The following is a 123,717-nucleotide window of genomic DNA, read 5'->3' on the forward strand; positions in this document are numbered from 1 at the left end:
TTGTTTGCTTTAGATCCTAATTCAGCAGAGTACTTAAACATGCATTTAATACTCAATGGGTTATTAGTAGAACGGTGTGTAAACACTTTCAGGATGGAAGAATATGTCTGTGTTAAAGCTATCTCTTCCTATAGCGAAAGAAAACAAACAATAGTGTGGAACCTCTTCAATTTTTTGCTGTTGCTAGCTTTTCTCTAAGTGGAAAGCTGGACTTTGCAGCAGCAAATCTTGTATCATGAGGAATCAGAGAACTCTCACCCAGCTTCATAGTTTAAAGTACAAACGTTTACATCTAAGCCCATTACTGTGGTTTCCTTTGTAGCCAAGGAAACAGGTACTCATTGGGTGCTGCTGCTGGTCCCCTGTGAGGGCAGTGGTGAGATGAGACCTCCTGCACCGGCACTGGAGACATTCGCAGCAGCCATGATGGGTCTCCCCACAGCCTTCCTCAAGGGCAAGCCTACTTTTTCTTAAAACCTGAATCCCGCACGTTTTCAGCTTCGACCTCAAGACATTGATTTCTGTGGGAGGACATTTATGAAATAAGGGACATGTGAACAATCCAGCCTTTCCAGAGAGCCTGGGCTGGGACGTACCGGAACTGCGGAAAGCATAAACAACTTCCAGTGCAGAGGGCATCAACATCTCGCAGGTGCAGGAGAAGAGACAGCCGCCATTAATGACGCAGTTTTAATTCTTGAAGAAGATGGGTGTGAACATCTGTGAACGTGACTTGAACATGACTCGCAATGTAGCCAATCGAGTTGGACTGTGGGCCGATTATTTGTGATGAGGCCAATCAGTATTTATTGGGTGTGGTCGAGCGTTATAAATTGCACTGGAAACACAGAAATAAAGGTTCACTTGTTAGATCACATTGATTGTGCCAGTGTCCTCACGCAGCTCCCGCAGATTTCTTTATTCAGTTAAAAACTGAAGCCAGTTGCTGATAATGGTGGCACTTCTTCCTTCGTAATCTGTTTGGAAGAGTCAGGTAGTGCTACCAAGATGTTCAGCTCATGAGATTTATTTGTATTTTCAGCACACTTTGAAGCTTCAAAGTGCCGTGTAAGTATTATTGGGACCGTGTTTTCAAGACTGTGCATCACCAGCCTTATTGCTGCATACTTGAGCTTATTGCTACCCTTTGCAAGCATCCACAGATCGCATCTTGCTAAAGGTCATTATATGTTCGTTCCCAGACAACTTTAAAGGATCTGGAAATTAATTATAATGAAACTCATATATATGTATGTGTCTGTGTGTATGTGCATGTGTGTGTACATATGCATGTGTATATATGACTTAAATATTTTATATGTACGTATATAAATATATGGAATAACTTGGAATTATGTTAGAAAAAAGTGATCCAGAAAAAGAATTAACCAGGCATGAATTGTGCCTCTTCACCCTCATTTTACCTCTGATAAGTATATTTGCATGAGAGCCTGTTTTCACCATCAGTGCCTGTGTTAGTGACACCTCAGGCTGTTGCAACATGGAAGTGGGATGGTGAAGTCATGGTGCTGATGGAGAAAGAAGGTTCCTGTCTCCTCGAGTGACTGGGACACCTCCCACCACAGTGTTTCCCGGGGTTTTTACTGGGCATGCCTACTGGTTAGCTTAATAGCAGGAGGACAAGTAGAAAGGAAAGCCATAGCTGGAGATGAATAATCTGCCAGTAAACAAGGACAACCCAGAGCGATGCTCAAGCTCTGAATGAGGCTTCAGTGATGTTGTAGCCCAAGTCCCAAGACTCATTCCTCCAAGGCTGGGCACAGCAGGCAGTTAAGTAATTTTCTGCAGACCAAGAAGCAGTTGTCAGGGAGCCTGGACCACTTCCAGGGTATGTCAAGCCCTAAGGTAAGATGGACAGGTCTTCAGATTGTTTTGCATGTGTTTAAATCACTTTCCTGGAAACTCTGTGACTGGGAGTACCTTTTATTAAACCACTGTAAAAAAATTACCAGGCAGCTGCCTTTTGGTCTCTGCCTTCACCTCACCTCTCCCAGAGCAAGGTGCTGCTTCCTGTCCCTCTGTCACAGCCACCAGGCTGGCAGCAAGTCCTGAGGATGGCCTACATCTCCCTCCCCGCCCCTCTCCCTTCCTTTGCCTCCTCTCTCTATTGAAAACTGTGTGTTCCCCTCCAGAACAGAAAGAGAGTAGCACAGAGTTGTTACTGGGTACTGTTACGGTGGGAGGGGGTCTCAAAGGAGGGAGTGGATGAGGTAAAGGATTGAGGACTGATGTTTGACATCCCAGGAGGGTGCAAGCCCTAGGAAAGGGACATGTCATCAGGTCCTTCACCTAAATCCCTGCCCCCTCACACACCCTGCAAACTGCTTCTTGCAGGGCCAGAACTAGTATGCCTTTTGCCTTCAGGAGGAAAGACTCCTTGCAATCCATACAGGATCTCAGTACACAAACTTTTCTAGCGCAATGTCTCTCTTTTAATGGAGATCTCAGCTGGGTACGGACAACCACAAGGGACTTCAGCCATACCTGGCTCTCCTAAACATCTATTCAGAGAAATTAGTACATTACATCTGAGCAAGTCTGTCCTGCTGAGACATAAGAAAGGGGTTTAAAAGGAGAAAGCAGGACTTACTAGCATAGCACAGCCCTCTACCAGTACGCATTCCTGAACCACAGCTACATCAAGTTCCACCGTGTTGGAGCAACAGCCCTGTGGCTACACCCATTCTACAGATTCACTCCAAGTTGCAGTGGGAGACACCTCAAAGCTAAATTATTAAGTGGAAACATTTTAAACAGGGCAAGGCCTGGCCCTCCCTTTTGCCTAATGATATTTTTCACCGGTAGAAGTTGCACCTCCATGTTTGCACTTGCAGAACACCTCCCAGTGTGCTTGCATCTCTCCCCACTCCCCTTTACCCCAGCAAATAGCTCAAGGTGGCATCAGTTTTAACTGAGCTTGCTTTTCGATCCCAGGTGGAAAGAGTCCATGCAAATGGCAAGGCTGACCTTGTGAAAATGAGGCCTTGAATTACTCCTCTCTTGTATTTAACTTCCGATTTACCATATGGTGGGAAGATAAAATAGATAGGTTAATCAGGAAGCCCTGGAATTCTGTTCATCATTGTGCTGTGCAATCATAGATGCATCTCGCCTTCAGAACCCTGAATATGCTGACATGTAGTCTTTTCTGCATGCCAGCCTCACGGCATCTCCATCACAATAAAGGAGAGGGAGGGGGAGATGGTTGGAGTAGCCAAGCAAATCAGGAAAAACAACCAGCTAAATTGAGTGCTTTCTAATCTAATGCATTTAAGTCATACTCAATAAAGCTTGCCAACAATCTCTGGCATCTCTGCTGCAAAGATCACAGAGGCATCTGATTAGAATAATGCGTGTCTTCTAAAAATCCTCTTTTAAAAAGATTTTCATTCTGGATAGGCAACATGTAATGAGTCGGAAACATTCCTTTGAGAGCGTGGGGTGAACGGGGCATTCACCAAGCCCACCCAGCCCCGGGATTCCTACGGCTGTCTGCCTGACGCAAGATGCAAAACCCATCAGCTATGGCAAGTTTTTTCTTCCCTGCCAAAAGTAAATAAGTGAAACAGAAATAGCTCTAATCAGTCCTACATTCAAGTCATTTCCTGAAATCAGTTTTGGACTTGAAATCCAAGCCCAGTTTTAGATATTAGCAAAAGCAGTCACACATACAAGGGTCACCAGGAACCTCAACCCTCAGAAAAGTATAGATTTCAACATGTGCATTATATGACTTAGAGTAACTTGTCCCAGGTAAGGCTCTTGGGGTTTGGGAGATGAGAAGTGGGCAAGGACTTGAGGAGAAGGAGAGGAAATGGATAACCATGGTGTCACACCGTGGGCAGAGGGGCAGAGCAAAGCTCTTACATGGGCTGTCAAGAGGAGAGAAACACAAATATTTTCTGAAGACTAATTTAAGTTTTGCCTGTGAATCCTCTGAAAAACAGACCAGATGAAACCTTGATTACATGTTGTAAAAGAGTACAAATCGTGCAACACATGCTTTTTATGTGTCTCTTCTTTTGCCTGGAGAAGAACAACTCCATGGACTGTGTGCAAGCACGCTCTATCTGTGCTTATTCCCAGAAGGAGTGTGAGCATTCCGCTTACAGAATAGCTGGCATCCGTGACAGAAAATAGGACTTTCTTGGGCAATCTTGGACAATCCAATGCTCCAGCTTTAGAGATGTTCTCTAGCACTTGCCACTTCCCCCTGCCCCACCTTGGTATAACACATCAGCCTGAATAATGCTGTGAGTGAGGTGTCCAACCTCTTTGAGGAGGGTTGCATTTGTGTGTTAGATTTCACACATGGTATTAGAACCAAGAAATCCCTCAGGGTCTCTCAGACTGGACGTGAGAAAAGCTTTGCTTGCAGCAGCAACATTCAACGCACCTTCCTCTATTGAAGTCCAGCTTCCCCAGACTGCTGGTACCTCTGCAGCCTGGGAGGACTGGAGGACACGTAATGAAGGTGGTGTTTCTGTCCAAGACATGCTTATAGGTGTGGTGGCAGAAGAACCAATTCACACGTGAGAGAAGGAGAGGGCTGAGTGGATATTCAAGGAGAGAGCCACACTGGCCTTCCTAGCCTCACTCAGCAATGGGCAGGGAGGCAATGCTGAATACAGCAAAGCTCAGGGCCCCTTCCTACCTTGTCTTCTGCAGAGGCCACTCTTGCTGATCAGAGCTCTGGCTCTGGCGTGGTAGGGTGGGATAACCTCTGTTTTCTAATCTGACTATCTATAACAGCTGGGGACGTGGGAGGTGATCAAAGCTGCATGGTCCTCGTTGCCTTACGCTCATGCTGCCGGAAAAATCCAGCTGAAAATGAAAGCCTAGTATCTTAGCTGAGAAAATGTACAGTCAAAACAGACTTACTGCATAATGATAGTTGGGGAGAGCCTGTAATATCAGCCATATTCTTCATCTGTATCTACAGTCCCCACGACCTCTTTCTTTCTTTGGAAAATTGGACAGGAATGAGGACATGGCTTGTCGTATGTGTTGTTTGGAGAACCACTGAGCTCTCAGATTTGCAAACACATTTAAATTGAGCAGTAAACCATTCTTGAAACCTGGTGCCAGAATCTGCTTTTATTTGCTGTGGTAAAAAGCTTTCAGTGCAGCATTAATTGCACACTGGTTTTACTGGGAATTAGATTCTCAGCTTTAGCGTGGCATATGGTATTTTGTTGCACCAACAATTAGGTATTTACAGGCATGAAAATTTGTGCCTAAGGCTAGCTTCCACCAAGCAGTAAGGGTTTGCGCATATGGTGTAGATTTCCTATAAACAAGGATCCTACGTGGAATAGCAGAGCACTAGAAAGGTTGCATTCAAGTCTGACAGTACCTTGAATTCAAATTTCTCCCTTGCTTGTTCCATCTTGATGGTGTACAGCAATGCATTACCTCTAACCATTCCCTACATTGTGTTCCACAGAAAATAACTTTACCATTCTCTTTATGGAATTAAATTAGCACTGTTACAATCCTTCCTTTAGGATGTTAAAGAATATACAAGGAAGAGGTTTCTGATCTCCAGCTGACAGACACATGCAGTTTTATACTTCTAGTATAAGTGAAATCTCCAATCCCCCACCTGCTTCCTTGTCGAGTGCTCTTTTGCAGTGCCCATGAAATCTCTGATTATTTAAAATAGTTAAAAATAGCTACGGGTTAAGAGCACTTGAACCTTTTCGTACTCTTTGAAGAGTAATTTAGAAAACCTGACACGGTTCATCATTCTGCTCCTGATCAGTATAATCTTTTACAACTTTGGTGGTGGAGTACCAGCTAGACCAAGGGAAGATGACTACTCACAAAGTAAGCTGCTGAAATAAAGACATACTAAGTAAAAGTTGTGGGTGTCATTCAGTAATGACCTTCATCAGCTGAAATGTTTTTATATTTTAAACAAATTAATGAGCTATAATTATTAGTTATCTCTGAGGCAGCAATCAGAGAAAGCATTTTGTATGATGCAAATAGTTCAACTGCAAATGGAAACACTGTCTGTCTCAAAAAATCAGACAATGCCCCCTTTGTTATAATAAATGTTATTACCTTCCTTGCTTCTTAAAATGGGTTTCACACTTTATATTTTATGTGCTCATGCCACCACCCCATCACTATTTATGGTACAGTCACATCTGCCATAGCAATGGAGGTTTTGAAAATGTTTTACCTGACTTTTAACAGATGGATGTTAATGGGATATTTATTTACAGAATAAAATTAAATCGAAGCAGAATCTTAATACACGATTTACATAATCAGCTTTGTTCTGAGCTGGTGAGCTGTTTTTTCCAACACTTGGGACCCTTCAGTCACAGCTGCATCAAAGAAACAGCCACTGAGAGTAGAGATTAAACAATTTCCTAAAGCTAGAAGTCTTGATGAGAATCTATTATTCCATATTAGAATCCCATAATTTCTCCAGACTGCCATAAGATCAAAGATGTATGTTAGAGCTTTGGCATAGCCCACGATCAAAAGGAAGATGTTCAATTTGCATTTAGAAAACATTTCTGTCAATTATATTTTTCTGAAAAATTGAAAGTCCTGTGATTTTACCTTTTGCACCCCAAATAAGAACAAAACCTATTAACCCAGAGGCATGGAAAGTCTGAAAAGCTAAAATGTATATATATCTACAATGAGTTTAGTGAGATTTGGCTGTGGTATTTGTGCAGCCTAACTACGATCCTCCGTCCTGCTGAAGCTCAGCTCAGCTGGAGTTTTGCCGTGGGCTTCAAGGAGTGCAAGACCCAGATGCAATGCTGAAAACATGCTCGGTAGCTAAATCCCTAACTCTGAGGCTGGATGATCATCTGTGTGCAATGGGGATTGGGCTGGGGAGCTGATTTTGGGTTCAGGAAATTAGCTTTTTCTTTTTGCTTACAAGGAGAGCAAGACAAGTGACCTCTGTCAAGTCACTTACCACTCCCCCACCTCCATTTCTTTTGGTATCCTTCAGGGTGCTGCCTGAGCAAATGCATTAAGGGATGTGACCACCACTCAGGACCAGGCTCTTCCCACCTACTTTTGGCCACTCCAGGCTTTTCACAGCCTGTGAGGAAAGACCTGTAGCCCTGGAGAGGGTCTCATTCCCTCTTGGCGTTGAAGATCTCTCCTGAAAGCCTGTCTCTCTCCATTAGCTGCAGAAGCCACCTCAGTTGGCCATTGGTCTCAATTACTGGTTTCATTTAAGTGCCTCCACCTAGGTGGGATGAATACCACTTTGGAAACTGTGACAGTGTTTTAAAGCTGTCTGCTTTAAAACCAGTGACTTGCCTCTGTAGGTAACAATTGCTTCTTGCAGCTTATCTGAAGCTCCCCCACCACCTTCTTTGCATCTCACTGCATGAATATCATGAGTAGTCTGCATTCAAATCTGAATGTCAAAAAAAGAATATGACTAGCCCTCTTTCAGCACAAAGGTAGAGTGAATGACTTCCACTATATTTTACATTTAAAAGTACACACATAGCTAACTCTGCGCTGAACTGGGACCTACACTGGGAAGTTCAGACCAGGCTGCTGAGAACCCCAACAAGCATCCTACACCACCATGGAAAGCAAGGGGTTTGGCCAGTGCCATATTTTCTGAAGCACATCCCCAACTTCATGAAATTGCAGGCAAAACTCTGGGAAAACTGTCTTCAGCAGTTAACAGGAGAAAGCCAGGGCTCGAGGAAGCTCAAAACACTTTGAAAAAATTCTTAACTTGCAATTTAGGGATGGGAGGATGTGGTGGGGCTGCTACAACAAGGACAAAAGGCCAGGGTGGGTGTTCTATGAAGACACTACAAAACCAGCTGTGTTAAACTGCCTAATAAGAAGCGAGAACAGGAAAGTCAGCACTTGCAGAGAGTCCAGCTACAGGCAATAATCCAATTTACAGGAAAGCAAGAGGTTGATGGTGTCCTTGCCAAAAACCCAGCTTTCCAAAAATAGTACTGACAAATGAGTAGTGCAAAAATAAGGAGCTAATCAGCAACAATAAAGAGAGAGAGAGAGAAAGTTTGTCTCTGCAAAAGGTAGATTATGCAGCGTAAGAATTACATCCATTCATCTCAAACCAGAATAGCTATCAGTTTCTAGGGACTTGTACATCAGTGAACAGGCTAGGAAAAAAAATTAAGCTTACCCCATTTTTTCCCAAACCTGCCTAAATGTTATAATAATTAACAAGTGGTTCCTGTAAATACCTACTGATGCATTTTTCCTCTATTTCTACTTTAAGTAAGCTCCAACAGCTGTGGGCCCAACTCTCCTCATCAGCACTCACCATGGATGGAGACCTGTAGGATATTGTGATGGCCCCACAGAAGTGGTTAATGCCACTCACTGGGGGCATGGAGAAAAACAGAGAATGGCAGGACTGCCCCCGTGCAGTCCTGTGACATTGCAGGCAACTCAACCAAGTCTCACCATCTGTGCTCTTGACATTGAGTAACAGATCGAGTAGTGCTCATGTAGACCAAGCAATACTCACGATCACCTGCTTTTCTCCCGTCATCCAGAAGTGATCTTGCACCACTGTCAGCAACTCTGTCCAGTTTCTGACCAAATAAGCACAGATTGGAAATTCACTACCTTCTGGGATTTTGAGAGTTTGCTTACAACACAATCCTCTGCAAGATTAGGCACTGGGCAGTCATTATGGGCATTGTTATGTCAGCAATGCCAAAGATGCCAAAAAACATACATCAGGTATAGACTCTTTATAACCAGGAAGATCAAAGATCCAAAGGAGCAATCAAAGCGCGAAGGGCTCACAAAACCTAATTCCCTCCAGGAACAGCATTAGCATTCAGGAGAAGCAGCGTTTTCCCCTGAGGATCCTACATGTGTTCCTGACAGCTAAGCTCTGCCCAAACTGACTCAATTTTTTTCACAATGTCATAATTTACCCTCACAGTGGAGAGATCTGTGTCAGCTGCTTACTGAAGGCATCTCACATAAAGCAAAGCCAGGGACTGGGACCTGTAGCACACACTCCTGAGCTTGTGCCACTTCACCACCTGGTGAAGGAGCTCCTCCGCTTGAGACTGCCAAGCTCCTCAGTCAGAGAGCAGAATATATCCCCTGTAATACATAGAACTCCAAACTGAACATGTAAGTTGGAGCTAATTGCTGGTCGTGGTTTGACCTGGCTGGATGCCAGGTGCCCACCAAAGCTGCTCTATCACTCTTGCCCCCCTCAGCTGGACAGGGGAGAAAAAATATAACAACAGGCTCATGGGCCAAGATAAGGACAGGGAGATCACTCAGCATTTACTGTTACAAATTTTCTCCCGTCATCCAGAAGTGATCTTGCACCACTGTCAGCAACTCTGTCCAGTTTCTGACCAAATAAGCACAGATTGGAAATTCACTACCTTCTGGGATTTTGAGAGTTTGCTTACAACACAATCCTCTGCAAGATTAGGCACTGTTGTTTCTGCTGCTCCTTCCTCCTCAGGGGGAGGACTCCTCACACTCTTCCCCTGCTCCAATGTGGGGTCCCTCTCACGGGAGAAAGTCCTCCATGACTTCTCCAATGTGAGTCCTTCCCACGGGCTACATTTCTTCACGAACTGCTCCAACGTGTGTTTCCTTCATGGGGTGCAGGCTTCCCACGGGTGTAGGTGCTCCAGCGCAGGCTTCCCACGGGTTCACAGCTTCCTTCAGGCATCCACCTACACTGGTGTGGGGTCCTCCACGGGGTGTAGGCAGTCATCTGCTCCACCACCCATGGGTTGCAGTGGGACAGCTTACTTCACCATTGTCTTCACCACAGGGCACAGGGGATTCGCTGTGCCTGGAGCACCTCCTCCCCTTCCTTCTTCACTGACCTTGGTGTCTGCAGAATATTTCTCTCACATATTCTCACTCCTCTCTCTTGCTACAATTACTGCTGCGCAATTACTTTTTTCCTTTCTTAAGTATATTATCACAAAGGTGCTACCACCATCACTGATGGGCTCGGCCTTGGCCAGTAGCGGGTCTGTCTTAGAGCCGGCTGTCGTTGGCTGTATCGGACATAGGGGAAACTTCTAGCAGGTTCTCACAGAAGCCACCCCTGTAACCCCCCTGCTACCAAAGCCTTGCCACGCAAACCCATTACATTGCCCCCAAAGCAAATATAGAAGAAACAAACAGGTGACTCCAGCTAAACCAGATGGCTAAGAGAGGTCAGACAAATCACAGCCCGAGGGTGCCCATCTCTTTCTACAAGCTAGAAAGGAAGCCCGAGGTGACTAGCTGAGATCTGGATGTCCTTTCCTGGACACCTGACGTCAGGTGAGATGACTCCTCCCAAACACCTGGTGGAAGGTTACACATCCATGTGTCTTTCCTGTCCATGTACACGGACATGGAAGGAGTCAGTTCCCTGACCACTGGCAAAGGAGCGGTTTATTTCTTATAACAGGACAAAAATCATTTTGTTAAAACACAAACACATGACCAAAGCTTGTCACCACTGCTACTCCCCTCTAGAGCTTGGCATTAGGGTGTCCATAGATCCTCTCCTGCATCTTAACAACAAACCACAGTGGGGGAGATGGCTAGGAGAAAAGGAGTCCGTCTGAAGGTGCAAAAGCATGAACATGTTCCCCATAACAGTGCTGAGATGTTTATCTATATATAATCGTAATCCCATCATTAAGCAGGAGCAACTTGCCGTCTGCACATCCTATTAATGGTCATTGCTCCAGGCCCTCTTCTTCTCCCCTGATCCTTACACACACAGTCCTCCCTCCCCTGCATCACTGCAAACCAGCCCTTTACCTTCAACCATGAGAGATTTGCCTCAACATCTTGAAGCCCTAACAGCAGAAGAAAATGCCCCTTACTTTAAGCCTCTGAAGTAAATAATCATCACTGGTATTTGACCTGGTGTTGTCTGAGTGAAATACAAGGTGAAAGATAATTCATCCTTTAGGTAATTTGGTGCCAAATCACTCAGAGACCTATAAACTAGAGTGACAAGCTGCTTCATGGGTCCTGTTGCAAAGAGGTAGACCTCACCATAACCTTCCCTTTGCTTTACAATAATGCTTCTACAATGGCTCTGCAGAAGTCTCCTTGTGCCTGTGTTGTTAAATTACCTAAAGATTTTCCTGTATTCTGCGTGAAAGATTCTGACAAATTGCACTGCAGCGGGGGTGTCCCAGACAGAGAGGAAAATGCATTTCCAGACACTCTGGCCACACAACTGACACCAGACTTTTTAAACATCAGCATATCAACAGGCTTTCCATTTCCTGTGTCAGCAGGTCACTTGAGACTGGCATGTCCATTCACAGTATGAGCCGATACACATCTAAGCACCAGATTAAGCTGTGGAAGAGCCATCAAAATGCCACTTTTGGCAACTTGCTTGCTACACAGCAGCTGAAAACCTGCCTTATCTGACTGTTCAAGATATCAAGAGAGACCTCACTGCTCTGTGCAGGAGGTGTGGACCTGCTGCCCACTCCATTCATCCTTGTGGCCCCACCATGATATCTGGGAGGAGGGATCCTCCTTTATTCATCAGCACTGTGTAGCAGAGGGCTATGACTATGCCTTTGGACTATGAGCTGGGACTCACATTTCTCACTGTAGTCTTCTTGTCTACCCTTGTAGGCTATGATTGCGTATGACAGTTCAGCAATGGTGCAAAACCAGGCAGTTCTCCCCAAAAGTAGTGATCCCACAGCCTAAGCATCACACAAGTGAGACAACTCTTTCCTTTCTCTCCCCCTCCATCACAAGTAATGGCATACCCCTGGCCTCCCTTCATTTTCTCTGGGGCTGTATCCCTGAGGCAGGGCCTGAATTTTTGAGCTGTCAGTCAATGGGCCAGTTCTGCTGAAAGCAGCTTAATGGCGAACTGCAGGTGTCCCATCAGCTGGACTGTATGCAAGACAGTATGGTGGCTGCTAAGCTGTGCAACACATAAAAGCAAAGCTGAAGAAAGCCCATGGCGAGGGGACTACTGAGTTGATACGTTATCAACCGTTTAAAACAAAGGAGGGAAACCATCAGACATTCAAACAGAAGGGCACTGTAAAGACAAGATGTAAAAATCCTAAGAGAATCAGCAGCAGGACCAAGACTCAGAGGTCAGCCCTTCCCCACCTGCCTGCTGTGATCTGGCAGGCAGACACCCACTGGGTGGTGGAGCAGGGCTAGTGAGGGTTTCTGAGCTTAGCCTTGCAGCATGCTTACCCCAGCCCAGCCCTCAGCACGTGACAGTGAGTTATTGTGGTACATGTCATCCTGCTTTCAAGTCTCCAAGTCCAATGGAAGATTTCAGAAAGACAGCTCAGTCTCACAAAGATGCCCAGGGGCTTCTGATGCACAGGGGCGGGGCATTGCCCTTTCCCTTGCCCTGTGATACCACCAGATATATCTTCCGGGCTAGAAAGCTCTTAGCTCCATAACTACATGTGATTGTTTGCAGACAAAGACATGTTTAATTCCTGGCCACAAAAAAGAGCTAGTCCAAAAAGACCACCAACGTCTACAGGTATTTTCCTTTTAGCAGTGAGCTATAAATAAGACACTAAGCAGTCTTTCCTTATACACACTGCATCCTAAAAGTGCCATTTATCAGCAAGAAATATTCTCACTTGAAATCAGTAGGATTACTCAAGTGTACCAAAACAAGGCCATTTAAGAAGAATTAAGCCTAATTAAGGTACAAAACAATGAAGTAATTTACAAATAACCAAGGTGGAAGGGGGCATGCTGTTCTGGTGGGCAATGTTTTCTTTACGGTTCTGCTGTACTTTGAAGCAAGAGAGGGATTCTCTTCTGAGGAAGTGCTTTAAACAAAGGAAAATACAACAATTTAAGCGGGTATGTGTGACTGGGAAAAGGAAAAAACAAACAAACAAACAAATATATATGGCATATATAGTGTGTTTTTCTGTGTCCCATTGTCTTTCATGGGTCTGTCTCCTCTGAGAGGCTACATTTTCCATGATCCACTGCCTATCCTATGTGAGAGAGGGAAGGCTAGTGTGTGGCAGAAGACACAGTTCAGCCGTTGAACTTGGCCAGCCATAAGAAAGAAAGGGACTACCAGGGATCGAAATTCAGCTCACAGTTGGGATCCTCATTTTCAGGAAGCGCCCATCCCTCTGAAAAGTATGGCCAGATAAGGTACCTCAAATTAAGTGTGAAAAGCACAAATTATCTTTTGAAAATTTAGGCCTTATTACGAGAAACTTTGAAAAAAAAAATGCTGAAAAACATTTTTCCTGGCACTAAGCAAATTCACAACAATCACTCACACTGTGTGATCAGAAAGTAATATATATCTAAGTAATGTAAGAAAGTTTAAGAGTAACACAATGCTCCCCAGATTCTTCAGCTCTACTGGGATTTTATTACGTTCCCCAAAACAAGGAGAGGAACTTTCCAGGAAATTAAACTAGCAGGTCTTAGCACCAAGCTTCACATCTCTCCAAGCTGATGCTCAGTTGCCAGCTTCTGTCCTGGTTCTTCATACATTGGGGACGTTATGGCAATTAGCTCCTTTTCCAACATTTCCATTTGAGCCCTAATGTCTGACACAGTGTTTTTCACAGCATTCAGCTGCAGCTTCAGTGTATTGTAATCTTCTTGGAAGGATCTGTTCACATCACAGAGAATGTGACAGTCCTGTTTCTTCCCAAGGAGCCGGTTCACTTTCAGGAAGATGTGGAGGAGTTCGTCTAAGTCCTGGAGAGCCTGGAGGATTTCATACTCACCCTGTGTGTTTAGGGCAGACTTGATCTTATTCTGGGCTGGAGTGGTGCTCTTCTTTATAGCTTTATGTCCCTGCTGGGGGCCTGGGCCAAGGTTACCTCCTTCCACAGCTGTGATGGTGTCAGTGTCCTTCTGAAGATCTGAGCTGGCATCTTCGCTCTCTTCACAGACTGTGATGGCTTTTTGGTCTTTCCAGATGATGGGGAGTGTTTTATCCTGCTGCTGGAAATCCTCTAAGACTCTATTGTTTTCCTGGACCGCCTGGAGATCTTTGTTGCCTCGGCTGACCTGAAAGCCTATGTTCCTCTCTTGGAAGAATGGGAACAGCTTGTTTTCCTTCTGGAGGCTTTGCTGAATGGCATCAGTATAAATAACCCAGAGAGCTTCACTCTGTGACTGGAGACATTGTAGAGCCTTATTTTCTTCCCAGAGCATCCTGTTTTCAATCCGAAGGACTTGGTTTTCCTCTCAAAGCGCTCTGTTCTCCTCCAGGATGCTCCACTCGCTCTGTGCCTTCTTGCTAAAGACTTTCTGGTGGGGAGCAAAGGGTGGCTGGCAGCAGATCTCATTTACCCATTCACCATCAATAAATACAAACATCTCATCCCCCAGTTTCATCCATGGGGCATTATAGTCCATCTCAGCCTCTGTACACTGCATGCTCTGGTTCCTCAGATCGAAAGCAAACATGGCCTTTCTTTAGGAAATTGAAGAGGACTGTGTAAAGGACTTCTTCCAGGAGTTCTGCAAGAGGCCACTGTCCACTGGCAAGGAGTAGGTGACACAGCGGAGCTGCACAAGCTTGATCAGGACTGAAAGAACAGGGAAGACATGTACAGTTACTGCCCAAATTCAAGGTCAGAATTAAAGTACATTGGATGACAAAGAACAAGCAAATTAGTCAGTTCCCAAAGTCGACCATGTTGCCCCTTTGGCTCTGAAAGGTAAGAAATACACCAGAAACATAGTTTATAGAAGCTGAGAAAATTGGCACTGGTAGGTAAAGCAGCTGTATGGCAGCACCACAAGCTTTGGTATAAAAACCTGGACTCTCCTTTTACCTCCCTACTTCATTTTTACAGACATGTAAGGGAGTAGAATGTAAGAATATCTTGTGCCTCAGAATAACCTGTTCCCAAATGACTGACAGAAAAATTAATTAAAATTATTATGGGGCTGAACACAACTTTCCAAAATAAAACATTTTTAAAGGATCACAGTAAAAAACTGGCTTCGAGAGCAGCTTTTTCTTGTTGATGCTCAGTAGCCTGTGTTAACAGGACACCACACAAATGCAGTGGCAGCTGTGCGTTTTGATCTTGAAATCCACAGAAGAGCACAGGAAGAGCACCAAGTGATACAATATGCACAAATAATTAAAACTCCAAAGCACAGCCCTGGGACATCATGACTAGGAGAGGTCTGTTGCTCTTTGCATGTTTTTCTGAAAAGTTCCCATCACCAGGGTCCAAAAACTGTCACAACCCAGAGATGATTCTCCATCTTTCCTTCTCATTTCTCCCATTACTATTTTCTTCCTACCCTTTGATAGATCCACTATTTTTCTTGCTTTCTAGCCTTCCAATAGTGATTGCTCATCTCTTTCCTACAGTCCGTCTGCCTCTTTTTCACATTATCACAAAACCTATCCCCTTAAAATCCATACTGCAGGGCTGTACCTCCAGTACTTCTCATTTCAGTCACAGAAACCTCAGATTTATCTGCTCAACCCTCTTCCCTCCTTCCCTCCACCTGAGATGTTGCAGCTTAAATTGCCTTCTAGTCATCAAACCTGGGCAAATGAAGGATTTTAGTCTTTTTTACATGGAAAAAAAAATGTTTTGTACCAAAGAAAATCTTATTTTCTGCAGTTCTTACCAAAAATTGTATTTATGTCATTTTCATGATTAAGTCACTTGAACTGAGACTGAACTATTTTTTATAACCAAATAGTTGGAATTCTTAGAGTTTCTGTGTAGAGTTTCTAACAGCACAAATGTGCCTTTGCCTAGTTAAAAAAGAAAAATAAAGGAGATTCGTTGTCAAATTTCACCCAGGTCTACCCATCTCCCCCGCTGAGGTCCCCCAGCTGCCCTTCTGTCCCTTGGGAAACCCAGTTCTGCCTTTCCGTCGGTGAGAAGAATTTTACCTTCATGAATTTTGCCTTCATGTCTCTGCCCTGAGCATTAGGCACGGGGTGAGCTCTGTCATCACATTGTGCACCCCCGTCCTAGTTTTGCCCTCTCCTTTCCAAAATCTGCTGCTCCCCCCTTTCTCCACTACCTCCACTACACAGCACTGTGTCTCTGGGCTCCTCCAGGTTACTTCTGACACGGAACATCCATAAGTGCTTCCTTCACCCCCTTCCCAAGCTTGTCCAAAAGCTCAGAGAATTTAAAATCCAAAATCCCTTAATGCAGGAGAGGGCAATGGCAATATAGGTCTGTTTGCAGTAACACTTGATTTTATTGCAATAGGGTCTCCATCTGACTTTCAATGTTATCTTCCACATCACCAGCTGGTTTATCTTACATCAGACTTGTGTTTTCATAATATCATTCCTCTGTTAAAAGGGATTTCCCCCAAAACTCCCAGTTTTGGAGGTTTTTGTTTCCACTTATGCCATGTTCAGAGCCATACATCACTCCTTCTCTTGCATCCTCTCCCCCACAGCCTTCCCAACCCATCCTGTTCCCTCAGGGTGCCCAGTCCGATTGTTTCCACTAGCAGCCACAAAATGGGGAGATAAATCAGCCACAGGGGGAATGGACCCCTAATCATCCAGAGGAGAAGCAGAAAACATCCAGTATCATAAGCCCAGACCCACCTGCCACTGCGCATTGTGGGCAAGCAGCTAGAGTTGTTAAAGTCATTTATATTTAAAGTGTTTAGATGGTATGTTTTCAGGATAAACAGAAATGTATAATATATAAGGCATTGAAGGACATTATCATGGGAACAACTTAAGTTTGACAGCAGCTCTGTCAGCTCTTTTGCACTACAGGGGAGACATTGACACAGGCTTCAGAGAGATGTTTCAAGTCCTCCCACCTCCCGTACCATTTTCCCCCCATCTCTGAACTAAATAGTCCCAGGAAATGCTGGGCAGCTGGGGTGAGCGGGCAGGGCAGCCGGCTGGGGGGAAGATGCATGAAATCGAGCCAGGCTGGGTAGTTCAGCAGCGCTAAATATCACGCTCAGCACATGCTCACCTGCTCATCGGTGCTGGTGGTCTTTCCTCTCCCTATCACTGCCAAGCAGCCTGGTCTGAGGTCTTGATGCTGCCGGGGTGTCCAGGGGTGGTGGAGGTGTGCAGCGGGGGACAGAGGGGACCGATTGTGATGCTGTGAGATCTGGCAGGGACTTCGCCCCAGAGCCAAGACCCTGTCTCCCAATACTGGGGGCTGGCAGGTCCTGAGCACCCTCCTTGCACAGCCCACTTCTGAGCTCCCTCCCTGCTGACAGGGGGATTGTCTTTGATTTTTCCCAGCATTGCACTTTTGAGTTATTTCTCATGGAAATGACCTTTCTGGTAGCTCAGCTCTCATGCCCTTTCCTGATCCCAGACTTCCCGAACTGCCTTTGATGCTCATAACTGAGAGCAGTTTGGGTGGATTCTTTCTCCATCACACCCTCTTAAAACAAATTTTGTTTTTATTCCAAATCTTCAAATTATCTTTGTGGCTGAACTGATATTGATACATTCAAAAATCACTTGCTTGTATGCACTATGAGACCCAAAGTTATTTTCCAAGGACAACATGGGTTTGGAGTTTTTCTTTGGCTGTAAGTTTAAGAGCAGACTATCACTGAACCCTGTTAAGAAAAAAATAGAATATGCAAGGCATTCATGCATTGCAAGTTTAGATATTATTTGTAGCAGCTATTCCCACTTGCATGTCTTTACATTTCTAATAATCTCATTCTCTTTCTTATTTGCTACATCTTTCAGATGTGGAAATTTTTTTTTCTAATCAGGGTTCTTGTATAATAAATACAGCAGTTTTAATTTCTTTTCCAGTGAAAATTACCAACTTGACATCAGCCTCAAGGCGACTGTTATTGCTTCAGGAAGTTGGAGGCACAGTTCAGCCTTGTGTTATACAAAGATGACAAACTCAGGTATAAAATTCTTCCCTGTAATTTCTCCCTTGCTTATATTTAATCTTAGACAACAAGAAACATCACAGGTTACTATGGCAACTCTCCAGGGAGCATTCTCCTTTATTTGAGCTCTAGGATCCTGCACAGGAAAATGTCCTCAAAAGAGAAAGGAAAAGATTTTACCAGGGGAGTACTTGTGTTTGGCCTGCCGTCAGATGGGGATTTAAGGGTGCTACCCAGGTGCAGCCAGTTTTCAGGAGAGGTGACTGGAACAGCCAATCTGAACTTCTGAAGAAATGAGGCTGAAACAGACCTATGATGAACATTTTAAGGTCTAAGAGCCGACTGGGAACTGAGTTAATAGAGACAAGTGCAGCACACAACTTATCAGCAGATAAATTCTGCTTAGTGCAGAGCTGTTGAGAACTAAGTTAGCAGTGTACCTTTCCCTTTGCTTATGCAATAGTTCCCTTAAAGTTGAATAAAGTTCTTCTGGCAAGTTGTTTAATTGCTGAAAATTATGACTTCAAATACCAATGTATTTGGATAAAATTTAGCAAATATCATCAGATGTGCGTACATCACAATTAGAAATGCTGCAACAGCTCACCACAGAATTTTTTATAGCAGCTACATTGATTTCTGAGCTGGAGTCTCAAAATGACTGCGATGTCATTCACAAGATTACAGAGGCAGAAATAATGCTGAGTGTGTTCCCCTCCTTGCCAAGAGACCAGTAACGCCTACTCTGCAAGCAGGGTTTGAACTAAATTCCCAGCTGAGTGCTTTGTCCACAGCTTTGGACTACTCAATTTCTCCAGGTGAAGCTGTTTCACTATAAAAAGAATTAAACATTAATTGGAACCAAAGCCATATTCCCCATCCTACCTGCACACCTTACACCAGGCTGTTCAGCTGACTTTGCTGTCCTTCTTCTCAGGGATTATCTGGTTCTGGAAAGGATCCAGTGGGAGAGAGTGGGTGATCCCCCACGCACTCATATAATATTCTGCAGATTGGAAACTCACCTCCATGCTGGGCTGCAAGAGGTCACCATCCAGTGATGGGTTGGAAGCAGAGGAAAGAGCAAGGTCTGAACTGCTGCTATGAAGATCTTGCAGGGAGAACCCTGGAGACCCCATCCCAGCCTCCTTCCCATTGGGAATGGTGGTATGTACCTACTGTAATGTTCAGCTCTTTCCTCCCTTTGCTTTTGGGTTTAGAAGACCTGTTAAAGTGCTTGCAATCAAAATAATTTGGGGCAGGGGGTGTTGGTGTTAGTAAAAGCATAATGTTTCCTTCAATTTGGAACATCTTCTCTCCTTTTCTCTTTTTGTAAGTGTGTTGTATTCCCAGATCTTTATTTGACAAAACCAAAGGTGTCCACTGCCACTTTCTACCACCCCAAACACATTTGTGCTTCTGAAATTACAACCTCTGTTCACATCAGTGCAGCCTGGTCTCACCACACACTCATCCACTGTTCACCAGGACGTTAAAACTCTATGCAAATCCCACTAAGTCACTAAAAAGATTCTTGCATATTTGAATGGTCTTGAATCATCTCCTGACCTCAACAACTGGATATGGAGTAAAAAGGATGTTTTCTCAGTTTTTGAGGCAGTGGAGTGTCTGGAGGGAGAAGTGGTGATATCTCAGCGTTGTATTCTGCCCAGGAAGAAGTAAGTGCACTTACTCAGAAGTGAGAATGTCAGTAATGAAAACCTCCAGAACAGGTTTTTTTCACACAGATAAATGGCTTAAGTGACACACCTATGTCACCATCTGTTTGGAGTAATTGTCTACCAGTGTACCTCAGGGAAACCCTCACACATACAATGTTGCGCAAAACACCAAACTCTGCATACCCATGTCAAGACCAGCCAGGAGGGCTCGGTAGGCCAAGAGCTGAAACAAGAGATGAAAATACCCACTTTTATACCTTGCCTCTGGTCCTAATTTCATTTTAGACATTGGGCAAGTCATCTGTTCCACACTTCCATTTCCTCAGGTTCAAAGTGAGTTTGGGATACTGACTTTCTGACACAAGCTGTCAAGAGAAATTAATTCTTACTTGTAAAGCACTTTGAACATGAAAAGCACTACGGTAAAGAAGCCCTACATGCCACTCTTATTTATGCCCATGATTGTAATACGCTATTTACAAGCTGAAGCAAAACATTTGACTTTTGCTAGTAAGTGACATCTTACAGAGATGTCAGGATTTTGCATTATTCCACCTTAGATCTAATTCCCACCTTGCTTTCATTCTACTTCATATATGAATATCTTAAAAAACATATCAAAACCGTGTGCAGTCTCTTGGTCAACTCTAAACCATTGCCTGTCAACTCTATTCCTTTGTGTTGTGCCTCTGTGATATACTGCTTGGAAGCCTTGCCAACAAAATACTCACAGCCTAATTACCGTATCACTCTCCTGCTCCTGTCTGATCGAACTTTACAGAGCACTCTGTGTTGCTGAAACCGCCCATTAGCTATTTATTGTGGAGTAAATACTAGAAGTACTGACCATAGGTGCACTTGTTTTTGTTGTGAGGGCAGAGGCATACTCACCAAGGGTGATGGAGGGGCAGGCTGATACTGTGCCCAAAGGAGCTCTTTGGTCTTCCCTTATACTGGGACAATTCAAATGGGTACAGTTGCCTCAACGTGCCATGCGTGACCTTGGAGTATCCAGCATGGCCTCCAGGGGCCACTCCGAGAGGCAGGCCTGCCACCAGGCTGTGCTGAACCCACTGGTCCTTGTCTCTGATACCCACAAACTCCAAAGAGCAATAGACACTGGTATTCAGGCAACAGAATTGAGCTCTTGGTGGCTTGTCAGTCAAGTGATGCTTTGGCCCTCATTACTGCAGTGATCAAGTCTCTGCTGACTGCAGGAGAGCTTAAACACTTTGGTACCCTGTGGGTGTTGTGTGTAGACCTTTCAAAGCAGTGGTCTACAGTTTGCAGGTGAATTTTCCCTGGCCTGCAGTGTTGTCTGACATGATGTGCCACCTCCTAAAGACATAGCTGTCTCTCCTTGCACTGGCCACTGAGGATTCTGCAGTTGTTAGCCTCTTCAATTAGGGGGTTAAAGCAGAGCCTCACACCCTAGCAGAGCACTCCAGTTCTGCTTGACTCGCACATATACGCTGCAAGTGAAGGTTCTGCTGAGACAACGACTGCTGCATGGCCTGGGACGCCTAAATAGGGTCAGATTGGCAGAACTGAAAGACTCATGCTAAAAATAAGCACCCTCTTCCCAGGAGTTACAAAAAGCGATGTGCAAAATCCCTGACCCCCATGGGCATCAAGCAAGAGACTGAAAAAGGTGTGGGGACAGGGGTATCACTAAGGAACATCCCATTTCATTGTGCAAAGGCAGCAGCTGAGAGTCCTGAAAAGTGGAGCAGACCACAAGAGCACAGACTCAAGTTGTGGTGGCCTGCGAATGGGTGCAAGGTTTGGGAGTCGAGGGTGTTCCGTCTCACTTTGAACCCAGCCTTTCTACAAAACGAGTCTCACTGGGTGAGAGGAAAAATCAGCAGCTACATTCCTGATTGACAGGGAGAAAATTGAGGGTTCAGGCTTATTAAACAATCTGTAATAGTGATTTATGGGGTCCTGTACATTTTAATTTAACTAAAAAAAAAAAAAAAAAAGTCATCCAATTAGCTAAGTGTGTAATCCTGTATATTAATTGTCTATTATCCACTTCTTAATTATAATGGAATGCTTATCAAATAGCATGTGATGGCCACGTAGCACCAATTTAAGTCATTATCAGACTAGCTCCTGCTTTAATAAGGATCTGTTTAACTGAAATCTAACCATTTCATTTTATTTTAAAAGCTGTAACAAAGAGGAAGATCATCAAAAATTAGTATCCCATTAGGATTTACTAGATAGTATACTATAAACAATACACAAAGAATCATGAAAGCAACATAAAAAGTCCATTCAGACACTAACCTGATGGTTAAACAGCAGAGCATGGTGGAAACCTACCAGGGAAGAAAGGCGTGTCTCACTTATAAATACGGGCAAGCTCAGGTTATTTCCTGACTCTTGACTGTTTGACTTTACAGCCTTAATGTTCAACCAACCTGTGTTTGTGCATGTGCATTTTCTGATGTTTTTAAAGAAATTAACTGAGAAAAATTGATTATATACAACTGATTGAGCTCTATACGTGTCACCAGCAGAACTGGTAACATCCCCACAATTTTAATTATACAGGCTGTATTTGCAATAGCGATAATAACAGGTTATTATTTTATACACAAAGCCATGCTTCAGGGAGACATGTAGAATCGTAGAATCATGGAATCATTTAGGTTGAAAAAGACCTCTAAGATCATTGAGTCTGACTGTTAACCCAACACTGCCAAGTCCACCACCAAACCATGTCCCTAAGTGCTGCATCTACATGTCTGTTAAATACCTCCATGGATAGTGACGCAAGGAGATAGCTGTACTGCCAATTGGTTTCACAGGTATACGCTGACTACCAAGGAACCTGGAGACCCCAAAACACTAGGTTTGTATCTGTGCAATGGACAGGGTTTCTTAGTAGCTCTTCACCACAGCCCAGCTCCACCAGCTACTCTGTATCTCTTCCCTGTCTTCCCCAGCCACTACTGGTCCTGGTTTCTTTTGCCTATTTCTTTTGCTCACGAAAGAGCGTTGCATCCTAGAGATGCCATTTCTGAAAAAGCTATGTAGGGTCCCACTCCCCCTGCTATGATTTTATACAGCCTCTTCCCTCCCTTCGTCTTTATTCGTGTTTCATCCTTCAAGAAATTATGAAATAGCTTATTTGGAGTAGCACCTGTGCTCTAACGGGCAAATGCTGCTGCATCCAACCCTCTCGGTCTTTACAGGCATGCAAGATTTGTTCTCCCGTTTTGTTAACACTAGGTCTGCAGGTGCAGACTTCAAACAGGGCATAGGACCCATCTGGTTATCTTATTAAAAATCAGATTTGGCTTTCAGAAATACTATGCCATGGATTTCTCTAATGGTAGCTTTGAGTTTTGCAAAGAGCTCCACACCCAGCTCCAAGGATTGTCCTTCCACAGCATTTTTGCCTGCTATGATTGCACCCAGATTTTGACTGGACCTGACAGGCTTATGCAGAACAAGCTTCTTATGAAAAATATAAACAGCTTGAAGGTTGTCTGAAGCTTATTGCTTCAGTGTAGGTTTGCCAAACCAGATATGCAAAAAACACAGGGAAAAAAAAAAAAAAAAGAGAATATAGAAACTTCAAATGTGGAGAGGTGCTGAAACGAGACTATTTTAAGCTCTGTGGAGCCACTGGTTTACCTTTTCTAGTGTGTGTCATGCTTTGATGGCCCACAGCACGCTTTGCACAGAGGAACATAATTTTAACACCTGTTCATCTCAGCATTTAAATTGCTGCCAGAGTACTTTTTTAACAGTATGCCAGAAGAGGAGAGGTTTCAGTGATAAAAGAGAATAAACAGTTAGATCCCAGGTACTATTGTTAAGCACATCTAGGAACAGTTAAATGGGCAATTTTAGAAATGTTATGCAACCCATAGGAATTATTTTATGCCAGAGAAGTAGCCCCTTTTACCCATTTCCCTCAACTTTTATTCTGCAAGGTCTGTCCTTAGGTGAATGGAGTTTACAAAAGTTACCTGGTATTATAAAAGTACCTGCAAACATCAGTGCAAATTTAGGGTCACTGTGTGTGCAAGTGCTCTGTGGTGGCACTTGAAAAATAACTGGGACACACATCTACCCAGAGAAATGCAATGAGAAAGAAATAGGTTAAACTGTCTTCATATGTGTCCGGGGGATATCATTAACATTAATGTAGTCATAAAGCAGCACCTGCTGGCTCAACACAGCAAATCTTTGCCTGCTACCAATTAACTCTTAAAAAAATAATAGAGAACAGTTTTTGCCCTTCTCGCCCCAAGCACAATAACTTGTTTCTTGCTAAGCATTATTAATTATAATGTCCCTGCTGCTTTGCCTTGCTCAAATGAACAGTCCCATCAGTGGCATAAGCTTCATAGTAAGGTGTATCTCAGCAGGAGCAAGAATGTATGGAGTTATCGGGCTTTAAAAAGTATTACACTACTTTTTATTACTGTTGTTGCTCCTCACTTGCTGTAGCGCTTTCACTCTTAACCATCCAGAAGTTAAAAAAAGCACAAATCTCAGTCAAAACACAGATCTCAGCTAGGTGAAGGGACAAATTCCCTGAAGATGTTCACATTACTGTAATGTCAATGATTCAGTGAGTAAAGTCCAAGAAAAAGGCACAAGTGGGGTGAGGTGTGTGATGGGATGGGGAGAGACACTCCTCAAACACAGATGTAACCTTGTCCTGCATTGCTCAATGTGAATTGCAGTTGGATTGCTACCACAACTAATGGGAAGAGTATTGCAGGTGACTCTTCTTCTGGGGCCAAATGGCAGGCTCTGTGACCATGCTGTGTGGTACTAGCTTGCATGTGTCCTTGGTTCCCCTCCAGTGGTCTTTTCACATCAGCCCTTCTCCAGTGCACTCAAGCGATGGCAACCACCCCTTGTGCAAAGTTTCTGATATGGTGGCCCTGGGGTTCAGAACACCGTAACAAGTGTAGTGTCCAACAGGCTCACTTATGTATACATAAGCCTTGGATCTCTGATTTACAGTGTAAGGGACACTGCCTCTTCTGCAAGGTGTCTGCTAGAACACAAGTCATGTTAGGTGACTGAGCTGCCAGCCATCTCAGACACCACCAGGCATCATTCCTGGTCTGAGCTGCGCTGGCTGAGCAAGAAGCAAAGCTAAACATTTTCTGCTTGGGGAAAAAACAGCTCATCTCTTTCCAACTGTAAGCAGGAATCAGATGGCAGAAATACACGATGCCCTTTAAAATATTTTGCATGCTATTCAACCTAAGCATTGCAGCAGAAACCATAAGCCACCTGGACGTTCAGCACAAGACAAACATACAGTATGTGGCAGTCAGCCCATTAACTGAAGCAACATTTTGCACAATACAAACACTGATGTTATTCCTCCTATCTTACCAAAGTCTTTTTCTGCATAGAGAATCAGGAATATGATTTATTGTTTATACTTGTCAGTGCACTGCAGGTTATCATGGACGAAGTACCATGGTGCCCACTGCTGAATGAACAAACACCAAGGACACTGGTTCCTGTACTTATAATAGAAAAACAGTAACGGGTCAATAGTTCCTGTCTAAAGCCTAGTTGTCATTAGTCCGTAGCTTGTGGAAAGCTGCACAATCACTCCTCTAAATGTGTGCCTGCTTGCATGTTTATTCACAAGTTTGCATTGCACAGAAAAGAAGAGTTGCTCTGGCTGCAGAATCTCTGCAAACCCTTTTTTTATGAGACTGCAAGTCTTTCCTGAGCCATGAAATGCTTTGTATTTTTTGCTGCTGTGATTGTCATGTCTTCTGTATCTAACAAGGTACCTGGAGACTGTCCTCCCATTTCTAGCGAAGATTTCTACCTGACACTAATAAGATGACAGTGGCCTGACACTGCCTTTTCGAGGCAGAAAGGGGCACTCCAGTGACCTGGGAAGCCTCATCTGAAATGACTGAACCAAAGCTGTCATAAGCTTATAGACAAGGTACATGTCATCAGCCCATATCTCACTCACCTTCTACCCCAATGCTGATTAATTTCTACAAGTCTCATCCCAAGAACTGATGAATGACAGAAAAAAAGATATTTCTGTGGCTTGTGGGCCAATTTTTTGCAGTACATCTTTATCTGCTTTGCCTGATTGATCAAAGATACCATTATCTGCTGTACTCTACACTGTCATTGACAAAGTTCAGCCTTGCTACCCCCAAGCCTTCAACAATCATAAAATGCGCTAAAAATAAAGACAGTTTAAAAAAATAAAAAAGTGGGTTTCTTTTCATTTGACATCTGGATCTTTATGGAGGTCAATTTTACTTCATGGGAGTTAGAAAGCTACTTTCTTTCTGATGACAGTGCATGCTCTCTTACAAATAATGAAACATCTGCCTAATTATTTGTCTTTTGTTTGTCATATTTACTTTTGATCTGATTTTCTTGCCAGAATGTGTTTCCTTTTTGTATAGGGAGTAAAAGACTGCAGTATGAGCATCTACTTCATGCAACTCTGCCTCAGAAGAGAAAAGCAGATAGACAACTAGACAGCTAGCTACTTATAGCTCCTCTGTCCAGTGTGATTTTTAGCAGCTCTTACAGTCCTATCAGTTCTGTTACCTGCCTCTATTTGCATTTCTTTCTCCTTGTGTCAACTCCACCCCAACAAACATTGAGCCCTTAGAAACTGTCTCCAACCATTTCCATTTACACCTACACATAACCCTCACATTTCCTCTTTCGAGGGAGACCTTAAAGGCAAAAATTCAGATGCAATAAACATGCTTGAGCGAATGAAACCAGAAATTTCTTACCTTATTGTCGAAACACATCATCTTCGATGCACAACTGCCACCAAAGCATAGACATACCTGGATGATGGCTAGGGCTGAGCTGCAGATCTCCTCGGAAGCCTGTTTAAGAAACTGCTCCTGAAATTTAGGTGGATGTTATTATTGAGTGAAACTGTATCCTTCTGCAGGATAGCTGTGTTCTTAGGGAGGAAAAATACATAGCACTGAGAGTACAGACACTCACAGAAATCTGAAGCGGCATTTCCTCCAAAGTATGCATATAAACCACCTGAGGAGTAACATCACAAAACCTTTTTTTTTTTTTTTTTTTCAAATGACAGGATCACTGAAAAACTTCCTAAGCAAAAAACGGTGGATGTGGGTAACAAGAGTTGAACTAAAATCTAGTTGGACGATGAAGTTTATTAAAAAGATCCTTGTTTTAAATGCCTTGTCACTTGCATATACATATAAAATAAATGATAGAGATAGTGGCTCTTCATTATACTGACACACCAGTCTGAGAAACCACAGGTACAAGTTCACATACATGTCACCGCGCAAAATGCTTGTGGTAATCATTTTCATGGGGAAAAATAAGCACTCGCAGGATCATATATTTTATGTTGTAACTTCAGTTAATGCCCACATCAATCAGATTGTCAAAGCTGTTTACAGCCCATGCCTGGATATTTCCAGCTTTTGACATGTTATGTCAAGGAGAGCCAGAATCCTTGAAACGTAATTTTGTCACTCTCTCTCTACTTACTGCTTTCTTCCCATCTTCGATTTCCCTAATAAACTCTTTATATCATTTACAGCTGCCTCAGAATCCCACAGCTGGCAGCTCATTAGCAACATCAAGATCATACTGTTCCGCTTCTGAGAGACTGTGCTGGGTTTCCCCATAAAACTTACAAGGACTAAGATTGCCAATGTTTAGGTGGGTTTGGCTGCCACATCCTTCTAACCTAAGTTGCTCTGTTACTCCTTTGCATATTACATTACAATCTAATGCCTTTCATCCAATTCCAAGAACATACTGTTCTCCTTTCTTCTTCTTTTTCTTCATCTTTTTTTTCCATTGCATTTAATACCTCTATGTCTAGCAAGTTGTGGTTTGCTGATTATTGAGGGGTTGAACTAGATGATTTCCAGAAGTCCCTTCCAACCCCTAGCATTCTGTGATTCTGTGATTCTGTGATTCTGTGATTCTGTGATTCTGAGTTGTGTCTCTTCTGGAGTTTGGCTGAAGTTTAGAACTAGTCTAAGATATAATAGCCCCGAAAGAGGGTGTGAGAAGGAAGAAGGGCTGGAGGATCTATATTTTTTCTTGTGAAAATTGAAAAGTCTGAAGTTAGAAATTACTTTTTCCTCTATATTTTTGCCCTGATTAGAATAGTGGAGAAATCTGAAGTTTTATCTCCATGCATACCATGTGTCACGTAACACAGACTCTGGAGTCAGGCATTTCAGGCCATAAAGACACAGTGCTCATTAGCTGAGTGTGTACGAGTGCAGAAAACTTCTAGGAACATCCACCGAAAAGAGGCAAGCCCAGATGTGCTTTACACCATCACCAAATGAGGTTAACTCAGCCTGATGGACTGTCCTTAAGAGACAGGCACTGGACTTAACAACAAGCCCATGAGAAATTAATAGGTGCAATTCATTTGAAGGACTGAATATCTCACATAAATGGGTGGGGGAAAGGGAGGAAAATACAGGAGGGGAGGAGAGGGGTCAAAAGCAGTCCAAAATTTGTGCACGCATCTGCAGCATAAAAAAACTCAAACTAGTACTATCCTGAGACCCTGCTCATAAAGTTTAATGACTCGTTATCTTTACGAAGCCTTCAGGAACAGAGAAAGAAGTGCCTGTTTCCCCTCACTTCACAACTTTACTGTTAGACACTTTCTTTTCTCTCTCTCTCCCCAACCCCTCCATATACACCATTTTAGTCTAAACAATATATCTGATTTGAGTGCAACTATAAAGCAGACTGTTAGCAGGAACAGAGGTGTGTGCTGACTGGAAACAGCCACACTCTCGTCCCTTGCCAAGGTCGTTCCCTGTTAGCCACACCTGAGGACAACAAGCCTCCGATGCTGTGATCAGCCATGACCCTGCACCAAGGGTAGTAACAGAACAATGTGACCCCGAAACTTGCTGGGATGTGCCTGAGTGCAGCAGGATCTCAAGCCTTTGAGGTGTTGTCAAACATTGTTTTCCTTCAAGATGTCTATTAAACACTGAGTTATAGAATGCCCTGATAGGTTTGCATGAAGGGCATTGTGAGCCTGACTGACAGACCGATGGGATAAAGACATCAGCAAAACATTCAAAGTTTAGTTTCAGCAAAAGTCAAGAAAAAGATTTGCAAAACCTTCCAAATCTTGCTACAAATAGGCTTTCCTGCCATTTTGATGAGGGAGAAATGTTCAAATTCCAATAGACAATTTTAAGTCACATCAACGATTTGAGGTGCTTCATGCTTCTCTACCCTATATGAACTGCAGACTTTTTATTTCCCAGACTCTACTAATAACAAGCCCTATAATTAGGTATCTGTCCTTTGCAATCAGCACTACAGCTTTCTGTTCATAGGAGAAAAATTGTGGGGCGGGAGAACCACTCAAGAGCACAGGAAAGAGCTGTCACCAGAGTAGTGTGACTGGTTAATGGTTTCAAAAACATTATTAGGAGAGAACAGTTCCTTAATTTCGGTGTGTAGCATGCTCTTGTTCATTTGTCTGTCTGATCGAACCTGACACAAGTTTTGGGTTCAAACTCATTCTCTCAGCCTGCAGTAGTTGAGTAACACATTTCTTCTGATTTCCCCCTCCCCCATATCCATCAGCAGTTTGCCTGGATGACTGGCCACAGACTGCTCTTACTCATTAGCGCTGGTTAAGATTTGCTTTTGAAGTTTGATATAGTAAGGCAATGTGGAAAGACACGCTGCAGAGATGCTCTCTGGGTTTTTAACCTCCTGTTTTGCCCTGTTTTAGGAGTGAGAATCAGACCAATACCCATCCAGTTTGCTGATTTCTGTTCTCTGACTTGCAATTAAGAGCCCAGTTGTTGGCAGGCAAGAGCCAGGCTGTTATTTTTACTATCTTGGAAAGCTTTGAGTAGCAGCAGCAGGAGGCTTCAGTGTGAAATCTTGGCCCATTGAAGTCACAACACCAAGTCAGAGATTTTACATCTAAAGTAGACACATTTTGCCAGTCTTATTACAGCCATTAGAAGAAAAAGAGCAAAAAATTACGTTGACCCCCATATGGCAAAAGTCTGCTCTTCACTGCGTTGCACTGTTGAGCCCACAAAAACTCCATGAGCCATTCTGGTGGAGTTCCTCTGGACCCTCCTTTGTGTCTGGAGAAGTAAATTTCCCCACCATGTTGCCTTTGACTACATTTTTAAAATTAATTTCACTCCAATGCAGTGTCCCATTCTTCACTCCAGCAAAGCTGCCTCCGGAGGAAGGAATGACTGCTCTCAGAGATAATCTTCTGCCCAGCACTTACCCTATAGTCTTTTCATCTCCAAGGTTTCCAAAGCCAGGAGGGTTATTTTCAGGGCCACACATATTAAAATTAACGCTAAATCAAAAGGACTGCCTGCTGTGGGTCTTGATTGGATTTGGACAAAGAATGTCGCTTTCTGAAGTCAATCCACGTGTAGATCATTTTTTTTCACCACCTAATCATGATTGTAAGAACGTAAATCATGCGAATTACAATGAGCGGGTTGATGAATGTGCACCACAGGAACTCCAGCTTCCATCCCCTTCGAGGTCATCACTGGAGAAAGTCCTTTCCTAGGGCTGGGTTTCTACTGCCTGGCACATCCACCCCTTAGCCACGCTCTTTTGGGGGAGATAAGTACACCACCTTTGCTTCTGTTTTGCCTATAACCTGTCTCTCCTTTTAACTGTAAAATGAAGCCTGCCAAGTGTCTTTGCTACAAAGGCTTCCTGTAATTTTTTTCATTCACTTACAACCAGGCTCTTAATAATTGGATGTAAAGCAAAAATCCTCAGGAGCACAAGAGTGAAGTCTGCAAGTGCATGGGAATTCAGTCTTCTCAATATTTATGTTTAGCGTTAAATACTTCATGCAAAAATAATGACTTTGACTCCCAAGGCCTTCCCTCTCTTATCTCAAAAACTGTTCATACACATGCTCCGGGATCTCTATGCAAATATAAAAAGGGGATTAAGTTGTATGTGTAGTAAATCCTGCTTTTACATTAAATAGGTAAGAACTAACTGAGGGCCTTTGGATTAAAAATAGGTCCGTTTGCTGAGCAGATTAAAGCATTCTTTCCTCTGGCTGCCCTGCCATGCAGGAATTGACCTTTTCCTAGCAAGAAATTCAAGTTAATTATAAAATCTATAGTATATTAGAGGTATGTACTGTACAATACATGATTTTGATTTAAATTACTGTATATTAGGGAATGCCCCCTGCCTCCACAAAACCACTCATTGTTTTGCAATGGGAAGGCAACCCCAGCCCCAGTCTGACAGCACCATTGCGTGAAAAAGTTCCACGTCCAGAACCCCTTGAGGAAATTCTGGGGACACAAGGTGAAAATCAAAATCACAGCTGTCCAGAAGAGAAGCAGAGCACTGTTCCTGGCCCCAGACATTGTATTTGACCATCATCTGGTGCTTTCTCCCCAACCTTTGCAGCAGGAGCGGGGAGGAGGAAAGCTTCTCCAGCCCCACCAGTCCTCCAGCTGCCAACATATGAATTGTAACTTCTTGGATCACATACAAAGGTCAAACCCATGGACATTTTGTTTCAACTTTTACCACTGGTCCCACAAAAGAGGAAAACCAGGCTACAGCATTGAGCTGAAGGGCACATAACGTAGAGGACTCTGCAGGCAGCGTGGCCACTGACCTGGTCATGGGTTTTTTTTTGTTTCACCTGTTGTCATTTATTCCCTTAAAACAAAATAGAACCACCAAGACACCACTAAGCACAAGGTGAACTCCTCTCCGTGTATTTCTGTCCTAGGTTACAGTGTAAAATGTGCCAAAACGAAAAAAAAGTATTCTATTACCATCTTCAGGAGCTGTTGAGACCAGGTGGGGCGGTGCTCCCTGCCTCCCCCCTCTGGACTATCTCCTGTTAATGGGCACAACAATGCCCTATCGCCTGACCCATCGATAACTCGCTCCTGGACTATCTCCTGTTAATGGCCCATCAAGGAACTGCCTCACGACTCCCCATCCCATTGTGAGACGCTCTGCCCGGGGGGGAAGGAGCCAAGCAGTCCATGCCAAATAAAAACTGAGATCTCGAACACCCTAGCAGCCTTTCTTCCACTGGATTCCCAGAGGAGCTTTTCCCCCCACTGGAGTTCCAGAGGACAAGAGCTACCTACCTACCACTGGACCTTCGGAGGAAGACCAGACCCTTTTACCTGATCACTGCTTCAACAGAACTACATCCATTGCTTCAGGAGGACTGCAGCCACCATCTTATCGGACTGCTACTGCCACCCTAACAGGGTGTCAGGTTGTATTTCTGACTCTGTCAGTGTAAACCAGTGGGTTGTTTGTTTTTTCCCTGCCTTGTGTTATATATATATTAGTAAAGAACTGTTATTCCTATTCCCCATATCTTTGCCTGAAGGCCCGTTAATTTCAAAATTATAATAATTTGGAGGGAAGGGGGTTGCACTTTCCATTTCAAGGGAGGCTCCTGCCTTCCTCCGCAGACACCTGTCTTTCAAACCAAGACAATTTCGTAAGGTCATCCCCCGGGGCCCACCACAAGCACAGTCTCCAGAGTGGAAAATATCCCACAGAGTCTGATGGTGGACTTCAAAGGCACTGGCTACAAAGGGTAAAACACAGCTGGAGGCAGCAGAGATGGGACCACAACTTCCTGATGACACCAGTACATTTCACAGCTGGACTTAAGCAAGTGCTCCCTTTAAACTTGGCTTTCCTTTCAAGAAATCTCTGAATGAAATGAAGAAGCAGTTTTTTGCCTGAGTCATCGGCCTTTGCAACTTCCCCAGGACCACAAGCCCTTTCAGCTCAGACAGCTGCCAGAATAAAAAGCAACCTTATTTCACCTCTGAATGGGGGGAAAAAATGCGTCTATATACAACACCCACACCCACCAAGCTTGAAAGCCCTTTCTGAGGACAGCAAGGATTACTACTTCACTCTGGGCCCCAGCACCTGTTGGATGGGGTGAGGATGATGGCATGCTAAGGATCGCAGAGACATTTCATGCCAGAGAAAGCTCAGGATGCAGCATATGGGAAAAAAAAAACAACAGCAAGGGAGCCCTTGGGTGGGAGCTATCCACCATGACTTGGATGGATGGGTCCAAGTATGAGATGCCCAGGCTTTTCCTGTGGAGAAACACAGAAGGGTAAATCACCTGCCTCCTCTCAGGGCTTGCCTGGGGCAAGATGCCTCAGGCGCTGGTGGTATTGATCCTTCCCTGGGATGAGCTTCCAGGTCTGCATCCCACTTACAGAAAGCCGGGCAGTCCCAGCCTCTCTGGATGCAGTCTCACACATCATCCAGCACAGCAAGTCTCTGTCCCCTCCAGCCCCCAGCCCTGTGCCAGAATCCCACAGCCATGACAAAATTTCCAGGAAGGGTTGCAAGCTGGCAGGAGCCCCCATCTCCCTGCCTACCCTGTTGCTATGGCCCTGGGAACCACAACACCAGCAGCTGGACAGAACAGGGGGGACAATAGCACAACAAAAAACAAGAGGAAGAGGTCCACCAACCCTCAGGGACACTGAGGACCAAGAGTACTGAGCACCTCCTTGCCAGTGGGTCTCTGCCTGCCCCTCATGTGAGGGTTTCCTCTCCTGGTCTCCTGGAAAAAAAAAAAAAAAAGAAAACCTTCCTTTCTCCAAAATCTGCTGAGCCAGTCCTAGTGAGAGTTGGAGTCGGTGCCCCCCTCTGCCCTCACCCTAGGGTGCTGACTCAGACCCTCGGGCTGTCAGGCCCTACAAATGGCATAAGGAACAGTGCAGCCTTGCAGGCAGGCTCTCGCCAAGGTGCTTATGGATAGTGTGCAGGCAAGTGGTTTTTATGGCTTTTGGTAGGACCGTGCCTCAGCAGGGTCAGTACTGACAGCATTGGCTCTTGGCTTCTTTCTCATTCTCAGTTTTCTCCTCATAACCAATGTTCACATCCATTTATCACTTTTTTCTTTATTTTTTTCCAGATTACTCCATCATAAATTTCTACTTCAAAACTTGTAGTTTTAATAGACTGTTCTGTGAATATACGTATTTTTTCCCAAGACTTACTCTTACATTTATATTTCTAGATGCACACTTTAGAGAGTATAGCATAAAAGAGACACTCAGATGAATAGCATAAGTATAGTTTATTCTGTCAGGGGAAGGAGGAGACATCAGAGAACTTCTCAGCTCTTTCTCAGTACAACTACCTGTGATTCAGTGTTTTATTCTGCTTTAAACCTACAGTAACTGTAGTTACTTGGTATTGCTGCAAATTTACACCACTGGTGGTATTTTACTGGGTGTGTTGTGATTATGACGTTTAGCTTTGTGTTTACAGGCTAACAGATTAGTTAAGCGTTATTTGCCACCTGTAAGAAACGCTGTTCTATTCTCTACTAAAACACTCGGCTTCTGTGGAGGGCAGGGTGAAAGGCAGTGGTGCAGGGCTTTCTTCTGGTGCTGCAGGACATGAAGCAGGAAGGACTCTCCTGCTGAAAGACCTTTGCTTGGATGAAAGGATCAGGTCATGTGTGCCAAAACCAGCACAAAATGTTTCTACCTGCAGTTTGCTGCAGTGTTAGAAATCAAAGCTGCAGCTGGCAGTAACTTCAGCTCTGTGTTACCCAGAGCCAAACCCAGTATATCTCCAGCAACACTGTCGGACGAGTCCTTTTCTCTTCCAGAGCAGGAAAGAGCTGGAACCCCAGGCAGTGTTAATCAGGGATTTCTGTGCTTTCAGACGATCTAATTTCAGTACACTTCTTGTCTCTCATAACACAAATCCCAGAACACACACTAATAACCATGATTTATAGCTGGAGCCGCTTCATTTTACTGTGTCATGTAATTGCTCTCCTGTTGAAGAGCCAGGCTTTCTGAAGAATATTCATGGACTGTATGCACCTAGAGTGTGTGCCCTGTCTGTGCCATGGCCCAGGCAATGGCATCTGCAAAAATCAGAGTAGATTTTAGCAGTAAAACAGTAGAGGCTGGTAGTCTGATTCTGCGTGCCTCTGCTAAGCTGTTTATGCCTACATATTACAAATCGAAGGGAGAGAAGTTACTTTTTTGATTTACCAGAATAAATGGGTTTAACTCTTAATTTGCAGGTGTTAGTGGCTGCAAGCAGAGGCAGCTGGTTCTTATTTGTGCACCTGCAGAAATAACATAGTCTTTACAACCTGAGTGAATTCACCAGGGCCTGAATCACTGCATACTTGCCATATCCTTCTGTATTTCCTGTAAGCCTGTTAATGGCCACTGCAGGTTATAGAAAGGTAGGCAGCCCCTCGGTTGGAGCCAATGTCACTGCTATGTTGAGATCCAGGCTTTTGGATGCAGCGCTTCAAACTGAAAGACACTGCTGAGACAAATATTACTGGCTCTGCTGGTGCTTACGTGACTGGTAGGATGCAATAGGCATAAGGGCGGCACAACAGGAGGCCACTCAAGAGTCTTCTGTGTGATTTACGGTGACCAATTGCCCTCCAAATGTCTTTGAAAGTGCAAAGTGTAGAAACTGAGTTATTTCAGGAGATTGTTTTCTCTACAAGAATAGTGGTTGTAATTCAGAATTTGGAGATCTAGCCCGGACACAGCTGCAATGGCAGAAATACGGGAAACATCCTGCTTGCTTTTAATGGGCTTCTGTAATTAAAGCCCATAAATGTTTTTTTATATATAATACATTGTATTATATTATATATATCAATATATATAATGTATACAATAACAATAGTAGTTTTTATAATGTAGACACTATTAGAAAAGTAGTCAACCACTCTCCTTGGATCAGTAAATAGATACATATATACATATATGCATATATACAAATATGTGCTATATACATATAGAAGCATTTATACGTAGAAGTATATACACATAGAAGTACATGCATACTTATAGAAGCAGCTGCATGTGTATATACACATATAGCTGCTTCTTTAACATTTAAGGAAGTGTGGGCTCCCACCAGCCCAACCTGCCGTTGGTGGGCGGTATTAAGCCGTAGCTCTGTGCATTACAGCACCCATGGTGCCAGCAGGCCTCTCTGCTCTGACAAAATGGGGTGACCACAGTGACAGGAGCACTTTGCTGGGGGTCTCAGTCCCTCCTGGGCTGTGGGTCTGACAGCTCCTGACTGAGATCAGATGTTGTATTGTAAAGTCCTGCCTCAAAGTCACATCTAAACAAAGTAGAGGCACCATCAGATGCCTTCTGTTCCAAGGGGCTACAGAGCAGGAGATTCTAAATCCTGTAGGATCAAGCAGGCATTGCTTAGAGGGAAAGATTCCCCCTACAAGCACAAATATCTTGAAGACAGCGAAGGAAAGCAGAGGCTGACTAAACTCATATTTACATAGTATTCTCTCCAGACCTGCTGTGGTATGGAAATTCCCCTGCAATATCTGTGTATGAAAGTCTCTCTAGCCTTGTGTACATAGCACTCCTCTACCTTGTGGGATATGTGCAGGGAGCTTACAACTGGAATTAATTTAGTTGACATTTTGTGGTATGGCGTGGAGTTTAATCCTCATTTGATGGCATTGCACTCTCTGCCTTCTGCCACTGCCTGGGGACTTACAGTTGTGCAAATAATACCATTTCCCCTGGGGTGATTCTGTGGGGAAGGCATCATCTCTGACCGTGTGTTTGCAACACTCAGCAGAGCTGCCTGGGATACTGAGTGCCACCAGTCATTCTCAGCAAAAAAATCTTGCCAATGTTTTCGTGGCCATCCTTGAATCCAATGGGGGACCCCAACCCAAGGGCCATGGTCATAGAAAGCATGAATTCAGCTTGATTTTTAATGGGGGACAATGAGAAAGCTCAGAGTAAGGAAAACAAGGTCTTGATGGCGAAGCGATGGGAAGTGATAGGAATACCTGTGTGGGGCCAGGCAGGTCAGTTCACCAGCCACACCGAGCCCAGGGCAGTGCCCCAGAATGGGGTGGCAGGAGGTCCTGCCGTGACCTCCCATGGACACATCCAGCCTGGCTGTGTCTGAGAGCGGAGGAGTGGGGGGCTACGAGATGGGGCATGACAGCAAGAGCCAAAGAAATATGAGGATAACGGTGCCAGGGAGGCAATTCCACTGTTATTAACACAAACACAGTCATCGCTCTGCCTTTGTCTCCTGATGAATCAGAGGAAATTGCTTCCCGAGCCCTTCGCCTTCCAGCTACTTCAGCTGTGTTTTGTTTCTCTAAGATTCAGATATTCTGACTAGATTTCAGCATATTATTATGAGAACAGAAAAGCTATAGAGAAAGTGAAGCTTTACAGAGGAAATAGCCAATAAATGTTGCTTTGAATTCACTTGCTTTTTATGGTGAGCTCTGATGTCAGGGACAGATATGGCTTTGGAGAAGATGCATCGCTGTGCGGCAGATGTGTTTGTGAATACTTACTGGCCAATCTCCTGTGACATTGTAATGGGCAGCTTATCATTATCTATCAGATTTTTAAGCCTGTCATTTTGATGTGACTGATTTTTTTCTATGTAGTACTGGTACCCGTGAACTATGAGCTTACAAAAGGAAGAGCACTCTTCTTTGTGTGGCGATCCTATCTGGCCAGATTAGCAAAATGTTTATTTGCATTTTGTAAAAAAGATTGGGCTTTGTAACAAAAATATCTATCAGGTCAAGTGAAAAATATGATGGTTTGATATCAAAATCCTGGAACTGTTCATGATGGAGAGGGGGAGGCAAACTTCCAAAGTAGAAATCTTTGATTTTGGCACTTTCAAAACATGGCATTTCATCCCTTTAAATTGCCATGGGCTTTTTGTTTCGAACACTTCTTTTGATGAAAGCAAGCATGCAAATAAAAAAACCTGCCCTATTTAGAATTCAATAAAACGCTTCATTTGATCCTCTTCAGTTTCCTGGAAAAGTTCAACATGAACATTCAAGTACTTCATTTCTTCAAATTGTGGGGAAACTGCTGATCCGTGTGTTGCACAGCTTTGATGTGCCAAGTGCCAAGAGAGTGTCCTCTAAAACCTACTGTAACTCATATTACTCAGCAGGACCGTCCCAATGAGCACGAAAGCTCAGGCTGGCAGGTATGGTACGAGCACAGAGCCAGAGACTGTCTATCCTGAAGGCTTTACCCTCCTGACATACGATTCCCATAGGGTCAGTGGTATGGTTTTGTGTGGAGTGGCACAGGGAGAATGGGAAAGTCTGTTTGAAATGACTTTCCACCGCTGGAAGATAAGTCCTCCACGCTGTCTCTGTAAACTGATTTTTCTCTTCTGTTTTAGGGGGGGAGTCAGGAGAGGAAGGGTGACAAGGCAATATAGACAAGCTGTATATTAAGGGTGAGATCCTGCCCCTAGGCACTGCGGCGGCTGCTGCTGCGTGGAGCCAAGCAGGTGAGCTAAGCCCCCATGTTCACAGCTCGCACTCTTCCACTCTGTTGGAGAAGTGCTTATTTCAGTTGTGCTTTTATTAATTCAAATTCTCCATTTTCAAGGTTGCAAGAGAAAATTTTTTACAAGTCTTTCTAAGAATACACTACAAAAGGTCCTTTAAAACATTCACAAAAGAGGAAGAGTTCAAGGGTGGCAGCCAGTTTTAAGTGGTGATGGCGCACAGGGACTCACCTAGGTGAAATGCAGCACCTGGCCAAAGGGGAAGAGAAGCACTGTGCACAGATGTGCGGCCAGGACAGCCCCTGCCATTCAGACATCATGAAAACGGCACTGGCCTGCCCCAGAGCAGTCTCTGAGCTTGCCCAGTCCCACGCATTGCAATCCAAGGCAAATGGCAGTTATAGGATGTGAGAGCAGGGAAATGAAGGTGACGCTGGGTTGGAGGAAGCAGCAATCAAAACAGCCAAATGAGACTTGACTTCCAAACCCCGGGTGGAGGAATGTGGTTATTACCCTCTGCTCGGCACTGGTGGGTGTCAACGGTTGAGGCTGGGCGGGCCACTAACAAATGACAGACGCTCTCTATTAACCCCTCTCCCTCCAAAAAGGGAAAGGGAGAGAGAACAAGGGAGAGAGACTTTACGGTTTGGAAAAGAAAACTAAAACAGCTTTAATGGAACAATAACAATAAAAGAAAAGATAATAAGAAGAATAAGGAAATAATGAAATAATTACAAATAGATACAAAAAGATACAAAGCCAATACCGAACCCAACTCCCCCCACCCTGATGACGATACGTCACCACCACACTGCAGGGCTGGCACTGGGGCAGTCCCAGGCTGGACTCAGCAGCAGATGGGAACCGGGTACAGGAGCTGGACTCATGCACTGGATTCAGGGATGCACGGATCGGGACCGATGACAGAAGAACAGAGTCCTCCTCAGATGTCAGCTATCGAAGAAGAGAGATTGACCCTCGTGATCTCTCGGCTTTATACTGAATATGACATACACGGGATGGAATATTCTGTTGGTCAGGTTTGGGTCACCTGTCTGGTTCCCTCCTCCCTGCAGGTGCGACCTTTTACAGGCTTGTGACCCTTTTCACTCCCGGCACCCCAACAAGATTTAGCAGTGACCTTGGTCGCTACAAGAACAAGTATAAGCAAGGGCCTCTCTGCATACCGTTCCTTGGTATGAACTATAAACATCAGGCCTTATCACTGCTAGAAGCAGTCACTGTCTGGAAAAACAGGCTGCTGTTTCAGAAAATGCAGTTACTTAGAAGAGACTTAACTGAAAAGTAAAATGACTAAAACAGAATTAGTTCTGGTTTAGCCCAAACCAGGACATTGAGGCACATCTGGAGTGCTGTGTCCAGTTTGTGGCTCCCCAGTATGACAGACATGGACATCCCGGAGCGAAGAGTCACCTAGACATCCAGAGCTGGAGCCTCCATATGTAAGAGGAGGCTGAGAGAGATAAGACTCTTCTTTCCTCCTTTCTCAGAAGGAGAAAAAGCTTGGGGACATCTCATTGCTGCCTAGAGCTGCCAAATGGGAGGTGAAGAGAAGACAGCCAAGCTGTTCTCAGAGCTGTGCAGCTGTAGGAGAAGGGGCAACAGACACAAGATGGAGTACCAGGAATCCAAATTAAATATTAGCAAAAATATTTTCAGCATGACGGTGGCTAAATACTAGAGTCAGAAAGGTTGTAGGATCTCAGTCTTTGGAGATATTTAAAATTTGACTGGGCAGGACCTCAAAGCCCCTGATCTAGTTGACTTGCTTTGAGGAGGGACCTGGACCAGGCCACCTCCAGAGGCACCTTCCAGCCTGGCTTGTTCAACAGGTCTGTGACCATGAAAACTTGACACAGGAAGCAAAAGGGCAGCAGCACAATGATCAGTACAGTTAATGATATCAGAGATGCTTTAAAGCATGATGAAACAGCAAAGGAATCTTAACTTTAGTTGTAAGAGAAATGACAGATTTGTTCCTGAAAGGCAGAAACAACAGACTTTTCCAAAGCTGGTTCTCTAAGGAGATGAAAAGCAAGTGATGTAATTAGATTATATGATAAGGAGATACTTTCTGTCCCAGCAGTGAAGGGTGCCGTGTTAGACTGCCACTGGTAAAGCTAGATGCTTTAAAATCAGATGTAGACCGCTGGCCTGGACTAAACAGTAGTAAAAGAGAAAACTTTGGAGTCTCTCTGGGCCATTGGTATTGCTTTTCACATGTCCTGGATCAGAAGAAAAGTTCCGGAGAACTGAAATATTTATCCTGAGACAAGGATAAGAGGAGAATTAAAGATAGTCCTTAATGTGAATCAACATAGAGTTAGGGAATACAGCTTTTGCCAAATGAGCTCAGTGTTTTCTTTTAATGAGATTTACAAGCTCAGTTAACAAAGGGTAAGGTATTGATACCCTATACATGGGCTTCTCTGTAGCATTTGAGTTGATTTTACCAGGCATTTGTATTAAGAAACTAAACTAGGTCAGCCTCCTGGATTAAAACACGGTAACCAGCAGGTCTCAGACCTACGGTCTTTAGAACGCATCAAAACATAGTGGATGACCATTGCCATTTAAAGGTAGAAATGGGTAGATTTAGATTGTATATTGGGAAGATGTTCTTTACCATAAGGGTGGTAAAGCACTGGCACAGGCTGCCCAGAGAGGAAGTGGAGGCCTCATCCCTGGAGACATTCAAGATCAGGCTTGGTGGGGCTCTGGGCAACTTGATCTAGCTAAAGATGTCCCTGCTCACTGCAGGGGGATTGGACTAGATCACCTTTGGGGGTCCCTTCCAGCCCAATGCATTCTATGATTCTATGCCAAAATACCACAAAACCAGTGCTGGCTGGGACCTCACCTACTCAGTGTCTTCACCATGGACGGTGCTGTGACATTCCTGCCTGGCATTTGCCTACCTCTGTTCTCAGAAATTGTCTCGCCGGGCACACCCAGTCAAGGGGTGAGTAACATGTCCCACTGAGTGGTCCCCTGTGTACCTGCAGTGCCCACGTGTCTGTGTGTGTGTCCACGGGCTCCCACAGCTGGCAGAGACCACTCTGCCCACATGGATGGAGAAGGCTGCATAGTCTGGAGGCAACTCATGGGTGCCCCAAAGCTGGCACCCAGGGCACTGGAAGGTTTTGGGCTTCCTGCATCAGTAAAACACCTGGAAAGAGCTGCCTTGGTTTGCAGTCAGAGCAGAGGATCATCATGCTCAACACAAATTGGCAGGGAGGGGTGAGCAGGGGAAGAGGAGGTTGTGAAGCACTAGTTCTGCCATACTAACCTTATTATTTTTCCCTCCTTTCTCTTTTGACATTAAACAGGCTGAGTGGATGAAGGGAAGATGCAGACACAATTAACCAGATATTGCAAACAGGAGGGCGAGTGGCTTTTTATGGCTAGTTCATGTTTCAGACACACAACTATACAGAATAATGCAATAACAAGAATCATGCAGTATTTACCCTGGGTTTATTCACTGCAAGTCCTTTGAGAGTTGCTTTTGTTTGTCTTTATTTAATTGGCATGGTCAGATGGCCACCAGCAGGTCCAATTAAACAGCTTCAATAGATTCCACTGTACGTTTTTATTTTTTTTCTTCATCAGCATGTAGCATAAAATGTCCAAAATAATTTGTCTGAGTACTAGTAATGAATATAAAGTGCACCCTGTTGCAGCCTGCATACAGTAAGTTTCAGCTATACAGCATTTTACAGCCAAAGCAAACTGGGTAAATAATGAAAGCACTGATGCAATCTTTAGTAGAGCCTTAGTGGGGACAAGGGTACCATTGCATGTTACGATGCAAAGTATTTGGTAGCTCAGCTTTGGGCATATCTGAGCACAGGCAGGCCTTATGCCATCTTTTTTAGCTATCTTAAGCTTTGGAGTTTAAATGTTAGGTGGAACCTATGTAAGAAAATCCTACCAATGGGACTTGGGCATGCCCTTAATATCATGTATTTGTTTAAGTGCTTTGTTGAACTGGAGCCTAGTAGATCCTCTTGAAAAGAAAGCGATTTTCAATCTAATGAGGTTATCTTAGTGTGAACATTTTAACTACATCAATCAATATGCCCGTCAGGAGTAAATGACTAATGGGATTTCTCTTTTCTTTCTTTCTTTGTTACCAGAATGATGAATTGGCTTTGCCTGTTGCTGAAGATTCTCATCTCCTTAATGCATTGCAGATACGTCTAATGGACGCAAGCTGTCAGGGTCTGGCAGCAACCAGTCCCAAACAAAAATATTTCCCCCTGGGACTGGTTCATCAGATTCCAGCTCTGCTCTCACAGTGGAAAATGTGAAAAGGCTGGAAAAAGGAGTACATGACTTCTAAAGAAGCCTTCAATAAGCAAAGAATACGAGATTATATTAAGCAGACTAATCTTGCTCGCTTCAACAGACAACTAAGAAAACCAGCACAGAGCTTGTCTGGGATGCAGAGCCTGAAGGAGCCTCCTCATACTTTCCTGCAAAGTGGACTGAAAATAGCAAAGAGGTTTGCTGGAAGGCCTCTGAAGAAACTTCAAGGAAAGATAAGCTAGTAACAGGTATTTTTCAGCACTCTGTTAGAGGGAAGGAGAGAGAATAAGACAGCTGTCCTTGATCTTTTCTACATTTCTGTTTGAGCATGGTATATATGAGTGCTGTTCATGGGCACATAAAATGGTGCTGGATTTTGAGGAGCAATATATGCCTGCCCTTCCCTGCCTGCCAATGAGGGCTGCAGTTGTGTGGATCGCTGGGCTGGTTTGTACCACGTTTTGGGCAAAGATATTGAGCTGTGAGAGCATGGTAAGGAGCACCAGTACCCAGACCTGAATCCCAACCATGGAGTTTGTCAGAGAGCTCATCACAAATGCAAGGTGCTAGTCTAAGTGCCCTGGCTGAAAAAAAAGGGATTTTACCAGTAATGTAACAGAAGCAGAGTGAAGCCAGGACAGAGTGTAAACCGAAAACCCACTCATCCATTTTAGGCAGCATTTCTGAATTTCCAAGGTGTTCAGAGTCCAAACACTGAGATTAGTTTTGTCTAGAGCACAGTTGCTCTGTTGCATGTAAATGCCAGCAAATTAATATCAGGCAATTATCTCTTTTATTAGATATCTCAAGCTGTGTTTACTTTTTTATTACTATTATTTATGTATGCCCGGCTTTTAATAATAGTGTACAGCTCATTAAGTAATCCAGCCGATGTGCAGAGGCAGATAGCAGGGACAAAAATGTGTTTTATCTATGCAAAGGAAAACCCTCTAAATTACGGGGGGGGGGGGGGGGGGGGGGGGGGAACAACCCCTTTTTTAAGGATGGCAAGAACTTAGCCCATTTCAGTTCTGGCCACATGTGGTGACACAGCCCACTTCCCCTGCTTGCAAGCCAGGATGTGGCTTGTGTCTGTATGCAGGCCAGGGTCACAGCTGTCCCCTGAGAGTGGATGAGGAAGGTAGAAGTGGCCCAAACCACACAGCAGCCATGGGAAACAGCAAGTAATTCCCTACATAGGGAGAGTCTAGATTTCTGCAGCAGAGACTGGATCCCAGACTGGGATCCAAGTGGGACAACTTGGCCTTATCCTAAGTATAAATCAGGTTTTTAGAGGAAAGACTGGACTTTTTCCGTATTTCTTCTTTGAACACATTATGAGCACTCATTCCACCCATTATAGGAAAGGCCCTAACACAGCTTGCCTTGGCACAGCCAGAAAGGCACAGCCAGCATGAAACAGACAAACTAATCCTTGAAGTAAACGGTTCCCTATTTCATAGAGAATTCATGCATTGGTCCTCCTTGGGGGTGGGCCAACAGAAGTGTTTTCTGTTCACTTTTGCATTTTTCTCAATGCAAATTTGCCAGCTGCCAAGAACAGGAAAATTGACTGTTTGCAAACATAAGGTTTACTCTTGAAGAGTTTTCCATATGGAAATCACGTATTCTTAGCAGGCATACGCGTGAGCTGCACCCTTGAGGCCAAATCTGCCCCTGCAAGAGGCTGAGGATCTGAAACAGCCACAAGTGACTAGAAGCAAATGCATGCAGAAACCTCTCTCAGTGCTATCCCAGGCAACTGCTTGTTGGATTTCCACATCAAAATGCAAAATTCAGATTAAATATGGAGTTTCTTTCAGCCTGTTTCAGTAGAGGGCTGGTATTTAGACACAAGTAGACACAAGACCAAGCAAAATCAAATATGGGAATGCCTCATTAGGGACCTAGCGTGAACAGTTAATATGTCTTCAAGAATTTGTACAGCACAGTGATTCACAGGGCTTCTTCGGCCTTTTTCAATCCCTTTTCATTGTTTTTTGTCTTTCATAAGAGTGACTTATGGAATCTGAGCAGTAACCTTAATTTCAATGCTTTTGCTGGCTCCCCGTCACAAACATGCCTCTCTTCTTTCCATGTCTCTTACTCTTCTACATTTTCTTTTCCACCATCTCTTCTACCCTACTCCCCTCCCCAAATGCCTCCATGTCCACGCTCTTTCCCCAGACTGCTGCATGCCCGTGGGTGCCTCTCCTCTGTCCCACCACCTTCTGCATATGCCTGCCCTAAATCTCTCCCTCTGCCCTCTCTGATTTTTTGGAAATAACACCACTTGGGATGTTGGCACTGAGGGAAACGTGCAGCCTGTGGCCGCTGAATTAATGTAAACCTGGGGGAGAAAGGTGATGCTCTAATAGCAAACCTCCCAGGGCACTTAAACATCCTGTGAGAGGTGTTCAGGCCAAAATTCCATTTCCTCCTCATTCTTGTAGCATCATGACCTTCCCACAGAAGGGTAGCCCTGGTCCCCTTCACTCCATTGCCCCTGCGCAGCCTCACCGGCACAAGCAGGGAAGATGAAACACCTGTGGGAATACGCCCTGCCAGAGAATCAGTAAAATAAGGAGACCCAAGCTGTTTACAGATGAAACCTGAATGGAAAGGCAAAGTAAATTAGCTTCTAACTCTTGTCTCTTCCTCTGCAAAGCCTGCCCTCGGTCTCCAGCAACTTTTTTTACAGCTCATTTTTTTGGGAGCGTTTTATTCCCTCTCCTGCAATTTATTGTACCATTAGAACCGATGGGGGAAAATGTTCCTCGTTAAGGTGGGGAGGTTTTATCTGAAATACAAAATAATGAAATGGCGAGAAATCTCAAGACAAGAAAAACACCCCGCTGTTCTACACAAAAAGAGGATTTTATTTTTTTTAAAGAAATCTTTTTCTCTCCCCTCCAGCACCAGCGACAGATTCCCTGTCAGCTCAGCCCACTGGCTCTAAGCTGAAGGAATCCAAGTAAGGAGAGTAATTGGTAACATTTTTCTATATAATTCAGTCACGTTAGGCTATATTTCTGCCATATGCAGGCGAGCAGCAGGAACACGTAACAACTGGAGATTTACAGTATGCCTGAAACATCCACAGCCTGCCAGCCACTGCTGTGACCCTGCTATTAATAAACTGGAAGTTATGTCTGTCCGAGCGGTTGTCTTTGAGCCCCTCAACATTTGCTGTATTGGAAGGAACACTGATGGTCTCTGCAGAGGTTTCTTTTAATTTTTTATTTTTTTTTTTTGTTAGACAGCTAAATCCCGTGCAGCATCTCTCGCAGCGTCTGCAATGTGTGATTTCTATTTTGCAGTCTGCTCTTCCAGCGGGGGAAGAAAGGGAGGTCTGGTTCCCCAGCCATGGTAAATCAGTGTAATACTACCCTTCACACCACCGATGCTGCTGCAGCAATGTGGATTTACACTGGCCATGGACGTCGCTCACTCCCTTCAGCTGTTCGATATAAACATTAGAATATCTAATCTTCGTTGCAGACAGAGAAAAACGGAGAGGAGAGAAACTGAATAAAGATGCTTGTTCAAGAGACAAATAAAGACCAAATGCTTCTGCAGTGTACTTTAAATGGCACTCGGTTAATTGATAACATTCCTTACATGAATATCTGAAGGACGATTTGACTTTAGTCCTTAAAGTTGTTACCACATGCACTTGACACCAAGGTAAATGGATATAAGCAGCTGTTTAAGGGAAGGATGTTGTATTGCTATGTGGACATGCAGCAAGGTGGTTTTTTCCTTATAGAGTTATAAATTCATAAGCCTGGAAGACTGCAGGCTCTATTTCTTCTCTAGATTATGAAAATGTTATGATCTGAGCTGAAACCTCTGTTGTGATATCAAGGGAAATTAGTCGTATATTTTCCAGGCTAACAGAAAGTCACCATGCAAATGCAAGAAAAATGAGAATTCCAACCCGTCTGAGAGGTTTGTGGCTTCCTGCAAGGTGTGTGGGAGCAGGAGGGGACCCAGCAACCCAACTCCTCACAGGGCTGCCCTGAGCTGTCCTTATGGCACCAGCCATGACTTGGGGTGCATAAGCCAGCTGCCCATGCATCACTGGGGCTGCATCCCGACCCCTCACAGGCAGGCAGGTTGCTTGGTCTAAGCACATGTCTCATCTTCTAGCAAACAGTGTCTTGACCCATGGAGCAGCCCAAGTCACCCTCCAACCCCCCAGTCCCAGGAACGGGGGCTCCCATGACATTTGGGTTCGATATCTGTCCTAGTTAACCTGCACGTGGCCTTTTACTGGACTCTGCTCCTCATGTGTGAGGCAGAGATGATGTTGTTTCGCTACCTCAGCAGAGCTGGGAGAGCAAACACACGATGGAGGCACCAGAGCATTGCTGCTCCCCCATTCCTCGGAAGTTTTCATCCATGCATGCATTAATTTCTGTATGCTGTGCCCAGAATCCTTTACAATTTGTAGGTAACTAATAAAAAAAGCAGTGATGTGTGAAGGCCTTGTTGAATTACTAATGCAGATAAATAAAAAATATAAAAGTCAAAAGCCCTTCACTCCTTCCCTTGAATCAGATAAAATCAGGCCCCAACCACAGTTTGGTCAGCATCTTTTTTTTTTTCTTTTTTTTTTTTTCATTTGTCAAGGCCACAGGCACCTTTAAATTAGTATAGCACAGGGCCAATCAAAAAATTCTCCCCTCATTACACAGATAGAAGCAGACCAAAACCTTGATAGCTCCGTGTTGTAGGCTCAGAAGGATTTCATACCCTGCCAGACAACTTCAGGTGAGGGAGTGGAAAACCCCAGTTGTTACTGGACATGCTGTGGCAAAGGAAAGGTGCCCCAGCAGAGCCCCAGCCTGCGTTGGGTGTAGAGCAATGTCATATGACCTGGTGGAGCAGGGGTCACCTAATGCCATTTGCAGAACTAGGTAAGCTGAGATAAGCAGGAGAGGATTTTAAGACTGATAAAACCTGATTTCATCCACCGAACTAGGGGCAAGGAAAGCAGTAAGACCATAGAGGACTCTGTGCGCAGCTGCTGCCAATACTCCTCGCCCATTTTGGGGTGCTGGCAGTTACTCCTCTCCACTCTGCTGTCCTTAGCTTTGCAAGCACATCTCTCCCCTCCACATGCTGCAGAGACCTAACTTTCACATCTTCTGAAGCAGGACTCACTTAAGGTGACTGGTGCTCCCTGCCCAAAACAATGCCAGCAAGAATCACTGCAAACTGCTGGGAAAGCTTGCCTGCTCCTAAACCCCACAGCCCCCTCCCCCGCTGTCCATGAACCACCTACAAGCATCACACCCGGTGTCACCTCTTTGCAGACAGCGTGTAGATGGCTATCCTGCCTCTAGCTGCAACAGAAGGCATGACACGGAAAATGAAATGACCCAGACAGAGTGGAGCTATTCAGACAAGTCCCTGGCTGTCAGGGAGGATGGTAAGTTCATTTAAAGCAGCCCTGTCCAACACCCCAAGTACTCAGAATTGTAGGTTTCTTTTTAAAGGTGGCTTTTTGGCATCAGTTTACTAAAAAAAAAAAATAATTACAGGGTAAGCTTTGTTTGGCAGAAATTCAATCGAAGCACTTTGACAAGGATAAATGCCTCTCATTACAAATATCCAGAGTTCTGCTCCTCTTCTATTAAGTAAGGTACCCTCCCGGTAAGCCAGGGCAATGCTGGGCACCTCACCTGATAGCCCAGCAGTTGACAAGCATCATCAAGAGTGCTCTGAGCCTGTACGACCCCAGCTCACTCTGTCAAAGAGCAGGGATGAGGTGATTTTGCAGTGAGCTGCCCCTTAAAGCTGGACTTTCTTTCCATCACCACCCTAAGCCATGATGCTGGAGCTGAGGGGTGACACCTGCTGAGGTGGGAGGATGCCCAAAAGTGCTCAGCATCTCCAGCCCATGCTCTGTCAGCATGGGTTGCCTCAGTCAACAGAGGTGGTTGTGACCTGGAATGAAGGAATATTATAGTTTTCAGCTTCTTGATTTCAATAGGCTTCCTTGGGCTGATGGATCCCTGCGGTTTTGCCCGAAAAGGGGAAGTGAAGCAAACTTCATCTGAAGTTCACGAGTTTTTCAGTGATGCTGCCATTGCCGTCTACTAGCAGCCTGCAAAAGCTGTTCCTCCCCTCCCTGCCTCCTGCAGTCCTGAGGTTGTCGCTCCTGGTTGCGACCAGCAAGATGGGTCACTGCAAGGTCACTTTTCAAGGCCAGTATCTCCTTTTAGGGTAATGTAATTCCTCCATCTCCTACCATCCAGATTCAGAAGGACATTTGAGGGCCTTCTGAACCCTTCCCAAATGTGATTCAAATTAATCACGCTGATTTCCAGGGGCACATTAGACACCTAAATGTTTTAGGGGATGCTGGCCTGAGGGTTACTCTGTGAGAGAAACACAACGTTGTCACTAGGCTGTCTCAGCCCACGAGGGTTTATGAAATGCTTAGCTAGCAAAACAAAAAGCATTTGGCTACAGCTTTCTGCCAAAAGAGGCAAGTTGTGCTTCAATGCAGATGTCTCAAGGAAAAAATGTGCAGTACATTAGCAAGCTGTGACTCATAGAATAATTATCCTCGTTTCTCATAGTTTATTAATAATTTAAACCAAATCTCAGTGTTATTGATCTATCATTGAATTGGAGATTTATTTCAGATCTGTAGTCACTGAAGCAGTAAATTTAATCCCCCTTCCCCTCCCACCCTTCCATCCACTAAACTCACTTTATAACTAAAACATGATGTTTAGGCTGTTTCAGTAATAGGAGAGGAGAATAAGAGCTCAAAGGCTGTGGGTGGCGGGAGCAGCCTTCAGCCCACAGAAGACCAAGATGAGCGACATTAAGGTTCTGGTTTTAATACGCCTTTTTTGACCAAACCATCCTCTGCACATGGTCTCAGGGATGCCAAAAGGGCCAAATGCTACTTGCTGGCATGTGCATCACAACCAGATCCTAAATCAGTTTTGCCTGTTTTCATCTGAGTTTGCTTGCCCATTCCCACAGTTAACAATCAGTTGTGTGCTCATCCCAGTTGCGGATTCCAGTCCTACTCTTCATGTTCTGGAAACACAGATATGAGCTCACTGAGGTAAAAGTGCCTGCGACATGTAAGCTGTTGCAAGGCATGCAAGCTCTTGGGCCCGATACTAATCTTACTTACACTGGTGAAAGCCTGAAGCAGCTGTCTGGGTGTCCCAGGAGTACCATGAGTGTAAAATCAATTTAAGGGCATGGAGGATCAAACCTAGAAAACTACAATGTGAAGACTCATACAGCACTGCTCACTTGGCTGTACCATGTGTCTGGTGCATTCACTAATATAAGCAGCAAGACTTGGCCTTTTAAAGGAAGCCAGGAATAGAAAAGAGGATGCTTTACGGCTGTGAAGTGACCAGAAGAGTGATTTTTGTAGGCAAATGAAATACATTTTTATTAGGCCAATTGTAGTATACAGTTGGGGTGGAAAATGTGTTCTTGGCTGTACTAGCTCTTTTTCAGGTCTGAAAGAAAGCAGCAAATGTGCCCAAACGCTCATCTGTTCTTTTCCATCTATATTAATGGATACACTTAAAGATATTACCATCCCCTGCCAGCCCATCCTCACTGCTGTCCTTAGACCTGGAGCTGGAACCATAACAAGCGGGGGCTCTTGGCCACAGTCAGTGCTCCTGCAGCTGTGGAAACGTGTGACAGGGCCAAACTGTCACAGCCTTGCTCTAAAAACCAAACCAGACTCCATGTAATCAGGCAGAAAGGATGTGTTGGTGATGTAAAGCGCTGCGTGCACCTGCAAGTGTGTGCTCTTAGCACATCTGATGCCCAAGGGGGAAAACAAAGCACAACAAATTCAGGGTAGTCTACAACTATGTTTTCCAGAGGTATCATTCTTAATTAAATTGTCATGGAGGTGGGTTTTCCTGGGTTTGGGGGATTTTTGGTGTTTGGTTTAGGTTGGCTAAACCTGGAATAAGAGCAGGGAAATGTTGTTATTTCATTGATCCTGCAGGACAAGGGATGGTGCCAGCAGTAACACATCGGGGTGCAGGTGCTGGGTGCTGCAGGGCTGTTGGGAGGGGAGCAAAGCCAGGGAATCTGTGGCTGGAAACACTGCTGGGCGGCTGGGTCCCTGTGATGCTGCATCCCTCCTGTCCTGATGGGACCATTGTCATTGGCAGGTCACAGCTCCTGCAAACCCCAGGCTTCCTGGCATTAAACCTTTCTCTTCTGCAAGGCCCGAGAGACTTGTTTGGTGAGATTTCATTCAAAAGCAGGAATTCCTAGAAATTGTGGCTTTCCTGCAGTTACAAAGCAGCCACGTCCCTTCCTCCCTTCCTTGGTGAAATAGATGGGGTAAGCACTCACAGGCACAAGTACCCATCACCAGTGCAAGTGTGTTTTGAGTACCCACCTGTAATGGGAGCACATTCGGGGCCTCTCTGAATACACAACACCTCCCCCCACAGTTTAGTCCCGCACTAGGCGAATAGGGGGGCTTTTTCAGTACTGAGAAGCCGAGTAGAGAAACTGAGTATCACTTCAGGGCACAGCTCACCCAGAATACCTTATTTAACAGGTTTAGGTCTCATTGCACCCTGGCAAGGTGAGGAAATTACTTTTCTTGCCATTTTAGGAGTGGCTAATTAGAGATCTGTGTCCTCATCTCATCTTCCCTGAGCTAGGTGCCTACTCCTCTGAATTGCTTGCTGGAGGTGCCTGTTTCTTGCCGTTGACAATATTAGGCTCCGAATTTGGGCACTTCACTTATCAGGATGACCTTGGGCCTTGGTTCAGCTCACACAGGTCTCCTGACCCATGGGACACCCTCCTCAAAAGGCCCAGGTAGGGTATTTGAAGAGGCAGGTCATCTGGCCCACTACCTGCTCCACTTGGGTGAGCAGCAGCAGTGGCACATGGTCCCCACCCCTCCTGGCACCCCTTGGAGGCTGCAATGGTGCAGAAGCAGTTTTAGTGCCATGTCCTCACGCTGGGAAAAAATCTGCTCTTCCCTCCAGCTGTGGAGGTGCTCTCCAGGGACACCAAGGTGTACCCTGAGGCCAGAGAGAACAAGGGACCAGCCAAAACTGAGGAAGAGACAGCAGCTGAGGATGGAGAGGAGAATAACCAAGCAGGACTGTGTGAGCAAGGTACAGTGTGATATTTGGAATAATCACAGCCACTGTGAGATAAATCTGAGTTTTCCAGGTGCCTTTGAAAATCCCAGGCTAAACTAAAAAGCAGTTTGTTCACAAGAATAACTGAAGCACTTGAAGTCCTCCTTTTGCCGCTGTGGATCAGAGATTAGCACTGTTTGGTGGCCACGGAGGACAAGTCATCCTATCTAGTCATCCGCAGCCATAATAAAAATGAGGAGCAAAATGTGAATGGGAACATTTTTGTCAGAATTTTAGAATTAGCCTCTAGGAAGGGGCCAAGTGGATGGCTGAGAGTACCAGGCTTAAATGGAAGCCTTCTTTCTCCCACGGTCTTCCTTCTCAATATTAATGGGTTTTGGTTCTATCACATCTCAGAAGGCAAGAAAAACATGTGGTTTGGAGAAAAAACAGTTGAGAAAGGGGATGAAAGAAGGAAAACTGGGAACCTGAGAAAGAGGGTGAGAAATATGAGACTAGAAAAGAAAAATGTCAATAGCTGTGGGGATATGAATGAATAAGGAGGACAGACCTTGGAAGAGAGCAAAACAAGAGTATGTATTAGGACAGAGACAGAGCAGGGAGGGGCAGTGGAAAGAGAGTGAGACTTTGAAAGGGGAGGTGGATATACATTAGAAACAAAACTTAGAGGACAAGAAATTTAGCAAAATTGCAAAGAAAAGAGCAGCTGATTCCAGAGAGCAGGGGACATAGGCTCAGCAAGACAATGCTCCTGGTTGTCCATCGAAAGTTTGGTGGCAAAACAGTGCAGAGAAGGTAACTCCTCTTTTCTTCTTCTGTCTGGATATCTGCAGTCCTCAGAGGAATCAGACTGTGAAAGAAACACCTGGGACTGCAAAGCACTTCCTTTCTGTTTGGCACAAAAAGCGCTCATTCTGGGGAGAAAAGGGGAAAGGGCAGAAAGAAGAGATTCTTACTTTTCTTTTATTATTTTTTCTTTTTTTAGTTTTTTATTTTCACCACAAGCTTTGACACACGTTTGTTAGGTAGGGTGGTTGCCCAGAGCAGAGAGCATGCTCCATGGTGAGGTCTGCTCCAGCATTTTCCAGAACAGATACCAGGCAAAAAGAGGGGCACAACTGCAGAGTCACTGCCTGTACTAATTCCCTTTGCCCACTCCAAACCCCTCAGCCTCCCATAACTGGGGTGCAGCAGCTTGAAATCTGCAGGAGGAGAATTCCTGGAAACCCAAATCTATGCCTTCCCCCGCCCTGCAGCTCATCCCTCCATCCCTACTTTTGCTTGTCAAGCATTTGTATAAATAGAATTAACATCTGCAGTTACACTTAGCTAGGTTGCAAAACGCACAGGCTATCAAGCCTTGTGCTTCAGGGCATACACTGATTACCATCGGAGGGGCAAAAATGAGTTTTTCCAATAACAGAATATTGCATGATTGACTGGGGTCATTATGGGGCAGAGTGGATTAGCCTTTGCCATCAGTATCAGTTATATGTCATTACCTCATCAGAGCACCAGACGTGGGTGAGATGCTTCCATTCAGGCAGCATTGGAGGTGGCTGGGTCCAAAGAAGTAGGGTTGGTTGTTAAAACCAGCACTGATTTGTGAAGCTGCTTATAAAATGTGCCTCCAGCAAGCTGTGCTCCCTGTTTCTGCTTGCCTACATCCTGGGCTGCATGCCTTCAGCTGGTCAGAGGAGCCTGTCCTCCTCTCCTTTGTCTCCTGGCATTTTCCAACTCTGGTGGGATAAAGAGGTATCAGAGGATCTGGGACCCACTGTTAACAGAAGGCTGGAAGGTACCTGACTGGAAGGTCTGCTGACCCTGTCCTTACAGGTCTTCCAGGGACTTGCAAGAGGTGCTGAGGTCCCCATTAGCTCTCTGTTATGTGTTTTGCTCACCTTCAACTTCCAGGCCATCTCATTTCCTTCATCTTGGCAGCAAACGATTGTCTCATTTGAATGGAAAGGCTAGAATTGACAGAAAATCTAAAATAAGAAACATAATTATCAGCAAAACTTTTAATTCCCCTTTCTAAGCCATTTCTAAATGTGTTAGTGCTTATTTATTGAACCTGGCTTGACATTTAGACAGTTCCTTTTAATGCTAATAGGGTTGATTACCACGTTGAATCCTACTGCTTTGAGGAAATGGCTGCTCAGTATTCAGAGCTGCCAAGTTCCCCCAGAATTACCCGCCTTTCTTCACAAGAAATATAGATTATTCAGTGCAAATACATTAAAATAAGGCCATTGTAGGAGTGAGGAGCCTGAGCCAGCGATGCCACCCCAGCAGCCCACGCACAAGGCGTGTGGCTGTGGGGTGCCCAGGCTCTGCCTTTCTGTGGCTAAAAATTCCCTCCAGTGCCAGCAGGACGGGGACAGCCCACGTGTGGGGAACTGGGTCAGGGTTTGCTTTGGCTCATCAGCTTGGCTGCAGTGCCAGGGGGCACCCTGGGGGTGGCACGACCCCCAGATGGTGAGGGGGGGTAGCCCTGAGGAGGAGGACAAAGACTAGGTGAGAAGGGTAACCGCAACGGGGGGAAGAGGAAGAGGAGGAGATTCAGGAAGCCACCTGGTTTCCCCAGCTTCCAGCCAAGGCTGGGGTTTCCTGCTCTTGCCCATTTGCAGTTGGCACCCTACATTCAAGGTTTTCATCTTCCTCCCTATCCTACACAGGCAAACACAGCAGGGATTCCTTCCCAATGGATATCTAGGGCCAAGAAATGTGGGTGGAGATGTTTTGTTTTGTTTTGTTTTGTTTTCATAGCTATCACTGTCAGATTATTTGCTTCAGTGGGTGTACTGCAGCTTTTTGTGCTCCCTGTCCTGCAGATCAATCAACTGGACAGATCTCAGATTGTCCTCCTGTTTCAACATATCACAGAATCACAGAATTTGAGGGGTTGGAAGCGACCTCGACCTCAAAAGATCATCTAGTCCAACCCCCCTGCCAGAGCAGGACCACCTAGAGTAGGTCAGACAGGAACATATCCAGGCGGGTTTTGAATGTCTTCAGAGAAGGAGACTCCACCACCTCTCTGGGCAGCCTGTTCCAGTGCTCTGTCACCCTCACAGTGAAAGTTTTTCCTTATGTTAATGTGGAACCTCTTATGCTCCAGCTTGCACCCGTTGCCCCTGGTCCTATCATTGGCCATCACCAAGAAGAGCCCGGCTCCATCCTCCTGACACTCACCCTTTAGGTATTTATAAACATTGATGAGGTCACCCCTCAGTCTCCTTCAAGCTAAAGGGACCCAGCTCCCTCAGCCTTTGATCATAAGGGAGATGTTCCAACCCCTTAACCATCTTTGTGGCTCTGTGCTGGACTCTTTCCAGCAGTTCCCTGTCCTTCTTGAACTCCTTCAGAGCTGCTGCAACACAGCATAGGTGTCAATAAGAACAAAATTTGGCCTTAACTTTACTTTAAATTAGGTTTTATATGTGAAAAATGTAGATTTTCAGAAAATAAGCCTAACCTTCACATTAATGAGCATGCAATGTCAACACAAGGCTGCTTGGGCGACGCAACAGAAATAGGGCAAGCTCCTAAAGGCTGAGCGTGACAAGCCAGCCCGACTTGACAAGCTTTGCCAATGGCTAGCCGAGTGCAAAGAGATTACCCTGATCTTTGGAACAGAGATACTTGAGCTCAGGAATTTCTCCCTAGGGTGTGATTACCTTGTAATAGCCACTATCCCTCATTCTCATTTCTAGCTGGAAAGGAGGTGCAAAGCAGGCTCCTAGTTCGTATCCATCAGCTGGTAAACAGACAAGGCATGGCTTTTAAGCAACCTTGGAAAAGTACACAGGGACACAAATATCCCTGTCATTAAGGTGGTGAGTTTTCAGCCAAAGAGGCACTTATATATTGTGTCGTTGGAGCGTCCGAGTGTTTGCTTTCAATTTACTGGGGGAAAACCAACCATTCGAGCTACTGCTGCCCATTTTTTTTTTGCTCTTCCATCATTCTTAACTATACATCATAAGCAGAACAGGAGCCACTCCCTTTGAATGCTGCCTTGGAACAGTAAAAGCCAAGATGATCCAGGTCAGGCTAGGGGAAGGCGGCCTGACTGCCATAAAACATCCTTGTCCTGAGACACAGCCACTGCCAGGTCACGTTTCCACCACATGGTGAGATGCACATTAGAGGTCTATACGGAGCATAAGGCGCGTACCTTGGTTTTCAGCTGTGTTTCAGAACAACTTGGCCTCCAGCTGAGGACCTGCAGAGAAGACTTGTCCATGCAGGAGAAGGTGGACTGGACAAGCTTCTTCAGGTCCCAGGCCTGGTGGTGGAAGGAGATGGTGAGAGACAGGTTCCTGCAGGGTGTGCCTTTTGCTTTGTATCAGTGTTCCCGTCGGGAACAGCCAGCACTTAGGTGGCTTGGTGCTTTCCCTTGGTTGCTGAAGGTCTGCTTCAGGGCTCCCACTGACAGCCACAGAGGTCACTGCTTTGTCTTCCACAGTGGGGGTATCCCACGAAAAGGGCTCTGTGCTCTGACATGGTTGGCCTACAGAGGCTTTTACTCTGGGAACTAAAGGAAAAGGTAGTGCACCTGCCTGCGGATCTTGGTGGAAGAGTTTTTAAGCTGAAAATCACATCTGGTGTGTCAGGCTGGAAAGCCACCAAGCAGCTATATCTCTGTGATGCAGGGGGCTGCATCAGAAATGGTAACAGGCAGCAGCACCAGTAACCTCAGGCTACATTTAAGCTGCTTTGCCTTTGTGAGAGAAATGGCCTGGTGTGAAATGCAGGATGTAAAGATGACTGCAAAGGGTCAGCCCCAAAGTGTGCCAGGCCCAGCATCCTGCCCTGGACGAGAGCCAGCAGATGCTCAGGAAGTGATACAAAAATAGAGCAAACATTTTTTTATGCTTCCCAGAATACTTTCCGTTCCCCTAGTGGTCTGCAACTTAGGAACCTCCTGAACTGTACACACCGTCTCTGCATTTAATAGCCCTTGATGGATTCTTCTTCCATCGATTAGTTTACACCCTATTGAACAAACGTAAACTTTAAACATCCACTATACTCTATGGCAAGGAGTGCTACAGCTAAAAATCTCTTTTGTTTATTTTGAACTTGTTACTTGATAGTTTTCTTCAGTGATCACTCTCTCCCTTTGAAGAGCACTGAATAATATGAACAGCTGTTCCCCAGTCACACCACTCTTCCCATCACAAAACTCGGTCATATTTCTTCTTCAGTCATTTTTTCTTCCAAGATAAAAAGTCTTAATCTATTCAGTCATTCCCTGAATGGAGGCCCTTTTATGCCTTTGATCATCTTCAATTGCCTTCCTCTGTAACTTTGCTATTTCTTCTATATCTTATTTGAGATTGGTGAATCAGGACTGCACAATAGTATTCAAGAGATGGGAGCACACAGATTTATATAGCAGCATAATGATTTCCTCTGTTTTGCTCTCTCCTCCTTTCCTAATAATTTCTAGCTTTCTGTTTGCTTTTTTGATTGCTACTGAGTGTTAAGCTGACATCTGCATAGAGCTATCTATTATAACCTGAAGATTTTGCTCCCAAGTGGAAATAGCCAGCTCAGAGCCCATTATTTTGCACGTAAAGCTAGGATTGTCTTTTCCCATGTGCATCACTTTACATTTATCTACATCAGATTTCATCTGTGATTTTATTATCCTTTTATTCAGTGCCACAAGGGTCTTTCTGCAACTCTTCACAGTCAGCCCTTTGCCTCAACCACCCTGAATATCATCAGCAAACATCTCTCCCTGCTCACTGCTCTTTTGAGATTATTTATGAATATTTCCAAAGCATAGGACAGTGCTTAGGCTAATTTAGCAGCTTTCTCTCTCAAATTTGAAGTGCCAGGTCCCAAGAAGAGGGAAGAAATGTAGTCTCCCAAGTTCTTGGGGTGATCAGTTGGTGCTTCTGAGGACAGATGGCATTGTGCCTAACCAGCACATCTCCCTCTCCGCTTGCACAAATAGATGGGGAGGTGGTATCATTTACGGGGACATATGTCTGCCCCACTCACCAGACTGTCTGGGACCAGCAGGAGATGGATAGTGGTATAGTGGCCCCTTCTCCTGCTGAAGTTGGGCCCTGGCATAGAGGCAAGCAGAAGTCCTGGAGTCCCAGGAGAGGAGGCAGAGGGGAAGCAATGGATGGCAAAGCATTTCTCTGAGAAAAGCCCGGCACAAAAAGTTGTGAGATCACTTTGAATGAACAGGAGCTAACTGGAAACTCTTCTTTCCAACAAGCTTCATGGGAGCCAGTTGAGCTTGCCCAAGGGAGTCCACGGCTTGAGTCAGATGAGGAGACACTGTCCATGGGAGAAGAGTGTGAGGATGACGGGATGACCGTGACTGCCCTATATCTGGCTGAGATGACACCCACCCAGCTGGTTAACTAGAGGAACCAGGAATTACCATGACGAGCACTTTTTCAATGGTGCTTTTTTCCCGGGGAGCAGCACCTTGCAGCAGTGCCTGGCAGCAGGTCAGTGCCAGCGAGGGCAACAGCGAGGAGAACTTCTTTCTGCTGGGTGCATCCTTGTTTGGGGGAAGAGGCTGGAGTTGCCACTGCTGTTTGTAGGCAAGTCAGGCTGAGGCTCACTCTTGCACCAGAGGTGATCATGAAATTAATTTAGAGCAGAAAGTGAACAGCTTTGGTGGAGGGTTCCTCATCCCTGTCTGGTGGTGCACCTCAGAACCACGGATTTGCACTGAGTATGTTTTCCTCTCCTCCCCTACCCCAGTAATTTCTTGTTGCTGCATCTAGAGCCAGATATCTGCAGGATTTGCCAGCTCTCTGGCAAGACACATTCCAGAAAAGTCATGCGGCTTCCAGAAAAATGCCCAGCGGAGGTGGTTGGATACTCCTGCAGCTGAGAGGGGAGAAATGACAATAGTTTCTCTTCTCTGATAATGGAGAAAAAACTGCTCCAAAGGGCAGACACTCTCCCCTTTAGAATAGAATAGAATAGAATAGAATAGAATAGAATAGAATAGAATAGAATAGAATAGAATAGAATAGAATAGAATAGAATAGAATCTTTTCAGTCAGAAGGGACTCACAATGACCATCTAGTCCAACTGCCTGAGCAATTCAGGGCTGACCAGAAGTTAAAGCATGTTGTTAAGGGCATTGGCCGAATGCCTCTCAAGCACTGACAGGCTTGGGGCATCAGCCACCTCTCCAGGAAGCCTGTCCCAGTGTTTGACCACCCTCTTGGTAAAGAAATGCTTCCTGATGTCCAGTCTGAACCTCCCTTGGTGCAGCTTTGAGCCATTCCCACATATCCTGCCACTGGATCCCAGGGAGAAGAGATCAGCACATCCCTCTCCACCTCCCCTCCTCAGGAAGCTGTAGAAAGCAATCATACCTTCATGGGAGAGATGGCTGAAATTTCCCTTGGGTACAGAGGGGCAGTACAAGGCTTGAGTGCCACTCAGGTCTCCAGGTAGGATCTGGTTTGAGTCTGTCTGGTTTGAGGTTCAAGTGCCACTCAGGGCTTCAGGTGCGACCTGGTTTGAGCCTGTAGGGTCTGTCTTCTGGCTCTGCAGGTGTCAGCAGCATACGTGGCACGCAGTGCTTGCACCCAGCCATACAAGCTGAGTTTTGCCCTGAGAGACCAGAGTGACAGTCAGGGACATGACATGCAGGTGAAGTGGGGAAGGGTGTCCAGCCACATGTGTAATGAGATGTGTGGGCAGGATGTCCCGAGGATTGGGAGTCACCTCATTTCTGCAAGACCATACCCATGCCTTCCCTGTCACCTGCAGCTCCCCATGACCTAAAGGCAGGGAAACAGGAATTTCTACTGCACAATTAATCAGACTTGCAATGAGATGGATCTCTCATTTCTCTCTGTGGTGACAACCTCATATGCAGACATCTGCATTCCTTCAGGTAAATCTTGATATAACATCCCATGATACTTTTTTTTCATTTAGATTATGTGGGTAGTGTTATTAGTCAACAATTTAATATTATTTTTAACTTACCTTTTTTTTTTTTATCTTAGGGTGTATGAGGGAGGCTTTGAGAGACACAGGGAAATACTTCAGCAGTATCTGAGATTTGTTGCCTGTAAGTACCCTTGCTACTGAGTTGCTGTGATTGCTGGTCGTGAGCTGGAGCCAGAAGCACATGGTAGCTTCAGCACACTTAGAGAGGCAGAGACTGCAGCCCTTTTTATAGTAAAAGGTGCCATAATCCTAATTACGAGTGGCCAGGGAACTTCATAGTTTCTGAAAACACAGGTCTGCATAATTCCCTGCCTACAAGGCCTGTCACATCCAGGCCATATGTACTCTGGTTGAGAGGAGTGGGAGATGGTACAGAAGAGACTTGCTAGTTCATGTCTAATCCATCCTTTGCTATAAGTAATTATCAGCTGCTCATGGGCTGGATGTTCTTTTGTTTTAAGTAAGGAGATCCCTTACATCTCTTAGGAAAGCCATCCTGCAGCATCACAGAGCCTACCCCATTCTAGTTAGGTTAGATTTTTCCCTTTCCTCTTATTTCTCCTCAAACAAGGCAAAACACAGACAAACTCCTCTAGTCCCGCCCTCCATCGCCCCTCCTTTCTAAATAATCCATGACACAAGGCTTGGAGAAACAGAGCTGCATTGCCTTCTCAACAACAACCTTCTAAATTTTTTTTCAGGGACCAGAATCTCATTCGGACTGTCAAAATAAAATGAATACTCTGTCAGGCCAAAAACTGCCTCCTTCACAAAGCACCGATCACCGTCAGCACCTCCAGAAGACCTGCCAGAGCTGGACAGTGAGTTTGTTGCAGAGCACTTAAAGGTGGGTGTAGCGTGTTGGACCTCTTCATGTTGCTTTTAAGGCAGGGATTGTGGGAAACTCTATTGTGTTGGGTCTACTCATACCCCGTGGGAGTCCTGCAGTTCCAGTTAAGCACATTTAGATATCTCCTGCAAGATATGGAGAAGATCTTGATTCAGCAAAACAGTAAAATGATTATCAGTGTGTGCATGAAGTTGATGGGACATACCAACTTGTGGCTGTTTGGAGACGGACTTAATCAGGTGTTCATGGCTGAGGTGGAAAGCTGAGTCTGGCGTCCCTGCAGTGTTACTGGGATGGTGCCCATGCATAAAGGGTTTTACTTACGGAGCATCCTATGCAGCTTGAAGGCTGAGCAACACTAGTCAGTGATCCCCACCCTAACTGAAGCCTTGGACCCCAGTCTACTCACTCCCATACCGTTCATCCCTCTTATCCTCCAAATCAGGCTTCCCTATCTGGTGGGGGGCAGATCCAGGGTCCGCAGTCAGGAATCACTTGGGGGAGTGCTCCTGATCCCAGGCCAAGCCCTAGTCCAGCAATTTAACAGCACGGGCAAAAGTTTTACAGGGTCCAGGCAGCCTTGAATTCATGAGTAGAGACATCATTGCTTTGTCCAGCAAGGGATGGGGTGTCCCCTCCACCTCAGCTGCCATGAGAAGAAGCTCCCAAAGGACCTCTTGTCCCAGTCCCAGTGACCCCAGCAGAGCAAGCAAATACTGGTGGCCTGCCCCATCAGCCGGGGGCTGGATGAGACCTCCTTGGCAGCTCAGATCCCTTCAGCATGGCTCTTCCTTTCTCTCCCCTGTGTCTCCTCTCCCTTATCAAACCAGAAAGCATTGCCGTTTCTGCAGGCATGCAAGAAAATTACCTGTGATTTATCACACAATCAGTGGTTTTGTTGGCTTTTTTATTTTCAACATGGAAGCGTGTTATACCACTTTCACTTCCTGAAATATAGGGGTAGCAAATGCTCCTGCCTGGGACCATCTGTGTTTTTAGCCTTATAAAAAGTCTGAAAAATGAAAGCAGGAGCAAAATTGTTGTTTTGTTGCTTTTTTGTTCCCCTCCATCTCTTACAACCAGGAAGTAATTCTTTGCTATTCTGCAGAGCCAAAATGTGCATCTTCTAGTTATAAACTAGTGTCACAGCTATGGCTGGAGCCAGCCACTTCACATGTACGAAATGCCTCCACCTGGGAGCTGCTACAGATGAGTCCCTCAGGTCCCCGTGACAGACAAAACCCGAGCACATCCCCTTTCTGCATGCCAGAATTAGCTGCTGCTTTTAATGATGATAGCAAAAGGGAACAGTAAGGTCTCCTCACTTCCCCGCTCTCCTAGCTGCTCTCCTTTCTTCCTGAAGAAGCAGGCAGTAATGCTGCTTATTTCTATTAGAAAGCATTAAACCAGCTCCCTTGTAACGCTGGGACCTAAGCCCTTAGCAAAGAAATGTTTCTATTTCACTTGTCAGTATGTCACAGGATAAATTACTTGTGTGCCTGATGGAAAGAGAGCTCTTGGCAAATTATATCATCAGAAAGCAGCTAATAACATAGAATAAGAAGAGCTGAGCTTTGTACATGAAATGCGAAAACACAGAAGTGAAGGATGAGTTTTCCTCAGTTATTTAAAAAGACTTAATTAAAAAGTAAGCAAACAAACAAAAAACCCAAGGCTAGGTGGAAAGCGCAGAGTGTGATGGTTGGACAGTGCTCTCGGGTTGGTACCAATGTGGGGAGTGGAATCACAGAATCACAGACTGTTAGGGGTTGGAAAGGACCTCAAAAGAGCATCCCCATCCCTTGCGTCCAGGCAGGCATTCCCAGGACACTCCCCACACACCTCTACCTGCCTCTTACCACCTCGGTTTTGCTCCTGCAGCACTGCCATACTCCTGGGCCCGTAAGACGATGTTATCCTGATGGACAGACATTTTTTTCTCCTATTCCTGGATGGAAGTGGTCAGTTTTAGTACCCAGCAGCAACGGTGCTTGGGTGGGGGGAGAGCTGTGGGAATGCCCTGCCTCGAGGTGTATCACCATGACCCTCCTCCTTTGGGGTAACCCACCTCAGGCTCCTGGGCTGGCTATGCCACTCGTGCTGCTCTGGTGGGGAAATGAAGTCTACAGAGCTCGTTGCCTTGGGGTTGGCTCTCTGAAGGGTGGTGGAGGCTTGGGTCTCTTCTTCCCAGGCACTGTCCCATGATGGTTTTCTTCCAAAGCACAAAGCTTTCTGTGAGCTTTCTATGAGCTTGTCTTTCCTTAACTGTTTCTCAGCTGCCCGTTGGGCAACACAACCATTCTCATCACATACACCAAGGAAGCCCTGTTCACCTATTGCACCCTGGAGGACAGCAGGTACCCAGGGATCAGGGCTGCCTTCAGCAGCCATGGCCACAGGGTCTGCTTCTGCCCTGACAGTCACCTCTGGTAAGTGCAAGCCCAGAGGTGACACCGGGTCCCAGCTCATCCCCAACTCACTCCAATGGCACCCTAGGGCTTTAATGCATGCTGGAAACATCTTCATTTTTTGCTCCAGTTTTCATTTTTTCTATTGGAAAGTGCACGAAAAGGAGGGACGGCAGCCCACGAGAGCGGTGCCTTCTTGTATTGTGCACCAAGGTGCCGGGTGCAGGCACCATACATGGCACAAAAGCATTTGGGGATTGCTCCATCTCAACTGCCAGCAACATCGGTCCACAGACCCGGGCGTGAGGATTGATCCTCGTCAAGGTTGGCCACGTGGCCATGGAGATGTTTTGGCCCCATTACAGTACAGGGATGAGGGCGCACCTCCTTTATCGGCTTCCCGTGGAGCCCCAGGTGGCCATGCTGGGAAAACATGGGCTTATTATCTGCACCACGTAAGGGGAAGCTGCAATAGCCAGAGTCAGTTAGCTTGAGACCAACATTGCTTCTGGTTTGTTTCTTGTATCCAGTTCCTCACTAAAGAGTGTTAGTGAGCGCTTCTCACTAAAGAATGACTTAGGTGACTAATTTGCAGTCTTGCAGAAAGCTAGTATCTGGGGGAATCAGTAAATCACGTCTCAATTTTACAAGTCCTCCCTGTGCTTAGTCTAATTAATGGGCAACTTAAATGTCTAACTGGCTATTACAAATCATTTTAAATAGTTTTTGCAATAACGCTTCCATCAGACTCCTGTAGGCCTGCCGTTCGCCTGCAGACATGTTGGTCTTTAATCCATCACACAGCAGCCGGGTTTTTACAGCCCAGCACCAAGGCGATCCGTAGCAGCACTAAACTATCATCGACCCTGCCATGGGTCTCTCCTGACCCTGATGGGCCACACACTCCCCATCAGTGTTAGCCACACGCTGGCTGCCAGCTTGCCACCAAGCTGGGGCAGGCTGCTGCAACCCTCCCAGCCTCTCCCAGTACCTGTAAATTAAGGGCAATGCTAAGTGACCACTCTAATATTTACAAAAAGAATATGACAGCTTTGATGAGAGGAAAACAGAAAACTGACAGCTTGTGAGTAGATTGTCTGTCCCACATACGGACAGTTCAGGCTTGTCCATGGCTGGAGCTGTAGCACATCACATCTGCATAGATTTTTTTTTTCCCCCACTGTTTTTTCTGAGCTGCAGCACAAGGTAACACTGGGGGAGGTTGAGCTGCTCTCACAGCCCAGTGACAATCAACTTCTTCATGCTCAGGCAGGAAAAACTCAACCTAACACATGCTGTGAATGATAGAAACTCCCCACATGCCACAGCTGAGGGGATGCTCCGGTGCCCAGAGCAGCCTACCCAGGCTGTCATGACATGGGGAGTGTCAGTTTGTATTTGTATACCATAATTATGGGCTGTTTTCCCCCACATGCTGTGTTTCTCTCTCCTTTGAAGTTTGGCAAGGCCACTTCCAGTACCCAGCCACATGCACAACTGCATGCACACACACACGTGGAGGACCTGTTTGTAGCATGAAGGTTGTCAGAGCAAAAGAAATTACCATGTCCAGAACTTTCAGAAGAGGTAGATGTGCAATAGGAAGAGGGGGACTCATACACAGAGCCCATGCTCTGTCCGAGGATTTTCTCTGCCCTTCAGGAACCCGTTGCTTTCCCAGGGCCCAGCCAATTTCTGTAGCATGCTTTTACAATAACCACTACCAAACACCAGCCCCTGACCTGATGCATCAGGTGCCAGCAGTGACTCTTGGATGGCAAAAATAAGAGGTTTGGCCCAACTGCAAAGATGACATTTGGGACCGGGAAGTTGTTGGCTCTGGTTTCATCCAGCTTTGCATTTGTCCTGGGATCAGACCCCTGCGCTGGGATCTGCTTGGACCTGGCAGAGGCCACCCAGAAGTGCTGGAAGTTGCATGACTTCAGCCACCACACCCACAGCCCTCCCTTCCAGTCCATCACCATGAAACTGAACGCCACGTCACCATTAAAGTCCTGGCTCGGAATCAAATTGACTTGATGTTCACCAGCTGCAGTGACCGTATCCCTTTCAACATGGGGTCCTGGCTCAAGGCAAGTGCTTGCTGTGGTAGCCCTGACCAGCCAGCTCCTGCCTACCAGCTCCTTGGAGAGCAGCAGCAGCAGAGAAACCACCCAGTGGAGATAAGCTTGGGGCTGCTGCATGGGACCGGTCACAAATTTTCAGGCGGAAAAAATCCCACCATTTCATTCAAAAGCAAATTTCCTGCCTGTGTGAATCTTAATGAAATTCCCTTTCAGGAAAGCATTTAGGCAAGATTGAAATGCTGTCGCTGAAGGGTAAGAACAGCAAGTCTCACAAATTCATTCTGAAATGCTATTTCTTTTCAAAACACTTATATTAAATGTCAATATAAACACAAAGCTCCTGATTTTATCTAAAGAGCATTTCATTTAATGTGAAACAAGCACCTGGGGAGAAGAAAGCCAAAATCCTTTGGTATTTGTTGTCACTCAGGTTTTCCACCTCTGACCATTCCCTGGAGGTGGAAATGCTGTTCTAGCCAGGGCTCAGCCCTGCTCAGTGCCCGTGCAACCATCCCAGCCAACCAGAGCGCAGCCCTGTCCTCCACTGGGTGCAGACACAACTGGTCAGCTCTGAAACACAGGTCCCACGCTGCCAGGAGCTCATGCTTGGTTGGGGGCTGTGGCCGCAGGGTGAAGTTGTCTTCCCTGGTGCAGGCACAAACCAAATGTTGACGGCCCTCATAGCAAAAGGACTGGAACCTGCTCTTCCATCCCCAAAATTCAGACTTTTCAGGACCCGTTGCTACATTAGGTAAGGAAGTCTTCTTCCTTGCCCCAGTACTTATGGGCACTCCCACCAAAGGATCCTAGAGCTGTGAGTTTAGCTCCCCAGTCCCCTTGTACATGCACTGAAAGAGGATCACCTCTGAAGGGGAGCTGTAGGGTTAGTGTGCTCCATGGGCATGGAGGGAAAGGACACCCTGGACACCCTACACGAGTAGGTGTGAAAGGCTGGGTTACAAGGGATGGTCTCCCACTCAGGCTGCCTTCAAGAGGTTCAGCATTAATGCTCTTCACTTTGCACAGGCGCTCTTCGCAGTTGAAAGACCCAGAGATAAGTCATCTACTTAAGTGGCCAGAAAGCAGAGGAACTCTTCTTTCAGTCTAAAAAGATTCAGCTCAGGAGCCTGCTGTCCAAAATCCAGACAGTGTTGCAATACTTTCATCAATCCCTCCGTGATTTCACTCCTTGTGTTTCATCATCTTGTATGCGCACAAAATACTGAAATGAAGGTATTAAGACCCGCAGCAAGCAGTTACATCAGCGTATCAGATCAAACTTTCCTTCATCAAGGTGATAACAGTCACTTTGCAATGAAAATAAAGCTCCTTTTTCAAGCTCGCAATGCCTGCCTTCCTGTACATCAAGTCCTTGTAACACCAAGCTCATCTCAGTTGAAAGCACTTGATGGATCATAGTATGATCGGTGGGGTTATACACCGAATGTGCAGTACTTTGAAGGAGACGGCTTCCTTCCTACAGCTGAGGAACTGGACTTTGGGAACCTTTTGTACCAAGTGTGACTGAGGAGCCTGCTTCGGGTCCCAGACAGAGACACCCACACGTGTGGAAAGGGGATGACGAGTAGCAGCTCAGGTACAGGAGCTGGGGGTGATCCAAGAGAGGGAAGATGAAGGACCTCTGGGGTGCCAGGGTTCCCATTGGTGGTAGAGAGTTAAGTCCCATGGCTCAGTGGCATGGTTGGCCATCACCGAAAGGGGCCAACCAATTCTTTTTTCTTTTCTTTTTGTTTGGGTTTTTTTTTTTTTTGTGTTCTATTCAGAGAGGTCTTTATATCAAAGATCCGATTTGCTCCACCGTGTTGGTTTTAGAGTTCAATGAGAACAAAACCGTATGCAGGTAGAAGAAAGCATGTTTGTTGACACCGGGCTGGATCTACCTGCAGTCACCACGAGTTCCTTCAGCAGCAACAGACTTTTTCCCCTTTTCTTTACCCGCATCACTTTGTCAACACCAAACACACAGTTTGAGGAAGGGACAACTGGTTTTGCTTGGAAAACACCCAGCACAGCATAAGCCTGCTGTGCTGCAGGCATCACTGTTGTGCAGAAAGAAGCATGAAAGCCTGGCCAGCTGCTTTTGCATTTGCTTCATTTATGAGCGATAGAATCCAAAGGGCCAAACCTCTTCAGGAGGGTCCAAGCGCCCAGGAAGCAATGGTCACACACCACTGCCCCACACCCGTCAGACAAGCTGAATTCCACAAGAAAGGAACGTTTTTCCTTAGGTTTGTTCATTCAAATGACATTGTCAAAGCCAGAGGGAGAAGGGAAGCTTCATGCTGACACTACAGGGACAAACCACAAGCCTCTGGATGACGTGTTCCTACAGTACCAAGCAGCACAGTATGTGGTAATGAGAAACTATGGGTAGCTGAGTCTGTGAGTAACCAGGCAACAAGAACAGCTATCAAATACAGTAATACTTGTGCTTTCTGCCACCAGCTCATAGAACAGTTTGGGCTGGAAGGGACCTTTTAAAGGTCATCTAGTCCAACACCCTTGCAGTGAGCAGGGACATCTCTAGCTCCCAAGTTTTCTCTTAGTAAAAGCCAACTAGTTAAAATATGTTCCTGTAATACAGCTGTGGTTTCTTCCCCCTAACAAAATTGCAAGCAAAGAGACCGTTTAGTCACACAAGACTGTTTGTCAGTAAAGAAAATACAAATTTAATTTCATTATAACCATAAAGAGGCATTACTTTAACAATTAGCTGTACATTCAGCACTCAGATATACAACTGTGCCAAATGAAGTCACTTCTCTTACTGCTAAAAAAGAACACCACTTGTCAGCGATGTGCTGCCTGTGCTTACGGGATGTTTATTGTCTCTATATTACAGTTACCTTGTCAGACAAGCCTCAGGATACAGAATAAAGCTTTACTCTTGGACCAAAATAGGAGGCAACATTTTTATTTAAAAAAATTAAAAACAGCAAGTTTCTAGTCAGATAATATAAAGCATCTTAAATTAATCTTTTGAAAGTATTTACACTATTTGTAAACGTAAATATCTGAAACTGTACATGTTTAAACAAACGTTCATTTAGCAAACAGGCTGTATAAACTGATTGCTCTTCTAATCTTCCAACCAGCTGTCCTAGAGCTGTTGAGAGAAAAAGATCCCAAGCGCAAGAGTGACTACTGCAACGGTTTACCCTGCACGTCTTTTCTGTACAATGTCTATATTAAGTCAGTCATAACTCTGACCACACAGTCCTTCTGTAAAACTTTATAAAAAACAAATATACATATATTACAATGCACTGGACATTATTTTACAGCCTGTATTTCTACACAGGTAAAAAGAAAGGGCAAGTTTTCTTCCTTGTTAGTTCCTTTAGTTAGTATTTAAAGAGTCATGTATGGTCCTATGAGTACCCATTTAGGTACCTCAGCTCCACTGCTGCAACACTTCTTGTGGTAGCTTTAAATCCTACTATCTCAGGCTCCAGCCATGTGATTTGCAACAGGAAACTACTAAATCAAAACACCGCCGATGTGCATGGAAATTTCTACATGTTTAAAACTACAGAAGAGGTTTTATAAATAAGTTAAAAATCTGCCATGTAAGTCACTCCATTTTTCTTTTGCAGTGCTGCACAATAAGGACTTACACATTGAGACACCCTAAAGCTGCTTTGTAGTGTTTCGTTCCATTAATGGCCAAGTGTTTAGCATTCAGCTTTCCAAAATAATGGCCAGCTGACACATATTGAACAGCATGCATTGCTCTCTACTTACCAAGTACCGATCCTCTGCTCACAGTGCTGATCTGACAGGCTTGCACATTCCATTTCTGGCATCCCCACACCTCCTTATCAGCACTTACTCCAGCGCACAAGGGCTGTACAAGTTCCAGTCCCGGTTCCCACTTTAAACACCACCATTTGTTCTTGGGTAAGGCCAAAACCCAACTCCAACCTAGAACTGAGTACCTGAGAATCTCAATGCTAAGCTTGCAGTAAAGCATCTGAAAACATGCAGTTCCCTCAGAAAGAACAGAAATTATATTGCACAGCTTTCCATGGCAAATCCCAAGGAACTGAGATTCTTTACATGGAGTAAGGTTAGAGCATGAAACTTCAGGTCAGACCTCACAACTCCAAATCACAACAACGTAAGAAAAACAGCACATCCAGTGTTTCAAAAAATGCATCACAGGCAGGAAATAAAGTTTTCCCAGCTAAGAACCTCTGAATTATGTTCAAGCATGTGGTGGATTACCAAGATTTTCGGGGGAGCTAAAGAAAAATCAGAGCGTGCTTGCTTAAGTCATAGTAATGTGCTTATCTCCGAGCCTTGCAGATATCTATTACCAGTCCCATTCAATTCCCTGTGCTTTATTTCCAGCGTGTTTTTGAAAGTGTGGCTTTTCACTGCATACACCAGCTTATTAAAGGAAAGCAAGAAAGGTTTTTACATAGGAAAAAACCCCAGGATTTCAACTTTGAAAACATCTGGATAAGGCAGTAACCGAGCTTCCACAAGAGTGATCAGAAAAGGGTTTTTTTGTTTAGTGTCCCCCCCCGCTACTTCTCAAGTCAATGAACGGGAAGACCTTTAACAAATCAATAAAACTGGTTGGGTTTTTTTTCCTAAAACAGGGTTACGCAGCCTGGATAGTTTTGATGCAGACTGGACTGCACAGTGGGATCCTTCATGTACGTCAAGCAAATATTCTTGCATTCCCTTCACTGTCTGGCATTCAGCTGAAGTTTATTCCAAGCAGCCTCACTGTTGGGCTACTTAGACATTGATAAAAGTAAGTTCACCTGCAAGACAAAAGGAAAGCCTACATTAGACAGAGCAGCTAAGTTTCAGAACTGATGTCCTACATTTTAACCTTTAAACAGATTCCTAGGAAGCACACGGAGCCTTAGAAAAATCAGGAGGAGACAGCTACAAAACAACTGGCCAAAATTTCCAAATGCCTACTCACAGGCTTTTTAAAATGGCATTGTTGTCCATGCTGACTAGCCACTTCAGCAGTCACAACACACCGTGTCAAAGTTTCTAAGAGGACTTCATGCGTTGTCAAGGAATCCCCAAATAAATGTGCACAGGCAAAAACCACTAACATTCAACTTAGGTATCTGAAACACATTTGGGACCCGTTGCAATGCTTGTTTCCCACAGATTACAATATGGTTTCCCATAGGCTTCAGTTTGTAGGAGAAGTGATCCTAAGGATCAACAGATAAACAATTACATCTCCTCTACGACAACGCCACCCCTTCCAGTGCATCACTCCCACTCTGCGCTCCAGGACAGTTATTGACACATCCCTGTGGCCACACGCACTGCACGCAATGTCCTCTAATTCATAAACTAGATTATCTGTTTAAATATGGACATCCTGGGATAATCAGGATTCTATCCACATTCCCCGAGGTCAAAGCAAGATTTTTAAAAACCTACTTGGTTTCTGTCAGAGTATCCTAATACAGAGAATTCTTAACCCCAATCATCTCTGAGACTAAAGACCTCATCATGCAGGGTTACATTTCCATAAACATCTGCACATTTTCCCAATGCAATTTTCTTCAGCTGAACCCTTGTAATTCTTTCTCACGCTTCCTAAATGCAGAAGTTGCTGCTTTTTGTATTTGTCAAAACCAAGACTGCCTTCACACATTCAGGCTTTTTTCAAAGCGTATTCCCTAGCTCTGACACCTCTCTGAAGAGACAGTGCCCAGAAACAGCAAGACTCTGCCATGACGTTGTACAACTCAATTCCCAGCAACATCAATCACCACCTCCAGTTTAAAAACTCTATTGGATATTCATTAAAAGAACAAACAAAATCCCCTTTTAGCTGAGAGCCTAGAGTTCAGACAAAGCCCAGGATTAAGGGGGATAATAAATAAATAAACAAAGCTTCTGAACACTGAAAATACTAAAAACGAAAAAAAATGTTTAAAAAAAAGAAGTCACACGAAAGAGCAACTGATAAAACAGGGAGCTTCAATATATACCTGTTCCATTGAAGGACAAGCTATGATCTGGAGATCTTCGTTACTAAATTCTTCCTTTAACAAAGCATGGAGTTTCTGGAACATTTGCTGAATATTATTCTTTCAAAGGAAAGAAGAAAAAACTCAGTATTAAAACACACAGCAAACATGTACCAGACTAAGTACAATGTACATGTACATGGAATAGCTATTGAAGTGACCAGGTAGGGAGAAGTCGAGCTTAGAGAGCTTTTCTTCTAAAACAAGCCCCAAAACACCCACGAGGAATCCACGTTGGCTGTGAGACAAAAACTTTAGCTAAGACGCGCTAAGCCGAAACACTGAGTCCTACAGACTTAACCTGGAAGTTTACAACTCAAGCTTGGTTCTTTCTGGTGGGATTACAATGGGTCTCCCACTGAATCTGTATCATCCTCTCTGCCCCCAGTGCTTCTGCCCACGCAGAACTGACCAAGCTGTACTGGTTTTGGCTGGGACACTGTTAATTTTCTTTATAGCTCGAACAATGTCAGGTGGAAGATGTGCAGAATGAATGAAACCAGCTACTTCCCTGAAACGTGTGTGTGTTACGTAGGCTGAGCACAACAGAGAGCAGGACAGCTGTTTTGGGTTTTGGTGGGTTTTTTAAGATAAACCTATCATTATAAAACATATTAGATACTTTTTTTTTTTCTGTGTGTCTTTTCAATAGGCTTCTCAGACCAGGGACACCACAGTAATTGTAACAGTCTGTTCACTATTACATATGCATGGTGTCACATGTTTACTGGCTAGACTGGTGGCCTAGAATAACTCTACAGATATACAGATAAGTGTCTCTATGTACGTCTCTATATATACACTTATAAATATAGGCATACATACATTTATATAGATATATTACACATATAACCATTCACACACAGAAACACGAGGTGAACGATCCCACAAGACATGAAGACCCAACGCCTATAAGAAAACGTTCTGAAGTACATCTAGCAATACTCACCCTAACTGGCTTAAACAAAATTAATTCTGTATCTTTATTGGACAAGTACAATGACATGCTTCGTAATGTTGATGGCAGCTTTGTTTTTATTGTCTTGTAAGTGGAACAGACCAGATCGTTGATCTTGGCTGAAAGCAAAAGAAAATATGCTTAACAGGCTAAAATGGCATTCTACTAGTTGAAATCTACGCTCCAGAGTATCACCTCCACTCTACTTGGGCTCATCACAATCAGAGGTTTGAGTGAAAGGGAAAGAGGGGGTGACTGGGCTGTGCAGCATCAACCCATCATGTGACCACAACATGCCAGACAAGGCTTTTCTTTCGGTATCTACTCAAGACATCAGCCTCTCCTTCCCTGCAGAAGACACATCCAACCCACTTCTGCAAGCAACCACACCCTCCTGAGGCTCCTGAGGTCACAGCCTTCCAACAGCAACAAAGTTCTACATAGGCTCCCCCCTAGAAAACTTGCCTGGAAAAGAAACTGCTGGGAAATAAACACTACTAATAGAGAACAGTGTATCACAGATTCTCCTTACTGACCACAGGCCACATCTGTAAGAAAAAAGGCTGCACAGCCATCTGGACTTTGAATCAACCAGACAGGAATCCTCTCTCAGACAAGACCTTCTTTCTTTACTGCTATGTATTTCAACGATTTTACAAGATCTTTGCATAAAGGGCAGGGGAACAATACATTTCATAGCTGTAAAGTGCCAAAGTTAATATATGTTTATTTTTTTTCCACAATTTCTACTGTATCTAAATTTTCTGTCTACTCCTGCTCCTCAGACAACTAACTCCAAAAAAACAGCAGAAGCTCTACTTAGATTTGCCTCTACACACATAATTATCTCCAAACAAACATTAAAAAATACTCCTGAAGAAGCAGGAAATGTTAAGCAGCAGCTCGAGTTAGTCCTTGAGAGTGTCTGACCCACGGAGCAGCACTGAATTACGAATGAACGTGGCTGGCTTTGCATTTTAAGAACACGATGCAACAGAAGGTTCCAACGTATGGATTGGAATCATCAGATTTCTCAGTGTCACCCAGAAGCAGAACGTGAAGAGCAAAACCACCCAGGAACATCTAAGCTACTCCAAATGTTGCTACAAAGCAAGGGGGAAACCAAGCTGGATTCCATTTTTTGGCTAGTGACAGGAAAAGTGAGAAGAAAGTAGGTACCAAATGTACAGACGATTAAAAGCTTCAATACAGATTCATTTTTTCCTACAAAAGCAATAGCTTTATCTTAATCTAATAAAATAATTCCTTAAGCACATTCCGTTTGCAGCTGCAGAAATGCTGTTTTCATGGAAGAACAGTCACAGCTTGAGAAATACTCGAGTCATTCATCTACTGCACCAATTACATACATATTCTGAATTGTAGCAGGTTTTGATTTAGAGACTTCTTAAGACATTTAAATTAGCACACAGGTAAAAATGGAAGCCAGGATTTTCAAGAAAAAGGTAGAAAGTTCTTAGCTACTTCAAAATTTACAAATTCCACAGTCTCACAGTCCAAATTAATCTGGCCAGCTTTTCAGAATCCAATGTTTAGAAGTCAGACACAGAGACAAATGACACTGTGAAACACTCAAGCCCCACATAGCGCAGCTTATATTGCTACACCAAAAATAGTGAATGGAAAGGGTCTTTTTCTCCATTTGATGAGAATTTTTTAGAAGTCTCAAAGTAGTAAACGATCATGGCTTTATTAGCTTATAAGCACCTCAGAGGTACACAAATATAAAACAAAGCAAATACCTGGTTGGGCCCAAGGTTGCTGTGAAAGGCTGTACTTGGGACCTCCTTGAGTGGCCATTGTTTTTAAAGCAGCTACCTAAAACAAGTACAATCAACAAAAAGAGGTTTCTTTCAGTTGAATTCACAACAAAGTGACCAAGTAACAATTGCACAAGTCTCTTAGATACTGCAGTGTATGAAATCTCCCCTGCTCGCTCTCTCTTCTATGCCCTGACTTAACAACACACAGGGGAAGCTGTTTGACAGAAATGCAATTCAAAATTACAACCATGATCACTTCTTGAAAGTAAAATTCAAAATGGGATTAAATTGACAAAGATGCTTAGGCACTCAAGGATACAAAACCTCAAAAGCGATTTATACTTAAGCAGGTTAGTCAAACTCCCCAGATTCCCAATGAATCATTAGGCTCACTTGGACAATCTATCAATCTCAGCGATTACCCACCCATACTTTTAAGCATGCCACTGACCCCTCACCCCAGCAGGACAGGCATCAGTACATTTAATACTGTAATCTTCTAAATTCCCAAAAAACAGCAGCTGGGATATTTGTGACATCCATGCAATGCTGTAGCCCCACTTTCTGAGATTTCATGCCACTTAGTCTCAGTACGTAAGGATCCACAACACACTTCTCATTTTCCAAAAGTAATAGATCCTGCCGCATGGTTTTTCTCAAGATGCCTAGAAATCCTGAGCTCTAGAGCAGGTTCTAGAAAGGAGTGTACTGTAACAAGAGATCTTTTTCGTTCCTATCCACTAGGATGCCTGATCTTTCCAACCAACTTTTATCAGGAATTTCTATCACAAACAGGACTTGGGAGGAAAATGCTGCTCAGCAAGCACCTCACTGGTGTAAAATACGCTAGCAACAGAAAATTTTAACACACTTCACAGACATACTCTCCGACCTCCCTCAGGAACTAGGGAGGTCCCCCTATGACCTCCCGCATGACCCAGAACTGGTTTTAAAGGCTTACAAATTCAGTCAAGGTATTACAAACTTAAAAGCTCCTGCCAACTTTCACAGACCTGTTTCAACTCAAGGAAACATTAACGCTTCTTGATCAAAGAGCATAAGGGCTGCTTTTAAAAACAAACTGTCACGTTCCTTTAACCCATTAATCTCAAAAAAGGCCTGGAAAATTGTTGTTGGAACTTAAAGGGAAGCTCGACCTTATAATGGGAAGCACTATCATCTTCAACTAATCGGACAGAACTAGTAGCGTCTCCTATACCCAATTTAAATACCAATTCCCTTGTCCTACCAGTATTTCAGTTAGGTTAACGAACATACAACACGTTTGTACCTTTGTCATGAACTCCTCCAGCTGTTCTATAAACTGTTTGGTTTGCTGCTGAATAAACTGCTCACAAGCTGATTTCAGATGACGATCTACATCTTTCTTAGAGTCGATATAATGTTCTCTGATTTCTGGAGTACCCTTGAACAGAAGACAGCAATTCTCTCCTTTTTATTTGCCAGAGATCACCACCCGCTTAAATGACCCAATTTTTCTTAATGCAATAAGACCCCGTATTACCTCCAGCAAGAACTGTATCAAGGCGTTGTTGCTGTTTAGTCTGAAAAATCTTGAAACTGTCTTAGGGTTCAGGATTTTAAATGCTGCATCTGTGAATCAGAAAGTCACTCACGCTGTAAGGCAATGGGATTCAGCTCCAGGAATTAAAAACTTAATCACTCATTTACGAATTAAAAAAAAAAAAAACACCCAAAAAACAGCCTAGCATGACTAGGACTATAACATTAATTCCACTGCTGCTAGGTGTGGATGCACAAGTGCACATGCACAGAAGCACACAAAGGTTCATCCATTATTTTTCAATTGCACCTATGGTAAATCTGAACCTTACAGTTGAACTGTCTAAACAAGTGAACATAACATGAACCTAACAAACAACTCAGACTAGCTGTAATGCTATCAGCATGCAAATTTGTGAGCTCTTTTCCTTTTGTAACTGTATCCACAAGTAAATGACTTTTACATAAGCCATGTAGTTAAGCATTCATGAAGAATATGCAGAATTTGGTTCGTGTTGCCTGGAAAAACCAAGTACAGTCGCATGAAATACCTTAGGACTGGCACTCTTTTCCTCTGCACCTAATTATTTTAGTTAGGACTAAACAATAAAACATCAAGGTTGATATACACTCATATTTATGGTCTCTACAGAATTCCCAAGAAGAAAAAGCAACAACGCCTGTAATTAACACCAGATACTGAAATTATGCTTATAGCATTAACACGATGTTGTCAACCTGAAATCTAGTCAAACTGGGAAAAAGAAAATTATCAAGATACAGTTTCAGTATGGCTTATTGCTCTAATGTTATTCATTGATCATCCTACATATCTATCTGCTTTCTTTTTTTTCCATTTCAAAAGCAATTCTGCACCCCTCTCGCTGTATGAAACAATTGGAGGGAAACAAGACATAAGAGTTAAAGTGCTGTCAAAGGCATTACACAAAGAGGGAATACCAGATATGCAAGCACGTAGATTTTGCACTGAACTAAGAATCTGCACTCCTATGCAGTTAAAGAAGACCACAGAGAAAGACTTGTTTTGTTCTCTGAATTACTTCCCAGAAACTTCACTGATTCCAAGAAGAGCCTAGGTTCTTGATTAGAAGCCTATGAGCTAGTCAGTGTGAAAGTCACTTCTCCCCACTGCATACTTCAGTTACATGAACCTTAGCATTATATTACTTTAAAAAAAAATTAGGCGGAAGCATGACTTGTACATTAAGCAGCGTCCCTTCGTCTATAAATCCCAAATTAAATCTTAAATCTATGTGCAGAAAGCTTGGCTAGAACACAGTAAAACTCTGATTAGCCATGTTATTGTTCTTCTGTAACTCATCCCAAACACAGAAGCCCTACTGGCCTATGCTACATTAACAATTAAGCACAATGCACAGCTTTCCAACACTACCGCCACCAGCCAATACAAAGGAAGTGTTTTCCATTACTTACCACTACCATCTGCAAAGCACTGGCTGGCACAAAAATTCATTCAATTAAATGAAGATGGAGAACAAACTTGTGTGTCAGCCAGGACAAGACACCAAAAGGACGTATTTGCCCTTTAACCTCCAGTCAACTAGAAACTACTCAACAGGTGGGAGGTTTCGTTGATGTTCAAATGCAACAGGTGAAATGGTTAGTGTAAGACATGCTTGCTTCAGAGTTAAAACAGCAACATATTAGATGGCAGGAAAGAAAAGTTCAGCTTTCTCTTCTGGAATGGAAGAAGAGAAACTTGACATGCTTCCGGCTATTTTTCCCATTATCTTTATGAACTTGACAAGCGCACGACAGTTCACTTTTGTATTGAGAGCGTTTTTTCTGCATTTCACAAAGGAACCAAAGTAAAATTTTAAAAATCATGATCATGGCCACTACTCTCTACTTTCCCTTCCTACAACAGACATAGTTGCTAAATAAAACTATTCAACAATACTGTTTATTGAACATAAGAAAGTCTTTCCAAAACAAAACCTCACAGAAAGGTCTAGGAAATCTTAATTTGTTGTAAGCAAGTCAACCATGTATTGTTAAATTCACCTGCTAAACAGCAGTAACAAAAGATATTCCTTTAAAGAGTCAGAAAAGGGGAAAGACATCTCGGTGCAATAGAAATGAAGATTACCTAGCTGTTCTTAAAAAGGATAGCATAAATAAGTTAGGTCAACAGCAAAAGGCAGTCAAATGCATTTCATACAAAAAATAAAGAATTTGTTAGATACATCCTGAATTGCCCTGAATAAGAGACTGGTTTTGGTTTTTTTCAGAGAAGATAAGAACAAAGCCAGAGATTAGAACAAGCATACAGGTCATTGCAAGTGAACATAAAATAAACCCAGAACTTTACTGGCACAGTCCAGGAGGACAATCCCATCCCATTCTGTAGCCAGCAACTGTTTAGTACCTCTAGTTTTCTTAAGGTCCAGGGAAATTTCCTTAATGGTGAAATCAGTGTGGAAAGGAGCAATTTGTTCACGAAGAATCAAAAGGTGTTTTATTAAGAAAAGCTGTCCATCAACCTGGGTCTACAGCACAAGAGAAAGAACATGCATTACATGTTAAAAAAAAAAAACAATTAAACAAAGAGCAAAGTTTCAACACCTCCACTTTTATTAGTTAACTCTTCTAACAAAATTAATAATAATCTTGCTAACGAGATTTTCCATCAGTCTGTAGTGCCATTAACTACACTTTGGGATCAACAAATGCCACTTCTGTACTGTTCCTAACACACTGCTCTACAGAAGATGACTTCAGTCACATTTCTCAGAAGAATGAGATTCCGCAGGCATATTACTAAATGTCTACATTAAGCACAGGTATCCATTATTTGAAAGACACAAACTTCATAAGAGCCAGGAATTATTTCATGTAATTCATACAATTTATAGCTGAAAAACATGAAGTTCTAAATTATTTTTTAATCATTATGAAGATTGAAAAATAGCCAAATAGTTAATGTTGCTGTAATAATCTTGATTAAGTGTGCTACTGTGCAAAGGTCTTACGAGGCATCTTTCCTATGTCATTAAATGCAAAGCTCAGTTAATTTCTAAACAGTACAGCAAAGATACAAAGAATAAAACAAGGCCAAGTTCACACCAAGACGATCAGTTTTGCACCACTTGTTATTTTAGCTATGTGCTTCATACTGCATGCTGCTTTTAATCTTTGAAGTTCATGGCTCACTAACGTAATGGAGGACTCAAAAATTCAAGTTTGCTTTTGCAAGCTGGAGAGAACTTTCCTTGATACAACGTTAAATAAAACGGTAAAGAAGAAATTAGATTTATATCTGCAGTTTCAACAAATAAGAGTTGGTTACTAAATATAAGTGGAGTGGTGGAAGGGTTTCTTTGAGGTTTTATTCTTTTACTCTTACATGCACAATTTCACCAAATAATGTTAAGTGAACATGCATCAAGAACAAAGTAGTACAGATGCTAGTCCTGTGCCAACCTATCTAGGGTTCACTGCAGGATGTTTCATTCTCTGCAATACTTTAAGTCAATGCTGACCTGACGTACAGTGCTGGAATGGGTAACTAACTGTAGAACTCTGAATTAATCACATACGAAATAGTCAGCTGTTCAAGCTAGAAGGAAACACGGTTTGAACTCCTTTTTAAAGATACTATGTTTAACAGGTATTTTTCAAAGGTCAAAAGGAAACACTTCAAAACAGCTCTTAATTTCTAATAGCAACTAAAATTTTTTTCATTAATAAATATTTCCTGCTTATATAAATCTATTAATTTTAGCCTACTAAGGCTTTCCTTTTTTATTATTTTTTAAATTCACTTCCTGGCTGTTAAAAAATAGCAAATTACTGTAGTATTTGTATTAAAGGAACTGTGACAGGAAAAAAAGGCAATTTACTCCAACTAAAGAGTAACACTTAAAATGACTTCATAAAACTTCATTGAATTCTGAGCAACACATCAGATCAAACCTTTTGATAACAGACAGTTCAGAGCAGAGAATACTTAACAAATCTTCCCAGTGAATTTAATACTTAGGAAGATTTTTGAGAATTCAAACAATGGAGGTAACAGGAAGTGAAAACAAATACAGGGAGCAGACACTTCAGTAGAAATTTTTCTTTCAGTATCGCTTAATTGAATTCACATGAGTTAGAGCAGCCTGTAAACACGATTGCTACGATTTGTACTCCACCTTTACAGATCGGCTAGCATGTGAATCATTATCTTTGCTTTACAATACATTAACTGCAACTAAAAATCTGGCACATCCATCAGGTCTCTGGGGGCAGAACAACACACTTTCACTGAGACTTCAATAAGAATTCTGAACAACTGCTCCGTGGCTTTAGATATACACGGGAGGAAAAAAAGAAATCATACCCAAAGCACCAATTCTGACCTTGTTTTTGCTGATAGAATCGGCAGCTCCCAGCAGCGAGTGGATGCAGGCAGATAAGGCCTCTTGCGATAACCCCTGAAACACTGCCCTCTGCAGGGAAGAGAAATCAGACCAAAAAAAGGTGTTAGCAACGCTTAAGCAGACTTTAAGTGTTGTAGCTTGTGAAGGATGCGCTTAACAGCACGTAAAACCCTAGATTAGTCAGCTACAAACATGTCACCTAAATGCAGCATGACAGGATGGAGCATTCATACATGAAAGCTCGCTCCAGCACGTAGGCTGGATACAGGTATACACTCAAGCATGTTCTGCTCACCCTCCGGCTCTGAATTTGCACCCGGGTAGTGACATGGTCAGTGACACCCAATGCATTCACAGCCAAAGAGATGCTTACTGGGTAACCTGACTAGACACTTCATGTGTCAGGGTAACTATCTGTGTGTGCAACTTACACTTGCAACAGACACGAGATCAGTCAGGTGAGCTTAACCTCAAGCAAACCCAGACTACCTCAGGTTTGCACCAGGTTAGTAAGCAAACATGACAGCTGCCGCGGCCCAGGTGACACAGAGTAACTCATTAAGCTGCAGCACCCAGATCACACGGCTGAGCCAGCAGCAGGAACACAGCTCGCCTCCACCAGCGCTCCAACGTAGTACGTGACAGCCCTGACTGCCCCAAGACTTGCCCGTGTCACTTCATTCATGTCTTCTCCTATCTACCGGGTGCAGGCAAGGCACACCAGTTCTGCTAGAGTATCTCAGTGAAGAAATAATCACCGTGCAGACACACTATAAATGAGCCTTTCAAACAATGCAAAAATGACCTCATCTCCAAAGGTCTAGCTGAAAACAAGGGCAATTACTCATTTATCTTTAATGAGATTGATATAGTAAGCAATAAAGTATTAATATTTTCCAGCTTCTTTTTAAGCAAATACCTTCTTGGTACAGTTTCACATAACACCTATCAAAGATATTTTGAAATTCATTAAATGTATCTAATAAAGCTACAACATACAACACACACGGCAAAGCAAAATCACTCACATTATGTTTCTCAGTCTCTCTCATTAGCCTTTTATGCTATTAGGTGACAGACATATACCAGATTCTAAACGGCAAGTCTCAAAATACTTGGGAAGTGAACACCGCTTCTGTTTCTGTTAGACATGAAGATTCCCACTGTCTTAAACTTTGGAAATGTCTCCTACATTTTGGAAGGTGAAAAGATGAGCCACAAAAAATCTTTGAGACAAGTTCCAAAATGCAGAAGTAGTAGAGTCACCATTTTTAAGACCAGAAACATCACCTCGTCTGATGTCCTGCAAACCACATAGCAAGAAACACATTCACACAGTAATTTCAGCAATAAGATCATTCTCTATAATTTGTGTCCTATCCACTCCTCAACTTTGGGGTGATAAGTATCTTGAGCATCAGACACTGAAGTATTTCTGCAATAGCAACGGCTATTTTTTCTAATTCTACAAATACAAAATTGTCTTGGAAACGATGACTTAAATTTGTCAGTTCACTTGTTTTACATAAAGACAGCAGCAAAAAGACTAAGAGATAACAGAGGACAGTAATTGTCCATTTCTAATTTACATTAAAATACGCAGACATGGTGCTACACACTTCACAACTTCCCTTGAAAAAATCAGATAAAGAAAATTTTGCGTACGTCTATACATCTGTACAGTTTGGAGAGACACACTAGAGTCCTTCTGACAGTAGGGTACCACATTCCATGCAGATCTGCTGGTGAAATCGTGGTCTGGTGTCTGGGATTAAGGGATTCTGCTGAACCTGTTCAAAAGTAAAATACATGCATGAAAAACTTGCCCGTCTGTCCTTTCAGCTGAAGGAGACTGCAATATCGACGGTATTTTATACTGACTCCACAGTAATAAGATATTTTATTGCATCCCAAACAGGTTAGTTTTTTGGTTTGGTTTGAGTTTTTTTCTTTTCCTCTGAGCAGGTCAGTACTAGATTTCTGACGTGTACAGAGCATATGCCTGTGAAAGACATGAATTCGCTTTCAGAGATGGCCCAGCTCGACCTTTTTTAATGAGTTAGTTTCACAGGCATGTCTCCAATGACACACACCCCCCTACTCAGCTCAACAGCTGAAATAATCAAACAATTACTGAAAAAAAAACATAGAAGAAAAAAAATGGTTACTGATCATGGAACTACAGGAGATGTTCAGAAAAAAAAAAATGGAAAATTCCCATCAATTTTATTTTTTCATGTTTTCGCTTCTGCTGGGGAATAATCCTACATGTATTAAACAGTTGCAGAAAGTGTAGGGTTTAAACATCATGTTAATAACCACAAAAATACTGGCAAAAATCAATTTTGTCATGAGGGGGTTCTAAACATAAAAAAGTGCTCCTCCTGGGTAGCCTTTGTAACAATTCTGTATGTGCAAAACGGATTTTCACAACATCTGCCAGATGGAAGACTTGTATTATTTTCATTTTGTCCTTAAAAACTGGGAAACAATTGAGTCAATAGTGTCAGAACTCTCATTCCAATTAGCAAGCATTCAAAAAAGTGGCATTTCTAAACTTTTACCCAATGATAGAATAAGTACTTGTGAAGCGTTTGTATGATCAGCACAGGAATTGTCTAAAACAATTCAGCAATATCGTTCTACCTTTTGCAACAATAAATTTATTGTTACAGTAATTAGAAGGCCTGTAAGACCTTAGTTGTCAGTTTGAAGTTCCCAGGCTATCTATTAGTCACTTCAGCTGCTCCTGTGGGCACTGAAATAGGATAGAGGCATCTTTGAAGGACAAATAATCCCAATTATCTCAGACACTTCTTCAAATTACAGCACATGGGTTCCTTCCGTCTCCTGAACGCAGGTGGGACTGACGGAACAAGTGAATGCCACACATCTGGCTTGAAGCAAGATGAACTCCACTCTCAATAGGATCTGTGGAGTCCAGCTAGAAACGGCCAGAAAGACCTTTGCAGACCTTGCAAGCCAAAAGCAAGAAACCACAAGGTAATCAAAAGGAATACAAGAAACAACTGACAAAGAGCTGAGAAAGGTACTGCTGGGAAAAACAACACTGTACCCTTCTGAACAACAATAAAGGGAGAAATTCTTCATGGATCTTAGACAAAAATTTAAAGGGTTGTAATACTCAAACGACTGGCATCAAAAGAGCCATATTTCATGGAATTTGCTTTCAGTTCACTGTAATTTACAGGCACATGGGTCACCTTTAAAAAGTCAAGGACTATATTCTGAATTATTGTAAACAGCTAAAATTACTAACTAGTTTCAGTAAGTAGGAATGCATTCAAAGGAAGAAGTCGCCTTCCCAGGTAAAGGCACACACAGACACTCCTAGATGCTCAAAGCATTCATTTAAGAGGCCCGCCTGACACACCAAACCACCCTTCTCATCTTAGCATGGATAACAAACAGAAGCATCCTTAAGTATACATCTGGATTGTAGGGCTACTTTGCAGTACGAAATACAGCAGCTCAGATTTATACGAAGTACAATAGGTGCTGTCAGCTACAAAAGCAGTTGCTTCACAAAATGGATTGCACTGGAAGCACAAAGAAATGCCACCAAAAGAACAAGATTAAGTTGCTTCTCATTCAAAAAAAAAAAAAAATTAAGAATGCTGAGACAGAGTTCACTTCTCAAAATCTCTTATGAATTTCTCTAGGAAAATAACCCTTCAAAATATATGCAAGTTTCCCACTGATGGTTCAAGTTAATGCTCACTCTCTGTGAGCTTTATGCATTAATTTGTCAACACGAGATATATTTCATACCAGATTTAACTAGGCTGCCGTTCTCAGGATCTTCCAGCCGGACATCTGAAAATGAAGCTTCAGATGGCAGCTTCTTCTGTTCCTCTTTTAAACTCTGTGCAATTTGCTGCAGAGGAAGATATACCACAAAGTTTTAAATATTTTTTTTCTCCTTAATTTAAGCAGTGTTACGCCGCTTCGACTACAATAGAGAAAAGCATACTAAACTGCAAAAGGAGTCAGCTACACTCAGCATCCCAGTGTTTCAAAGAAACAGCAGCAGAAACATTTCAGTATCATTTTAAGATTCACAAGTATTACACAGATCTGCATAAAGCACCAATCCTTCCATTTTGCCTGTTTTTACAGATGCCCAAATAATAACCAGTGAAGCTACCTAGAAAGAGAAGTTCAAAATAGTGGAACCCAATTCAACATTCACTTGGAATTCATACAGAGAATTTCTGTGATGGCTTTATTTCTATAAATGATAGGTGCAGATGGCCCTAAAGTAATCTCTAGTTTATTCCCTGCAGGAGTTCAATAAAACACTTTCCCTTAACATTACTCAACATTTTCACACTTCAACCTTTTCTACTACTTGGTCTGCATCAAAGCAACAATAGGCAGCAAGAATGGGCAAAGAACTGGATTCATATTTGAGCAGAACAATACAAGAAATATTTCTGCCCTGTGCTTTTAACATTTTAATAATTCATTTACTCAGACAGAAGGTCTCTCTAGATAGCAAGGTTTTGAGGTTTAAAAGCAATCAAGTAGCAAAATGAATCTCAAACCAGGCAAAAACTGGAGTCCTACGAGGACACAGGAGAAGCAGTGCAATTTCTCGATTTAGAATGAACTGTAAAACTCACTTTCTTCCTCTTCCCAACTGAATGGCCATAGGACCCTAGTTAGAAAATGAGGTCTTGTGTAGAGTAAGTATCTGCATTCCTTACCTACAGAAGTTATAGCTAACATTAAAAAGTTCTCACAATCTTTTTTTTTAATCCAGTTTATTCATACGATTTTAGCAAAAAAACCCCAACAAAACCCACAAAACAACAAACCAAACAACAAACTTGCGCTCTTAAGAGTTACACCGGTAAAACTTCCGATCACTAGTTTTTCTTAACAGCGGGATCCCATTTAGCTACCTTTTGTGGGGGGGGGCTTCTCAATTACTGTTTTTGCTTTTTCTTCAACAGCTTATTAATCCTTAAACTTTCAATATAAAGGGCAAGTATTCTACAAACTCACTAGCTCCAGGACTTGTAAATGCTTTCCTAAAATCCTATGAATGTCCCTTATAATCACCAAAGCATAAACTCTAACATAATAAAATCTTTAGACATGTATAAAGACAAGATTATAGCAACATGAATTCAGTACAGAGAAGTTTCTCACAGTGTTTGCCTTTTTACAGGCAAGTATTGAACACAATCAGGTACAGTTATACAATGTTAATTTCTTCCAGCCCACAGCAAAAAAAAAAAAAAAAATATATATATATATATATATATATATATATAGCTATAAAGCTTCTGTGTTTTATACAAGTAATGCTCTGATTCTGAAGTCAAACAACAGCTTCTCTACCAACTGGCCAGCTGTAAATAAGCCCTACAATTTTCTAAGCACCAGCAGCTATGCTGGTAGATAGATGGAAAGCAGAACAGAGCAATAAAAATCTGGATCTTGCCAGTCCATGTCGGAATTGCTGTTCTTGGTCAACTCAATCCTTTGACAGCTTGGGCCTCATTATAAAGCGAGTGGCAACAGTTATTGGGAGAGATCTTTATTATGCTTAATCCCTTCCACGCAATGCTACCTTTCAGTTGCATATCAAATGCAGCTTGCTGTAGTCAAAAACTAATTTAACGTATTTCATCGGCCACCTTTTTATTGCTGTGAGTAGTTCCATTCTGAAATCTTTCCTCAATATAGTACTAAAGTAATAGATTCTACTTACTTTAAGTAGAATTAATTTGATTCCTTTCAACAGGAACATTGACTCAAAAGTCTTGGAATGACTACAAAAATGGGTAATACTGCTAAGAACTTGAAAAAGGCTGCTGGAAACCCTTGCTGACATACCAAATAATCTAAAGGTACAAGCAAGTCTCCCCTCACACTGTCTGAGCACAGCGTACATGCGTGAGTACCGAGTGCTATTTGACCAGTAATTCTGAAAACAAACTTGCAGCTAACTGAGCCTGTCTGAAGCTTCTCTTCAACTCCAGCTCAACTGGAAAATACACTGGCCAATACCTACTTCTTACGAAAGTAAATAAAAATTTACTTTTATGAGAGAAAATTTAGAAGCTTCAAGTTTTATCTAAACTGTTAACTGTGAGAACTATGGCCAGTTTTACCAGGTTTGACATAAAGTGTTCTCTGACACCTAGTTTAGGGCCATAATTTGATCAGCAGGTGCCAATGTGATAGTGCCAGTAATACTAAATACACCTAAGAAGTGGAAAACCCCATCCGCAAACTATACTGCACAATTGTATATACTGCATATAAAAAGAAAACCAACCAAGAACAATAAAAAAGCTGATGCTATACCTCCATCATTTCCAACTTGTCAGGATATGCAAGATCACCAGGAGCAGGCTTGTAGCCTGTGATATCAGTCTGAATGTAAATATGTGTCCTATAGACAAGACGCTCTTGTACATCTTCTAGCATCTGCTTGACACCAGCTGCAAACGCACCCAGTTGTTCAGCTGACAAAGGTAAAAAGAAGGCACCAATTTCTTAATTCAATTACAAAACAAGCTTATAGACACAAAAGTTTGAAGTATCACATATAGAACTGTCACAAAATTGGCTTGCTGCAGATGAAGTCAGACTATTTTTGGAACAGCGGCATGCAGACAAATCCGTGACAAACAAGGAATTACTGAACTCCATATTGCATTTGCTTCAGCTCCCAAATTTTCATTAGATTGTGAAAACGCGAGCTCACATTTATAACATCAGATGCCACATTAGAATTAAGGATTCTAATTATTGAGACCTGGGTGCGTCAAGTGGCATTTCTGCCTGGACCCCGCACCAACGTGCTTTGGCTCTATCACAGCCAACGCCTGCAGTGTGACTGTTGGCAGCTGACAAGCTAACTCATCTACCCACCTACCAGAACACACGATCCAAAGCTGCTCATGTCCAGCTTAAGAACTGTTGCATCAGCCTAAGTAGTAGAAAGTCACTTCTTAAGATTAACCAAAACATTATGTCACCAAGTTTTGCCTCGTTCCCAACAGTTATAATTCTATTTCTAGGAAAACAAGCAATTTTTCATAATATTGGCATAGCTTCAGAGACAAAGAGCTACGCTGTGTTATATATCAGCTACCAAGTATGATTTCTGTTTATCGCTTGGTGCAAGGTTAAGACTGCAAAATAATTCCATTACGCATTGGTCATGCTAAGGCAATGAGACATAAAACTTTTTTCCTGATGGTCAGCTCACTTCCATGAGGCTATGAGCACTGAACACTTCCAAAACTCTAAAATCTCTACCAGCTACGTAACTCCTCTGCTGAAGTTATCATTTCTAGTCTGGGAAACACTACGTCAAGGAGAATGAAAAAATCAGGTTTGCATTCTTTTGTTTTATCATGACGTATGCAGAAAGCTCTACACGGACGATGCATTAGCAGGGCCAAGTGAAGCAATTCATCCATTTGAAAAGTTCACTTAAATCAATGCTGGTGCACATATAGGCATCGGGTGGATGCTTGTTTGCATTTGTACAATCTAGAGAAAATAGGATTCTAACATCAGTATATCAGTATATTAATTTAAATGAAAATATACACAGACCCATAAATACAGACCTTTCTATTATAAATGAAAATATATAATTTGTTCAAAATAACCTTACTTCATCTTTGACACTTTTAAGACCCGTTAGAAAAAAAAAAAAAGACTAGGGATTTTTTTGCCTATGCAATTTAGTAATTTTATCAGTTAAGATGACAGTTAAAAACAATCAGGTTCCATCTATGAGTTACCGTTATTTTGTACATGATCTTCAAGCATTTCATTTTTGAGAATCCCGCAGAGTTCAGAAAGCGTCTCTAAGTGAATGACGTGGATGATCATTGGCCTCAGGACATCATACAATGAAAGACACAACTTCTCCAAGAGTTCGCTATGAAGAAAAAAATAAAACAAAGCAAAACACTTTCAGGATCCTGCAATGCCAAAATAAAATTCTATCACAAACACAGATTACTTTATGGCAAAGATTTTTTAAAAGGAGGGTGAAAAAACAATGCAATGTGGTATCATACAAGACTTAAGAACTGTTTAAAACACAAACACCTCATTTCCTACAAAGTCTTTTCAGAGCTGTACAACACCAACTGCTTAAAACAGTGGTATCTGAATTCGTTTTAAAATTTAAAACAAACAAACAAACAAAGGAACAAACCCCAAAAACCAGCCAACAACTCAACATGTCACAAAGGGAAGATACTGAAAACTGGTTTACCTGGCTTCTGTGAAAAGAAATGCTCCTGCCGAGCTCAGAATCATACCCCCAATTTCCCCCTGAGAAAAGGCTCATCTGATTCCAAGAACTCAATAGTTTATCAGAACCAGGAGCACACGAAGAGGGACTCAGGAGGATGAGCTTGGTAACCTTTTCTGTAACAACATGCAACACTGCAGGCCACACTTTCCAATCTAACTGAAGTTACAACATCAATGCAATATGAAACATCAGAAAGCCCACTTTGATTTTTTTTCTTTCTTTGGTGTTCAGTGATGCATGTCTTGGTTAAGACACCAGTAGCATTCATTTTTGCCATTCTCAATGTTCCTTCTCTCATCACAGAGTAGCTATTAATGCTGTTTCCAGTAGCTGAAAATTCAAGCAACTCCCTAGTTAGACTTGGAAATACTGAAATACTTAAAGTGTGGTACAGTTGTTGAGTTTATTGCACTGTATTTTTTTTTTCTAATTCACGAAGAATGCCTGACAATAGGACAAGGACATGTCAGTTCCTTTCAGAGACTGGAAAAAAGCCACTCAATAGAATGGTCACAGAAGAAACGTTTTGAATGTCTCTGTTCTGTTGTATTCTATAGCTTTACAAGCAACTTGATAAAACAGTAACATGTTAAAAGCAGAAACAAAGGAGAAAGTTTCAACAACATTATTAAACACAACACTCAAGCTCAGATCTCTATTCCTGGCTAGATTTTTGGTAAACTCTTCTCTGTACCTAGACACATAGCTATTATGTCTTCAGAGCACCTCAGCATTTCAGAAAAAAAAAAATGAGGCTATTTATTATGCAGCTAAGAAAGACCTAAAAGTAGTTACTATTTGAAACATTTTCCTCAAAACATTTTATTTAGATGTAGACAAAAAGAAAGGAAGCCTGTTCTTACAAAGGGAGGTACCTACTTCCCATCAAGACTGAAAAATAATCAGCAGTCCATTCTCATTCTGTGACAAAATTTCTGTGTGAACAACATTTTACACTGATTTCAATTAGGGATGTTTACTTCAGGATTTGGACTGAAGTAGCTAAATCGGTTCTTAAGCCAATTTAGTTAGGTGACCTCAAATCCTGAGCAAGTCTCACACAAGACCTCAATTTCTCAGAAGAGAGAAAGGCGGCTGCTGCTACTCTGACACTGGGGCTTACTTCTAGTGAGGTTTTATGCAGTTATGCTTTTCCTTTAGCTTTAGAGGACAGGCAGGGATAGTGGGTAGTATTTTTTTCCAGGTTATACTTATTCAACTCAAGCTGCACTTGATTTTAAGATAATACAACACTCAAAACCAGTGTCTCAGTTATATTAATAGGAACAAAGTATATTTATGAACTTCATCGCAAGTGGACATGACTTGACCAAATTTCAAAATTAAGCACCATTATTAAAACATACCAGCAAATTGGGGAAGGGGCATAATCTATCCAATAGCTCTAACATTACAGGTTTGTTGTAAAAAAACCCAAACCTTACAATACTTTTATAATGCAATTACCACGTGAAGACAACAGCCTGTCCCTCTTCTAGGCAAAGCAGATACAGATATTGTTCTTGCCAGGTGTCCACCACCCCGCCTTCCGTTCAGCCCACACACAGGCACATGCAAATATGCCTGGACAGTAACGGCAGCTCACTAAATTCTTGATGAAAAATAGCTGGAATTCATTAGCGTAATTTTACACTGAAGAAAAGCACTTCTGCAACCAACTGTCCAAACCACTGGCATAGAGGCAGTACAAAAACAGCCGAGAGCTTTAGGGCTGTAAACTTCTACAGCTACTTCCAAAGCAACTGTGTGTCTTTATCTCTTTCCGACCATCTACAGAGCCTTTACATTACTCAGATTTTTTGTGGAGAATGTATATGCAGAATGTAAACTCTCAGCGTTGCTTGAAGAAAAAAGAAAACAAAAGAACATCAAATCCTGATGCATAAAGTGATTAAGGGTTTTTTTTCTTGCTGGTTATTACCAAACCATCTCAATATCACCCTGTTTGCCACATAACATTGTCTGCTATATCACAACACACAGTAAAACAAAACCAGCATGTACCACCTACTCCAGTTTTGGTGTTGGTTTTGTGAAGAACTCATTGTAAAGCTGGTGTTCATCCTGGCATACGTGGACCATAAAGGCACAACCACTTCGTACCTGTATTCATAGAAATACAAATACTTGATTATCAAATTGTTTTCCTTGCATCAGTACCACAGGAGGTATTACAGATATTATTATATATAATTAAATTACATATTGTATTATTATTACTACAACTATGACTAAATCGAAACTTTGTGAAATTCGCACTTACGGAGAGCAACTATAAAACTAAGGACTGAAAAGATGTTACTAGCCAAATAAAAGCTCACTGTGCAACTTCCGCCCCTTTTCGTTTCCAATGAAATTTAAGTAACCACATTTTACCCTTTTGCAAATACCCCTTTGTGAGGTTTCTAGCAGAGCAGAGTTTTCACAGAATAATCTTCCACAAAGCATGCATTACTTGAAAATATTAGTAAAATTTTGATAATTCAAAACCACAAACAAAAGTGACAATTCCACATGTAAATGACTAATTAAATAAGTATATTCTACTTGGGGGAGGGGGGATTAAAACATAACAAAAAACCCCACGACACATGACTACTTTACCTACCAGAGCACAATGATCTCTGTTGTTCTGAGTGGTTAATTCTGTAACAGTGCTAGCGATACTCGGACCAAGCAAAAGCTCCCTCTGGTCGAGGTAACATTGATGAATTTCATTGAGAACTTGTTGATACCTGGCCAAGAAATTAAAACAGTAACTGCACAAGGAATCTCATTTTCTGTTAAATTTAAAATTCTTTCTAATAGCCTCTTCTAGGTCTACATAATTTCAATTTTTAAAACTTTCTTTTAAATGAATAATGTGTTAATACTTAAAAGCAAAGATTTTCAAAACTTAAAATTGTTGAAAATAAATTATGTAGACATACTCACTCTGGCATTTTTTCAGATCTTTGCTCTACTTGTTCAATAAGAGTCTATTCAATAAAAAGAAAAAAGTATTATCAGTAAATGATTTTTTTTTTCTAATAATCGGAAAATAGTCTGCAGTATTTTTCCATGGACACAATATGCAATCTTTGGACATTCACACTTGTACAATATGCAATCCTTGCATTCGCATTACTAACAAATTCAAACCCCATTTTCATAGCTTCTTTTTTAAGGGTTAGTTACCAGCCTACTTACTCTGACTTTGGGAGCAGCTGCTCTGAATTTTACATAGAACAGCGTGAAGGCATTGTCAGAATTTGGCACAGCTGAAGGATCCTGAAAGAAGAGATGAGTAATTGGTTAAAAAAGAAAACACTATATTTGGCTTCTAGTATTTAATGGCTGAGATAATTAGGCTCTAAACTAGGGTATTGGTTCTTTATGCTTATACTGCCATTGGAACAGCTCTTTGTCACCTTCCACCTAGAAAGGCACACTTGTTTCAGAATTCTGATAAAGCCAGACGGAGGAACAAAACCCAAACCAAAAGTTTCAGCCAACAGTCTCTACAGCAAAAGTAACATTTTCAGTAATTATGTCATTCTCCATTAGAGACAATAATTTTCTCTGGACCTGCCACAGCAGTACTGACTGTTGCTCCTTAATCTGTAGTACTAAAATGGAACAAAATTTCCTTTTTATCTGCCAGTCCCAGGGTGGAGATGCCAAGTTTCAGCTCACATTCAAGCTTCGACTGGAATGTCAAGTTTTGAGGCAGTTGCCCCTACAGCTCCCCAGCTTAGCTGGGCAGACAGCCTGAACTCAAATTCTAGCACTAGCGAAGCAGAGCAGAGACGCAGTTTAGCCACCAGGCTTTCTTCCCCGTATCCCTGCTGATGACAGAGACAGAAGTGAAGGCCTTCCCGTGAAACATGGTGGGGACAGGAAAACTCTTCCACCTTCCCCACCTCCTACTTTCACCCCTGTAAGCATCCTGATCATCCTCCTACAAACATAGATCAAAACGCCCAACACTCACATCTGATGACAAAGAACATCTAGATCTCCTCAGTCCCTTTGCATGTTATGTTGCAATAGGAAACGCCAACACTCGATCAGAACTAAAGACCGCTGGTCCAGTACTGCACTTCTAGCAGAAGCAGACACTAGATGTTTCAGAGAAATATGCAAAACATCCACAAAACACGCACGTAAATGGGAAGGAGGAAGTCACCTGTCCCCTAAAAGAGGTCGTCTTCCTGACTTAAAAATGCTAAGCAGCCATTCAAATCCAGAAATAAGACTTCACTACTGTCTGTACACATGATTATTACCAGAGATGTTAAATTCTGCTTGAATTCAGCTCAGTCACGGCAATCCACTGGCATCACAACAAGCTATGACATTTTTTTAAAAATAAAAACTACTTTTGTACCAAACGTGAAAAATGTTCAATGCCACTTAACCAAGATCTTCGCTCCAGGAGTATTCTTTAGCAAGTTTCCATGAACACTGTCTAAAATCCCCTCCTTTTAGATCTGTCAGTTCTCAACTCTAGCACCTTTCAATCTCACTGGTTACCCCTCATGCCAAGTTTGCCTGCAACAGGACTGAGCACAAGGCATACAACAATTAATCGGAGAAAGAAAGCAAGCAGGTAGAAAGAGACATTCCCCTCTGCCAAAACATTGCAGCATGAGACTACTAACATTTTAATGAGACCAAAAAACCTCCCTACTCACCTTTATGCCTAAACCCCACGGGAATGAGTTGGAGTGAAGCACCTAACTCTTCCCTGTGACTTTCGAACATTGCTGTCAGCATTTTAAAACTAACCAAAAGATACTGCCAAAACTAGCATGAACCTGCCACAGTTATTCTCTGCAGCTACACAAAGCACTGTAGACTTAGCAAAAAGAAATATTTAGATAACCAAGAGCGCCCAAAAATAGTTACTGGAGAAAGTCATGTCATGAACTCTTGTGAGTTTTTAGAAAGTTTTTCATTTTTTAAAGAAACACTTCTTGTGCTTTAACAGTTTTCATCCTATGACACCCAGCTCCTGTATACTTTCTTCAAGCATTCCCTGCAAACTCTCTCTCCGTCTCTCACAATCCTTCTCCAAAACAGACCCCCACAGTACTCATGTGTCTCTTGTGCACCCTCCCCATTTGGCAACAGAGATAGCAGTGGGTGCTGCGGTCGATTCAGAGCGACAGTGCACAAACTGGTTCAGGAAAGCATGCTGTCTGGCCAGCTGGTTGTTGTCTCTCTAACTCATTTGTTTATCCATCCCTGGCCTTCCCTGAGCTTCCTGTTCACCTACCTCACCTACTTCAATTTCTAAGATTTTTTAATTATTACTATTTTTAAATCTTTTGGATCACTAGGTCTCTGTCAGATTCGGCAGAAACTTGGCCAGTCTACACAAACACTGTGGCACAGAACTGACCTATTTTGACACAAAACTGCTGACACCTCCCACCCTCAAAAAAATAAAGAGAGATCAAAACTCCGTAGTGTTACAGTAGACACTTCAGTACAGCTCAAGTTACCACTTACTGATTCACCTTACCCTTTTCATTAACTGGCTTGTGAGGTTCTGTAGTGTATTCACAGTGTACGTCTTGATAAGGTGCATAGCTTTAGAAAGGCATTGTTTAAACTTAATCAAATATACAGGATAGTCTTTAAAATTTGGCTGAAAGAAATAAAAAAAATCCACTTTAAATGAGAATAATAAGAGAGTCAAAAATTTATCAAAGCTTAAATACTCTTTTACTAGCTAGAAATGCTAGTTTGTACCAACTAAAAGCAGTATTGCATAAAAATTAAGCAGAATATTAAGCATATTCAGTAAAAATTCCTTAAGTTTATAAACCATCATCTTTGTTTTCTTATTGTATTTGGCAGAGAGAACGTTTTATAGGGGAAAAAAAGAAACACCACAAAACCAGTATGAATACCTAGTTTTGAAACTAGTAAGATTTAACCAAAACCAATACAGAATTACTTACATGTGATGAAATATATGCAATACAATCATCAAGCTTAGCCAGCATGGGAATGAATCCTTCACTGTTCACGGACAGCGTAGGGGAATTCAGTTTCTTTGGAAAACAAGACAAAGCATCATTGTAATGCACCCAAGTTACTTAAGTGTTGGCAACAAAGTTCAAAAGATCGGTACGCTTTCAATTTCTAAGACTAGTAACAGTGAAACAATACTTACTGTGTTGATGTTTTCCAGCTCATTAAAATAAGAAAGTTTCTGCTGGATATTTTCAGCCAGGTCAACAAGTTCCGACTATCAAAAAACAATAAATAAAAGAAAATCAGCAACCTAGTAAGTAGTATAAATATATATATAAAATTAGTCACCCTCCCGTTCAGCTCTCAGCACACACTAGTGTTAACTATCTCTAGACAACTTGCAACTAAGCAAGTACAACAAAAGATGCACAATACAGCAGTGCTTTCATGCTCTCTCTTACCAGAGAAAGACACATTACTCTCAACAATGTATTTTAAAACATATTCTACAGGTTTGTCAGCATTTCACAGATACTGCTGCATACAAACAGCAATGCTGTCATCAGTATTACAGAGAACTGTTGAACTCCTGTATTTCAGGACTGGAGCCTTTAAAAGTCCTCCCTTACCCAGTCAGGCTAAAAAGACATGTTCATTGTATCACTGTTGGAGCAGTTCATGAGGAGAAAGAAAGTATCTGGGAAATCAGCTCCTAACTTTAAAAAAATCCTTCTTCTTGCAATAACCAGCTCAAAATACTTCTGTAAGCGAAATGAATTATTAATCTCAATAAAGTTTGCACTTGTCAGGCATCAGTTACAAAAGCTGTCCACCTCAGCTAGCCATCATTCTTGATTAAAGTGCATATCCACGCAAAATTAACATTTTTACTGCACAGTCTGACACCCTAGCTGCAGGTGAAACACACCAAAAATGAGCTCCAAAGCAAATGGAGGGATTATCATCCCATATTACAAGTTTCCCCAGCCTGAGAAAAAGCAACATTCATTTATAGTGTCTCAGAACTTTCCAGTAATTCTTCCATCAGAGATTACCTGCTCTTTCAGAAGTTGTTCACAGGCCTCATGCAGCGTTCCTGTCTTCGTGGACACAAAAAGATACTGTTTTTGCAGTGACTCCAGGTGCTGAAGGGCACTGTTCACATCATTCAAGATAGCATCACACTGCTCCTGAAAGCCAGACAAGTAATCCCTCATCTGTCTAGAGAAAGAGAAATGACAGGTAACAGAAGTAAAATTTCACTTTCTGCATTTGCAAATCCAGCTGCCTGCAGGGACACTGCCACTACCTTTCCCCTTCTAGCAATAAAAGGCCACTTGCATCAAGCAAGAGGGCACAATAAGCAGATGTTTCATGACACACAGAAATAACAGAGCTGTAGGGTTTGGAATAGCCACTGCAGTAACTCCATTTCCCTGACATTCCTTATAGTGAGCCTACCCAGAAAGCAGCAGCACGCATCACAGCTAGTCTAGTGCACGCAAATACTGCCTAAATGGACGGCACAAACATAGTGACTACTGCAGGCTACTGCTAGCAGCCAAATTCTACATGCCTTGCTTCCAGCAGGGGTGTTAATTTGCATCTCTTCTTCTATACAATTTTCAGTTTCCATTTAGAAATTACTTTTACTCTCCTGAAGTAGCTGAAATTATCCAGAGGATTCAAAACTTACTGTGAGGATTGAAAGAGGCTTAAATGAAACTGATCCAGTATCTAATGTCACCAAGTTTGTCTAAGGCTCAATGCAGATATGAACTCTAAGCGGCCACTAAACATATGTCAAGCATTCAGCTTGACTAAAACATCATTTAAAATTAATTACTCTTGGACATCAGCTAAAACTTCTGAGGTCTACTTTACCACATTCAAAGCAGCAAGTAAAATCACAATTTTCTGCAGTCACATGCAACCCTTCGGTGTACAGCAGGCAAAGAACTTACTTATTTTCCTCCTGCAAACAATTACATACTGGCCATCCTACAAACCATTCTGCATCCATGGCACACTTAAGTATCTGTGTGCACTATTATGAACATGTCAACTCACAAAGTGCAAGGGTGCTACTCTTTTCAGGTTGTTAAAGATCTGATCGTGGGCTTAGTATACGCCTAAACCTCTGCTTTTAAGAAACGTCACATCCTTAAACGTCAAGAGCAATAGAGGAAGAGAAAGACCAAAGAAAAGCAGAGAAAACCAGAAGAGGGGCATACAGCAGCATCTCTTTGTGGCCAAGGGCAAGTCTGTAAAGTCTCAAAACACAAGGCAGTCTCCATAAAAGCCACCAGGAGATTCAGCTGAGCCATTCAGCTCTACTTCAGACTCTTCAGAAGTAACTACCAAAGTCAGTGGGAAGGGGTTCTTCTGAGCCTGACAGAAAAGTCAGTTCGACAAAAATAGACCGGAATGCCAAGTCTCAAAACCAGAGTGGAGCACAGTGTCAGGGAATGCAGGGAATGCAGATACAGAATCACAGCCACAGCCACTGGTGAACCGAACGGCGAGAGCAGAAATGACTACCAGCCACACCTGCTTACACAGTCTCACCTTCAGACAATGCCGTTTCGATAGCCGTGGCACTGAGAAGGCGTATGAAAGCTCTTGGATTGCCTTTGTCTACAGCCCTGTCTATAAGCCAAAACTAATTTCAATCTGTCTTAATACACTGGGCAGTTCAGAATGAAACCTGCGTCCCTTTTATCTGCTCTGCCACAAGGGCAACAGCCTTCAGGATGGGAGCCGGGCACAGGGCCTCGGGAAGCTTCAGCTGTTCCAACACATTCCCCCCGTTCCCCACCAGCTGAATCCAAACAGGTGCTAACATTACACGGACAAGATGAAGTCCTTCAAGGTTTACATTGCTTACAGTGAAAGGAACTGAGGAAGAACACGTACCTATACTTGGCACCTTCATCTTGATCCATCTGTGTTTGTACCTGAGCAAACCAGGAGAAGAACTAGAAGAGATTTTATGGTGTGAACAATACAGATATCACATGGAATCAATCAAAAACAACAAAATCAGATCTATGAAATGAAGATGAGCTTTTGTTAAAAACAGAGCTGTTTCAGAACTTAATTATTAATCAAGGAAATAAACTATAACTCTTCATTGTAGGTCCCTTCCAATTGAAATATTCTATTCCTCCACTAAACTAAAATGGGAAAGACTGAATTTCATCTGCTTTTATTTGCACAAGAACGAGGCTGCCATATTAGAAAGGAGGGGAGGAGGCACGACATTCTTCTATATTATGAGCAACATCACCTTACTGAAGGGGTGCCTTACTCTCACATAACACCCCACTCAAAATGCGAAAAGTATCTGCCACTTATGAGCTAAGACTTTTAACAATTTCCCCCCCCACCCCTCGAGTTTCTTCATGCATCTTGAAAAGGGCCCAAAAAATTTAACAAACCCACCAAAAGCTAGGCAAGAGGCACAGAAACTCACAGAATTCTCTGAAGTTTACTGCAACTTGGAGGTTATTCAGCATCACTTACCTGCTGTGCTGTTTCAATTCTTTCATCCTCCATCCCCAGCATGGCAAATCCTCTCAAGAGGACATCCTCTGTGGATTCTGGCATTGCGGCCGTCAGCGTAACAGTTAGTGACTGGGATGTCAGGCTGCACAAATCTTCAATTGGAAGCTGCCCACAAAACCCCACAAACTTTAGTTAGAGAACTTACTAAAAATTAGTACATTCAGCTCAACTACAATAACACAATCCAAAGCATCAACCTGATAAAATTACAGGTGTCTACTTTTGAAGAAACAAATGCAATGGACATTTTATCTATTAATAGGGTAACACACCAACAACTACGATATCTATATATTCAGAAACATGTAACTTTTTTTTAAAGTCACAAAATATTATACAGCATTTTATGTAAGTACACATTTGTGTAAGAATAGAAACTGAATGTACATGTAGCTAACATACTGATGAGCTATAATTTCCAATCTAACTGGTTCTATACCCAGAGAAGTGCACTAGAAAAGCACTTGAGAATGTAAGAATTCAGAAAGCGTGCAGAAGCAAGACTAAACGCCACTATTGTCTACACTACATGATAATACCACTGCACAGGAATTGTCGGATTTTTTTGCCAGATATTCCGAGAAAATTCGAGACGTAAGCCAGAACCTAGTCAGGAAAGTGTTTCATAGTCTTTCAAATGGTTTCTAATGAAAAAGTCAAGCTAAAAAGAAAGGCTTTTTTAGAAGACATTGAATAGCTCTCCTGAACAGGAATTACTGGCCACAATGATTATTTTTTTTTTAATCAAGAAAAATATGGGAAAAAGTAACTTGAGAAAAATTGCATTTAAGTATGATTGGAGACTACTAATTAGTTTATATGAAAGAAATTAACTCAAGAAAACAAATGTTGTTATATACTATATTAATGTAATACCCTTTTAATTCACTTGACAAGTAAAGAAAGTTTTCTATTGCCGAGAACATCAGTAACATAAAAATAGAAAACACTACTTAAATATAAATTGCTACCTCTCTGGAAAATTACTTGCTTAGTAAAACATTCACTGCCTGGTAATATTAGCCTGGCAAAGAAAGACCTATCTTGTTCAACTTCCACATCTATCTCCCTCCCCCCCAAAACAGGCAGGACCCCAGCTGGGGAGCCAGGGCTTCTCTCGAGACTACTACTGAGGAAAAGGTGAGTCCATCAGAGCCTGCTTTTTCAGAACAGCTCAGGTGCCACTGTCACAATCCACTTCAGCAGGAACCAACACTAGCTGAAGTACTCAGTATCTTGGCATCCCCATTGTCCTGACCAGCAAATACAGCACCTGCCTTGTTACAAAGCTGTTGTAGGATCCTTAAGAACATCCTCCTACAACCATTTTAGATGCCTGTCAATATTTACTTTAGTAGAGCTGCATACAGCTTACACAAAAAAGAAACCAGGAAGCACGAAATGAAACAGGTGCATTTCAGGAAAGAATTGCTTCACCCCCTCCCCTGTGTTATTTCAGCCTTTCAGGCTCTTGCTGAGAGACAACTGTTGATTTTAATGCACTATATCTTGTGCTACAATCCTGTCCAAACACAAAACATCTCATTAAAAGTTTAGTTAAGAAATGCAAACATTTCGTTCCCTTTCCTTTTGAAGGTAAGGGAACATTCATAAATAATCCACTTGTCAGAGTTTTATCACTGAGAGACAACTGTCTTCCACGGTAACGACAAATTATTTAGCTTTTTTACCACTATCGCTGGCTTTATACAGCTCCTTGAATCATCTGTTAAGTTGTACCAGGAAATAACTTTGGTGCCAGCAGCTATGCATTGATCGGGATCCAATTAAGAGGACCAAAAACATTTCCCCAACTAAAACTTTCTATTTTAAGAGGACAAACTTTGATGAACTAAGGGAAGTAGTAAGGAAAGGCAGAGCAAGCCCCGCGGGATGTAAGAGGAAAGTTGCCACCGCTGCCACCAGCCAGGCCGGGCGGGCAGCACCGCGGCGTGAGGCGCCCAGGGAGCGCTGAAGGAAGGGCGAGCCCTCCCGGGGGAGCCGAAAAGTGCCGCCGGGCTGGGGGCGCAGCAGGGGAGCGGGGGGCTCGGGGCCCCGCCGGCCTGAAACCCCGCTAGAGTGCAAAGCGCTGCTGAGCCCCGTAAAAACCGCGGCGGAGCGGCGGCCCCGCAGGCCCCAGCCGGCCGGGCCGGGCCGGGCCGCCACCCCCGGCCGCTCGGCGACGTGGCACCGCGACGCCTCCCGCCCAACGGCCCGGGCAGCGCTGCCGCCTCACCTCGGGCGGCACCGGCAGGTTCTCGGCCGCCGCCTTCAGCTCCAGCACCGAGTCCGTCTGGCGATCGCTGAGCGGCGCGGCGGGCTGCGGGCGGCGGTCCCACAGGCTCAGGCGGTCCCGCACCTCCCTGCCCGCCGGCTCGGCGGGCGGCGGCTCCGCCATGCTGGCGGCGGGGGTGGGGTGGGGTGGGGGGGGGTGAGGAGCTGCCGGGCCGGGCCGGGCCGGGCCGGGCCGAGGCGGGGAGCGGGGCGGAACGCGGGGGAGCGCGGCGGCGCTTCCGGGGGGAGGCACAGCGCGCTCCGCTCCGCGTCGCGTGGCAGCGGCGTCATTGGTGGAGAGGAGAAGTGCGTCAGAGACGGGCGGAAAGGGGGGGGGGGGGGGAGAACGAGCGAGCGGCGGCGGGACGCGGTGGCGCCCCCTGCCGGCGGGGAGGAGCGCGGTACGGCCGGGCCGTGCGGAGCCCGCAGGTTCCCCCCCGGGTACGGCGGTGGCTCCGCACGCCTGCGGCTCTCCCGGGGAGAGAGGCCGGGGCTGGCAGCTGGCTCGTCCCCCCGCGCCCCGGAGCCCGCTTTCCCCCGGCGGCAGAGGCGGGGACGCTGCAGGGCAGCGCCGGTGACGGCTTTTCGCCCCGGGCTCCCCCCCACCACATCCGGCCACGCTGCTCCTGGGCCGCGGTTCCCTGTCCCCTAATGTCCAAACGCTGGCGTCCATAACCAAGGCTTGCTTCTGCGGCGCCGTTTTGGATTTAGTTTAACACGACAAGTGAACTCCCGGCGCCGCCAGATCCGCCCTGGCGCCGGTGCCACCCCGCCGCCTGTCACCGGGGGCTGCTGCGTCCCCCCCGGGCCCTGTGCTTGGAGCTCCGGCGCTTGCCCAGCCCTGTAGCAGGCCGGGGCAGGGAGCGAGCGGTCCTTTTGCCGCGTGTCCCCCCCGCGATGCTCTCCCCCAAGGGTCAGGGGCAGAGACGCAGCCCTCCGTCTTGTCCCTCTGTCGCCCTCCGGGTTCCCCACAGTGTAACCGGTGCGCTCCCGCCCCGTTACTCCGAACCGGCAGGTTCCTCACGCCCTCAGAGCTGCGTCCCTCGGACTTGTGCTGCCACACGTGAACTCCAGAAATCCCCGCCGGTTACACGTGTGATCAACACGTCTTGCTGCGGCACAAAACTAAGCTCGTCGATCTGTTCCAGACCAAGCGGTTGTCACAATAGAGTGGGAAATTGTCGCACAGTTTAAGATATGCCAAAGAACAGTGAAAACATACAGTTAATGCATGTTATCCAGCCAGTCAGTTACAGGAACACAAGCTTTTAACCACAGCAGCTGCAGTCTGCCTTGCCTAAATAACCAATAGCCAAGGAGAATCTCCATCCTCTGTTGGATGCGAGGGGAGCATTGTCGCCAAGGATGAGGAAAGGCTGAGGTACTTAATGCCTTCTTTGCCTCAGTCTTTAATAGTCAGACAAGCAATCCTCAAGGGAATCAGCCCCCTGAGGTGGAAGACAGGGACGGAGAGCAGAATAAACTCCCTGTAATTCAGGAGGAAGCAGTTAATGACCTGCTATGTCACCTGGACACTCACAAGTCTATGGGGCTGGATGGGATCCACCTGAGAGTACTGAGGGAGCTGGCAGAGGAACTGGCCAAACTACTCTCCATCATTTATCAGAAGTCCTGGTCAGCAGGGGAGGTCCCAGATGACTGGAGGCTTGCCAATGTGACACCCAACTGTAACAAGGGCCAGAAGGAGGGTCTAGGGAACTACAGGCCTGTCAGCCTGACCTCAGTGCCAGGGAAGATTATGGAGCAGTTCATCTTGAGGATGCTCACATGGCATGTGCAGGACAACCAGGGACTCAGGCCCAGCCAGCATGGGTTCATGAAGGGCAGGTCCTGCTTAACCAACCTGATCTCCTTCTATGACCAGGTGACCTGCCTAGTCAATAAGGGGAAGGCTGTGGATGTCATCTACCTGGACTTTAGTAAAGCCTTTGACACCATCTCCTACAGCATTCTGCTAGGAAAGCTGGTGGCTCATGGCCCAGACAGGTGCACTCTAAGTTGGGTTAAAAACTGGCTGGACAGCCAAGCACAGAGTTGTGGTGAATGGAGTTGAGTCCAGCTGGCGGCTGGTCACAAGCGGCGTCCCCCAGGGCTCAGTTTTGGGCCCAGTCTTGTTTAACACCTTTATCGATGATCTGGATGAGGGGACAGAGTGCTCTCTCAGTGAGTTTGCAGATGACACTAAATTGGGTGGTAGTGTTGACCTGCTTGAGGGCAGGAAGGCTCTGCAGAGGGACCTGGACAGGCTGGATCAATGGGCTGAGGTCCATCATATGAGATTTAACAAGGCCAAGTGCCGAGTCCTGCACTTGGGTCACAACAACCCCATGCAGCGCTACAGGCTTGGGGATGAGTGGCTGGAAAGCTGCCCAGCAGAAAAGGACCTGGGGGTGCTGGTTGACAGGCAGCTGAACATGAGCCAGCAGTATGCCCAGGTGGCCAAGAAGGCAAACAGCATCCTGGCCTGTATCAGCAACAGTGTGGCCAGCAGGAGTAGGGAGGTGATCGTGCCCCTGTACTCAGCACTGGTGAGGCCGCACCTTGAGTACTGTGTGTGGTTCTGGGCCCCTCACTACAAGACAGACACTGAGGTGCTGGAGCGTGTCCAGAGAAGGGCAACAAAGCTGGTGAGGGGTCTGGAGAACAGGTCTTATGGGGAGCAGCTGAGGGAACTGGGGTTGTTTAGTCTGGAGGAGGCTGAGGGGAGACCTTATCACACTTTACAACTACCTGAGAGGAGGTTGTAGTGAGGTGGGGGTCAGTCTCTTCTCCCAAGTAACAAGCAATAGGACAAGGGGAAATGGCCTCAAGTTGCACCAGGGGAGGTTTAGATTGGACATTAAGAAAAATTTCTTTACCAAAAGAGCGGTCAAACATTGGAACAGGCTGCCCAGGGAAGTGGCGGAGTCACCATCCCTGGAGGGGTTCAAAAAACATGTTGATGTAGCCCTTCTAGACATGGTTTAGTGGGCATGGTGGTGTTGGGCTGACGGTTGGACTTGATGATCTTAGAGGTCTCTTCCAACCTAATGATTCTATACTAACACCACACAGGTCAATGCCAGCAACAGCTTTCCTTTGTTAAGCACCTTTAAGTATTTGAAAACCTACCCATCCCCCTCCATTTGAAACTTAGCAATGGAAAGCACTTCAGAGTCATTACATAATGATTTTAAAAACTTTTAATAAGCTTAAAAATGTAAAACTACACTTAGTTTACATAGTGTACAAAAACATTTACAAATGTTTCAATTAAGGCATAGAAACAGCTGTAAGGAAAAGCACCACACATAAGCACACCCATAGACATAGAAAAACATTGTACCTTAGGAAAGAAAGTGCCTTGTGCATTTAAAAACCCATTTGTGAATTCAGAATTAGTAATTTTCAGTGATTATTGAAATTGCAATGAAACTTAAGTGGAATGTGTGATTAAGCAAAACTGTTTAAGATATTAACAAAACCACAAGAATGCAGAGCTGTGCATCCTACTTCGCTACCCTCCGTGAACCCAGCAGGACCATTCTGTGACCAGTATGTCCCACGGTTCCTTTCCTGGAAGTCACCAGTGTGAGCCTTGAGGTTCACTGTTTAGTTACTGTCCCCAAAGCTCTGCTACACGTGGAAGCCAAAAGGTAATTAATGCTTCAAGGAGCCTGTGGCTGTTTTCTACACAAGGTGTTTACTCGCCTGTCACGGCAACCTGGGCCAGTTTGTGATATGGAAGTGCTCAGCAGTCCTGGGTCAGGGTGTTGGGTTGTTTGTTTTTGTTTTTTTTTTTTTTTTAAAAAAGAAGGAAAGCAGACTTTGGAGTAGGCTCACCTTTGCAGGGGTTTGATTCTTTTCACATAGGCCCCCACATGACACAGCCTGAACAGCTCAGTGTAAAACTTGCATCTTTCAGCTGATACATAACAGCCAGTAACCATTACAAGTAGTTCTTCCCAACAATGGAAGAAGCATGGAAAGTTTCTCTGCAAGATAGGCAGATGAGCATGGACTTGTCTGAACTTCATTCCGACTTGCAATTTACATATGAATACATTGAAGAATGACTTATGCTGAAAACGAAGAATGATACATCAGAAAAAAAAAAACCTTTCCTCAAGCGATGGAAAACTGACAACTGTAGCAACCACACTCTCAACTGAAGCTGGATCATTCCCAGCAAATTATGCAGATATCTGAGGACTCAGAACAAAGCTCTAAAACCAGAAGCACATTTTGTACTGCAGCAGGTATTTTGCTGAACTGAAAGCCTGCAAAGATGTCTTGTGACGCTTCCAGTTAATCAGAAACTATAAACTATTCCAGTCAAATCATACACACTTCTGGGAAGAGGAAGAGCCCAGCCCCTTGGTACTACCCGTCTTCCTTTACAGAAGGATTGTTCTTTGTCTCTTACACCTATAAACACAGCGCACCTGAGTCTCGACAGCATAAAGCTGCATTACACATCTTCACATTTGAGAACACTGAAACAGCTGACAGAAGGAATTCCACCATGCTTAGTTCAGTCTAGAAAACAGTGCACGTCATCCACTGAATCACGTGAGCAGGCCCTTGTCGCAGGAGCCGGTTTGCCTTGAAATCACTTCCAGGTTGTTCCCCCTCACAACAGCCTCGTAGTGACGACTTCCTACGGGCAGCATCTCAAAGAGCAGATACACAGGATGACTTGTGAGTTGCTCTAAACTTGAACAGTACATTAACAGAATTCAGCCTACAGTTCAGCATGTCAGAAGTCTAATTTCTTTAGCTGTTCATACGTCACAAAGAACTGGAATAGCTGATTAAGGAAAACTGTTTCTGTTCACACAGCGCAAAGTGGTCACTTTACTACTAAAGGACAGCAGCATCTGTGTGGAACTTCACTCTTCTCCCAGTTCCCTCCTATGTAATGGTGCTGGTTGACCATTTTTATTATGCAGAACAATAAAACATGCTTCAGGGCGCTCCCGTACATGAAAAGATTTAAGGCTGGTGATGCCAGCTGCTTTCCTATCCCTGTTCCTCAGGATCTTAAACACAGGACTGAGGAGGCAGGAGAGTCCTGTGAAAGCCCTTGGAGACTTCACTGACATAGCTTTGATAAGCTAGAGTGGGTTTTCTCATGGCAGAAACACGTTGCTGCCACCCCACTTCCCAGGGTTCCGATCTGCTCGCTCTTGAAACACCAACCAAGTTGTGCAAGACTTAAGATAACTACAAAAAAGATTTCATGGCTAGCTGCCAACAGTTTCCCCAGCTCTAGAAACAGCCCCTGTTCCTAACTCATCTGGTCAATTTTATTTAAAACTAGGCTCCAGACTAAAGGAAACAGGTATGAAACTGGAGGAACAGAAAAGTGTTTTGCAAGATCCCATTCTAATATTCACTCTGTGTGAATCTCAAATTCAATCTGACCGGCAGCAGCTGACTAAGGAAATGGTCAACTACACAATTTTCCATTCATAAAAAGGGAATATTTGTGCTGACATGACATTTTCCACACTGAGTCTTCTGTGAAACTGTTGGTCAATACTTGCTGTTTTATGGACAGCTTATTAGTTTTGTATGCCTTTGAAAAGGATACAATGATATTCCAAGGACCAAGTCTTAACCAGTTTGGCCAAAACCCTTTATACAGAGCAAAAAAGCCTTCATTCTTCCATGTCTGGAAAAAAACACAGCAAAAACATGCTTATGTAATTCTTTATTAGTGAGAACTCTAAATAGCATCTCACCTAACAAGATTCTGTGCCACTGAAGGGGATTGCTTAGTGCTGTAACCTCAATTTAAATATATTGTATGATGGGACAAGGAAATATTTCACTAGATAAAACCAAGATTAGTAAAGCCTGCAGCACTACCTGCCAGGTAAAGATGCAGTCCATGTCACTTAGTACCCAATGCAGATTCATCCGAGTTGCACTCCTGGACATGTTTTTTCAAAAACCTTGCAGAGAGCTGCACGTAAACCTGCAGCTCACCTTAGGTACCCCCTTGAAATTTTCCCGTTTGCTTTATGGACTTCACAGAAGGGCACTGGACAGTGTGACTTGCACTGTTACACAGAGTGGACTGTTCAGTCAACAGTTTGGACACCAACAGCTTCCTACACACTCTTCATACAAGAGGCTATCATGCTCTCACCTCACACCCAATTTAGGGACTGAAAAAATTAATCCAAAATAATCCTGACTGACATTGCCTCTGGCTGTACTAGGCTTCCCGTTATGCAGTAAGCAACAGAGAAGGTCACCTGCCCCAGAAGATGTTGTTCTTTTAAAAACTGACCTATGAAATTGTCAATATCCCATCATCATATAAAGTTAAGTAAGAGGCAGTGCTGCTAAGAGACTCAAGTCTACTCACCCAAGTACTGAAGGAAATAAGTGCCTGCAGTACACACTAACTTTCTCCCTTCCCTTCTGTCAAGACAGTAGATAATTCACACCAAGTGCATTACTGGCAGCACAGTCCTTTCGAGCATAAGGGCAAAATGGGTATCTAAGTTACTTGGATTAATTTCTAGGGAAACTCAGAACAATTTCAAATCCTACACCAAAATCATTGCTTGATAGTACCCATTTCTACTTACGTTGATACAGGAAATACTTACTTGTAACAAGCAATCCAAAGTACCCTTGTAGTTTGAGTGTCCTCCATGTTGTTGGCTTCTCTGATTCATCATGCGTGTTCTCACAACATCAATTGGGTTGGATGCAAGGGCTCCAGCTAACCCACAAGTAAAACTTGAGCTAATAAAAGAAAGGATTAACGAAATTTGACCTACCAAAGATGCAGAAGAATTCCCCCTCCCCATAAAATATATAGTATTAGTGAGTGCTTAATGCTTTTAGTTAAAAATTACATCAGCTACTAGATGTGAAAAATTCTTTTTGATTTACTATAAAGCATCATTTTGAAGATTTGATATACAGCCCTTACACATAGTTTTTCTATACCTGAACATATATTTGTGCCTCTGAGAACAGCAAGTATTTGATTGGAACTTTTCTCTAACCTCAGTTTGCAAAGCTGAATGATTTTGACCGTCCAGAAAACAAAATTCAACATTAAAAGAAAGTTAAACCCAAATCCTAAATACAATTAGCTTCCACACTATGTGCTACCATTTGAAATGCTATTGCATTAAAAAAAGTATAAACACATCGGAAGTATATTTACATCTAGATTGATGACAAAAATCAAAAGATTCATCCCCCATAACGAGAACGAACCAATGATGAGCTATGCAAACGGTTAGTTATGCAAACTTACAGGAAATGAGTATATACTGTGTCTCCCATAAATCCAGACATAATTATGTGCTTCTTGGTAAGGTCATACACTGGCAGTTCCACTCCAACAACAATAGCAGCTCTCTGTGCAGTCAATGATACTCCCTGTCAAAAGAGAGGATATAGCTGAAGTTTAAAATTAACTTTTGTGCACCATCAGAAAAGCCTAGCTTTTATAATACAAAGCAACACACCATGAATGTGTTAACACCATGAATTCCAACCAGGCTAATTAGTACAAGTCTTAGATGTACGTGCTTCAAAAATGCAAATTCAAATTAACAGATAAATCACTTTTCCACACTGAACAGCAGTTTCAGTCTCTTTATGTTACCCCATCTCTGCTTGGCATCTGATTTCTTACATCAACCATCTGCCAAGACCTCAACAACCAGGTGATACTGGCTCGGCTCCCCTCCCCCCCACTGCTAACTGAAAAACTGACAAAGTAAGGAAGATGAATAGAAAAATGGAAATCAAGGAACTTGGCCAGGCAAAGCACACTAATAGAAAAACATTTCTATTTTCCATCTGTTTCAGAACAACTGTCTATTCTTGGTCTTCAGTTGTTATAGAGTCACCGACTGTAAGTGGCCTAAGAGACAACCTACAAGACTAAGCACAAGAATTCCTGAGCTAGAGGGGATGTTTATTAGTACCCTTACTCCCCAATGTTCTTTAGGATGCATGTTTTAAAAAGGGAGTGCATACAGAGTGAGAGTGTCTTGGAAAGCATTGCTGAACTAGTCCTAGAGCCAGTCACCCTCGTTTAAGCTTAATTTATCTCTCTCCTTTTTTAAAGAAGTGGCTAATCCTTGAACACAAGACCAGTGGTAACCCTTTGTCAAAATGCACTGAGACACTAGCAGTGAAGTAGTCATGACGAATTACAGACACATTAGCTACTGACTTCTCCATATTTTGGCTGAGAGTACGGTGGAAGTATACGAAATTCAGTTGAGCAAGAAAGTGTACTTGAAGTGTAGGATAGAGTCCAAAAAACTTGCCTTCCATAATCCTTTAGTGCCTTCCTTTTGGTAGATATGGATGAAGTTGCCCATCATTCCTCCTTGAATCACACTACCTTGGGCTTGCATTCTGATCTGAGATTCATTTGAAGACAAAATTAGAAAATACTTTTCAAACATACAACCACTGAGAGTTTAATATAGTTTTATTAACATTTTAAGTTACCATCTTTTAAGCAGTATAGCCAATTTCTCTTTGAATACAAGTTAATAGCTGACATTATCATAACCATGATGCAATCTTTTGAAGTGCCTTAACTATCCAAATGCAGCTGCTAATTTTGAACAAGTACGTGGTGTAGTTCTTAACTGCATTAAGTCACTTCTATTTCTGTACTTGTGCACCGCTCCATTTAGATCAGACTGACAGATGGGTTCTGCAGGATGTCCTTTACAGCGTTCTCACAGGAACATGTTAAAGTGACAGGTTAAAAAGATTAAGGTTTCAGCTAGTGAGAACCACGGTTTTGACCCAGTGGATTTCTACAAATGTCCTTGGGAACCTGCCACAGTAACTGCCAAATACAAGTTTGGTGACAAGCAAGCTGGTACATGGACATAAGTTTGGGAAATAGCTAATTGAAGCCACACTTGAAAGAGAAGCTTGTGTTTGAAATGCCTCTACATAACCATACTAACTCCATAAAGGATTAAGTTTTCAGTAGTTTTAGAAGAACAGAAAGAGTTTTCTTGAGTTTTTCATTAGAGGCAGCCATGTAAGTCACATGCCACAGTTTTGTAAGTTAAATACCATCAACCCTTTTAAGTAGCTGGAAAAAGACGTCACTGACTATCATTAAGCTAACAGCTTCTTGAAGAGGTGATCACCAATTCACTTCAAAGGATTGATGTGGTAACACTATTTCCAAGGGATACTGGATTGGAAAGCCTTTCTACAGGATTGAAGAGCCACACAGTACAAGTAGCACCCACTGAAACTCTTGCCTCTGAATCGCCTATTTTGAGCTTTAGAAACATCCTCATACAGCAGTGTTACCAAGAAGTAAGAGATGAAATATGCAGTGTGGCTTCTACACAAACACTATATAGCATAGAAGTTAGAAAATGTCCTGAACTATTCTCTCCCCACCCCCAGAAAAAGTTCTATGGATCCAACTACCTCCCCCGCCATCAGTTTCCTGCTGCATACTTCCAAATAATTAGCATGGACCAGAAGGTTCCAAGAATTCAGGATGTTAGTGATTTTTAAAAGGAAAGAGATGAGAATAGTGTTACAAAACAGCAAGTCCTGTGTTCATCAGGAGAATCTACATTTCCTCAGGGACAGGACAAAACCCAAGGACAAACTCTACATAACACATAATTACCTTTAAAACATCCGTAGGGTTGGCAATAGACGACGAGATTACTCCCGAAAGAATGCCACATAGAACATTTACCACCAAGGTTTCATCTATTCCATAAACAAATAACAAGAGTTCAGCTGCAGATTTACAAAGCGTAAGATGCACACGGGCAGTATGATGCCACCCCTCCTTTGACCAGAGAGAGTACCAATTACAGAAGCCTTAAAAACCGCTCCGACAAGTTTTTCTTGCTGACTCACTTTGTAATTGGTACAAGGAATGTCTTCCCAGTAGACTTGTTCAAACCGCTACAGTAAGATACCAAATGGAAACAGCCAGCTTCAAGCAAAACAGTCCTCGATTAATTTGAAAATATCCACTCACCTTCTGGATGCTCAACAAACATTCTTTTTAAGCTCTGGTAAGTGCCTATTTTTATAGTTCCATAGGAAGCTTGCCGTAGCATTGCAGGTGCGATCCTGGAAAAACAGGCAGCAATAATATTTATGCTCAAAATTGCAAAAGACTGATTAGCAAATACTTTTTAGAGCAGGAGAGACTGAACACAAGATATCTACCAGGGAAAAGTTTCTTCATTTAAAGCAACAATTTAAACTCACTATAGACAAAACCGGGTTTTGTTGGGTGGGGTTTTTTTTGTCTTGTTGTGGGTTTTTTTGTTTGGGGCTTTTTTTTTTTGCATAAAGCCTGCAAGAACAGGAATGAACTGTTGGAAGGACTACTATTAGAGCATGCCTCAACTTGTGATCCATAAAATAACTGGCAAGCTTGTCTGAAGTGTAACCTGAAGATTACATCTTTCCCTCACCACCTTGCATGTTTTAAAGAAAAGTATGCCCATTTACACACAAAGGCTAATTCAGGTTTTTTTTTCCTGAGAGATGGAACAGTCTTGGCAGCATTGTACAGAATAACTCTATGCTTAGCTATTTTATTTTTTTCAAGTATTTTTCTTTTTTAAACATGAAATGCTGATGTAGAGTGCAAAGATTGAAGCAATCTAAGCTTGGGCTTTCAACTTCCAGATTAATCAAGGCTAACCAAATACCCTGTAAATCTGAAAGCAAATAATTCACACACTATGGGCTTACGTTTATCAATATACTGTTCATAAACCATTACTGCAAGTCAGTTCATTTTACCCAGAGTATAAGGCTTTCAATCCTTCTTCTCTGCATATTCTGACTAGTGCATGCACCATTCCACGGTAGCGGATCTCTTTGTATTTGGCATCATTAACTTGACCTTGAACCTGCAGACGTGTTTTGGTCAGATCAATGGGGAAAGTACCTTAAAGAAAAAAAAGAGAAAATTAATCAAGTACTTGCCTAACCAAAGACAACAAAGAACACGATACTAGAAACAGCAGCCTTTATTATATACTAAAATACACAAAAATATTCCCAGGCAAAAAAACCAAGTCTTATCAAGATGTTCTTTTAAAGAAGTGGTTCATTTTATGTCACCTTGTTTCTTCTGAGAGCTTGTCACAGACTCTTCCTACTTTCTCTGTTTATGTTTTGCATTCACTGTGTTTTCAGGCAACAGGGTATCGCCTGGATGCAAACAGCCACACTGAATGGGACTCTGCAATCGCAATCAAGTAGTTTGCACGTATATTCTACCAACGTCTTTGAAGAGCATTTCATTGAAGGCAAAGTAGTAATTTCCATAGGACGAGCTATACCAATTCTAGTCTAGAATCTAAAAGAGCAATAGCAGCAGTACCCACTTCTATTAGTAACGCTTTCCTGTAGCCTACTCCTATGTCAAGTTCACACTCTCCATCCTCCCTTCACGAAAAGGTTTAGAAAGCATATTCCTCCAGAGCTTATCTTTAGGAAAGGGACCACCTCAACACTTGATACTCACCCAAGCACTAATAGGAGTCAGGATTAACTACATCTGCTCTAATGAGGTTTACCAGACAAGAAGGCTTTTACAAATTGCTTGTCTTCCCTACAAAGATTTTGGCATTATTGCCTACATTCAGTCGAGTCAAATAAGAGAGGTTTCAAACTCTAGTTTGAACAGGATTCATAAGAGAAGATAGAAAAGGAAAACAAAATAGTAGTTTTAAGTGTGATTTTATACTACAGCTACTTTATTAGACAGACTTCACATGCAAGCCCACATGTCAGACCATGCTCTACCACTGAAAAGACAGATTTCCTTTATTTTCATGTACATGCATTTTAGGTAAGACTTTAAAAGGATGTTAGTATTTTAGGTTTGACTTTAGAGTAGGCACTAAAACATCAGATGCACTGTCTCACTATAGCAATTATTCTAACACTAACTGAATTTAAGTGTTCAAATCTAATCAGCCACTCACATTCAAGAAAAGGGAATTTAAACTGCAACACGGCTACTCAGAAAAGCTAAGAGAAAAATTTTACGAGCTAACAGCTTAACTTGTTTGCTCTAGCAAAACAAAAGCTGCATATGCTTGTGACCACTGTCTAGGAACAGATCAACAAACACCAAACAACAGAATCCAAAGGCAAAGTTTGTATAAAAACCAAGACTCACAGGGGACAGGAGTTTACAGACAAAAGTCTTCTGACATTGTAACAAAGTTCTGAGCAACTCTTCAGTCAGCATTAAAGAAAAAAAGAAAAACACGCTCCTGTGCTGTAGACCACCATATACTACTCTGCCACTGACAGCACAGAACCAAGCTTGTTTTAAAAGGGACTATCCCAGTAAAGGAAATCATATAAACAGTTAAAGGAAAAGCTTACCACATTCTGCAGTGATTGATGCTAAACCTCCATAAATAAAGGGCTTCCAGTTTAGTGCCGACATTATTGATTCTTCTTTCTGTGAAATAAGACAATGACTGAACAGTTCTATAATTACATCTGTTATATAAATATATACACTAACATTTAATAAAGCTTTGTGCCTTGTCCATTTAAGATGGACCTTCCAAACACACTAAGAGGAAAAACATTTAAAACATCACCAAACATGTGTCCCTTTTTTTTCCTGGTATCAACGTTAACATGAGCTGGTACACTTGGACAGAAAAATAGAGGCACATACAACGTTTTGCCTCCATTAAGGCCTATTTCTGCTACCAGCGTTCACAATATTCATTCTTGTGAATGTTATACGAAAACTGTATAATCAGGTGCATAAGGCCTCTTGCAGTAAAAACGTTTGCTCTGAGAAGTCAATTGAGTGAATTTGTCAAAGTGACCATAAATCATAATTAACTATGGCATATGCTTTGCAAAATGCTAAAGTAAATCCAATTGTCTTAGAAAAGAGATAAGAACTGCAAAACCAGACTAGTCCAGCCTGTACAAGATTGCCCCTCCCAAAACCAAGGAGGTCTCTCCACAGCTTGTCTTTCCCCTTCCTCATAATATACTTTCCATTCCCCATTTTCTATGATAACCTCCTAAACAGTGGACTATACAGTTATCTTTGCCAATTAATTCTGTGGAATATTTGTACTTGAAACTACTTCCTTTGCACTTCCATTCCCTGTTACTTTGTTTGTTCACCTGTACTGCCCAGCTGGAAAATACACCAGTTACTTGGCACCACCTTTTATAAAAATGAACCTTCTTCAGCCACTTCCTCTAGAAGTGCCAATAATCCAGTGTCCAAATGAAGTTAACAGAAGTTGCAGACACTAAGTACGCCTGAATAGTTACTGCAGCCCTAGTCTTCCTTTTGTCATCTTTACTTCACAAGGAATTACCCAGGTCTTCAGTCTTCTGACACTCAATGCCATAAAAAACCCCACATAGGATCTCAAAGCACACAATTTCAAATACTCAACAATTAAGCCCACAGAAATCCATCTTACTCTTCAGGCCACTCCAGGAACGACCACAAAGAAAAGGCAAGTAAGGGCACCAACTATATTGCCAAAAAGAGTACAGTACAGAAATCGGGAGCCACACGGGCAGAGACTATGCCAGCTTTTCAACAGGAAAGCAGCAGAGCTACAGGGTATGACGCTGTGGCGGAGGAAGGCCACTTCCCGCCCCAAGTTCCTCACATTCCTATTCTGCCATAATCAATGGCAGATCATTTAATTAAAGACGACAAAGCCAAGCTCCGTTTCCCCACTATCAGCCAAACACATGATCTTTGCTTTTGAGAAATGTGTCAAAGTTGAAAATACAGGGTTTTTTCCCCCCCCAAACACACTAAACCAAACTTTCCATCTATCACAAATATGCTAACACTGACAAAACTAAAAATACATCTGTAGTTTTGCTTGGTTTATGTTTCACTCCACCAAAGCAATGAAGTTCCCTCTTTTTTTTTTTAAATGTAATTCTGGGGTGCTGACATAACATCGAAATATGCAAGCACAACCAAATAAAATTTTCAATCTGTACACAGATTTACTAATGTTAGCTGAAGTTCTGATGTACGTACAGGCTACCCTAACACAGAAGTTTTATAGCACACTGTTCCTTTGACATGCCCCAAGGTGAAGGTCTTACATAGCAGTATCAAGGTTTGTACTTCTGAAAGGCTTACTAGTCTCCTTTCCTGCTATTTAGGCCAAAATAACCAGCTGAGTCTTCTCACTTGTTTCTACCTTGCATCCCTCCTCCTAGCTTTCCACACTTACAGGAAGAAATTAAAGCAGTGGCAGAGCTTATCTCCAAAAATAACCAAAAAACACACACCAGCGAGCACCTTTGCCCTTTCAGCTCAGCCGCCTCATTTTCTGAATTGTTTTGATTCCTACTCAGAAGTTCTTCCCTAAGCTGACAAAAAACAGTGAGCAGTTCCTTAGAAGAATTCCACTGGCAATTTAATCAGCAAACTACTTAAAAACAGAGCCCAGCCCTCCCTACCGAATAAATTGAGGTCTCCAATTTTACTAGACAGAAATCACCCTCAGTGAATACACATTGCTGTTCCCTGAAGACGACAGAGGCGATGCCACCGCTGAAGGACCATGGGTTAAATGAATACAGCGATTCACTCGCACGCTCTGCAGAAGTCAGGAGCAAGTTTTGCTCGCTTTTAACTGGCAGCGTGACTGAAATAAAACCAAAAGCCCGGTTTCCACAGAAGAATGCATATTGCTAGCATACGAGGCACGCGGTACACTCCAGCTTACAGCAGTTTTAGCTATTTTAAATGGATTTGCCCCTCGAATGTTACAGAAATAACCTGCACCCAGCCGGCGGAGGGGCCGGTGAGGCGGCGGAGGGGCCGGCGAGGCCCAGGGCCTCGCCGGCCCCTCCGCCGCCTCGCCGGCCGATAGACCCCCCCCCCACCCCCGCGACCTGAGGACTCACCACCTCCCCACTCACCACCGAAACACCTCCTCGATCCCCCCACGTCCTCCCTCGCCAACCGCCGCCACGCCAAACCGCCAGCCACCCCGCCCCGGTCCCGCCATTTTATAAAGCCCTGCCCCGCTCCCCCCGCCGCCTCAGCCCGGGCGGCCGTTGGGGAAGGCGGGGCCTCGCCTCGCCTCACCTCGCCTCGCTTCCCCGATGGTTGTCGGGGCGGGCTCGGCTGAGGGGACGGCGAGGAGCTGGGTGTGAGGAAAGGGTGGATTTAAAGGGCCCGCGGCCGTGAGGGGAGGATTGGTTTGAGGGCGGCCCCCCGAGCCGGCATGTCATAAACCTGGGGAAAAAATTAACCGCCCTGCCCTTCCAGAGGTCTCCCTTCGCCGCCGGCCTTGGGAGGCTTGTGGCTGGCGGGGCAGGGTGGTATTTTCCATTAGCAGTCCTGGCCCAGGAGGCTGGAACGGGTATGTCAGGTATTTCAGTGCTCCTCGGTTAACGAACAGGTCACTCGCCCCGCGAGGTTTCTCTTCATCGTTAACTATAACGATATTGATTATGTCCCTCGGTTTACACTGGTATGGCCGTCTGGGCTGCCCCGCGACACCACAGCAGCGTCTGGTTAAGTTTCCTTCCGTCGGTACAGAAGCTTTAGAGATCTGCTCTGTGGAGGAACAGAAAGTGGCAGAGTGGGTTTAAATCATTTCTTTGCTCTTTAAGTTACCCTGTTGAATATTTTTGACAAAATAGTCCCACAGGTGACTTTTATTACTATTATGCGGCTTTGTGAAATTCTGTGTTTCTTTGCATTACCAACGCTGAAATTACGCACTCAGTATGTAGGCTTTACGTTGCTTTGTAAATGTATATCCAGTGCCCTTCCAGAAGGATCACGGTGTGCTGTGCAGGAGACCAGCTGTGGCCACCATAATGCTGCCTGGCCAGAGGAGGAACACGGGGGCTATCCAAAACAGCAGGTCTCAGCCACAGTACAGGTGGCGGTGACCAGTCCACAAAGAACTGGACGAGAACCAGAACTAGTCCATTCCTTTGGTTCAGAGCCCAGGACTCCCTGTTAAGTAGTTGAAATTAGCTCCTTCTCTGCCCCTAAAGACAGCCTGTTCTGGCAACTTGGCGCTTTCTCTTTCTGACTGAGGAGCTGCCAGACTTGCTTGTAGGACCTACCCTCAACTGCTTGTACGAGCTACCCCTGTGGTGCAGCCCTGCTGCCGCTGTCACTCCACTGCCTCCCAAGTGGATGGCGTGCCTTACCCCCGAAAGGTCAAAACACCTTGTGGTGTTGCTCCTCTTACTAATCTCAGCGTAAGGCAGCTGAGAAACTTTATTTAAGCTTGCCGGCTGGTAGAGGAAGGGTATAATGCCTGTTCAGCTCTCATTAAGAAGCTGGCTGTGGCCTTACATACATACATGTGTCCCTTACACAGGGACTTTTTATGAGGGCATGTAGTGATAGGATGAGGGGTAATGGTTGGAAGTTGGGAGAAGGCAGGTTTAAACTAGACATAAGAAAGAAGTTCTTCAGCCTGAGGGTGGTGAGACACTGGAACAGGTTGCCCAGAGAAGCTGTGGCTGCCCCCTCCCTGGCAGTGTTCAAGGCCAGGTTGGATGGGGCTTTGAGCAACCTGTTCTGGTGGAAGGTGTCCCTGCCCATGGCAGGGGGGTTGGAACTGGGTGATCTTTGAAGTCCCTTCCAACCCAAACCATTCTGTGCTTCTATGAATAACCTATCAATAAAACAAGGAATTCAAAATTTGGGTCTCAGTATGCTGTAAATGCTTCATACAGTGAAAATAGTTCTCTGCTACCATCCAGGTCCATTGCAGACCTCCCAGAGATTTTCCATTTCAGTTGTTACAGCGTGGGCAGCCCACAGAGGTCATGCTCCAATCGCAGTGTTGCAAAGTTGTCTTTGCAGATGGGCCTCTTGGAAGGTAGGTACAAACCGACACCTCAGAACTCGTACTCATGTTCAGACGCCCTCCTGAAACTCCTAGTAACTGTCTGGTACTTCCCAGGTTTTACACCTACAGTGGGGAGGATCTTATTTGAGGTAAACTTTGAATGGCTCCATTCTTTCTTTTGGCACAGGGGTCTTTTGAACTGTTTCTAACGCTGAGTGATTTTGCAGGACAGCCACTTCTGTCTTCCAACTTCCCAAATTTCTGTCTCATTTTAAGAAGGACTTTAGTTCCAGTTTGACCTTAAGTTGTTCCTGGAGTTTGGCCAGCTCCTTCCGCAGGCAGACGGTTTTTATTATCTCTGATGCAAACCAGTTCCTGCTCAAACATTACAGCTTGCACCTGATCAGTACCTGTTAGTACTCAACCATGTACTTCTGCATACAGAGGAATTCAGGCTAGCTTTTGTTACTCCTGTTGACTCTCAGATGAGTCCTCTGAATACCCGCTTTTCTTGTGTTTTCAACCTGATTCATACCACGAGATACGTAATGCTTTTATCAAGAGCCAATAGACTGTTTCTGGCAAGCTGCCTTGAGCCTGACATCGGTGCCATATCAGCAGTTGACTTTGGTGCTCAGCATCTTTTCACATGTCTCTGAACGAACCATGTGCTACTGGTGTGCTACTGGTTACACAGTCTTACAACAGTTTTGTCCAGAAGCCAATTCTTCCCCGCTGGGCTGTGCAGGGCTAAGGTTTAATTAGTTCCCAGACTCCTAACCTTACTGCTCATGAGTTTCCTCACACATTTTTTGTGTTTCTTTTTTAAACAACAGAGGGCCACCCTCAAACAATTCTACCAGAGAACGCTGCTTTTTGTACATTGATTCTTGTTTCACTGTTTCCACTGTACCTGCAATGGAAAATCGTTTCTTTTCTAGGTCTCTGCAGTGGTGAAGACAGTTTTGCCTGGTGTCCTACTGCTCGAATGGTGAGGAAAGTGACCTAGATGGTTATGGGCATTATTCAAACTGCCTTGTCTTTTTGTAAGCACTGGACTCTTTCCTTTGTCCTTTGGAAACTCTCATAATAATTCATTTGCTTTGTCCATGTCCCGTCAGCTGCGTGATGAAAGCAAGCCTGGCACATGGGAGTCAACTGCTCCCTGCCCTGGCACAGCCTTCTCATCTTCAGTGTTGGCACTTTCTGTCTGAGAAGGAGTTAACCTGACCCTCAGTCATACAGCAGATTACTTTGTTGGAAAAAATAACACTCGACGTGCTGTTGGCATGTGTAAAAATACAAGACATATTAATCAGTCCTTCCATTGTGTTTGCCATGGCAAAGGCACAGCTGGAGCACCACGTCCAGCCACGTGTGATGCATTTCCGGGGCGCTGTAGAGAGGAGGTAGGAGAATAAGGCTAGGGATACAAAACACGATCTGCAAGGAAAGACTGAAAGAGGTAGACTTTTTTATTTTAGAAAAGATTGAAGCTAACATACTCTTCAAGACTGAAAGGCGGCCATACAGAGGAAAGGAGTTATCTGTTCTCTCCCACTTGTATTAGACCTTAGAACAGACTTTCTGGTGGCATGGACAGTGCTAGATGACACTGACAGGGGAACTTGCAGTGCCTTCATCATCACAAGCTTTTGAAAAATGTTAAACAGCTGTTTCTCAGTAGTTTCAGTCTGCATGATCCTGCCCAAGCATCGGGATGGACTCTCAAGGATCCTTCCAGCCCTTTTTTTCTGTAATTATTCAATGACATTTCCTGCTCCGGCTTCTAGCATGTGTCACATAGGCATACAATGACAACACATCTTACAGTTTCTCACTTAGTAACAGACTCTGCTGTGCAGAGTTCAAGGAGAAAGAAAAGTGAAAGCAGGAATAACAGTAAATGTTATTTTGTAGCCTTTTTGTTAATAAATATTTTTTGATAATCTGATTTGGGCTCTGGCATTGGCAAGAGCCAAAGGTCTTTACCGTATCCTAGTTTTGTGGCTATAAAAGGATCATGCTATTTGTTTTTAGTGTGTAAAAGGTAAAGGAACGGAGGACAATTCCGGGTTTTGAGGGTGAAGGAACTGAGGATAGTTCCAGGCTTTGAGTGGATGAGAGAGTCACACAGCGTGAGTTCCCAGCAAGGCAATTCTAGTAAATGTAAACCTGTAATCCAGACAAAATTTTCTGAAAGTGTTGCAATCTTCCAGCGGGTCCTGGGAAATTGATTTGTCTTCATTTCTCCCTACAGAGATAATAATTCCTATCTGTGTCACAGTGTTGGATTTGATGTTAGTTGAATGAGCAAAGGAAAAGCTGTTAAAGATTCTCAGATAGGAAGGCACTACAGAAGGCTTTTCACTACTACACAATACTTTCCAAGCTCAACAGGCGATCTGAGAAGTAGACTGTTGTCCTCTGACTGCTTGCCAAATAAAGATCAGTCACAGTTGCTTCACAGAGGCTTTTGTCCAACATGGCCCCGCAGCTAAACAAGCAGCAGCTGGAAGAAATGATGCCAATTTGAATGCTAGTAGATGCAACACAAAGAAAAGCAAACATGTTTCTATGCCCTACTAAAAAACATGCAGCACGTGGTGTAAGATATGGCCCGACCTTTTCCACAAGAGATGATTCAATGTTGAACGAAGGTCAGAGATGTCGGCGTGACACCAAAGAACGTGGTACGTACAGTATGTTTTCTACCACTTTAAGTACACCTCTTACTTGGCAGGACTCAATATCGAGGGAAAGGAGGAAGCTCCTGCTGGGGGAAATACATATTTGCCCTTGACTATCCTGTGAAAGCAGAGTTGCAGTTGAAGTAGTCCTGCACTAACACAAACGTGACTCATACAAGACAACGGACAGTGAGATGTGGCAGCAGGTGACCCCAAGCCATGTCCTTCACAGCACAGGATTTAGGTCGATCAAAACACAGGAACGCCTACCTAGGAAAAAAAAAAAAAAAAAAGGAGCCTCATTTTTATCTTTCCTGATTCCCAAGTTTTGATGATTTTCCCATACTGTCTATAAAGTACTTTGCATTAAATCATTACCCAAATAATCCAGCTTTTCTTCTGTTTACCACAGTCTGGCTTTGGGTAACCCAGCTTTTCCTATCAAAAGAAGGAACTTTTTAAATTTTAAAATGTACTTTACAAAATTTTGTAAAATTAATTATTTAAGTAACATCACTTTTTTTTTTTTTTTTTTTAATTAAAAGGTTTTGAAAAGACAGGATGCTTTCTGAAGAGGTACTTTCTTGCTTTGTAGTCCTGCTGATTCACAGCACAACAACCAGGGTCCAGAACTAACACGGCGTTTGGCCAAGATGAGCTGATCGCTGTTAACCTTGAGCAAGACAGATTATTCTGCACAGCAGGGGAAAACAGCTGTAGGGTTTTGTCCTTGTGGTAGTCATCTGTCATGAAAAACACCTTGGACAAGTCACTCAGGATCTTTAGTGTGCAGTGGGATTCCTTGCCGATGCTGCAAAGCAGCAGCCACAGGTAGGAACACACATCCTCACTCGCTTCCAGTAACAAAGCCCGGCAGAGTGGGAAAGCAGTGGTCTTCCAGGGGCTGAACAGGCACAGACTGCGGTGATAGACACCCTGGGCTTCTGGGGAAACGTGGCAGCTGACATGTTTCAGACACCTCCCTCCATTTCCCGTAGTTGTCCTTCCCTACACAGGGTTCAGTGGATGCCGCCTTTTGGGCTCGCTCGGGTGGCAGCACAGTGAGCGCAGCCATGTGCCTCACAGCTGCAGCGAGGGTGTTCTGCAACGTGGCAGCGCTGGTGTAGCAGCTTATGGCCAGCAAGGAGGATGCTCCCTTCCCTTCCCACATCCCCCTCCCGTTCCCAGACACAGTTCTGGCCTGTTGCTCACGTGGGTGATAGCTCTCTGGCTCGTGAGCAGGTTCAACTCAGTAAGTTTACAGAATGCACCCATCAAAACCCAGGCTTTTGCCAGCCGATGGAGCTGAATTGGCTTCACGTTGGCGCCAGCACCAATGTAACAGAGGTGGCAGGAGTGCGTGACTTGCAGTGGGTTCAGCCTTTTTGGAGGCATCGAACCACTAGGATGACTCAACATCTCACAGGACTTAGCCACAAGTACCTGGCAGAGCAAAAATGTTTGAGGGGGTTGCAGTATGCATCCTGCCTTTAACGCCACATCCTAATACTTCTGGCCTCCTGTCTGGCTTGCAGTGGGAGCAGGAGTTGGCATTAACCACCAGACTTCACACAGTGCGCTAACTACTTTTTCTGACCTCCTTCAAGGTCAGAGAGGAGAGACTGCAGACGAGGCAGAGCCACCATGCAGTCTGCAGGCTGCCAGCTGGACCATGTGTAAAACCTCATCTAAGGACTTCCGATGGACTCCTATGGTACGGCTAAAAATGCGGAGTCTAATTCATGCAGGAGGTGGGTTGGCCTTATTTCCGCTCTAAGGCTGCCGGCAATCCAGTCCTGTACAATCAAAGAACCAGCCTAACAAATTTCATTGCTTTTCGTTTCAAATGCAAAGTCAGCAAGAAGACAGGGAGAAGAGAGACAAAAAAGCAATTAAGAGTGACATAGATGAACAAGAGAAGATAGTACAAATGAAGGCTGAGACAAGAGACGTGAGGAGAACAGGCGTGTATAAATTGTGCAGAAGCTTTTACTGGTGCTAGACTGTCTGCAATGACAAGAGGGTTTTTGTAAGTGAAAAGAATAAGTGATCTTTTGAAAACAGATGGCCTGCCAGTTCTGTAATAGCTGACATGAAGATTAAGGCATTTAGATAGCTTGTTCCAGAGGAACATGCTGCTGGTGAAAGCTACTTTTGACACCTTCAGCAGTCTGAGAGCCAAAACGTTCCAAGGAAAGTGGCTGGAGGTTGAGCTGAATTTCCCGGAGGAGGTCTTGAGGGACCTTGGAAGGCCACAGCACTCTGCAGTCACACATCAGGAGACCCAGCACGGCGATCCTTCAGGCTGCTTGGAGAACAGGACTTAGCAATACGTCATAGACTTCCCCCTGGGTGGAGTTAAACTTTGGGGGTTTGTAGTAACTGTAAATTTTGTGGGAAACTAGCTCAGCTCTTGTAGTTCTGACACATCCTGGACTTTCCATGGTTCTAAAAGATGTACATCCACTGTTTTTATTGGTTTTATATCTTGAACTACAGTCCCTACCTGAAATAATGGATCTAAATATATGTGTATAAAAATGTGGTAACTATAGAGGCTACACAACTTTTTTTCAAATGCTTCTCAGTAATATGCAGATAACAGCACATTTTCTGATGTTGATTGTCACTGCAGACTCCATTGTAACACTGAATTTTGGAGATTATGAACAGGATGCTCTGTATTTCTAAAACCTTGGAACTGCTGTTCCAGAAGTAGAGGAACCCCAGCAGATGGCTTTTGATCAGTAAGTGTACAGCATCTGAATGGAATGGGAGAGGTGCAAAGAGTGACCAATGAAGTGTACAATATAGATGATCTTACTCTCTCCATACTATCATAGAGGCATTTAAATGGTGTCGTTAAAGACTAGATGGGGAAAAATCACAGTGGTGTGCAGACTCCTGCAGCTCCATCTGGTTTATCTGAACAGAGCTCTTTCAATTAGCTCAGCAAGTCTCTAATCAGCAAAACAGATCTTAGTTTAACCACTGCCTGCGTCACCGCTGCAGAAGGATATAGCTCCCAAACTGAGCTGCCCTCTCACCTGACCATGTGAATGCATAGCTACGTGTCAGTCTTCAATCTAAATGTTAACACACCTGAATTCAAGGGTGTCAAGTATCAGATCAGTTGTGTCTGAAAAGCTCTCTAAGCTCAGCCAGACACTGGCTTCTGGACACCAGCCCAGAAATGGTTCTAAGAGTTTACTTAAGCCCGTGTAGCCTCTACAGCAGCTCTGCGCTGGGATCCCCCACCAACGGCGACGTGAGGCAGAGCTGCAGCAGCACTGAGACCTTCAAAACTTCCATTACGTGTTGCAGGAAGACGGCATGAGGAACAGAGCACTTGGCACGCTGTCACATGGGCAGCATTTCTCGCAGCAGGAAAAATCAGGATCAGGACTGTTAACGATCAAAGCTGTTCTGCCTGTGCCACACATTTTTTATTCTGCTGTTTTGCATTAGAAACAATGAGTGCATTTTTTGCATTCTCATAAACAACATTCTTGGTCAAAATCAGTTTACCCAGAAAGCTCAGCTGAATAACTTTTTTTCTTCTTAATTCTTCTAAATCCGCTGCAAAATACATCAGTTCTCCAGAAAACAATGGTTCAGACAGGCCACAACATTTTTCCTCCCACCCAGTGCTCACTCTCCCAACAGTTTCGGCAACCCTGGAGTGGATTTGCCATGTTTGGAGGTATTTGCTGTTTCCTGACTAGTGGCAATGGCATTGGGCCCTAGAGCTTCTCACTGACATTCACTTTCTCCTTTACTTTCCCCATTTTATTTACTTCAAATGCACTGAAACAACTGTTAAGGAATGATAGGCTCATTAAATGGACCTAGGTTTGCCTCCGAGTTTCTGATGATCTGTCTTAGCCATTAGAGTAATGTACTGTGAAAACGCTTGGAGAGCCAGAGCTTTGATTTCAGAGGGCAGTGGTGGGAGGCCAATTGTTATTTTGTGAAGTTCTCAGGGCATAAGTTTTGGAGGCAAAAATGGGAATAAAAAAAGCCTTGATTGAAAATCGAGAGCAAAATATGTCCCTCAGATTTTTGTCAGGATGCTAACAACTGCTTATCCTAAACCGAGGGACTAACCTCACATCTTCAAATAGACACAGTAATGTTAAAATACCTCGCATACACTAGCGCTTAAGGTGCTGCCGCAGAAGGGGCAGCTGAATTCATAGAGCAGATGATCCTCTCTAGAGTACATCAAACCTAAAGATGTGCCATGACACCAACATTAGGTTTTGCACTGTAAATACAGAGCTGTATGTTCAGACATTGGTCTGAGCTCATACAGGCTTTGCTCTGTTGATTCTGGTTGACTGTGGCCATTGGGGTGAGGAGTCAAAGGTGGCAAGGCATAATAGTAGGTCCTTCGAATTTTTGATGATGGAGGCTGGCTGGTTTTATTCATGATAATGCATTGGGCCATCATGGCTCCAGTATGTCTCAATTTTAAAATCTTCTCAAGCGTAGACTGAAGTGTTTGCCATCACTGAATGCCACATACCCAGATATAGGTACTCCCCACCCCACTGCCAACCTGACTTCATACTTGAAGGGGTGCTTGCAAACATGAACTTTAAAAGGTACAGTCAAAA

General features: G+C 43.6%; 3 protein-coding genes across 3 annotated transcripts; all 3 read right to left on the bottom strand.

Annotated features, from left to right (window-relative positions):
* Positions 1-13,461: 13,461 nt before the first annotated feature.
* On the bottom strand, positions 13,462-14,445 carry CBY2 (chibby family member 2). The gene is given in 1 exon segment (XM_009953606.2): positions 13,462-14,445. A coding segment is annotated over 1 exon segment (984 nt).
* A 53,158-nt stretch (positions 14,446-67,603) lies between these two features.
* Positions 67,604-99,670, bottom strand: COG3 (component of oligomeric golgi complex 3). The gene is made up of 23 exons (XM_086481957.1): positions 99,509-99,670; positions 97,231-97,377; positions 96,622-96,683; positions 94,761-94,926; positions 93,905-93,979; positions 93,690-93,782; positions 93,248-93,373; positions 90,928-91,008; positions 90,673-90,716; positions 90,347-90,473; positions 89,750-89,841; positions 87,194-87,333; positions 85,740-85,900; positions 83,190-83,295; positions 81,063-81,187; positions 79,377-79,466; positions 77,399-77,519; positions 74,990-75,078; positions 74,756-74,890; positions 73,444-73,519; positions 71,672-71,799; positions 70,684-70,782; positions 67,604-69,480 (listed from the first exon to the last, which is right to left on the bottom strand). Exons 1-23 carry the CDS (start codon positions 99,668-99,670, stop codon positions 69,451-69,453), a joined length of 2,475 nt encoding a protein of 824 aa, XP_086338083.1. The 3' UTR covers positions 67,604-69,450.
* Positions 99,671-104,184: 4,514 nt separating this feature from the next.
* On the bottom strand, positions 104,185-114,519 carry SLC25A30 (solute carrier family 25 member 30). The gene is made up of 10 exons (XM_086481958.1): positions 114,508-114,519; positions 111,955-112,033; positions 110,353-110,500; positions 109,574-109,668; positions 109,211-109,296; positions 107,862-107,957; positions 106,835-106,959; positions 106,173-106,311; positions 105,143-105,223; positions 104,185-104,347 (listed from the first exon to the last, which is right to left on the bottom strand). Exons 2-10 carry the CDS (start codon positions 112,016-112,018, stop codon positions 104,306-104,308), a joined length of 876 nt encoding a protein of 291 aa, XP_086338084.1. The 5' UTR covers positions 112,019-112,033; positions 114,508-114,519; the 3' UTR covers positions 104,185-104,305.
* Between the last annotated feature and the right edge of the window lie 9,198 nt (positions 114,520-123,717).

Source organism: Leptosomus discolor, chromosome 1 (genome assembly GCF_034619465.1).
Source record: "Leptosomus discolor isolate bLepDis1 chromosome 1, bLepDis1.hap2, whole genome shotgun sequence".
In the NCBI taxonomy this organism is placed as follows: Eukaryota; Metazoa; Chordata; class Aves; order Leptosomiformes; family Leptosomidae; genus Leptosomus; species Leptosomus discolor.

Coding starts and splice junctions, on each gene's coding strand:
- COG3 (XM_086481957.1), bottom strand. CDS start 99,670: ATGGCGGAGCCGCCGCCCGCCGAGCCGGCGGGCAGGGAGGTGCGGGAC. Junction 93,980..94,760: donor AACAACTTCTGAAAGAGCAG/GTAATCTCTGAT, acceptor GTTTTTTGATAG/TCGGAACTTGTTGACCTGGC. Junction 81,188..83,189: donor CGGCAGCCTAGTTAAATCTG/GTATGAAATATA, acceptor ACTTTTGAACAG/GTTCAGCAGAATCCCTTAAT.
- SLC25A30 (XM_086481958.1), bottom strand. CDS start 112,018: ATGTCGGCACTAAACTGGAAGCCCTTTATTTATGGAGGTTTAGCATCA. Junction 106,960..107,861: donor GCACTAAAGGATTATGGAAG/GCAAGTTTTTTG, acceptor CTCTTTTGACAG/GGAGTATCATTGACTGCACA. Junction 105,224..106,172: donor CTTTGGATTGCTTGTTACAA/GTAAGTATTTCC, acceptor GTTTTTTTCCAG/ACATGGAAGAATGAAGGCTT.